We start from the raw sequence: 112803 nt of genomic DNA on the forward strand, positions 1-112803 counted from the left end.
AACATTGCACACCAGTTTTTCATTTCATACAAATGAAATAATTTTTGGGATGTACTTCGCATCTGATATTTTTTTTAAATTGAAATCTTTCAAAAAATAAAACGTGAAAATGCAATTGCTTACGACATGGCAAATAAGCACAGAATGCCGAGTAACTTCCCGACAACTCTATTCCACGATATACTCACACCAATAAAAACTACACTATCTCCCCCCCCCCCGACCCCAAAATACGGCCAAATTTCACAATTGATGTAGTATTTAGGCTAATATCGTTCAAAAACTGCGTTACCTAAAACCTCCCCGAACTCATCGATTTAGTCCAAATAGTTACATATCAATTAATATATTAATTAAATGCAAAATTCTGCATTCCAGCAATAAAGACTACCTTGATTACTATTAATGTTTTTGAAAAATATATTAAGTTAAATAATTTTTATCAACCGTTGCAGACCCCAAAATTAATTACCTCTCCAGGAACTCCACCATTGTAATGAGACCTTCTTACTGCAGAAGTAGTGAAATGCCTAGCAAAAGCACTAAGTCTTGGAAGAACCATTTCTAAAACCTTGCTCGCAGAAATCCCCACAACAAAGTCAAAAGTACAACGAGGCTATTTGCAGAAATTCTATTAATTCTCACGTGACTGTAACGCAATCAATTAAACAGTGGTACAAAAACAACAAATTTTACATTCACAAAAATTTCTGAAAATGTAAAATTTATTGCGTGAGATTTTTAGCGATTCATGTTTCAAGTGTTAACATTTATAATTTACCAAACTAACATTTCAACTGTCATTATTCACGTAATTTTAAGCAATTCAGAAATATCTTCTTAAAATTTTATTTTATTTTCTGTACAAAATTTCTAGATTTAATATATTATAAATTATTATGAAGTTAGCTTTATAATTTTCTGTTGCTACACCTGTAAAGACTTCCCTCCATTTTCAAAACAAATGAAATGCAATGTATGGAAAATGTTAGTAATAAAAACTGAATCGTTTTGTTTTAATATGACAGTTCTTTAATATTTAAAATCTTAGAATAATAATTATAGATTTATATTTTATACATTTTACATTTTTATACATTTACACAATGTGTCACACATTTTTATGTACAACTTTTATTAAAAGTTGTACACACACATTCATAAAAATGTGCATAAGATCCCATTACTGAATATTAAAATTTTTCTGTTTCCACAGCAAGTGTTATAAAATATAAATCTATAATTATTATTCCAAGAATTTAAATATTAAAGAACTGTCATATTAAAACAAAACGATTCACATTTTTATGAAAGTATGTGTACAACTTTATTTATTTTTAATAATTGCCATTTCTTTAGTAATGTATAATAAACACACACAACAAACATAATTGTATGTTTATATGTATATATATATATTAGCTGGTGAGAACATATAAACAAACTTTTGGCTTTATATATAAGATATGTTTTTTTATGATTTTATGTAATGTACAGTAATAATTTATGCCTAATTCTGGTAAGCTCTGTATTTTATTACGTACATAAACTGTATTCTTGTAATTTATGGCGATGCTTTCATTGTTACATATGTAGTATTATTGTATAAAATAAAGTTCCACTTACCAACAATTTTAAACATATATATCCGAATACTTTCGGAACCGTCACTTCATCATCAGGGATTTTCTTAAAGATGTTAATTCAAATGCATAATTGTATTTAAATTAAAATTATGTTCATAATTGTCGATTGTCAATAAATAAAATCGTAATGTCATGTCCATAAGATGTTTGTGACTATTATCTTAGCAAATTAAATCTAAACAATATGTAATATTCCTTCTACTATTTATATTATTCCATCCTCTTTGTAAAAAAAGTATACATACATGCATAACTTAAGTTGAAAATAACTCAAATAATAATACAGAAAGAAGTTTTTGCTTGACTTGGGTTTCTTAATTTTGCTAAAATTCCTGCTTAAAACTCAAAATTAAATGATATAACTCAATATTTATGCTTAAGTTTAGAAATCTGAATAATGAACTCATATAGGGAAAACCTACAAAATACAACAAAGGCAACTATTCCATAGATTTCTACAGGGAAAAATACAAATTTATTAAAATAAATACATCAGAATTAAAAATATGAATAATGCAATTAAATGAAAGCCAGCAGCTTCTGTATTGGAAGACAGAAATAGCATATAATGGAGGATCATGGTAAGCTACCAACAATGTAAAACTGAAATTCATGGATAGAAAACTTTTCATGAATGTATTAGAAGATCTGACTAACACAATAACTAACAAAACCCATGTTGGATATTTTGAACACTCGCCAAACAGGAAAAGTAGTTCCTAAATGGACTTACTGATTTTTGCATTCCTTATAATGATGATTCAGAAGATTTGATTAATAAGCTTCAGTTAGTCTTTAATTGTGCTGAGAGAGGTGTTTTAGATGCTGGGAAAGGTTTCCAAATTATTTTAAATAATAGCTAAAAAAACTGACAGAAATGAGAGAGTATTTAACTTTGTAAAAGCTGCTTGTTGTTAAGATCGGTCCTCCTTACCTAAAGAATTCTTTTAAAAATTTTAATAATGCACTCAAAGAAAAAAGGCAAATAAGCCTACAGACTAACTTGCTTCTTTGGACAACTACTGAGCTTAAAACAAAACAATACTACAAATAATTAGAACTGAGATAATCTACTGATTCATTTTACATTCATTGATTCTCTTAAAATCCTTTGAATTACTTGAACTAAATAGTCTGCACTCATTTAATAGTTGACATTTTAAATACAATTAAAAATTAATTTAAACAATGCTGTAATTTTATAATAAAAGTTACAATTTAAATGAAGACTTTCTTTTTTTAGTTAGAAAGTGATAAAATTAAAATGTCACTGTTAAAAGTAATACTATAAACCAGTGCTGCAGCACAAACTGTGTGCTGTGTCCCACTGTGCAACTGTGTGCTGCAGCGCCCCGGGGAGTCATGACCTCTTCACAGGGGCACTGTAAAATATTGTAAAACTTCATAATTAATTGAACCAAGACATTTATAATTATTAATTTAATATTAATAAAGTAAAAAATAATGAAGATACACAAGTTTTATTTATTACTTCTGAGTTCTCATATTTTTACTTAAGGTAGGGTGCCATGGATAAATTTTAATTGAAAAAGGGCACCATGGCTCGGAAATGTTTGGGAACCACTGCTTTAAAATATAGTTCTGTTTTTTTTTTTTATTCTCTTTAGCATTTTCTTTTTGTTTCTGCCTGTGATTATTCAATTTCTTCATCGGTATGTGCCGATTCCCTCAGTGTCACAATAGTGCATATACTTGAAAAAAAATTAAATGGTGCATTAACAATCTTCTTCCTGATCAAGAAGTTACTTTAGAGAATTAGTAGATAAGTTCAGTACAACTGGAAGTGTTAACAAGAAAAAGAAAACAAATCGACCTATTCAATAAATTAAAACTAATTATTATTTAACATATATTTTACAGCCTCACATCCATAATGACGATTGTAAAACAATCAAAATGACCATTTAGTTTAGAAGTTATGTAAAGTTTTTGAGTATTCTGTTATTTTCAGTTTAATTTTGATTAGTTCTATTTTCTTCTATTTAGGAGATCTAAGCAAGATCTCCTCTCTTGCTTTTATGAATATCTGGCAACAACTTCAAGGACTCAATTCTCATTCTTATTTTTTTTACATATTTTGATATGCAATAAAATTTAACTATCCTGTACTAGTATAATTACAAATAATGGAAGACTGATATAATAAATAATTGGCAATAGTTTACAATAATACAACATACTTTTCTTTTTAGTATTAGTCATCATGGCAAATATTCTCATTTATTATGAGTGGAATTGTAACAAATTCAGTGACATCTATTATTATGTGGGAATCTGATCTAATTAAGTAAATATCACAAACAAAATGACAAATGCCATCTTCTAATCATCATATAAAACTACCGCATTTGATAATATCATGTAGAATTTAAGGAAAAAATGAGAAAGATTATGGATACATCAACATCACCTTTGTAAATTTTTATTAATTCTTTATCACAAATGATGCTGGCTTAACAAATACTGTCAACTCCACTAACACTTCTACTTGCTAATTTCAATAGCAATAACGCTTATGATGTTCAATCTTTGGTTAGTGTATGAAAAAAAAAATATTTAGTTTAAGGAAAACCTTAGCACAGATGGAACTATTTTAATTATGCAGAAAAGCCAGTAACATAAACATGGTCTGTTCTCAATAGTTAGAGATAATTCTTCAACAATTAATACATAAAAAAGTAAATCCTGTGAGGCTAACACTAAGTCCCACATGTTTTTGTACAGTTTACCCTGGAATTAATTATTTTGGAAAATGTTTTTGCTACAAACAATTTATCTTACACTTGTGTTACTAACAGTTTTTATAAACAACATAACTTTATCTCATTTCTTATTCATTAATTTTGTTTTTACTAAATTGGATTAAACTACATTGTAAATGGGAGAAAAAAAATGTTCTTTTGCATAACAGAACCCAGACACAACCAATTTGGCAGACAATTGTTCTACATTTTTTTTAAAAAAGACATTACCCATGCTGTTTTTTTTCTTATTTCAGTTATAAAGTTAACTTAAATAAAAAAATCATCATTAATAATAATTTTAACCACCAAAATGGAATAAAGTTCAGTTTTTACTTACCTACCTCATTTCATACAATAGTGCATAGAGGCTACCCTCATCATCTAGTTTATATACTTACAAAGTATACTGTAAACTAAATATAGAATAAAGTGTACTGATGGAATGTTAAAATTATTATTACTCAGTATATCTATTATTTTCATAAGTTGTGATTGTGTTTATTCAATAAATGTTGTCATTACTGGAAATTATGCGCTAATATTTTTTAAAAGTTTTTGTATTAAAACTAAAAAATAGTATTTTTTGCTGATGACTTTCTCTTCTAAGACGTAGTTTATAATAATTTTCAGAAAAAACCACAGCTTTATGGGCTTTACTTATACATGATGTTACAAATAATAGTTTAAGTGTGCACTAAAAACAAGTACACACTTTCTCTGGAGAAGTAGTTATATGTATCCAATAAGGTACATCATCTTGTAATGGATAATTACAATTACCTATGGATGTCTGTGTACCCAAATTGGGCATGTTAAAACAAGTAAACCTTTTTTTCAATTTCCTCACTTCATGTAAATTGGCTGAATACCATAAGCACATTTTTTTTTATTGAAACAAAGTAGGAACTAAATGAGTTAGATATCTATATAAATACTACTTTATTTTAATTTTACATTAATGTTTATTTACCTTATGCAAAATAACCTTTAGTTATAGTTTTCTGGTTAAATAGATTATGGCATGAAATACTTTATATAAATCTGTGGTGTTAGGTTTAAAAAAAAAATTAAAACAAATAGTGAGGAGGAAAATGTAAATAATAAATTTGTTTTGTACTCTTTTTGTTATTTCAATTGATTTTTAAAAATGGGTATGGTGTTTTATACAAAAAAAGTATTGTCAATCACTTAATGTTCATTTCTGGATTCTACTGTAATTAGTAATATAAGGCTAAACTAGTAAGAACTGGATCGTGCTACCTTGTATTTTCTAGTTTGTTGATAAATGTATTTAGCACATTCATTTTGATGTTGGATTTTTGTCAGTGTGCAAGGTATGATCAAAAAGTACCCGACCTAGGCTTATAAAAACACTTAAGCTTAGGAAAAAGCCAAAAATTACAGGAAGTCATGTTTGATGAGTAAGGAGCCTGCTGAAATTGCTCCATTCTGTTTTGCTAAGAATCTCTGGATAAGTTGTGATGCATAGGCTGGAGCTTTGTGATGAATTTTCCAGTCACAATTTCACCAAAGCTGTGATCTCTTAGCTGACAAAGAACAGTTATGTAGTACTCTTTTATTGACAGTTTATCCTTGAAGGTGTAATGCCTTGATAATCAAAAGAAACTGTCAGCATGACCTTTACCATGCTGTGTGATTGCCAGGGTTTCTTTTGCTGCAGAGAACTTAAGAATTTTCTAATGGGATGATTGTGCCTTTGTATTAAGACTCATAGCCAAAAACTCATCTTTCATCACCAGTTATTCTTTTTTCATAAAATCAGGATCACTATTAGCATAATCCTCCAGCATACTTGTGTAAATTACAGTTGGTTTTCCTTTTACTCACAAGTGAGAAGTTTTGGAACAAATTTGCAACTACACACTGCATCCAGAGATCTTCTGTTAAAATTGACTGCACTGAGCCAAATGAAATTCCTACTTCATCTTAAAGCTTTCTAATTGTTATCTGACAATCATCGCTGTCAATCTTGCTAGATTTTTTGCAAGTTTTGCTGGTGGATGGTCTGCCACAGCATTTATCACTTTTGACAGATGTTCGGCCATCTTGGAAATGGCGATAGCACTCTAATTTGTGTAACATATATAGTTTGATTACCAAAAACTGTTTGAATCTTTACTATTGTCTACTTGCATATCACAAGGTTTCTGACCAAATTTAATAAAGATTCTCTACTCAACCCATTTAGTCATTTTTTTTGAAAAGCAATGAAAACACGACAAGCACTCACACATTTTACTTTCATGGCTGCTAAGCAGTGACTAGTTTCAAAGGCAGCAAAACAGTGAATCACATGAAACCAATACAAGTTAATGTCATATTCCACAATGGTGACCTTCCCACAATACAACTGGTTACCATAACAAAATATAGGTCAGATACTTTTTGATCACATGATGTACTATTAATATTATGGATCAAAGTAAAATTTATTTTTCATTTCAGTTTAACAGTTTTTCTTATTTACTTAATCCATTATACAGAATGTACATGCTCTGCTAGTTTAAGTTAAACATACAATTTAAAAAAAAAAGTGTGTGTGTGTATGTTGTATGTATATAATACATGTGTTCTACAAAGAAATGAAAAACTTTCAGGACATAATTTACTGGTGAAAATAATGAAAAAAGCTTGTATAAACATAGGTCTACCTTAAAAACTACTGGTGTTACAGTTCTGGGGCCTGTTTTATCCTATTTCCTAGCTCAAATTACTTAAGAAACCACCAATTTCACTCTTTAATGTGGATCCCAAAAATTACAGTAGGGCTTTTTTAGCTAAAATCTGGGCAAAATCTTTCGCTAGCTGTAACTTGAAAATAAATCATTTCAAGACCTACATTTATATGAACTTTTTTCATTATTTTCACCAGCAGAACATGTCCTGAAAGTTTCTCCATTTCTTCGTGAGATAGCCTCGTATATACATAAATATAAATTACAAAGTAAATAGTGCTTTAAAACCACTGACTTCAATAATAAGTTGACTTAAAAGAAAAACAGGAGCTCATCCACAGGTGTATTTCAGAATGCAATAAAAATAACTTTTTTGTCACTGTATTAGCTCACTATAGAGCAAGTCAAGTGATAATTTTAATGTACTTGGTATATCTAGAGAAACTTTATTTAGTTGGATCCAATAGGCAGCCATATTCTCCGTTCATGAAGTGCCAATATACATGTGGATTTATTACACCCTAGGATCGCTAGATTAGGATGTCTTGTCAATTAGAAACAGAGAACCAAAAGGATTAAATTTAACTAGAAAGGGTTAATCTTAATTTTAATCTGTTTGGGCCTTGCACACAGAAAAACAGCCACTTATCTCTAATCCACCTTGGTACTCTCTTACTAGAGAAAAATTACTCATCTAGACTTAATAGGCTTATAAATGTCCCATGATCCAGTTTTGTGATTATAAAGAAAATTAATATTTAAAAATTTCTCACTGGGATCAGTAATTTGTAAATGATTACTAATGAATACGTCCATTTAAATACGATTGTATTTGATAGAAGTGATGGAGAATGAGTGACTGTAACCTGCCCCAACAACCTGTCCACCAGAGGAAATATCTGCATCAAAACAAGTTAAAAAAAATACAAACACGATCAATAAGTTCTCTCCATTTATTAATAATATAAACAAAATAGATTAAAGTCTGCAGACTTCTGTTATAAAAATGTAAAAGTAGAAAACAAAATAAAACCTGCCTATGATATTAAGATACAATAAATGATAAAATGATTTTGTTATTTTTAGGCACAAATACCATATATATTTGCAGATAATTAATAACTAAATTAAATTTTTTTAAAACTGCTAGTAACATAAATATAAAAAATAATTGCATTAATTGAACACATAAATAACAAAATAAATACTTTACGATAACAGAAATAGTATACCAGTTGTAAACAAATGTACTTAAGTATAATTATAAAAAAAATAAGTAATGGATGAAATTTACTTCATTTGTGAAACAGATGTAAAAATATTGATTATTTTAAAACTAATTCAGTATCATATAATTGTGCACACTTCTGCTAAATCACAAGTGTAAAAAAAAATATTTAAACAAATATATAACACACATTTTAACTTAACATGAATAATTTTTCATTTTATAGACAGAAATGAAGTAATTCATGATCAACAATAAAAATTTATAAAACCAGTGATTAACTGGTTTATAGATTTAAGTTTATTCATGAAGTGATTAACAAAGCAATGATTGAATTGTTTTACATTATACTGAAAAAAAAAAAAATCATTCAATAAATGAACAATTACAATAATAGTGATCTCTATTACAACTAGTATGAGATGAATATTTAGTCATGTACAGTCTTAACTCTGCCATCAAGTGTTGCATTTTAAATATCAGTATTTCCATAATTTCTGTATCGTAATATCTACAGTGATGATGTTACAAAACACTACAGGACCGATGAACAATTTTCACATGACAAATTAAGTTGAGGATATACTTCGAGTGATTCCAATAAAAACTAGTAAACAGTGAATGGATGTTATTTAAAGCTATTCAACAGCACTTCTAGAAATCCTTTATGAAACGGAAATTCAATGATGTCATCACAAAAAATCTACTACCATTTGTATAACATACTTGTTGAAACAGTTAAGAATATGTACATGGTCTAAATAGAAATACAGTAAGAAAAGTGTATGATTTTTATTAATTATATGCCACTAAAATCATTTGGTAGTGTAACAATGATTAATAATTTATAAAAGTAATGATAAATTAAAATGTAAAAAAAAAATGAGTGAACATTCCAGTAAGCGATAATGTTTAGTACTTATCTGAATGAAAATAAAGTAATGAATTAGATACTGCTAAAACTCCCATTCCACAGAAAAAATTATGTAATAATTATGGCACCACAATTAATGATTGTTTTGATATTTTTTAACATTTAGGTAAAAGAATTTAAAAACATTAAGGCACTGATAGCAGAGGTTTATTTTTACAAGGAATTAGGTAGTATAAACAAAAAACTTCTTTTCAGGAATAAAATTTTAATATAATGATAAAATCAAACCAAGGATAACATCAAATTAATTTTAATTTATCAGTTTAATTTTAAATAAGTAAATCAGTTCAAAATGCTCATAAAAGAAACTACTTAAATATTAAGTACTAGTTAACATAAACCTGTACGTAAAAGAAGTAAAATATTTTCAACTTTTTTCTATATCATGATTTAAGTTTAGTGACCAAAACTATCATAATTATACATAAAAATATCTTGATTGTTTATGAACGTTTATAATATTCAAAAGTAAGATGCATAGAATAAATGAAAAAGTAAATCGATCCACAACTTCAGTAGCTAAATTACATTATATATTAATACTGAATAAACAATACCAAGATTACAGTAAAAAAGAAATAGCAATCATGAACCTCAATAAAAACTGACTTTTCTATGTGTAACTAAGCATTATAAATGACAGATTACTTAAATAGCAATTTAATGGTCAATAATCAAAGATGGAATATTATAATTGAATTTAGTGCTTATTAATTAGTGCAGCAGACCAAAACCTCATCAAATAATAAAAGGTGCTAGCTCAATAATAATAAAATTTAAAACATATGTGCTTAACTATTTTATTTACACACACTTAACACTAATGAAAAATATGGGTAAAAGTTTAGATTAATCAAAGATATACAATTATAGATGAAAATAATAGGCTTCCATGAATTATAAATTTATATTCTATATATTCTAGTATGCAGAGATACTGGGGAATGGGAGTTCTTTATAGCATTAGAATACTATCTTACATATAAGAATATAAGAACATGTGATTATGTTTCACCGATTCAGTTACATTTTTCTAATCAGATCTATGTTCTGAATAAAATACTTTAGAAAGAATTTCTAATTAGCTTAAGAAAATTAGGTAGAAACACATACAAAAAAAAATTGCTATACCGATCAGCATTCCTCTGAATCTGCTCCTGGATGTCACAGCCTTGTCTAAACTTGGACTTTTAATACTCAATATCTGATGATCTCATTCAGGATATCATAGAAAAAAAAATCTCGACTAACTATATATTTTTAATGAAATATCTTTCCTTAGATTAGAGCTTTTTAACTCAACAAACTGACACTATGTAATATTTTAATTTTTTTTAAATGTACGACATAATTTATTACTATATTACATAATGCTATATTACACAAACATCAAGGCAGCATAGACAAACAATATTAGACTGTTAAGATATAAGTGGCAGAGGAAGTGTTATTTCTCCATTAGTAAAATTTAATTCATTTATATGAGGGTAGTGTAGTTAATTAGCAAGTAATAAGCCACATTTAGATTTAATTTTCTACTAAAAAGAAAGGAAGAAAGCAGGATTTTTTTATTTTTTAAGAAACTTATACTGTTAATATATTTAATTTCATTGCTCTGTAATGAAGGTGGTTTTGAAGCAATATCTTAACTGAAACAGATCAGCACATGCTGTTTTTTCAAAGTTTTATGGCATTTGTACAATTCAATGGCACACAAAGGAAAACAGTTCCAATTTTTTTTACTGAACTAAAACAATAGGATTCCTGTACATTGATTTACTATATGTTTCATGATTTCACAACTACAGCACGACTTCAGCATTATTTAATCAGATTAACAAAGAAGAAACAAATAATGGATTCCACTATGCAAACTAAAGCAACATTTTATTTTACAACAATCATACACATAATGCTTTATCCCATTATGAAAATGTGAGCACTCTGAAAGTTTCTGTGCTATTTTACAACCATACACCACTAATTACGTCAATTGAAAATGCAAAAGTTAATCACAAACCATTTTTTGATCACTAAGAAAATAATAAATGATCATAAAGTTGAAAAATTTTATTATGGCACTATAAATGCAAATTTGGCAGTTATTGGATGATTTTTAATAAATAAATATCCTAAGCAGACTAATACTCAATAAAGACTAATAAACAGCCAAATAAATGATAAGCAGACCGAACTTCATACTTCTTATGGGAAGCTGAGAATTGAAGAAAAGTACATCAAATTATTTCATCTTCTGTAATATTTAGAAATTTAGAAAACAGGACTACTAAATAGTAATTAAAATATAGTTTTCTTTCTTACATTATATCACTGTAACATTTTTATTTGTAACTAGATTCTGATGCTGATTTTGTGTGTATGGAATTAAAATGTCTCTTTAATGTTATAAACTAGTCACTTCAGAATCAATTTATATACATGTTTATAATTTACACCAAGATTAAAAAAAAAATTAAACAGATTATATATACCAATAAATTGTGCATTATGCTCATAATATTAGAAAGTACTAAGCAGGACTTAATTGTTTTTAAGTATAAGTCGGAAAAATTCTCCTGATTTAGATCAAAATCAATGAAAGCACTATATTTTGCATCTATAAAACACATATCTTTGATGCTACCAATGAAAAATAAAAATATACAGACACAGAATAGAAAATTTAATGGAGTTATTATTTATTAAAATATATCACGCATTAAATAAAGTAAACAAAAAGGTAACTCATATAATGTTATTATTTTATATTCTATATAATATATAGTAACATAAATTATGCTAAGAAAATAACGGTAAAAATAATCAGATCGCATTAAAAATAACAATAGATAATGTAATTTTAATCAGCAGTCAGATACTGAAATGTTAATGGTCATTTTTAAAAAAAACGTACAAATAACCATTTCCCCATACATATATGGATCAATCTGCTGTTTAATAACAGCTTCTACAAATCCAAAACCTGTACCTATTTTTTGTCTTTTTATTTATATTACTTAAAATAAAATATTAAGTAATTATTTACTTTCAATTAAAAACATTTTACTTCAGATCAAAGTTCTCATTATCTGAACTGAAAAACTGTTAATACATAAATCAATAACAGTTCAAATGTATAATTACAGCATTCAATAAAATAATGAAGAGGGGGACAAAATATATATATATTTATATAAAATTTAAAAACAATAACATACATTCAAAATATAACAAAGTTTCACCAAACATAAAAGACATTAACAATTACAAAAAATAAAAAAAGCAATATTAATATCAAAATCATTGAAAAAATGTTATTTCATTATACAAGAATATTTTGATTATAACAAAATTATAATAGGCCTATACTGACCAAAGCAATAAATACTACATTCAGTAAGCAAAAAGCAACCGTAAAATGAACCATAACATGAATGGCATATAATTAAATCTAAATACAGAGGGACGATAATTATATCTCTGCTAAATAAAGTGTTGAAGAAGTTCAAGCTTCCTCATGTGGCTCCAGATCATACCATGATGTAACTGCCTTAGAGAGGTCAAGCTGTCCCAAATCAACAATTACCTAAAAAAAAATTTGTTTAAATAATCGATAAAATCAGATAATCACCTAATGATATCAGTCACAATTAAGATAAAAAACTCTTGGGTATTATCCATGCTATAATTTACAGATAAACATATAATTAAAAGATAATGATAAAATTAAAACAGAACAAATAATTAAAATAACAATATAATCTAATATTGTATAAACATTCCTCTACTGCAGTTTTTTTCAACCTGGGAGTCACTGTGATAAGAAAGGCAGTCATGAAATTAGCCTACAACTTCACACATTAATGTTATAATGAAATCATTTTATGAAAAAAAATTCATTTATTACAAACGTTTACTTACATTTATAAGTACAAATGTAAATAAAATAAATTAATGGGATGGTTGCATTCGTTTTTCATTTAAAAGTCTCTCTATACATGAATCTATACTACAAACATAGACAAAAGCAAATTGTTTTCAAGTGATAAAAGACGATTGCTATATTATATTTAGTTTTTGCGCAACCATAGACAAAAAACCCTTTTCCCAGAGGTAAGATGTGGCAAAAGGGATTAATATTTTCAATGTTTCTATGACTAAATTTCCATATTTACTTGATAGACAAGCCAAAACATATCTAAATCTTCAGATGTGAATTGTAGATGTAACGTTTTATCAGCAGACACTTCAATCAGCTGGTTGTGAATCTCAACTAGTAAATTAGCAGCTAAAACAACATCTTCACTAAATGAATTCAGTACCCATCTCTTTGAGAAATCATCTTATCTTCCAGGAAATACTGCACCAACTGAATTTTTAGCTCACGCAAATATATCTCCATGCTATCCAACTTGTGGTAAATAATAGTGTCTTCTTTATCCATATTTTTCTCAATATAATCAGAAGTGAGTGGAAAGAAATCAAAATTTTTGGTTTGAAGTGAATAATCCAGATATCAGGCTTCTTAATGAAAGCATGAACTTTGTCATTAATAAAATGTTTTCATTGCATCCTTGTAAATTCACATCAAGTCATTTAAATGTAAAAATACATCACCCAAGTAAGCCAACAGCAACATATACTCATTACTCTATAAGAACATTGAGAATGGCATTTGTTTATCCTGGAAAAATAATATTAATTCATCTTGCAATTCCAAACCGGTTTAACAGTTTCCCCTGTAATAACCATCTGACCTCTGTTTGGAAGAGACTTTTTCTTTTCATCCATTTCATCGCATAGTTTAGCAAATAGCCTATTCTGTAATGGTTGACTTTTAATAAAATTAACCACTTCTACATCTTTACATAGAATTTGTTTGAGATTTTCCAGCATATTTTTTGTGACAAGAGCATGTCTGTGAAGGAAGCAGTAAATCTATTCCACCCTTGGTATAAGACAATCTTTTAATTTTTTTCAGAAATCCACAGTTCTTTCCTATTATCGCCTTTGCACCATCACTACATATTGGAATACATTTTGTCCAATCTATGTTATAGTTTTTAGTAGCTTATATATAAAAAAACATCAATAAGATATTGTCCTGTTACATGACCAGGTATTAATTTGTAAAACAACGTATTTTCTTTGATTGATCTGTCCCTATCGTATTCATACCCCACAACTGAGAAATGTTGGTCACATTTGTTGAATCATCAAATACTAAAAAATTCACTTTAACAAACCTGCTGAATTATCTGAACACTGGCAGCCATCTCATCGATTCACCTTGTTACTGTGTCATTAGAAAGCGGAATTTTTTTGCTTCTTCCACGCCTATTAAAATACTGACCATATTAATTGCACCAAGCAATACGAGGTTTTCTGCAACTGTATGGGGTTTGGACATCTTAGCTACTCTTAATGCTATAAGATAAGATGCTTCAAGTGTACTTTTATTAGTATGGCTTAATTTACAAGTAGAAACTTGCTGATTTCTCAAAGTATTTAATTTTCTTCTGAAAAATTGCAAGGGTTTGCTTTTATGATCTGGAGGTTGTTTCCTCTAAGTGTCAATTAATTTTGATGGCTACATGCTTTTATCAACGAGGACTTGAAATCAAATAACGTACTGCGACTTTCCATCCAATGAGGTAAAACTATAATTTAAATAACTATCATTACACAATCATGTCTTTTTACCAATCGATTCATTGGATATAGATGGCTCACTTCATTTTATTCATAAATATATTCATTTTTCTATGAATTTAACTGAAAAAAAAGAAACAGTTACACCATTTGACCGCTCACTAAAAAACTCAAACCTTAATTATTACTTTCAATGAAACTATGCTTTCAGAAACTTAAATGAAGGCAGCAGATGCATACTTTGCATTCGAAACTAAACTGACATTCCATAATCCTTTACGCCTCTTTTATACTGCTGGGAGCATGACGTGTTCAAAAGTATCATATGCATGTTTGAATATAATGTTCTCACATTGAATATTATGCAAGCAGACCAGATCACAAGGAGCGTATACACATTAAGTTGGAACCTGTAAATTGCTCATGATTGTACACTTCATACATGCACATTCATACTGTTACCATCAATGCAGCTAAATAGTAACTAGGTTTCATTGGGTCGGTAGGGTCGTAAAATATTCATTATATATATATTTATTTTACTTTTCAGGGGGTTGTGGAGCTAAAAAGGATGAGAATCACTGCTGTACTGAGTGGAGACATTGTATGTAATTCAATGTGTACTACAAAAAGTACACTAATTGTTTTGCTTTAAACTATCTACCCTTCTTATGAGAATGATGTACATGGAATGCTTGAGGTAGAAATGGAACTAGTTAGAGTAATTGTTCTGAAGAATAATGATGTTAAGTATACATACAAGTCCCTGCAGTTAACAGAGTGAAGGTGTCATTTGTAGGGCTAAATATCCATTAGATTTCAGTGAGCTTAGGATGCTGATATGCAGTAGTATAATTGATTCAGTGAAGAAAATAATAGGATATTATTTCACTCTTATCTTCTATTGATAAGCCTGGTGTGGGATACTTATTATACCAGAGTATAAGTAACTATGCCATTTACCAGAAGTGAGTGTCCCAAGTTAGATCATTCACAGCTGTTAAAAGTTATGTCAACACATACACATATATATATATATCTTATAGATTTACCTGTCCCATGACAGGGCTCTTCCACGTCTTCTGTGTCAGAACAGTTACTTCCAGCTGACGAGAATTCAACTCAGCCTGACTGATTACGTATTCAAATGTCTCATCAAATACAGGGTTGCAATTATCTTTAATAGTCTAGAAAAAAAAAAACAAAAAAAAAAAACTGATGTAAATTAGATTTGGATGAATAATAGACAATGCATTAAAATCTGATGGAAAAGTGAGTCAACCTCCAGAGGATAGACATAATTTCATTTGCAGACAGCACTTCATATTTCAACATGTGATTAATTCATTTTTACAGAAACAGATACATACATCATAATAAAACTGTATGTTTGTGTAAACAAACCTAAAGTTCAGAAAAATCTGAAATGCTGTATAGTAAATTATAGTATTTCAGAAAATGATCATCCCATTTTTTTTTTAAAGCTATATGGTTCTAAATTATTAAAACAAATAATTTATAAGTATTAAAATTTGCTTCAGTATGAGACAACAAATATGAGATATATTTTTTTAAATGACCCATATCAATAAATTATCTAACATAAACTTCTGTATGCCAATTCAAAGATGGTAATTGTATTCTGTTACTATGTTTTCATTAAAAAAAAATCAACTTTCCTGCTTTGAGGATGCCATTCAATTTTTTTTTTTTAATTAATTATACTGAAATTATAATAGTTATCAGAGACTACTTGATGTAAAATTTTATAAATAAAATTGAAGTAAAACACAATTACTTTACAGAAGTGTAAAGTATACGGCAATTAAAATCTTGCTAAAATCCATGGTAACACTAATTGATAACTGAAAAAGTTCTTCATAAAAATAACAAGAAAGAACCTCATAAAGAATATTCTTTCAAGACTAATCTTAACGAGTTTTCTGTAATTTATGTTGGCAGACGAACTAGTGTTTGTTGGTGCAGGTTCTTGATTGGTCTTTCAGAGCTTAAATGGAGACCATAAAAAATAATACCACAGGAGGGTTAAGCAATCTATTTTGAAAGCTGAACATCAAATGTAACTTTTGAGTTTAAAAGCAGAAGAGTTTATACATTTTGATAATTCCCACCTAGTTTTACTGATTGAAATAAAAGTGTGTATACCAAAAATACAGAAAGATCATACGAGTCAGCAAAATAGAACAAAAATATTATGGTATCAATAGAAAACACTTCATTTAGCGTAATTAATTTTGACAGAACAAACACTATTTGCTTAAAGCAAATGTGGTCAGTATACATAATTTTAATTTCTAGAAAATGTGAAATTTCCATCATTACTAAACAAGATCAATTAATATTTTTATTTAATATTTAACAGAAAAGAAAAGTGGAGGATAGTGCTCCACATTTACTTTAATTATCATGAAAATTTTATATTTATTTGCAAATAAAATAAAATAACTGCCCTTCTCTTTAAGTATTAACAAGAATACTCTATATTCAGAATTCTATGCAGCCCAAGAATATTTAAAATTCTTCACGTGTTCACGTAAAAGAACCTTCCATGATTGATAATAATTAAAAGTGGACTATAAATAATAGAAATGGCTGTAAATTATTCAACTATATAAAGTAACAAACTAAAACAATACAATCAAACAAAGACTCTAAATACAAACCTCAGTTTTGCGTTTTGTATCCTTTGATCTTTCGGGAAGCAAGTACAGTTTAACATACGGATCTGGTATGTTGCTTGGATCCTTCAAAGGCAAATTTCTGTAACATAACACAATAAATAAAAAAAAATCAGTCACTTAACACTGTAAACCTATAATCAGTTAACACTACCAAATATTTATGTCTTAAGTTTTTTTAAGTATGCTTTATATTTTTCAAGGATACAGTAAATGCTGAGGCAAAAATTCAATTTACTTAAATGTTAATTCATTTAATTTTTAGAATTCATTAATAAACTTATATTCAGTAAATACAATGTTACAAAGAAGAAATTACATGCTTGAAAATAAAACACAAACCTCAAGTAACTTCCACAGAAGCATTTTCAATACATACATATACACACACACATATATATATATATATATATATATATATATAAAATCAGGATTTCTTTCTATCAGTAATATATTACAAAAATAAGATACAATATAAGGTACAATATAAGATAAACTGAATAAAGTAATGTTCTATATGTGATCTACTCCATAAAAAAAAATTATGGCATGTAGGATCCCACTAAGAGAGATTAAATAAAAACAAATATACAAGAGAAACTTAATGAATATTATCAAATTCATAAGCTCTATCAATAGAATGATCCAGAAAACTTAGTTCTAACAACTAATAATACAATAATTAAAAATTATTGTATTATTCAGGATATTTATGAGGATGAATCAAATTTAAACGGTAATTTTACTAGTCTACACAGCATGCAGTTCTGAGCTGGATGGTTGAGTGGGGGGTTAATGTTTGGCATGAGAGAGTGGGAACCATCTTGGTTAGTTCCTTTGCTTTGTTCTGTGGTCAGTACAGCCATGAGTGAGCAAGAGGTTCCGTCATCTGTTGCACAACATATAATAATTAAGTTTTTAACTAATGAAGCCATTAAACACGTACAAATTTTAACTCGTTTAAAGGTACAGTATGGAGATGCTAAACTATCCCAAAACAGAGTGTATATGTGGGCCAGACAATTTAAGGACAGGTGATAAAATGTAGAAAATAAAAGTAATGGTCGACACCCAAGATCAAGTCTCACAGCTGACAACATCTGTGCTGTTTGAGAGCTTATCGAAGGTGATAGCTGGTTCACTGTTGAAGAAATCATGTCAGAAGTAGGAATAAGCTACAGGAGATTGAGCACGGGAGTGCTCAATCCATTATCACTAATCATCTTGGTTTTAGAAAAATTAGTGCTCAATGGGTTCTGAGGTTGTTGACTGAAAATCAAAAACAGGAGAGGTTGAAGATCTGTAAGAGACTTCTGAATTGATTTAGGCAAGAAGGGGATGATTTTTTTAGGCGCATCGTCACATGTGATGAGACATAGGTCTATCATTGCACACTGAAGTCAAAAATGGCAAGGAGTGGCAAAGGGAGGATGAGGACTGCCCAGATAAGGACAAAACCCATCTGTCAGCCAGAAAAGTTCTTGCAATGATTTTTTTGACTCAAGGGGAGTTATACTCATTGATTTTCTCTTCAATCAACAAACGGTGAATGTGGCTTACTATTGCCAGCTGCTACAGACAACAAACACCGCCTACCAAAACAAAAGATGGGGTATGCCTATCAAAGATGTCATCTTTCTCCATGACAATGCCAGGCAGCACACTGCAATTTTGACAATGGATAAATTTGAAAAAATGCTTTGGGAAATCCTCAACTACCCTCCACAGTCCAGATTTGTCTCCCTGTGACTATTTTTTGTTTGTGCCCTTGAAAGAATCGCTTGGAGGGAAACGATTCAAAGATAATGAAGACATTGAGGAGCATGTGCACAATTGGTTGACGACTCATCCTCACTTTTTATGAACAAGAAATATTCAAGTTGGTAAAAATGTACAGATCGTGCAGGAAAATATATAGAAAAATGATGAAGGTATGAATTGTATATACTATTAATCAATAAATTAAAAAAAAAAATACTGTTTATATTTGATTCACCCTCGTAGAATGTTTCCTTACACAGTAATGTAAAGTGACAATTCAGACTTTTTTATGTTGGACTTCATGTTATCACACAGTTGAATTCAGACTTGACGAATTTTATAAAAGCTATTAAAAATTTTACTAGCTCAAAACAGTATAATACAAATTATGAAAATTATGATCCAACACATTAACAAGTATAATACAAGTTATTTCAGGAAGAAAGATCAATATTGTGTAGCTAAATGTAGAGCTAAAAATAAAATAAAATCATATTCATATTTCTAGAATGTTTCATTTTCAAGATATTATCTGCCAATGATTTATTCTATACTCCCATATATGTCAAAATTTTTGATTCAAACATCATATAAAAATGACACATTAGTAGCGGGAGTTATGTTTTCGGATACAATGTTAAAACAGAAAACTGAATGAATATTTGCAAAAAAATTCTGAACGATATCAGATTAGATCTTCTGGAAAACTGTACTCTAACTTCAATAAATTCTCTTTTTTGTCTGAATGAAACAAGATCCTGTTTTAATTTGATATTTTGACACTTAGCTATGTTTGTTATAGAGTTCATTTCAAATATCTTTTTCAGTTCTTATCAAATTTTTCAGTAATATTACTTGCTACTGGACAGAATGACTTAGGAGTAATGATTTTTTATAAAAATTCTCCAATTCATAATGGCATTCAGTTCAGCTGTTGGGAAGAGCACCAGCTGTTACCCCCTTACTGATACAGTCAGAAAGTAATAATCAGCATAATAAAAAACAAATAATGCTATAATATGACCATAATCATGAATAAGATTTTAAAGTAGCACTAAAAACTTTTGTTACGTACACAATCTTATGAACAACTATAATAAGTCTTTGCCTTTGCACACTATAGCGCAATGTCACTTGTATTCGGCCAAGCCCACTGTTACCGGCAGATCTGCACAGAAAAAATAAGACATAAATTTAAATTCAAAACACAAATGCATTATAATTATATTGCATTACGTATTACAACATCAACAGTAATATCAAGAAATAACATGAAAAGTTATCTTTCACTTAAGACTAGACATTTAAGGATACCATGGAATTAATGGCAATGAAAAATGAACAGTAAAATATTAAATATTATAAAAATAGCAAACAATGTTAATCTGAGTACATACAAATACCATGAATTCAGCCACTAATCTATTTCTCACTGGTTATATACAATGTGTCACCTGATTCTTAACTGGTTAGTCAAGAACTAGGTTCTTGACTAACCAGTTAACACACAGAACTATCAGTTAATAGTTCATAGAACTATTAGTTGTTTTTCCCCCCTGAGCCGGACATACAATGAAGTATAGCTCAGCTGAGGGGAGTGTCTTAACTCAAAGAGGGCCTCCCCACCTACTGGCAGTAGGCTGGGCATGACAGCGCAGCCCTGGTTTGAATCTTCTTGTGCCTGCCTCTAATCCCCAAATGGGGGTAACCAGGCCTGACTACGTCGTTCCTGGGCCCCCACCCAGAGACTAGGTCTCGGCCTTTTTGGTGCCTGCCTCAAACTGCTCAAGGGATGCCAGGCTTGACTGTGTCATTCCCAGCACCCTCCCAGATGGCCGGGTCTGTCTTTTCTCTCACTGACTCCTTAGTACCCCTGGAGTTCCTGGCACACCTAGGCATGCTGGCCGTTGCAACCAGGGCAGTCCACCACACTCTACACTAATGTCTGCAAAACCTGCACTCAATGTCCTTGCTGTCCAACACCATGTACATGAAAGTATCAAGTCTCCTCCAATTATTCTCAGAAGTCAACATATAATTAACTAATTCATCTGGTCTGAGGCCAAAAACAGTGGCCTGCTTTCTCTCAGCTTCCCATTCTGGGCAATGTAGGAACGTGTGCTCTACTGTATTCTTTGACAGTCAATATATACAAATCAGGGTCTCCCTCCTTCCAATCCAATACAGATATGATTTGAAGTTTCCGTGCTCAGTAAGCATTTATGACTAATAAAAGTTCATCTCCACAAAACCACTTTTGCACCAGGGCTCCAGTTCTGTGATTAACCTCTTGGTCCATATTAACGAAACACCTGTTCTCCATCTAGCTCTCCAGGCTGCAAAAGTAGCCTGTCTTACCTCTCATTTACTTAATCCATCTTGCCTATTTGCCCATTCATGAACTTGTAGGTCAGGTGGTGCGTGCTGATGCCAGTACACATACTGAGTCATATGACACAGTGCGGTATGCTGATAGTAATATTAAAAGCCTTCAGTGTATTCTTTGGAGTCTTGTGACATTCCTCCGCATGGCTACCGCCACGTAAAGTATTGCTGATATCACTGCTGAGATAATCAGTTTCCTCTTGGAGGCCCTCGGTGCACCACATGTCATCATATCACATTCAATAAATTAATTTTTTTCTCAGTTTCTCGCATCGCTCTTTAAAATGTTCACTAAAGCATAACCCTTTATCAAATGTGATGCCCAAATATTTCACCTATTCTCTAGATTGTAGCAGCAAGTTACCCCAATCTTAAGGTTACTGAGACACATCCTTTTCTTACCAGTGAGGGCTATGTCCTTACACTTATTTGGCAATCATTTCAGACCATGGTCTGCCATCCATATATTAATTAATCTTAAAGACTCATTTCCCCGATTCGTTACTTCATCCTCTGACCATTACCGCGAGATCATCTGCAAAAGCTATCGATTCAATCACTTCTGGTAGTCCCAAACTTAGTACTTCATCATATACAATTAGCCACAACAATGGCCCCAGAACAGAGCCCTGGGGAACACCACCATAGATTTGGAAACGAAGGGGACTGCTCTCTGTGTCTGCTGATGCCTACCTTTCGTTAAGATACTCCTGTACTTGTCTTTGTAAATGTGGACTGACACCCTTACTCCTAAGGGACAACATTATTACACTCCACCGCAACGCCCCAAAAGCATTTAGTACATCCAAAAGAATGAGCACAGGCAACCCTCGTGTTCTCCATGTATCACTCCTTACTGGTGTTGTCCAGCTCACCACTCTACTTACTGCCTGTATGGTTGAACAGTCCGGCCAAAGTCCAAATTATTGTGAATACTGATCCCCCCAACATGTCTGAGTCATCCAAAATTCAGGGAGCCAGCATTCATTCAACCACCTGTTTTTTGCGCTTGTGCTTCTGGAAATCACGCCTGAGCTCCGCAATTTTATCGGACCACCAGTATGCTGGCCTAAAGTTCTCATCCCATGGTGGAATTTTCATCATCTCACAAGTGATTAAGGTCTGTAGTAATTCCGGCGATGGATGGTGTTCACTGGCAATCTAACTCGCTATATTTTCCATGACAACTTCAATTTGCTGCTGTGTTAGCCTTGGAGGCGAAATCCGTCCAGTCACAATAAACCCAGGGTCTTTGATTTCAAGAAAACATGCAAAATGTTTGCTCACGGTTTCGTCTCCCAGGACCCTCCATGAGCGTAGATCACAGCGGCCATCTAAAATTGTTAGGTCCAACACAAAGTAGTGCCCTCTGGTCTCAAACGTTTGTTGACACAGTACAAACCAGTGGATTGAATGAAATCCGTGAGTATCTCACCTCTGTGGTATGTGTAGGAGCTGCCCGTGACCACCGACTTGCTGCTGAAGTCACCCATAATTACGCTTTTCTTTCAAGACCTGGCTATAACATCATACAGACATCCAATAAATTCTTCATATGCCATCAAGTCACAGTTCGGCATTATGTACGTCCCCACCACAACTGTATTGGCTAATTCTATTGCAACTATCCCTGATGAACAGCTCATTAACTGCACCCAAATCAATGACTTATATCCTGGACAGCTACATCCCCTTCAGTATCTATACACCAGTCGTTACATGCAACCATATATTTATTAGGTTCTGACACTATCAGAAAGTCTGCACTCTGCCTTCTGGCGAGCTCCCCCACCAAATCATGGGAAAGAGTGCTTTGGTTTGAGTTTACCAGAACTAACTTAAGTATCTCTGTGTAAATTGCATGTTCAGCCTCCGGGGTGCAATGTTGTTGGCTTCCACAATTTAAGCATTTCATGCTCTCCCGGCATTCGCTTGCTTTATGCCCTCTACCACCACAGTTAAAACACAGCTCCATTCGGTTGGGCCCACTGCATTTGGCACTTCGATGACCAGAGCCCCAGCATCTGAAACATCTCTCCAGATCATCCCTGATGTAGGCCCAGCAATGGAGCCATCTGATTCTTATTCTGCTCTCGACCAGCTTACGGGCTACATGAAAAGTTGTGATAACAGTAACAATCTTGTTATCACTGTAAGCTGGCTAGACTGATGTGATCCTGAACTCTTCACCTTTGCCAATTGTTTTTAGGATCACAGGGTTAACTTCTTGATCTGTGTTGTCTGCGTTGATGTCCTTTATGTGAGCCACCACTCTCCTATCACCTCGCAACCTCAGGTCCACCTGCAGGTTGGCTGCCTTGTCTCTTAATGTCATGGTAAACCATTCCACTATGGTGGTGCCCTTGATCCTGACAAATAGCTCGTCATAGGGATAAAACTTCTCCCGCATCTTCCTTGGATACAGTAATCTTCATTACATGAAGCAAGTCCTCATAGGACTTCCCCTCTGTCCAGACCACTACCGTTTTGCTGTCCTTCACCAGAGGTGTAGATCCTTTTGGGCCACTGCCCCATGCTGAACTTGGCCTGAAGAGCCAACCGGTCGTGACATCAGAATATTTACAGGTACACCACTCTCTAAAGAAAGACTAATAATTTCCTTATATGATTCTCAACAGTGCCCGCAGGTAAAATGAAAACTGGAGAACCTGACTTCTGTATGACCCTTCTCAATGCCTTCAGAATAAACATTACTGAAGCACGGTCTCCCACCGAGGAATTAGAATATATCATAAACTTGCACCTGTCAGAAGAAGCAGAGTCCTCACCCACAAATGACATAGTGTTACAAACAATGTCACCTGGCTTAAGGACAGATGTTTGTTCTTCACCAGCTGTCTGCACTCGACCCAAATCACTGAAGCTACAAGTATCAGCTAGTTCCATGGGTAGAATCTTCAACTGGTTAACCCTGCTACTACATTCAGAAGGCCATCGTTGTGGCACCAGGTCTATAAGTTCTTTATCAGTCAGATCAGCCTTAAGTATGTCTGACATGTCCGGTTCTTTATAGGACTCAGTTTGAGCGGCCTGGGTTATCACTTCCAATGGAGGGGACATCTCCATCAACTATAGAAATCCATTAAATACTGCTGCAAGTTCTTTCTCATGAACAAAAATATGTTTTTTCAGATTAGTGCTGAGGTTCTGTTTTAGCACCTGAAGCGCCAACCCCAAATGGTTGGTTAATTCCTTCAGACCGCCTGCAGGGGCCTCTTCTTCCTCAGATGAGACCTGCCGACACCTCTTCTTGCCTTTCTACCGACTTCTGCGGCAGTGCTGCCAGAGGTCCTGCAGCTCCCTAGGAGCTTTGATCCGCTCCTTCTTTCATAGGGATGGACCTATGTCTCATCCTATGTTAGAACTGTACTCTGGGCTCAATTCCTCATGATCTGAGTATCTACTTGATGTTTTTCGTGAAGGGGGTCTGGGGGTTATTGTAAAATGTTTTAGGGAGAGGGGTCAAAAAAAATCTGGGAAGTTGAGGATATGTATCCCCCTTAAAATGGGTTCCAAAATTTGGTGGGGAGGGAGGTTAGAGGATCAGGAAGGACTCGAATTGGATAGATCCAGGAGGATTTGGGGAAAGGGTAAAAGGGAAGGGAGAAAAATGGGAAAAGGTATTCCTCCTAATAAACTGATGCAGGACTTAGAAAAATTCTGCTCACCTGGATAGTAGTAGAAGCAAAAAATTTTCCAAGTCCTTGTTTATCTATTCTAAACGGCTGTCGAATCCTGTGAGACAATAAAACAGCCAACTATTGTCCTTGTTGCGTATGACAACAAGGTTGAACACTTAAAAACCGTCCATAATAAAAAGTAAGTCCGTAAGCCAAACATCAATCACATCAGTAAAACATGTCCATAAAAATATCCACCATAAGTTTCAGTCCTCCAAACAAAAAAGCAATGAGAAACACTAAAATCAAAGAGCGAAGTAACAGCATGTCTGAACACCATGAAGTCAATTACTCAACTAGAACTATTAGTTAGTCAAGAACTAGGTTACCTGAAAGTGACTGCTTATGGGCACATCCAAAGACACTATGTTCAATATGGGAAGTGTACAAAAAGTGACTGAGAAGGGTACTGTTAAAGACAACTTCCTAATCATCCTATTATCTAAAACTAAGTAAATAAAAATATATATACACAGCAAACTGACTGACAGAAATTAACAGCACATGCAGAAAAAATTTATAAAGCTACCAGCTTTATTCAGTCATTTTTTCTACAGTTTTGTGAATGAAAAGTCACAATATTACAAAGAACAAATGCTAAAGTATAACGATTTCTTTTGCACTCTGCAAAAAAATTAATTTCATTTAACACTCTTGGAAAGAGAATATAATTTTTAAGTAGAAGTGATGAATTAAACTCGTGCACAATTTCCTTTTATCTACTAGATTTAATAAAATCTGGACAACACTGGCAAAGAGAAGAGTTAAATTAGAAACATTGTAAGTTCCTTACTTTAAACTATTTTAGTCTTTTCCTAGAAAGGAATTCTGGAAGATTAGGCACAGAAACTATGCAAAGATAGATTTCAAGAGCCAAAAATAATAACATATACCTTATAAATTAATGGTAACAAGATCTTCTTTTTCTTTTCAGCAGAAAGGTATTTTATTACTGGCTATAGAAATATTTCAAAACAAGTACAATGCACTGTAATATTGTCAACAAACACTAGTAATAGATTAACTATTCAAGATGAGAAGCAGTATGAAGCTGAGTCTTCTATTTATCTAGATTACACCACACACTGAATCACACATTTATTTTCTACTTGCATTTGCTAATATTTTCATCAGTTTTCAGAATTACACTTTTACAACTCTATATAATTTTAGAGTTACACACACTTAAAGTTCTGAAATTTTAAGTCAAATGAACAAAACATTATAAAATCCACGAAACACTTGCTTATAAGTGGCAAGTTATCCTCAAACCATTTCCATAAAAGTAATGTGATATTTTTTTAATAGTGCACGATTCTGTATTCATCCAACTATAATACAGCACATTTTTAAAGTTATATATTATCTTTTGTTACAGTATTGTATAGATTACAGCTTTTGCAGCTGTAAATTACAAAAGTTATAGCTTTTATTATATAAGTTTATGAAATACAGTCTCTAGTTGTCAATAAGGGTTTTAACAGTACTAATACAGGAAAACATCACAGAACAACAGACTTTATGCAAATAGATATATTGATGTTTAGTGTTCTGGCATAAATAGTAGAGATAATAGTGACAGATTCAATTACTCAGAAACACTCAGTAACCGAGTAGAACCACAGAAAAAGTATTAAAAAGCATTAATCTTACGATTAAAACTACAGCAAACTTTCAATTGTTTTTATTATTATACAAACAGCATTTTTTTACATAATATACCATTAAGAAACACCATTACATCAGTTCTGTGTTACTTACATACTATTTAAAACAGTTCTATGGTGAAGGCCAGAAGTAGGAGCACTTTCCACTTTAGGAGGTGCAGTTGCAGCTATCATTACATCTTCAACTGCTTCAGGATTAGTATTAGGAGCAGGAGCAGCAGCAGCAGTAGTAGCAGGTTCATGCTTAGGAGTAGGTGGTGCTAAAAATGCAAAAGAAATAAGCAAAAATTATATAGAGCTTCATAAAAAAATCTACAAAAAAAAAAATACAACTAAATACAGCATAAAGGAAATCAGTTTTCATAAAAGAAAGATAAGTATGTGAAATATAGCTTTTTATGGTAATGAAATATAGGTAACAGTAAAAGCAGAATGGAAAAACAAAAACTTAGAAATATGGAGTAACAATGTTGAAAATTAGACAATTTGATAAATTTAAAAATAAAGATTTTAAAAAACCTTTTTCTTTTGGAAATAATCTGTAATATTATCATTAAGTTGAAAAGGCAGGTATAAAACATTTTGAAGACAATCACATACACTATAATATTTTTCAAAGTATGGCATAGATAACACATTATTCTTCAGATTAGGACGATTGGCAAGAAACCAAAATGAAAGATGAAAAGAACCAGATCAAGGCATATAAAGTATAAATATTATTCCTCAAATTAAGAGACCAGGTTGTGAGGAACCAGAAAAAAAGTAAAAAGGAATTGTTTACAGAGAAAAAGTAGTTTTCTTTTAATTATATTTTTTTAATTCAACTTAAACTACATAAGTATATTATTTGAATTATAATCAAATAGCACATCCTATAAAAATCAGGCTGTTCATATCTTAAATTTTATTGTAGTGTAAAAACTTACTGATGCAACACTATTCAAGAGACCCCCATTTTAAAATAAAGTTTAAATTATTCTTCTTGCTGCCTAAACAATATTATTAATAACAAACTTGTAAAATTCATGTTCTGTTTAAAAGTGCTTATAAACTGGTTTATTAAAAATAAAACTACCAGAATCTTGTGAAGGTCCATCAGTAATACTAGTAGCGGAAGCAGCAACAGGTTGAACCGTAGATGAATTTATTGTTTCACTTGCTGTACTTTCTACACTGCTTTGCTTCTCAAGAGGAGGTGGCCGGAACTTCAAAATCTACATGACAATAATAAACTTTAATTTATAGATAAAAAAAATTATTCAAAATTTTAACTGAAAACTCAATAGTACTGAATATTTTTATAATTTTCTCTCACTATCCAGGCTTTTACTATATTTCTCAGATGCAGCTATTTATTATGATATAATTACTTTTTAAATTAAACTATTTTAAATGTAAAAGAAACTAAATGTAAACTATTTAAAATGTTTAATAATTATGATACTTTTTTCCAATGATATTAACATACTTATATAGTTGTGTGATAAAATTCATTTTACATCTTTCACTGACAAGAAAGAGTGAGAAATTTAACTTAACGTCTATATTATAGATGATGAGACTCAACCCAAGATAATTACTTACTTAAAATTGATATGCTCAATTATATTCTAATCCATAACAAATAACTGCAAGGTGCTTGCATCTTTTTTAAAAACAGTGATTGCATAATGATTATTCAGAAAAACCAATCAATCTGATAAGTTTTGTATACTCTTTTACCGCCCATAACATTTTAATGAACAGTCACTCAATTTGCTATTTATTAATATATGTCCATTCAGTACTACAGTATTATATTACTCTGTGTAGTTCTATTGAGAAAAGTGTTGCATTTGCCAGGTGATTAATTTACACATATGAGGTGTGGCTATTAAATAACAAGACCAATACTGTAAAATAATTTATTTCAAATATATAAATATTTAGTTATTATCCCCTTCAATACATATCCCTCCTCTATCCCTACAATGTTTCATGTGAATTTTATGTTGTTCAAAACAGTGCTGGAAGTCTTCTTCTGTGAGCTCTTTCATGACACGAGCCGCTTTTTCTTTCACAGCTTCAATGGTCTGAAATCTTGTTCCTTTTAATGTTGATTTGACCTTGGGGAACAGATAAAAATCACACAGGGCCAGGTCAGGCGGATAAGGCGGGTGGTCTAACACTGGATGTTATACTTGGCTAGAAATGTCTTGACAGACAATGCAATGTGAGCCGGTGTATTGTCCTGATGAAGAATCCATGACTTGTTCTTCCACAATTCAAGTCATTTTTTCTAATCTTTTCACAGAGTTGAGCAAGGATCTCAAGGTAGTAATGTTGATTAATAGTTTGAATTTCAGGAACCCAGTGAAGATACACAATCCCGTGAATATCGAAAAAACAATCATCACTTTGAATTTTGATTTGCTTGTTCGAGCATTTTTAGCTCTTGGTGAAGTTGGAGCCTTCCAATGCATGGATTTATGCTTGGTTTCTGGATCATAAGTGAAAAACCAAGATTCATCAGATGTTATCACTATTTCCAAGATGTTTGGGTCATTTTCAATGGCATTCAGTATCAGAACAAACATTTTTGCAAGCTTCTTTTTGTTTGATTGTTGGAATTTTAGGATGGTGAGAATTTAGGAATTTTAGGCACCATTTTCACATGTTAAAATTTGCCTTACACATTCTTTGTCAATTCCTACAGTTTCAGCAATCGCATGAATAGTTAATCAACAGTCAGATCGGAGGAGATTACCAATTTTTTCTATACCTTTATCTGTCTTTTGAAGTGGAAGGGTGACCCGGGCAAACATCATCTTCGTCTTCTTGGCCATCTTGGAAACGCTTAAACCACTCAAAAACTCAAGCACGTGATTAACATTCATTGCCATATACATTTTTTAATAAAAGATAAGTTTCAGTAGCGGTTTTTCCAAGTTTCATATGAAATTTCACAACAATTCTTTGCTCTAATAAAACATTTATCATTTTTTTTGTAAAAAAAAAAAACAGATGTTATCCAAACGAAGGCCACAGTAGAATAATATACTTACAGAAACTGGAGTGGCAACAATCGAAAAAGAAGGTTTCACGCTACACAGCTGTCGGTCGTATGAATTTGGTGCATGCTTCTGTAACAGCATTAGTCTCATTATTTAATAGCCATACCTCGTAAGCTTAAAGCTTTGGCATATAAATACAGAATGTAAGTTTTGTAATTCAATGTAAAATGCCAAGCCTAATGAGATTCATGCCTGAGAGTACTGGTTGAGAGGTTACCACAGCACAATTCTGCCAGAGGATGGCTAAGGAAAATTTAAAAGGTTTCTAGCGTCCAAAAAAAAAATTATAAATGTAAATAACAATAATTCACATAAAAATCATCTAGATTGCTGTTTTCATAATTAGAAACACTAGGTTTGTCTATTAATCTATTTTCGGGAAAGTCTTGTATCTTGTATATTCAACACAATGAGTATAAATTTTGTTTTAAAATTAACACTAAAAAAAATATTGCTGTAATATATATTTAATAAAAATATAGTTTTGTAAATATAAGCTCTCTAAAATATCAGTACTGAAAAAAATAATCACTATTTTTTTAAATATAGTTTTAAAAAAAAAAAAACTTGCATAAAATTACAAGAACAATTACGATTATAGTTTTGTGGAAATTTCTATATCATCGAATATAGAAAATTAACAGGTGAGTAGTTAAGAAAAAAATTATACAATTAATTAAGACAATCTCATATAAGATTACTCGAGCTTTTTTTTTACTAATTTATTTTAAAACTTCCTACAGGCAAGATTTCCATAAAAAAATTATTCAAGTGCATTGCAGGACCAAAATTATATTATAAATAACTAAATTAAATAAGGGTATTATGAATTTAAAGTAAAAATTACAAATAGGAAATGAAAATTACAAGTAGTTATGTATCAAGCAACCAAATGGATTTCAATATTTAAAGAATTATTTTTATTTAGTTATTGTTTTTTAATTTTAAAATTGTAGAAGATAGCATCAAGACATTAATTTTAAGTGCTAATTAGGAAAAAAAAACAGAACATATTTCTGCTAAAAATGTCACACAAAAATGTAAGTTTACAATTTATTCTGAAGGCAACAACTACTGACTGTCATTTCACCATTCTCTTATTAAATAATCTGTCACACTGATGTGCCAGCTCATATGCTTTTTTCCCAACATGAAAAAGACATCACTGTATTAAACCTATTTTTTAAATGCTTACTCTTTGTGCAGGTCTGGTTTACGGTATTTAAATGTACATTTCTTTTTCAAAGTAATAATTTTTTTTTTATGTATATAACATAAAGCAGAATGTATATATTCATAAACAGTATAATAGATTTATTTATTATTTACATAACAGTGAAAGTTAATAACACATTTTTGTAATTCTGCTTTTACAGAGTTATTGTAATTAAATAAAAATACAATAATAATAATTTAACGTTTAAAGTAACCAGAAATGTGTATTTGAGAGTTTGACAGCTCTGTAGCTACAAATAAATTTTTAATACCATGATTCACTGTAAAGAATTCATCAAAATTTTGTTTCAATTGCAATAAATGAGTCACTGACATATTGTCTTTGTATATAATTTTCTTTTTAAACAGCTCGTAAGGAAAAGATAATGTTAAGATGTTAGGTAAGTGGCAATTACACAATTTTTTGTCAAAAAATTAAGTTCCAAACTTTTGTCAATCTGTTTTGCCTAAAGTCAACAATTATTTACTCAGACTTTATTTACCCACACTATTAAATAAACACTGAACGTTTTGTTTACATATATATTTTTTTTAATGAAAACTATGGGAGGCTTGCTTTTTACCAGTTATCAAAAATTATTGAAATCCATCTGATGAAGAGAAAGTTCCAACAAAAATAATTTTTGCTGAAACTTTCTATTGAAAAAATGACACAAGTACTGCTAGCCTGAGGTGCACCATGAGTATTAATCTCTAGTATATATGTTAAATCTAAGCTTACTTAACAAGAGTACTGACCTTTAGCTTCAACGACAGAATAATCTTTGAATCAGGACCAGATTTATGCAACTGAAGAGGCTGATCTTGCAACTGAAGAGATTCACGATCCAATAATGATGACAAATTATAGGACATCTTACCCAACTCTGACTGAGTCTTCTGATCAACAATCTATACAATTGTATGAAGTAATAAAAATTTCACTCAATAAAAAAAAAAAACTGGTTACTAATTCACTAATTACTTTATTAAACATACTTACAAGGATCATTCAAATACAAACTGGAATTCTGCTGCACATACTGAGGAAGAGCAGTGAATGTGGTGGGGTGCTGCAGATAGTTAGTTAGATACATGCAGAGGGGAACAACTGACCAACTACACTAACAGGTCAGGTTACCAAATCAGTAGCAGAATGTGTGAGCAGGAGGTAACATTGTCTGTTGTGCACTGAATTGTAATCAGATTTCTCAGCTGCAAAGGTGTCAAATCCTATCAAATTTGAACGAATCCAGGCACAGTTTGGAGATGATACCCTATCAAAAATTCAAGTGTTTGACAGGGTCAAAAAATTTTGAAGTGGCTATGATAGAGTGGAGAATGAAAGTCACAAATGTTGTTCGCGAACCAGCATCAATTATGAGGGAATTTACACTATTTATGACCTTGTGGAAGGTGACTACCATATAACTATCGCTGAAATTGCATCACAGGCGAGCATAGGTGTTGGGAATGTGAATATAATATTCCAGACACTCTTGGATACAGCAAAGTGTCGGCGAGGTGAGTTCCATGTCTTCTCACTGAAGCTCAGGGAAATGTCTGGAAAGACATCTGTCAGCGGCTTCTGAATTGCTTTGAGAAAAAAGGAGAGGCATTTTTAGACCATATTGTGGTGTCCTGTGATGAAAAGTGGGTCCAACACTACACCCCAGGAAGCAAGATAGCAAGTATGGAGTGGTGGAAAAATGGAGAGAGGACACCGATCCAGGGTTAAGAAACACTTGCCAGGTGGAAAAGTTTTGAGACTCAAAAGGTGTGCTGCTGATTGATTTCCTGCACAAACAAAGGACAATAAATAAAGCATACTGCTACAGTTGTTGGATGTCAGGCTGTTTATAGCAATAAATGATACATGGAGCCGATTCACAACACCCCCCCCCCCCTTCAACAACGATGTACGAGGTGCTACCTAAAAGTTCAGGGAATTTTACCATAAAAATAAAATAGCTTACCATAACTTATAATTTCCACTGTCTCCTTCAAAGTAATCCCCTTGGGCATTGATACAGTGATCCCAGCGTTTTTACCATGATTCCATGCATTCCTGGAAATCTGCAGGTGTAAGTGTTCGAAGCACGTTCTGTGTTTCTTCCTGAATCTCCTCGGTTGTGTTAAAACGACGGCCTTTCAAATGAAATGTTATTTTTAGAAAGAGAAAAAAGTCGTACGGGGAGGTCAGGTGAATAGGGTGGGTGGGAAATCACTACTGTCTTTTTGGAAGCCATGGAATTCCGAACGGTTAGCAATGTGTGCACGGGTGTGTTGTCATGGTGCAGAACCCAGCTGTTGTTACTCCACAGATCTGAACATTTGCACCTAATGTTTTCACGTAACTGCTTCAAAACTTCACAGTAGAACATCCCATTGACAGTTTGACCAAGAGGAACAAATTCCTTATGGATAATGCGTTTGATGTTGAAAAAAACAATCATCATGGACTTCACATTGCTGCGAACTTGGTGTGCTTTTTATGGCCGCGGTGAATTTGGCAATTTCCACTGCGATGACTACTGCTTAGTTTCAGGGTCATACCCGTATACCCATGTCCCATCACCAGTAAAGATGTTGGAGATGAAGTTAGGGTCATCTCTTGCTGAATTATTCAATTCACTACAGACAGCTATGCGATTTTGTTTCTGGTCGCTGTTCAACAGTCTCGGTACGAATTTTGCAGCAATGCGTCTCATATTCAAACTGTCCGACAAGATGCGTTGCACAGACCCATATGACATTTGTACAATTGAACAAACATCATGGATTGTTTGTCTACGATCTGCAACAATAGCCTCTCGCACTTTCGTGATGTTTTCCGGTGTTGCGCTTGTTGATGGTTTTCTTGAACGATCATCGTCATTGACTGTCGTTCGTCAAACTTTGAATCGTTTGTACCACAAAAAAGTTTTACTTTTACTCATAGCATTGTCAACAAATGCTTTTCCACAAGCATGCGATGGTTTCTGCACCAGTTTTTTTAAGCATGAAGCAAAATTTGATGCAGGTTCTTTGCTCTTTAAAATCTGCCATTTAGAACTTCATCGAAGCAGTAAAACACAACGTTATACAACCGCACGAAAGTCAACAATGCAGCCTCTCACCGTCACAGCTGTTGGAACACTGATTCACAAAGAGTACTGTTAGCCACATCTAGCGGCAGCAGGTCGTACCAGCAATGGTTCGCGTGCGAAATTCCAATTTCCCGAACTTTTGGGTAGCACCTCGTACTTACAGCTGCTGAGACTCAAAAAAACTTGCTCAAATTCATTGGACACCTCTTGAACGACCACCGTACAGTCTAGACTTTTAACTGTGCAATTTCCACATGTTTGGTTTGCTGAAAGAAGATTTAGGAGAGGAAGGATTTGCAGCCAAGCAATATGTACGCAATTGTTTGTTGGGGCAGCCATCTTGTTTTTATAATGAGGGCATCAGGAACCTGCCTATCCAGTGGAGGAAATATCTTCTGTTGAAAGAAACTATGTAAAATAATAAGGTAATTTATTTGTAATTTCATCTATTATCAATAAAATTATGTAAATAAATTCTGGTTTATATTTGAAAAACCCTATATTTCTCTACATCACATTAGTATAATTAAAAATATATTACATTAAGAATACTGTATAAAACTTTTGTTTGTTACAAAAAAACTATATCACTACTACCATTCAGCTGAAGTGGCCATAACATAAAAGCTAGCTAACCTTCTAAATACAACCTATAACGCATATGGCCATGGAAGTTTGAAAATGGGGTATCAGCCCACATACATAAATTTAAGATCAGAATTGTTTATAACAAGTCTATAGGTTTATATTCATTGGCATAATAGCTAAACTATTAATTTGTTTGCCCAAATGAAAAGGTTCTACCAAATGAATTTGGGATTTAAACTTTGAAATATTCTGGTTCTATTTCACAATGAAAAAAAAACCAAATGGCAGTGCAAATGATATATCAAGATATCCAATGAACATTTAAAATTAAAATTACTTCATTTCACAGAAATGATGTTTAATTAAAATGCTTGACAATTCTTTGTTAAGACATTGAATCTATTTACCAATGAATGTAACTGAAGTTTATTTTTTCAAATTTACGTGAACAATTCCGAATTTCTTACAATTTTGTAGCCTTTCGTAAATAATTAATTTTGTGCTTGAATTTTAGTACAAAACTAAAAATACTACAACTTTATAGTACATTGATGACAAGACACAATTTTAATTTCAACTGCTTGATAATCAAATGTTAATTAGGTTTTTGTTAATTACACTTATATCTCAAAGATAATCCCTCCAAAAATTGATTGTACCCTCCCTTTAATAACCCTTTCACTTCTTTTTATGTATGCGCTTATAGACTAGAATTAAAGATCAATAATCGCTAATGAGCATATACCTTAACATGAAGAGTGTCTGTTTCAGGATTGTTAACTAAGAAAGTGAAACCTTGTTCATAAACAGGGCAATCAGTTCTATAGACAATATTTGAGTTTTGCGTAACTTTGCAAACACTCAACTGCATCAATGGATCAGGCTTACTTGTTATGACTCCCTTAGCATTCTGTAAAAAAAAAGAAGAAAAACAACTTACAGTTTCATGATACATATGGATAATTGAATCATTTATTCATATAAGTCTTTTAACACTTTTCTTTAAACTTTAACTTGTTTAAAAAAAAGTTTTAATTCTTTTATTACTAATTAGATATAATGTGAATAATAGAATTACAGAGCATATTATGATACTAGTATCCAGCATTAGTTATGCTAACGCACAGGGAATCTGGCTAAATAGTATTTATTGTTAGTACAATAACTCCAAACCACACTTCTGCAGACGAGTGAGGTTTTTCCTTAAGGAACCCTGAATCTTACCTCAGGTGGTTCTTTAATATCTGAAAAAAGATATTTTGTTACATGTATTTACATTGTTACATGTATTTAAGAGCCTACAAAAAATAACAATCACTAATGTGCTGCTTCCATTCTGGATAATGCAATCAAATCTCCTGAGGGATTGTGGAAGGATGGGTGCTCACTGCTCAAGGGGGGACCTAAAAGGTCCTTTTCTGGATAAGTTTGTTTGTCTCATTTCACTTTTTCTATAGGTAACATAAATATTTTTGCCAGAATTCACCTCTTCCTTACATTTCATCCCATCCAGCTATAGTTTTCTGTGGGTTTAGGCTAAAACCCTACTAGATCTATGTTAAAGATTTAGATTAATTTGGTGCATCCTAGTTATTTGTGTGGTTTGATGGGATTGGCTGGCTATTGACCTGTTCAGTGGTTCTTGTAATGAATCTGTTGGTTGAACAAAAAGCCCAACCAGGAATTGCGATACTTATTATATTACAAAAACCAGATGAGAACTAACAGACATCCACAGGCCATTAATAACTACCTGGTTTTTTAATAACTTTGTAAAGAAAGGCATTCCAGATAATTTTTCCATCCAGCATAATCCCATTACATGTGACATCAAAGTTTCAAAATATTGTGATCCACCATTAACCCCTTACCGGTTTTTTGACGAGATAATTATGATTATAAAAATAATCATAATCAACCTTGATAAAAATTGCCCTTAACGAAATAACTCGTCATCCACTTTTCCTGAAAAGTGTCTCTGATGAACTAATTCATCTTTATGAACTGACCTGTTTTATTCTGGTTTTTTGAGAAGTTACTGTAATGTGTGTGAGTCTAGTTCCATTTTTACTCTAATTTAACGGTGAAGCGCTAGTAGCACATCCACATCGGTTCTCTATTCTATATGTCTTGATTCATATCCTTCTGAACAGCTATTACCATGCATTTATTTTTATTGTTTTGATTGTTCCTTAAGTTGCATATAAATCAGTTTTATTATTTCTTTATGTTATTTATTGTTTTCTTTTATCATTTTCAGAATTTTACTATTATTTTTGTGTAATTTTCAGTCATATTTCTATTTCCAACAGTTTGTGTGGGTGGATGTGACTGAGAGTAAGAAATAACTGAGTTGTTTACTATAACCTAACTTTAGTAATTTTTTATGTGAGTAAACAATCTTTGAGTTATTATTTGAATTACTTACTAGTGTTTTAAATATTACTGATATGACAATTAGGTGTTGTAAGTGATATTTATTAGTACAAAATGGCCTGTACATCACGCATAAATGAGATAGTGATATAATTAAACTTTCAAATATTTTTTACACTGGATAAGAAAAGTACATAAATAGGTCCTTAAATTAGTTATTTGTTATATTTCATTGCATAGATCAAAAATATGTAAAAAAAAATTGGGCAAAATAACAAAGGTTTAGTGAAGACAAAAGAGCATAATAATATGATTTTCTGCTAAAATAAAGAACCATTAAGGAGTTAATCATTATTTTCATTAAATGACTTAAATAAAACTGTTAAATTATTCACAGTATTTAAAATGAATAAGATACACTTTATGTATAACTATTATCCTGGACTTTGAAATCATTCTAATTTCAAAATACACACATTAATAGTTATAAATTAAGTTTTTACAAGAATTACACATAAACCACTTATTTTAACCAAATAAAATATTAATAAGACTAAAAATTTACTTACAGGCAAATTTTTAACTGAATCAACAAATACCATCAGAATGGCAGTACTCATAGAAGTCAATCTCAACTGCTGGGTCTCAGCCAATGCCTAGAAAAATATAAATCAGAATAAATATACTAAAATGGTTTGTGTTCAATAAATAGTATTATTATTAAAACTCAGGCTCAAAATTTTCAGTCACCCGGACCTATTCACACAGACCCATACTAACAACTAAACATTTTCAACAGATTAATAAGTAAAATAAATTATACACTGTTCCTACACCCTATTCAAATGAGACTGACTGAGTAATCTCTCATAATAAAGATGTATTTAATTATCTACAAACTTAATATATGTATAGAACCCATATAAACAAATGTTATTTAGATTTTCACTTCTAAGTAGAATGATTTCACCCTCTTTTTAAGACTTAACTATTAATTTAATATAGAATCTATACAGGTTTTTGCTATGATGATCGCACCCCTTATAAACAATAAAATCTTTCTAAATTAGCCTCTCAATAATTAAACTGAAAATGGAAAAAATTGTAAATCCAGATCATTTCAAGATGTTAAAGATTCTAAATAAAAAAAAAAAAAGGAAAAAGGAATGTTTGGCTTTCTAACATGGAAGTAGAAACATTAATTAAAGAAATACTTTACCATAGAACTACAATGGTTTAAATAAAGGAAATATTCATATCAATGGGAGCCGTGCTGGATACAATCTAACAACGCACATTGTATTTTTTCTAGGAATACAAAATTTTAAAATCAGTCATAACTCAATATAAAATAAGATACTTCCATCAATCAACATGATACAGGAATGTTGTCTTGTAATTCAAAATAAATAGGAACAGAAGAAACAGTTAATTTTTCCAATCCCCGTTTTTATTAACAAATCTTTTCACTAATGCAAAGCAAAACAGAATTACTGAAAAAATAAACTATGTGAAATCATATGTCAAAATTTAACAATTAATTTCCCAAATCTTGGTAAATTTTAAAATCTAATTTTGATGACTAGAAAACAAAAAAATTGAACATTTTTAAAAACTGCTTTTCTATATCTATATCATTTTACTAAAAAGTAAAAAATAATATTTTCAAAAGTAAAGAATTACTAAAAAATTTAATTTAGCATAAGAAATAATTCAATTCATTTTGAGGAAATAACGGATCCAAACAATGGATTTCCCAGTAAACATAAATAGAAGAAAATTTTGTTTGCAACAAAATAATATGTGTAAAGTTGTCTATTTTCGCAAGACCACAATGAAAAGCATGGGGTGCAACCTCAGTACTATTTTGCACCTTAACTTTAGTTCATCCAAAGAGATTTACTAGATATTGTATATTGAAGTTATCATTTCCATTTTGCACCAAAACCTTTGTCATATTAACAAATTTTTTATATTTTAAGAATTTATGTAGATATTGAATGTGAAAGCATTATGCTGGCATATTTTGCAAGATTAAACAAAATTTTGCTTGCAAAAATAGACAACCTTACATATTTTTGGTAAAAATTGCTAAACATAATTTTTCAGTAGTCCTTTACTTTTGAAAATATTATTTTTTACTTTTTAGTGCGATGTTTAGATGCAGAAAAGCAGTTTGAAAAATTTTTTTTTTAGTCACAGTAAATTTCTATTATATACTTAAATACAAACTAATTAATCACATTGTACTAATAACTGTACTCTAAAATTGACATTGGTCTAGTGAATGTATAAATGTAAAATGTATAGGTATTGTATACACATAAATGCATTATGGTGGCATAAAACTGCAACTGTCATTGGTATTAAGTTTTTTAAACAAGGTTTTTAAAATTTTATTTTAATTAATTTAATTAATCACATTTAAATTTTACATGTTATATAATTACAATGGTTTTAGTATAATTTAGTATAACTGTTATAGAATCTATTTATATTGAATATAAATAACTGTTATATAATCTATAAAATATAGTTAATATTAAAATATACTGAAACATATGCAGAACCAAATATACTGAAACCATGAAAGTGTGAACCGTGGAAGGAAGGCGAGTTAAAGAAAAACATGTAAAAGTTTCCAGATATAAGTCTTAATTATGCAATTTAGGGGGAAATTTATATTTCCCTGTAAAACACATCATTCACAAATATAACATGCCCAAGTCTGAAAATTTTTATTTTAACATTAAAACCCTTATGGAATGAATCAGAAATAAAGACAGTGGTTAATAAGCTAAAGAAAACAAAAGTTTCAAAAACAGTCCTTCTTGTTATGGTAGGATATTTAAAACATATGAACAAAACTAAGAGTATGTATGATGTGGATCTTACACTAATCATACAAATAGATAGAACTCTAAATTACAGCACTAAATTATGAATTGGTTAATCAATTACCTCTTTTAAGTCTTCAAGATTATCACTTAATTCTAACCACTGCATTCGAACATGTACCATCCCAGTCTTGGCTTCTTCGAGTGATACCCACTAGAATTAAATAAAAATTATACAAAGCATGGGATATAAATATACTACTAAAAGAAAAAAAGAAAGTTAAGATCATAAAATCTACCAAACTAGTAACAAATCAATGAATAATCAATATATAAAATTTGTTTCAAGCATCAGTAAGATATAATTTCCATATTTTTGTTGAGATTAAATAAATTTCTGACCTGTAATTAATCAGTTCAAAGTAGCTGCTTACTTAAAAAGTAAATAATTATTATTTACTTATTATTTAGCAGTAAATAATTTATCCTGCAACTTATTTTCACCGTTTTTAAACTCCACAATATTTTTAAATTATCTTTTTCCATTTAATTCTAATCAACATATTGTATGACAGTGCCGCTCCTTATAATCAAGTTGTTTCTCAATACCTATCAACTGTTGACTGACACCAGTTTCTTAACATGTTTTCCACATATCAAATTGTTTTTAAAAATAATTTGAAAAAACATAGTTTAAGGAAGTTATGAAAATGTCATGTGAAAAAATGAAATCATTGGTTTGGCAAAAAATTGACATCAGAAGTTTCCACATGTACTTTTCATGTTTTTTTTTCTTCTTTTTTTTATAATTTCTCTTCGGAACGATATTTATAGTAGTAAAAATAATAAACATTTTAATGAATAATTTGAAATAAATTTCTTGATGAATTTTTGATATACAGTATCTTATAATAATTTTTATTGGAATTAAAGTAAACAGAAAAATACTGAAACCTCACAAAAACAATTATTGTTACATCAATGCATTTAATTTTTCATCAAAGTTAATTACCAAAAACTTTTCAAAATTAAGTTTTGATAATTTGTACAAATAAAAAAGTACCATGTAAGAAAAAAAAAAAAAGTACCATGTAAGAACATGTAATAAAATATATTATCAGTTAGATTGTAATAATCAACTGTATTATCATGGGAACACCAAATTAGGATGCAGCAAAAATATGCATTAGGTTAAAAATAAATTAACATAAAGATAACACTTATGATATCTTTGTCAAATCAAAAACTTTTAACAAACATATTTCATACAGTACTGCAAACTACTACAAAAATCTGTACTTTTTAAACACTGTAAATATAATATGTTTTAGTTGTTTAGCAATGGAAACAAGCAGTATGCAGTTTAAAATCAATGAACATGAGGAACCATATATGGCCCTCTCATAAGCAGCCGCAGCATTAGTACCATGAATGCATTTCTGTAATAAGCCTAAAAAGCAATCTTCTGGATGGAATTTTTTTCATGATTTTTCAAATTTAATTTAATTCTGAAAATCCTTCATTTTTTAGTTATGCCTTGTGAAGATTTTTATGCTGATTTCTGCTTCAAGGGTAAAATGAAATCATGCTGTAACTCTTGAAACTTAAATTAAAAGGTAAATTTGAAAAGTGATACTCAAGTACTGCAATTTCCTTCAATTCTAAAAGCATACAAAACTAATACATAAACTTCAATTGTTCATCAGCTGTTAATACTCCCAACATACAAAATAAGAGAAATTTCTCAGTTTATCTTTTCAAAACTATTTCTAAATAATGAATTTTCATTTCTTTATATTTTTAACCTAATGCTAATTACCATCTTATTTCATTTTTCTTTTTATTTATTTTTAATAATTGATTTTGTTTCTAGATATTTTTAAAATATTGAAGTGATTCTTGTTTCAATTTAAAATTAGAATGCTGTATTTTTCTGCAATGTTTTGGATTATTTTGTTTTTAATGAAAATCCAACTTCTTAAACTCTTTTTTATGTTCAATTTGCATTATTTACTTCTATGGATTTTCTCAGAATTAAATTCTTTAGACATTTTTTTGCAAAATTTTATTTACTTACTGGAAATTTAACAAAATTATTGTATATAAAAAGCAGAAAAACTGTTTTGTAACCTTAATTTTTTGAGTTCTAATTTTTTCCAAAAATTACTAGATACAGTTCTGGAATTAATTTTATTTAATTTTTCAAGTAAAAAAAAAAAACAAAAACATACGAAACCAACAAATTTAACTCTTACTTTTAATTTCAGTATGACTTCATTTTACCCTTAAAGCAGATATCAGGGAAAAATATTTTAGAAGCTGTAACTCAAAAACTAAGCGTTTCCAGACCCATGTTTATATAGACTTTCTTCACTTTCTCTTATAGAACATATCCTGAAATTCTGTCTGTTCCTTCATGGAACAATCTGTAAATGTTAACTGAAATCATCAACGGATCTTTTATTAAATTTATTATTTACTGTATTTCAAATGTGTGAAAAACCCATTTATTACAAATCAAATTTCAAACATTAAAAAAAGTATTAACTGCAAACAGTAGAATATATAATGAATAATGAATTTATATTTTAACATGCGAGTTCTTATAAGTAAATTAAATAATTTAACAACAAAAAGAACTAAAAACTGAAGTTACAAAAAATAAAATAAAAACAAATCTCTTACCGTATCTGTTTGTTTTTTTTTAAAAGCAGTATTAACTTCAATTGTAGCCCTGAAAGAAAAATAAAAATATATAGCAAGCTTACAAAATATTAAACAAAATATATGTGATATAAATACTTAACATAATAAGCAAGATTTAAATGTGTTAAATAAATACAAATGCTTTGGAGAAAATTCATATTTAAACTAAATATTTGTGAATTTAACTGTTTATAATACCAATAACTAATCAGTGAAACAGAGTTGTATAACCATTACTTTTTTATTTAAATATGTTAATTATACTAAAAGATTGTAGTGCATTTATAAATTGAAAATAAAAATAAGGATTTAAAGTTTCTTTTTTTTTTCAAAAAATATTCCTCTGCATCAAGCTCAAATAGTGTATAGTACACATATTTACTATTAAAAATGTAAGAATAATCAAAAACATTTTCAAAACTAAGAAAACCAAAAATACTATTACTTTAGCAAAATTTATGATTAATGTAAGGCACATAGACTTATCAGCGGTTTCCTGCTTAATTTATAATAAAATATGAAATATAACACCTTCTGGGCCTAGTAATTTTTTAAGACAATTAACTTAAAACATCTTCACCAGCCCTCCCACCCACATTTGCACAGTACTTTCTGATGATTTTGAAATTTAGTCGCTACAACTGCTTCAGTTGTGGTAACTTTTTTTTTACGTCTGATCATTATTTGATAAATATATAATCAATTTTACCTTCAAATTTTTAAGGGAATATTCAGGTTGATGAATTTTTCTATATATGTAACAAAGTAAATGAATTTATTTGACTGCTTTAAAATATCTTTTGCAGGAATATCATATTTACCCTCCTCTATGAATCATGAGACCTTGCCGTTGGTGAGGGGGCTTGAGTGCTCAGGGATACAGAGTAGCTGGACCGAAGGTGCAACCATATCGGAGAGGTATCTGTTGAGAGCCAGACTAAGGAATGATTCCTGAAAGAGGGCAGCAGCTCTTTCAGTAGTTGTTAGGGGCGTGAGTCACAATGACTTAAACGGCCGTATCAACATCACTCAGTCCTCTGAGTACTGCGCAGCTGAAAGCAATGGAAAACTACAGCTGCTTTTTTTCCAAGAAAATGTGGCTCTCTGCATTTTCACATAGCAACAATGGAGGCGCCTTCCTTGGTAAAATATTCCGGAGGTAAAATAGTCCCCCGTTCGGATCTCCGGGTGGGGACTACTAAGGAAGGGGTCACCAGAAAATTAAAAAATAACATTCTACGAGTCGGAGCGTGGAATGTTAGAAGCTTAAAAAAGGTTGGTAGGCTAGAAAATTTAAAAAGGGAAATGGATAGGGTGAATGTGGATATAGTAGGAATTAGTGAGGTTCGGTGGGAAGAAGAAGGCGACTTTTGGTCAGGTGATTTTAGAGTAATTAACTCAGCGTCAAATAATGGGCAGGCAGGAGTAGGTTTCGTGATGAACAAGAAGATAGGGAGGAGAGTGGAGTATTTCAAAACGCATAGCGATAGAATCATTGTAATAAGGATAAAATCAAAACCTAAACCGACAACGATTGTTAACGTTTATATGCCTACAAGCGCCCATGATGATGATGAGGTAGAGTGTGTATACGAAGAGATTGATGAAGCAATTAAACACGTAAAGGGAGATGAAAATTTAATAATAGTTGGAGATTGGAATGCAAGCATTGGAAAAGGCAAGGAAGGAAATATAGTGGGTGAATATGGGCTGGGCAAAAGGAATGAAAGAGGGGACCGACTTATAGAATTTTGCACGAAGTATAATTTAGTAATTGCCAACACCCAATTTAAAAATCATAATAGAAGAATATACACTTGGAAAAAGCCAGGCGATACTGGAAGGTATCAGATAGATTATATCATGGTTAAGCAAAGATTTAGAAATCAACTCGTTGACTGCAAAACTTACCCTGGAGCAGACATTGATAGCGACCATAATTTGGTGATAATGAAATGTAGATTGGGGTTTAAAAACCTGAAGAAAAGTTGTCAGATGAATCGGTGGAATTTAGAGAAGCTTGAGGAAGAGGAGGTAAAGAAGATTTTTGAGGAGGACATCGCAAGAGGTCTGAGTAAAAAAGATATGGTAGAAAATGTAGAAGAAGAATGGGAGAATGTTAAAAAGGAAATTCTTAAATCAGCTGAAGCAAACTTAGGCGGAATAAAGAGAACTGGTAGAAAACCTTGGGTTTCAGACGATATATTGCAGCTGATGGATGAACGTAGAAAATATAAGAATGCTAATGATGAAGAAAGTAAAAGGAACTATCGGCAATTAAGAAATGCTATAAATAGGAAATGCAAACTGGCGAAAGAAGAGTGGATTAAAGAAAAGTGTTCAGAAGTGGAAAGAGAAATGAACATTGGTAAAATTGACGGAGCATACAGGAAAGTTAAGGAAAATTTTGGGGTACATAAATTAAAATCTAATAATGTGTTAAACAAAGATGGTACACCAATATATAATACGAAAGGTAAAGTCGATAGATGGGTGGAATATATTGAAGAGTTATACGGAGGAAATGAATTAGAAAATGGTGTTATAGAGGAAGAAGAGGAAGTTGAGGAGGATGAAATGGGAGAAACAATACTGAGATCTGAATTTAAGAGAGCATTAAAAGATTTAAATGGCAGAAAGGCTCCTGGAATAGACGGAATACCTGTAGAATTACTGCGCAGTGCAGGTGAGGAAGCGATTGATAGATTATACAAACTGGTGTGTAATATTTATGAAAAAGGGGAATTTCCGTCAGACTTCAAAAAAAGTGTTATAGTTATGATACCAAAGAAAGCAGGGGCAGATAAATGTGAAGAATACAGAACAATTAGTTTAACTAGTCATGCATCAAAAATCTTAACTAGAATTTTATACAGAAGAATTGAGAGGAGAGTGGAAGAAGTGTTAGGAGAAGACCAATTTGGTTTCAGGAAAAGTATAGGGACAAGGGAAGCAATTTTAGGCCTCAGATTAATAGTAGAAGGAAGATTAAAGAAAAACAAACCAACATACTTGGCGTTTATAGACCTAGAAAAGGCTTTCGATAACGTAGATTGGAATAAAATGTTCAGCATTTTAAAAAAATTAGGGTTCAAATACAGAGATAGAAGAACAATTGCTAACATGTACAGGAACCAAACAGCAACAATAACAATTGAAGAACATAAGAAAGAAGCCCTAATAAGAAAGGGAGTCCGACAAGGATGTTCCCTATCTCCGTTACTTTTTAATCTTTACATGGAACTAGCAGTTAATGATATTAAAGAACAATTTAGATTCGGAGTAACAGTACAAGGTGAAAAGATAAAGATGCTACGATTTGCTGATGATATAGTAATTCTAGCCGAGAGTAAAAAGGATTTAGAAGAAACAATGAATGGCATAGATGAAGTCCTACGCAAGAACTATCGCATGAAAATAAACAAGAACAAAACAAAAGTAATGAAATGTAGTAGAAATAACAAAGATGGACCCCTGAATGTGAAAATAGGAGGAGAAAAGATTATGGAGGTAGAAGAATTTTGTTATTTGGGAAGTAAAATTACTAAAGATGGACGAAGCAGGAGCGATATAAAATGCCGAATAGCACAAGCTAAACGAGCCTTCAGTAAGAAATATAATTTGTTTACATCAAAAATGAATTTAAATGTCAGGAAAAGATTTTTGAAAGTGTATGTTTGGAGTGTCGCTTTATATGGAAGTGAAACTTGGACAATCGGAGTATCTGAGAAGAAAAGATTAGAAGCTTTTGAAATGTGGTGCTATAGGAGAATGTTAAAAATCAGATGGGTGGATAAAGTGACAAATGAAGAGGTATTGCGGCAAATAGATGAAGAAAGAAGCATTTGGAAGAATATAGTTAAAAGAAGAGACAGACTTACAGGCCACATACTAAGGCATCCTGGAATAGTCGCTTTAATATTGGAAGGACAGGTAGAAGGGAAAAATTGTGTAGGCAGGCCACGTTTGGAGTATGTAAAACAAATTGTTGGGGATGTAGAATGTAGAGGGTATACTGAAATGAAACGACTAGCACTAGATAGGGAATCTTGGAGAGCTGCATCAAACCAGTCAAATGACTGAAGACAAAAAAAAAAAAAAAAAATCATATTTACTTCAAGTGAATTTATGCAAGTAGGTTATAAAAACAACGGCAGTCATTATTAAAGGTTTTATCTAATTTTACCTTGGTACTTACATTATTTATCTGTAATATCTTTAATTAGAAAAAAAATATGTTTAGGATTATTCTGTTGATTCTGAAAGTATTAACTTTTCTGTTACAAGTTATTAAATGTACTAGAATTAAAAATCTGATACGATTTACAATTTTGAAATTAGCTCTTCTTTAGAATCTTTCAATTACTGTTTAGAAGGTGTACTTAACTTTCATACCAGTAGAAAATAAATACTGCATAAATGGTACGGGAAGTCTTCAACATTTATAATCACATAATGCTTATGGTCGAAGAAGTATTTATAAACAACAAATTACAAGATATGGATTATTAAATCTAACTTTTTATATTACAAAATCTACCCTGATCTGAGGTAGCTGTGTGGATTTATTACCTCATTTCTTCATGAAGCATGAAGAATCCCTTCATGCTTCTCTCCCTTTGGATAGGTAGTATAGGAAATGAAGCTACCACCTGTGATAAATTTTAGGTGCCCCTACCTCTTTATTGCAGCTTGCAGAAAGGCAATGTGTATGTGAGAGTGTCTTGGTATTCTGCTTCCTATCCAGGGAAAGGGGCCTGCATAAATGTAGTTATTCAGCAGCCTATTGTGAAAAGCTGGGCTTCTATTCCTCCTAAAATCTAACTGAAAATCTAACATAAGTAAGAAATCCCTACCCTCCTTGTAATTCTGGTACAAGTGTATGGCGATGGGGGTTATAATATTACAGTCTGACTGTTCAGCTATAATTACTCCAAGGATATGAAACATTTTCAATTATATCAGTATTCTCAAGTGTTGCATTGATATAAAAGCGATGGTGTATAAAACAATCAAACTATAATAATAAAAAATAATATTACAAAGGACCTCATTAATATATTGTTATTTAACAATAGCTTGTAATCTCTAGTCTTGTAATGCGACCTTTAGTGTCCGCTTGAAGAGTACATATTGTTATTATGTTTAAAATAACATTAAATATTAATTTTTAAATTTGGTCTGTCCAAGGAGACTGAATGACTTGAGTTGAAGTTCAAAATGTTCAGCATGCTGCACTATAACTACATTCACAGAACAGAAATAGAAACTATTCTGTCACAAAACCTGAGGAACACCCAACCTTTGTATTGCTTATAAAATAACTTGTTAAAGGTTACTGTAAGTTTCTCCGTTGGTATTACAATGATATCCTAAGAACTCAAATCCACTTAGGATCATTACCATGTGACCGTGAGCACTGTGGAAGTTTTACAGACCGACAAAGAAGACATCACATATTCAATAATACAGACCATCTTCTTCAATCAGAATTTTGTTTACTTGACCTAGAGAAGAAAATTCTACAAGGGATCAAATGAATAAATCTATGAAAAATTAAATTATAAAAACCTAATCTAACACATCAACAAATGAGTATTTATAAAACCTTAAAAAGTGATGGTACTTGAAAGTTTCTAAAATAAATACTGGTTAATAAATTACAGCAGATACACTTTAATTACTGGATATAAGTATTCAGTAATGACCTTCAAATATTTTTACCTTGATACATAGTTACAGATTTAAACTTTGTAAGTCATTACACATTACAGTAACACTGAGTCCATCTAAATTTTTTCTTCATTAACAAAAGATTAAGGTAAAAATTAAATTCAGAAGCCAATGAAAATTATTTGTGTGTTTACACTACAAAATCCTTACCCATGACAACAATTTATCCAAGATCTGTCATCTCAGTAAGACTATGCACGTATAAAAAACCACTTTTATTTCTAAATGATTTTATACTGAATTAGAAATTTTTAAATCGATTAAGTACCACAATCATATAAAATATTAAAATACCAAACTGATAAAACTGAATCAATAATCTATATAAACTATGAACAGATTTGTTAAAAAAAAACAAAACAATTCAAATGATCTATAAATTTTTTTAAGAACAAAAATGTATCAAAACATTTAATTTTTTTAAATAAATTTATCAAACAGTTCAATTTTTAAATTAAACCTACAGTATATATTTTATTACTTTTTCTTTCATTTGGATACTGTATATACAGATTTATTAGAATATATTTGAATAAAAGAATAATTGTGCAAAATATAACTTATTAAGCAATCAATTACCTTTATCTGATTAGCAACTACAAGAGTGTATACAAGATACAAAATAAAGAATATTTTTATTTTATAACATTTTATAAATTATCTTTGTAAATCAACAAACAAATATTTTCTGATAATAAACAAAATAATTTTAATTCACTTACACATACATATTTTCAGTTGTTAAATAAGTTTATGAGAACTATTTCAAAAAAATTTAAGTAACTGAAACATAATTATTTATGTACAGATATAGATATAAAATTTAAAAAAATGCTGCAAATGACAACAAACAGAAAAATTAAAAACACTGCATAAAAAGCAGGAGCAAAACAGCGAGCCAAGTTATTAATTCATGCAGTTACTTAAATATCATGCTTGTAAAATTTTTTTTGTTATTTTCCAAGAAAAAAGTTTTGCATTTTAAAATACCTTTATGAGATAAGATGAAGACCATATATGAACAAGTTTTCTCCCTCTCAGCAATCATGCCATTTATGATATTAGATAGCAGAGGAAAAACTTAAATTTCCATAATTTAATCAAGTCCTTAAAACTTCACAGTTGTGATTCAGAAGATTAAGCCTCTATTACCCCTCTCAAACAAGTATAATCATCTAATAACAGTGGTCTTACAATTATCTATACTCATATTGAAGACTAAGAATACATTAACATAAGACTAGAATAATTAACATTCAATTTCCTATTTTAAATAAAGATAAATTATTTAATTTATACAAAACAAATAATCGATATAAAAATAACAATTTGATTAAATCCAATAATGAATTCAGTCTCAATTAAAGAAAAACTTAAATATCGATTCTTTTTTCTAATAAAATTACATCTCAGATGTGATATTAAACAGTATCATACCAGGATTACCTAACAAGGCTGTATCAAGTAGATTACATCCTTCAGCTTATAAATGAGAAGTGACCGGCAAACTCTGATGTAGATAAACAAAGAGTAATGTATTTTAATGAAGTAAAGCTCACTGCTGATTGGTCTAGACCCTCAAATCTGATGCAGACGAACAGAAGGAAATGTACTCTTATGTGGAAACAGTACTATGTAATGGTTGAGGGACCAAAAATATAAGAAGCCAGAATAAACAACAAGAAAACTGAACTACTTTACAGTACTGCATTCCAATTTAGAGGGATTATAAGACCTTGATTTAACCCTATAGTCAGTTTAAAAACAAGATTTATGAAATAGTTTGGAAGACAGGGAAGATAAATTCCTGGATAGGACCACAGGCAGCTACCCACTATAAAGATACATTATCCCTACTGGTCCTGACATTCTCAGCATAGCCTTATCAGGATCTGACCTACATCCATAGTACGAAAAATTGGGGAAGAGATTAAAAGTAAGATAGAAAGGAAGATGAGGAAAAAGAACAATCTATTCAAATAAGAACTGTAGCATAACATAAGCAATTCATCCAGAGGATAACTTGAAGGACACTTCAACAGCAGGCAACCATTCTACTCGCAGTCACTTGGAAGATCAGGGTAGTTTTATTCATGGTGGGAAAATCACACTACTGATCAATGATTTTGGGTTGACCACATTAAATACATACACTGTATCAAAGTATACTTTTCACCAAGAAATTAAAAAGACATCTGAGAAGAAGGTTTTCCTCATGGTCTCGTAGCACCTAGATATATTCAATTAAATTATAAAGTGTTAAACTAGACTCTTACGGAGGGTATAATTTACTGTAATATTTTGACACGGAGGCATGATGAAAAAAATATATTTTCAATTTTACTAGTTTTATATTACTCATTTCTTTATTTATTTATCACATAATAAGAAGCAACTACAAATATTATAAGGAAATGTAAATTTACCAATAGGTATAAAACTGGGAGCTGAACTTCATCACAGTAAGAAAGCCACATTATGGAAAACCATATTCTGTCTCAATCTGAATTGTTTGCAATCAACAAATCAAAAATAAATCATTGTTCACACACCTGGAGGTGTAAGAAAAATGATTTAATCATGAAGTACATGAAATCCCAAAAGATATAAAACATTAGAAAAAAATAAAGAATTATCATCTGACAGTTCTAAAAATAGAAACATTGTATTTTATAAAATGTGTATACACAGTCTATGAATATGTTCAATCTTAAAACCTGAGCTGAGATATATGGGGCATAATCACTCCACAGCTAAATTAAGTATAATATTCATCAGTTTATTCAATACCTTTTGGTTCTGATAAAAAATCAGAATATGAAAAACAAAAAATGGTAATTATTTTGCTGTCTAAAACCCATAATTACAGCTAGACTTAAAAATGGCATAGAACTGAGAAACATTTTTTACTATGATTATTTTGCAATCAACATTTTAGTAAAATGTTTCTTACTCAGAGCTAAAGATATGAAATTTTTATTTTTTTTTTAAATTAAAAAAAAAAAAACAAGCCAGTACCTGCCTAGATTATCATCAGTTGCAGCATTATCTTTGTCAAAAAGTCGCAAAACAAGAGACTGGCCGATAGACTCCATCACAGTAAACTATACAGAACAATTAATAGTGATTTCTTAAATGGAATAAATATGTTAAAGAATTTTTTTAATTAGCAACATGAACAAAAAGAATTTCAGGATCTTTTCATAAGAAATGGTCTGCATCAATAACATTTAAAGCACCTTAAAAATAAAAAAATCCTACACTGCAGCATACATACAATGTACACAGCATCTGATAAAAATTCCTAACTCATATTAATAGTTTTTCACTCTACATTGATGTACCCTCTTCCTGACATTTTCAAAAACATCGCCTAAAGAGGCGAAACATCGCCTGAATTAAGAAAAGTCTTAATTCTGCTCCATTCTGAATTGAATACCATACACAAGTTTAGGTAAACCTATCACCCCAGTTATATTTCACTAGAATTTTACAGCGCTGTCATGATAAGCTGTTATATAATGCTAAGCTTTAACTTTCTTTTATGCAACCAAACTGTCTAATTCAAACAATTTCAATATAAATTATAACAAAAATAAAAAAGGAAATTAAATTAATTTCACGTCATACATGACAATAATTTTTTTTTTTAATCAGAGGAAATAATAATGTTAATAAAAATGTAAAGTAAAGATGAAAATTTGTACAGCTGAAACCATATTTGATCTTTAATTAGTAAAGGTGATGTCAATCTGATTATTTCAGGATTGTGCTCTTTTACTTTATCTTTATAATTATTTTGATGTACCATAATTTTGTTACTTACAATTAAGTTTAAATTACAAATTACCTTAAGCCTGTATTTATTGGGTTCACAGCATACATTTTTAAAAGTATATCTACTTCAAAACAGAACTAATATTTTGTTAAGATATCAATGCTGATCCCACAGCATATTCTTTAATTTAAAAAAAATAATTTCTGAAAATGATGTGGCCGGATCATTAGGCTTTATTTGAACTACATTTTATAAAATTTTTAAAGTAGGAAGAAAAACTAAAAACCTGTATTGTACTATCAAACACTGAACCAGGAAAATAAAGAAAATTCTTTCCTGACATGAATATGAAATATATGTCGAACAAACATAAGTGCCAGTCTCTAATAAAAATGTACTGGAGCAATGAATTAACATGTTCCAATGTTAATGCAATCAGTAAAGAACGCAGCTCCAAATAATTTGCTAAGTTCACATATCTTAATTCAATTTCTTATGGCTAAAATCATAATGCTGCTGGAATTCACCATAATTTTGTGAAATTTATGGACTTACAGTACAAAATAAAAAAAAGTAGCAATGTGATTTTAACGCAGCATGCAATGCTTATGATAAGAGAAACAGGGGAACCCAAGTACTTAGGAAGAAGATCTCGTTGAAAATGTGAATGTAAAAGTTTGCAAAAAAAAAAAATTTAAATAATATGGTACTTAAAAATTCTTCCAGAATTTTTAAAGATTTAAAAAATGCATTGAACAGAATTGTTACTGATAAACAAAGCAATCATAAACTGTCTACAAGATGAGTTCCAAAAAAGGGTAACTGACGCACTAAAAACAAAGGATGATATATAGATAAGGATTTTGCTAATCAAAAACTAAAAGAAACATATCATTACTGGGAATGAAAATGGTTCCATTCATTTTAAGCTGAAACAACAATGCATGGAGTGATATCATTCAAGAACAGAAAAAAAAAATTAAAGCACAAAAAGTCAATGCGGTTATATGAAATAACAAATATGTTATTTTGTTTAGCTTTATCGAGCTGGGAACAATAATCACAGCAGAGCTGTACTATAAAATGCTTTTAATATTGATACCCACCATTCAAAACTGCCAAAATCAGATGATGTCCAGTGCTGCCCGCATTCACATCCACACTATTCATGATTTAGCGGTTCAGATGGGATCTTTTAATCACCTCCTTATAGCCCAGGGCCATATCTTCAATTAGATCAAGGAGTGGCTTGGTATGCAATAGTTTGAGAATAATGAAAATGGTAATGCTTAATTTACTAGGGAGTATATTTCAACATACAGAATAAAAAAGTAGTGCTTTTAATACAAGAAGTGTTTAGAAAATGATACACCATATATAATTTTCTGCATAGTAAAATGATACTATGTAGAAAAGTAACTTTGATACAAACAATTAACCATATTAAACCAGTAATACAATTTCCTTCCTAGTTTAGATTTTAATAACAGACTGTGTCCCTTACTTTTTATGTATGCTTCATATTAAAAGATATGTTTTTCATAATTAAGTCTGAAAGCAACATAAAAAAGTAAATAATCTATAAATGTTTATAATTCAATAACATATATGTCAACAAATTCTAATTCTGATCATCAATATTAGGTATCATACTTTAAGTTAAAAAAAAAAGAAACAAATCATGAACTTAAATTATCAACTCTGATAGATTTTATACTAACTACTTCAGAGCAACATTAAAAAACCACAACCATGAATATTAAATGCACAGAAATCTATCATATGTCAATATTTACTAAGATGTGTAAGAACTATGGCCAAAAATTGGGTAGTAGTCAGAAAAAAGTACGATATGAGGAATTATTTTAACAAGGCACATCATCAGTTGAAGATTTCTGCAGATCGCCTAAACTGAACAACATTATGTTACAGATTCTGTTTTGATGTGAATCCAAAGAAACTACCATCTGCAACACCAGTTCTTACTTGTCTATTATCTGGTTAGATGGCTACGTTATAGATTTTATCAGTTTATAAAACAGCAGAATTTCAGCAATACATAATTAATTTTCACATGAAAATCCAGATTCATAAAGAAATTAAAGTTAAAGAAGGTATATTAAAAAATGTAAAGAGATAAGATAATAAATCTTATAGAATAAAGGTATATATAATGCTTAAGCAGATACTATGAAGACAGGTTAGTGCAAATAAAATAAACTGCATATGACCACTTCTTATGAAAAGATAAGACTGAAAGTAACTGAAAATTTATACAAAAGCTGGATTATTGATGCAGTACTCAAATGTAATGCCTACAAGCTACTACAATCTTCACATAATGTTTACTGACACTACTGTGCGCAGTAAATATTAAAATGTGAAAAAAAATGTTTTCTTATTCCTAAATGAATTTCTAAAATAAAAAATACACACACATTCATATACAAAACACTGGAACAAGTTATATTATAAACACTACTTGATACAAAATCAAAGTGCCAGTAAAGCTTAGTTAAGCAAAATCATTTTTGACTCCAGTACAATACAAAATACAATTCTCAGAGATAACTTCGTTAATGTAATAATAATGAAATGGAATTTGTCAATCTGTCTAATCAATCCTTTAATTTAATCTAATAAGGGGAGGGGAGAATTTAAATGTGTAAAATAAAAACTGGAAGATAATTAGAAAGTGTATAATAATAATGTATGTACAAATATTGCTTCTGAAACTCTTAAGACAAAATAATAAAATAATGTTACTAAATGTTTTAATAAACATAAAAGTAAATAATATTTTAATAAAAACACAGACCACTACAATTATCATTTTGGTTGACTGCACAAATTACATCAGGCTGCGCATCATTAACAATAAAAAAAAAATCCAACAATATAATGGCCGACTGAACAGTCATTATTCTGTGTAGTTACAAAGTAATATTCATGTGCAAATTCAACTGAATGTATAAAACTTCGGCTGCTGCATACTGTTTTTACAAATAAAATAACTTCAATCCAGAGCTACAAAAAGAGGGGGTACAGGTAAATGAAGAAACACTGTATCACTTTGTTTACCATGACCGAGTGAATAAGACAGATGAATTTTAAACATGGAATTCTAACTATCCAAAATATTAAAATATTTTAAGACAGTAAAATCAATCATATTTCGTTAATAAACTGTAGTCTAAGGTATGTTGGTGAAGTGATACTATATAGTAACATCACTGGATAATGTGCAATGCACACACATAACCAACATTACCAAATTGTAGTTTCCCTACTGATTGCACTTACAATTTTCAAAGTAATATGTAAGTAAAAAATAAGGTTATTTCTATGACCCTAGATACAATTTGCTAAAAGAGAAAATAAATACTAGCATGCAGATCCAAAGTGCAGTGGGCCAAGTTGTAGCATAACTTCATTTTTTAACTGCATGCTTAATTTCTTTAGCACTTTGTAATAAACTGAACCTGCTAACAGTTTCCATTTTTATAAAAAAATAATAATAATAATAATAATTAGATTTATGAATATATTATTTTTGGGTGTCCATATTTATATTACTGTTTATGCCTCAAAAAAGTGAATCAAGAAGTTTCAACAATGCACTGGCATAAAAGTAGTTACAGAGCAATGCAAGGGTGTGCTATGACTACATTACTCCACTGGAAGCCAATTCTGTAGTGTCTGGCATCAGAAGTCCTTCAACAGTGACATCCTAATAATAATAATAATACATAATGTGATCACATAATTTTCTTGTGACCAAATAACAGCATTTTAATAAAGTTAGAAAAAATCCGGTATTTCATTATTCATAAATAATAATATGGACATATACACAACTGCACAAATAGTGTAAATAAATGGTTGTTTTAATTAAGATCATGTATTTCATTTAACTAGGAATTCAATTCAGTTACTTGAATTAGCTAAAGAAAAGAAAAATGTATATATATAGTCTAGCATGTCCACCAGTTCAACTCACTTCATTTTAGACAAGGGAAAGTAAATACAAAGAAAATTACATAGGTGCTGTCAGAATTTTAAATTATTTTCAATCTTCATGATAAAATAACACTTGCCAACTCCAAATAATTGGTATGAGTAGTACACAGCCAGTAGTCAAACTGAAAAAAGGCACTAAAATGGTTCAGCATAATGATAAATAAAATAATAACATCTGAACTAGAGGGAGTTGAATCACTGGTCTAGCAACCATTAAATGCAAAAGAATTACATTTTCTAAATGGTAGTCATATCACCTTATAAAGCGAAGAGACAAACTTATTACAAAGAGATAAAAAAAATTGAATCACAAGTGTAATTACAGGAAAGCAAACTGAAACTGGAAAAGAATTAGACATATCATAAATACTTTTCATAAATAAAATCATATATTAGTGTGATATGGTTTTTACATTAAACTATGCTGAACAAAATATGAACATAATTACTTCATGTTAATATTTCATATAAGTTGTATTTATCATGCATAGCATATTTCTGAATACATATTTGTACTAGTAAACCAAAAAATAACTCCAAATAATAAAAAAAAAGGTTAAATAAAACTAAAACCATACAATAAGGCCAAAAAAAACACCACAAGCACTGCAAAAAAATAACAGTAAAAACTAAACAGAATAAGTACATAAAATTCAACACTCTTAAGAATTACTTGTTTACAATTTTATTTTGAATTACAAGCAGAAAATATCTTGAATTCAGTGTGTATTTATTTTTAATTTTTAAAAACTCTATCAAAAAAAAAAAAAGAAGAATACAAAGTGCCTCAAGTTAAAAAAAAATGTATGAATTGCACAAATGTTTAAAATACCTGGTATTCATTTAACAAATGAAATTATAAAAATTAAATAAATAAAAATAACTTCTTTCTACTTAAAACACAAAATGGCTAAAGGCTAGATCTCAATAGTTAAGACAATTAAGCATTTTCCCTAAAAAGGTAAAATTAAAATGTCAACACCTGAAGTCACCTTTAAAGTTCCATTAAATCACACTTATTGAAGTTTCAATTATCATGTATACTGTTGGTATTTATTGGATGACTTAACTAGACTTTAAAAAAAAAATTATAAGACATACTAACATCATGGCTAAAAACCATTCGCCCAGTACTTTTTAAAAATATTAAAATAATTTTTTTATGAGAATGGTTTTTAAAATCTTGCATCATGAACTTAAAAGTATATTTAACCTACAACCTACTTATAAGGTACTAAAAAAACATAAGTCTCTGCTGGCAATCACAACTACAACCTAATAACTAAATGAACATTAAGTTTGTAAATGTTCCACTAACATAATAACCAGATAAATATACAATATATAAATAATTAGCTAAATATTTAGGCATTAATACACATTTTTTTTCTATTTAATTCATAATCAAACAACTGAACAAATGAATCATCTAATCTAAAATGTACATATAATAAAAAAAAAAAACAATCATTCAAAACCAAAGTGCACATTACCATGATAAAACTATTCCACAGCCAACCTAAGCAAATCATCACAGTTACACAATTGTTAAATGAATAAGCAGAAAGAAATCAATATTAGAAAGCACCCAAAGTACCTGCCCAAGAAATCATGATTAACTACACCGGTCAAGACAGGATCCCAATCCCATAATTCCAACTGGACTTCTTGTACTTTAGGCGCTGTCACCTCAGCCTATAAGTGAAACTACTTATTTAATAAGAACAAAAGGGAACAACTGTATCATAAATAAAAGAAATTCTAGATGTAAACTTAGAAATACATGTACATAAGTCTGAAGTAATCTATCATTCTGTAACAGTAAAATATTATAACAGAAAACTAAAATAAACAGATCACATAATTGATATTCAGTCACAATATATACACAAAGTTATACAGATCTATCCAAAGCCTAACTGTAACATTTATATGTGACAATGTTACTATAGATTTGGAAAATCACCCCACATTAATGTACACTTGATAAAAATCTTAATTTAATCTTATTTATGTATATGAGCATACGCACATTCACTCGTAAGTAGAAATACGGTCTTAAAAAAAGTATTACATTTTACATTAATATCTACTTAGATTAAACTTTCTGAGCATCAATAATCCAAACAATTGTAGTTTAAATAACAAAAACTGTAATTATGTATTTGGTACAATAAAATGGTAAGAAAAAAGACAACAAATAATCAAATACATTTATAGTAAACCCCAACATTTCAGTTGAAATGTATCAAAAGGATTTAAGTATTTGGAGGATTAAAGAGGGCATCTGCTACATACACAAAATTTAATTATCATAAAAACTGAACTGATAAACATACTTAGTGCTCATTTTGGAGATGTGACAATAATGCAACAAACTCAAACAAGTACACATGTTATAAATCACTAGGTATGTATATAGTCTTCATTAGCATACATCCAGCTTTGTAAAGAAAAGGTTCCCTGTTAAATCTCAACTTACTGATTAATCAGTCAAGTGTCCATTATTTTTACCAATAAAGATTATAAACCATATACCATTTTATTATAAAATTAAGTTAAAAGGTGCAAATTTTACCAAAAATTCAAGTAGTTAAGGATGTTATTTAAGAAAATATCTCGTCAAAATCCATAAGTGATCAGGTAGAGCTTAGTGGTCTGAATTAAAGGGCCATAAGTTTATAGTAAATTGAAATTTTATTTTATGTTGATGTTTTTAACTTATGAGTTTATCACCTGCTAATCAGAGAATCACTAATAAGACACATGTAACACAAATGGTAGTAAATATATAGAGAAATGTATACACTAATACAAAGTGATTGGTTACATTGCTATACATCTTACACAATTCGACCATGTGTACTGAAATTAGAAAGAAAATCCTCAATACTGAAAATCTTTAATAGAAATTTTCAAACAAACTATTTTTTAGTAACAATAACGATACAAAAATAAATCCATAAATATCCATTATTTAATATTATATCATAATTTGTAATTTATACACTTAAAAAATCTAAACATATGAATTTAAGCATCGATAAGCATGTTACTTTTTAATTAATTATGCTCTTAATTCTAAAATTTTGACTAATGTACTGGGATTTATGAAAGTTCAAAGAATAAAAACCAATATTTATTTAGAAACACTTAAAATAAACAAAGTGCGATGAAATAGTTAAAAGAAACAATAGAAGAAAATATTTATTCACTTCATTATGATAAGTATAAACAAAAGTCTTGAATGTAAAAAAAAGATATAAAGAGCAAAATTACAATGTAATGTAATTAATCACATAAAAATAATCTAAGGAGAGGAATCGACAGTTAATAGGGGATTTACAAATCTCATAATAGTTGATGTCTACTGTAATTAGTGTCAGTATACTGTATTATTAATAAAAAAAATAAAAAATCAATGATTTGATAGTACATAAAATTATAAAAAAGTTATACTTCCGCCAAAGTAAGCAAACATAGTAAATAAATATTATAACTTAAATATAAAACTGATGATTTTAAGTTTTACTGAAGAATTAACACTGAAAATCATTGAACGACCAGACATCTGATAATGATATCTCATAATAATGAAATTATGCAATACATAGCAAATATATATAACATGATATTGGCATATTAAACAGGTAGTAACAGAAATGAATTAAAATACATTTCCATGTTCTGAAACTGAAGACTTTTACAGTACGGCCAAACCAGTTTAAAATTCAACAACATAACTACAACTTAACTAGAATTCAAGAACTAAACTGCAGAAGACGCTTTCGAAACATTTCTGAAATTCATTAAATAAAAATTACTTTAAACAATTAACTGACTTTCAAGTAATACACTCATGGATTCCAGCAAAATGTTAATTCTCAGAAGCACTAGTAGAAGTTATTTCCTTATCAGCACTTCCTATTATACCTCTTGAATCTTCTCCACCATGTGAAATCTTTTCCCTTAAGGTTTGCTTTTATTTACGGGAACAAAAAAAAAATAAGGAGTTGGTCAGGGTGAATGAAAGTGTGGGGAATAACAACAGCAGTACATCATTGAAGGTCTTTGCCATGCATAAACATAATGTTCTTTCTGTTCAATCATTAGCTGATGGACATATTTTGCTGTGACACAATACATTCTCAATTCTTTTAACAAAATCTTCTACCAACTTGTGTAACATAAAAATCTAAAGCTTCAGACATTGTTGCTTGTTTATGATCTTCATAATTTTTACGTAGTCAATGATGGAATTTACATGGGTGTAAGTCAAAGAGCCTTAGTATGCTCACTATGTCCACAGAACATCTTTCCATTTCTGAAACAATGAAACCAGTTTGACTGACCCATAGTTAGATCAACAAAAAGTTGTATCACATTGAACATGTCTCCATAGTTGTCCTGTTGGATTTGAAAACAATTACACATTAATTCTTGACTTCTTCAATTCAATTGTGTCTGCAGTTGTGAAATATAGCAAACATAAACTCACAAAAAGCATAAAGAAAACAAAATGCAGCTTTCCATTGCAACATTAGTGGTTCCTCACTGACAATGAAAGAGAAAGAGTTCAGTAGTATACTCCTTTTGACTTAATGGGTACCATCTTGTATAACAAAATCTAAATAGCAGAAAAGATGTGGCTCAATAACAAATAGTGCTTATCAATTAAAAATAATCATTTGCTGTGTTATCAAACTGTTAGAATACTATCTTTCCAATAATGAAAAAATAATATTACATAAAATTACTCAAAAAACCCCTTAAGAAGTAATGTTTTCCTCAGATTTTTCCTTCAAATTGATAAAAATTCCATAATATCCTTAACTGAAGGATGACTATCCTTCAGCAAGTAAGCAAGGTTAGTTCAAGATGATCTAAGGGACACAAGAAATTTAAATGGTTCAAACAAAAAAATGTCAATATCAAAGAACTGGATGATTTTTTTTCTCAACAGGTGACCACATCAATTAAGTTGGAAGTCTACTCAATGAAATTGACGATTAATCATCATGAAGTGCTGAGGAAATTGGCATTATCCAGTTCTAATTTACATCTAATGAACTGGTCCAACAGTTAAAAATAATAATAAACTTTCTAATTAAAATATTTTCAATGTATTTTGTTTCAGGTAATGTGTTGAAAATGAACCTTCAAAAAATAACAGAATGAAGTCAATGAAAAGTTTCATGTTTTACAGAGAATAAAACTATACTACAATGCAAATAAAATTATATAAGCTTTTAGCAAAAATTTAGATATTTTATGCTGTAATTGAATGTTGTAAAAATAACCTCTAAAGAAAAAATTGCAATCAATACCAATTTGCAATAAATTAATGAACCAAAATCAACAAAATGCCAACAGATACTTGCCTAAATATAGTTTTCAAACAAAAATCTCCTTAGATTCTTTTAGAATAACAATAATATTTATAACACAATTGTTGTAACATTACACTCTTACTTTGGAAGAACTGTAATATAAATGGGTGCACAATATGGAAATTATGTTTAACAAAAATAATCATACAAAATAAAGATATTTGCACTGTGCAAGATAATATAAACAGTATAATGGATAAAACAGAAATGAAATGAGAATTTACAAACGACTAGTATTAATAAAATTTTTAAAAAAACATTCAGGCAGGTGACAGCCACATGTGCACAGTGTAGTCAATTTAATTAGTATTAAATTTAAAAAAATTAAGAAACATGCAACAGTTAATAATTCACACAGAAACAGTTACTTACAACAACAAAAGCAGAATCTGCTGAACTCATTTAATCGATCAGAAGACAGCAGTTGGCAATTACTAAACTAAATATTATAATTAAATTGTTAATGTACAAATACTTACAAAGAGAGAGATAAATTCAATAAATTATCAAAAATAAATAACATAAGAATTATAAAACTAAGTATACAGGATTTACTATACAAATACCTACACAAATATCTTAATGTAACATTTCATTAAGATCACATTTTGTCTAAAAACATTCCACAATACATTAACAATCAAGTTTTTGTTCAATATTATCAAAACCAAATGCTTCACTTTTTATGTACTTAACCTTTTCCCATCACAATGATCCGCGTTGATTAGCGCTCCGCGAAAATATGTTGGTATCTGATTGCCTCCCTTCATAGTCTTATGTTACCCTCTTGTGAAAAAAATTTCAAAAAATTACAGTATATTAAAGAGATTTAACAGATTTTGACAAAAAAAACTGTTACGATTGGATATTTTTTTATGTCTGTAACAAAAAAAAATTTAAACAGTACGAAAATTACGATAATTTAATTGCAGAATTTTTTTTGCGCATTTCTACCGTGTTTTTTATTAGCGAAATTTTTTTTTGCTTTGTGTTTATGAAACATTGTTTACTGATTTTAAAAATAATACTTTCAAGCAAATCGCTTGAAAATTGGGCAAAATATGATGAAAACCCCGTGTCATATATACTAACATATGTTAGTATAAGTGAAAGTAGATTTAGAAAACTACATTTTATAAAAATTCCCACCACACAAAAGGCTATTCAGATTGACAAAAAACCATTTTTACTGTATACTCTTATTCATTATGAATCGATATGTGTTACATGTTTACCGATATCATTTGTCAGAAAAGATATTTATAGACCTCAAGTAAAAGTGACGTATTTATGACCACAAATTCCTTTTTTTATTTTGTGTGCCGTATATCATAATTTATTATGTGTTTCAATACATCGATATGTTGCTAGTAAGATAAGCTATTTTTGTAAATAATAAATAAATCGGTAACCCTTATAGCAAGTATAATACACAAGTCACACACACACAAGCATATTTCTGAGAAAAAAAATGGTCATGTTCTTTCTAGTCTAAATAAAACATTTTATATCGTATAAACGTTGTTAAAATTGTGTAATAAAACTGATTCCTTTGTGAATATAAAACAAAACAACCGACTTAAATGCCATATAAAATGATTTTGTAATAGCGTTCTAAAACTGACGCCGTACATAGCCAGTTCCAAGGCTACATGATCTGAAAAGGTTAAAAAAAAAATGAATTCAATGTAGAATCAGTATAACTATTTTTCTACCTGGCCACACATACAATAATTCCTGAAGGTCCAACTCAGTCATTAAGTTTATACAATAATATAAACAAAGGAATTTGTTTAAAGGCATTTGTTCAAAGGCATGGTTCAAAACCAGCATATGAACATTTTTTCTATGCTTAATATTACTTAATATTTTATTTGAATATTCACATACCTGTTCAAAAATGGATGACAATTTTTTATTAATATAAAAAGTCAAAATCTGCCTAAACCCCAGATTTTTACATATAATTATATTTTTCACATTTATTATCACAACATTAAACTTTCTTAAAGTTAAAATGAGATGTTTTTATTTTAAAACTTTTATCACTACAGAGAACAAATTAACTATAAGACAAGACAATAAAATAACCCAGTTATTAATGCACTTACAGTAACTATTAGCTGACCCCAATTTTATTTATTTTTACTCTGTTTTGTGATAAGAAAAGATATAAATCTTTTTATATGAAAAAAATATTCCATAAAATTAAAAGATTACAAAACTTATACATTCTTTCTGTATATACACAAAACAAATGCAACAGCATTGGATCATACACAACTGTAACCATAAACAAATTCATTAATGTAGAACCCCATCCTAATGAAATCAAAAAAATAATAGAAATAAGTTCTTCCAAAATAGTAATAATAATAATTATACAAGCTATAATCCAAGTTGAGTAATATAATTTATTATTAATTATATACCACTATTTAAATATTCCAAATTTTAATTGGTTATAAAACAAATATAAATTTATAATGGGTGTAGTTTAAACACACATACACACAAAATAGACATAAAACATCCATTTTCTGAGATAACCTAAATCATGATTACTTATGACTTAATGGGAAGTCGTCATAACTATAATTTTTACTTAATTACAATTTAATATAATGGATCCAATATGAATTCTTTTCTGGTATTTTTTTTTTTTTACATTTTTCAAAAGCTTTTCTTTGATACTTTTGTTGAAATAGTTAATATATCAAAGGTGGAGATAACAGAAAACCACATATCAGTCCATTAGAAAATGTACTAAGCCTATTAAACATAGTTCTCCCTTGCTCTTCCACTACTGACAAAAACATTTTCAAAATCATTATTAATATAACCATTTACTTTGAGTTTAACACAATCTACATCACAAGACAACACTTTAATAGATACCACATATTTACAAATTTACATTTCTCACTAAGATTCTGAACCTGAATTTTTGCAGAACGGTAAAAAAAACCCAACCACATGATTTGTTAATTTTATAATAGATTCTCTCTATGAACTTCAAATTCAGCAAAATTTCCTGTAAACCACTGATGATAAACATGTGATGAGAAACCTTTCAAATGTTATTTACAGTAACCAAATTATTAAAAATAAAAAATAATTACTTTCATTTACTACACAAATTACTTAAATTTATTCTTTATTACTGCAGCCAAATTTTATAACCTTCATTTCACGTATAGGTTTTCTTTCATTTTTCATGTTAAACAAACTAGTACTCAAAACATTTCAGAACTCATAAACCTTTTTCTTATTTTGTTAAAATACTTTAAATGTTATATCTATCAAAATCATAATAATTTATCATTTAGAATTGGCAAAAACCAAACTACAGAGTCTGTTACTTTATTTACATCCTAATACATGTTCTATGAAAATGACAAGAAAGCCCTATTCAAATGTAGTTTTGTAATAATAATAGTGATTTATATCCTATTTATATAATAATATTTTTTCCTAATATCTATTTAAATAATAGTTTGTTGCAGGAGCTAAAATCCTGATAAAAGAAGTTAACAGGAGTTACAGATTTTGGAAAAGACTTAAGTTAAAAAATTATCTATTTTGTGGAAATAGTTTAGAAAATCTGATATCAGTAAACATCTTAATAGTCACTAACAAATGCAATAAATGCACATTACAGAAGGAATAAAAAATTTAATTTAAACCGTTATCTGGCTGAATAACAATAAATTGGGTTTGCATTAGGTATACTAGATTTAAAGTCACACGAAGACAGTTGCAACCACATCAATACTTCAAAAGGTGAGAATTCTAATTTAAGAAATTATAATTAAGTCCAACCAAATTACACTTAGACAAAAAAAATTGTTACCTGGATTTTTATAAATGGAAATACTAAAGGGGTTTATAATAAACATAAAAGAAATAAATATATGAGCGGCGGTGGTGGAGGATTGATTTGGGGGGTTGAAAAGGAGTGAAAAATGGTATTATTGAGATTTCTGGCAAAAGTTGACATAAAAAAAGTATCCAATACAAAAGTTGTAGACCATACAAAAGTCTACAACTTTTGTAGATGTCACTTTTTAACATAACTCAAAATTTCCGAGAAAAATGCAAAAAATTTTTTTTTTCATTTCTGCAAAAATAAATTAAATTTTGATGAAACTTGGTGAAAGTATACCTTTCTGTGTCTTAAATAACCACAATTTCGTTTAGATAAAAAAAGTCAAGAAGTTTCTGAGAAATTCATTTTTTCCGGTCCAAAATACTTTTTTTTTTAAAGTTCTGCTTAGAAAAGTCATCATACAGAGTTTGGCTGGTGCTCATTGTTTTTTGTTTTGAAATATACTTTTTGGTAAAATAAAAAAAAACAAAAATTTATCACAATTCTAAAACATGCTTAAAAAAAGAAGAAGAAGAAGAGACCTGCAACAATGAATTTTTCAGTTATTGTTGACAATTTGTTTAAATTTTTAAAAAAATCAAAAAACTGATTACACCATTCAATTGTATGGAAAAAATACAAAAGAAGATGTATTTCATTGTTTGACCTGAAATTTTATTTTTGTACAGTATTACTATGAACATCTAAGTCGAATAATTTTGTGTACCGAAGAATCTAAACAAGAAAGGCAAGTGGGTGTGCAGCTCTGTTCCCACTATCACTTTTTATAGAAAACGGTTTCAGAAATAAATATTAGATCGCAACTATTTCATTAGTTCACTAGCCCTGAAGCTTTACCAACTATCGAAAATGTAGTATATGTCATTGATGGTGGATTTCTGTTACAAAAAGTTGTTTGGCAAAAAAATGATACCATTGATGAAGTGTTCACCAGAAAATATTTGTTTTTTGTATGCAATCATTAGGCAATAAGCTGAGACAATAAGCTGTATAGTATTTGATGGTTATCTGGACAATGAGGCTGATAATGAAAACTCAATGCATCTTCAACAAAAACAGCTGAACGCTTAAGGTGAAAAAAAATTTCTTTGAGTGTTCCTTATTTTAATATTGAACCCCACACAAAAATAACATTTTTACCAGAGAAATTTTTAACAAACAATAAAAATAAGAATGATTTAATAAAAGAGTTGTCAAAAGCAGTTAGATTTTAAGGACATACAATTAAACAAGCAGAAGAAAATGCAGATTCATTAATTATTAATACAGCAATAGAAATCGCTGAAAAAAATAAGATTATAAATGAAGCAACAAGAGTCGCCAAATATTAAAAAAACTGTCGCTGTTAGCCAAGATATTTAAGATCTTTTGGTTCTATTAAATCAATTAAATTTGAATAATGCAACAATTTACTTTCTCAAGCCAGGTCCAGGTAATGTAAGCGACTCAATGTATTCATTAAATAGTTTTAAGTATAAAGATTATCATTCTATTGTTGGTTTTTTACATTATTTTACTGGCTGTGACAAAACATCTGCTTTTGCAGGCAAAGGAAAAAAACAAAATTGAATTCACTGAATAAAACTCCCAAGTTGACAAAATTGGTAAAGCCTTTTTATTTATCAAACTTATGCAGAGCCAAAAGTCATTGCACGAAATGGTTGTAAATTAATTTCATCTATTTGCAATGCACAAATGATAAATTATCTCTGGATGATTTGAGATTTCAGCAATACAAAGTATTAACAGCAAAGTCTACTTTTATTAGAAAAATTACCACCAACTGTCGGAACAGCTACACAACACTCCTATAGAGCATAGTTTCAGCTTCAAATGTGGCTTAGAAACAAAATAAATGAGATTAAGTGCAGCTAGAAAGAAGTAATTGTGAATAATTCCGAAATACTCATGCCTTGCTTTACAGAAGTCTCAGTGATGACTGAAGATTTTTAAAAACAATCTCTTGCAGTTGCAAAACCAGTTGTGAAGGTAATAGATGCTGGTGTCGAAAACATGGACTGCGATGTACAGATCTATGTACAAAATGTCAAGGTTCGGACATTGACAAAATTTCAAAAGTTTCAGTGATTCCGAAGACATTTCACATGAAATCGAACAGCCAAGTCTTTGCTTGAACCTGGAAAATCAATTACCTGAGGGATTTAGTGATATAGAAGAAACGTTTGAAGATCAGGAAGAAACCCAGTCTGATGAAGGATCAGACAATGAAGCTCAAGTTAAAATTTGCCAAAAAGACCAAGATTGGCCTAGTATTATTTAAGTGTAAATATCCATTGTAAAAATTTTGAAAAATATAATAATTTTGAAAGCAAAAATCAGAATTTTTAATAATTTAATTGAAAAATCGCTTATCCATCTATGAATTTATCAAAATTTAAAAAAGTAAGTACACTAATCAATTCTACAACAAACAAATTAAAAAAATTATTAATTTTTTTACTTATCTGAAGCTTCAGGTTCTATTAAAAAATGACCTCTACAAAAATTATAGAATTTTGTATGATCTACAACTTTTGTATTGGATTTTTTTTTGACATCAGCTTTCACCGAAAATCGCAATAATACCACTTTGCACCTTTTTTAAACCTCCCAAATCAACCATCCACCACCTCTACTCACGCATTTATTTTTTGACGTTTATTATAAGCCCCTTTACCATTTCCACTTATAAAAATCCAGGTAACAACTTTTTTCCCCTCTAAATGAGTTATTTCGATCGATCTAATTGAAGAAAACCTTTCATGGGACTAACAAACATTGCGCCTCCCTTATAAAATGAAAAATATTTTACAATTATGGTCTAAGCATATGATAATCTACATTCTACATTTTCATAAATTATTTTGTTTGCGCGCGCGCACACACACATTAAAATACATTTTATCAAACATATTTCAATTTTTAAAAACCACTGTCTTGTTATCTAATTTACTAATTATATGATTAATATCATGTAAGCAGTAAACGGTAAAGATTTCTAACTTTTCTCCCTTCAATTTCGTTTTTTGGGAAGAACACATTTTAGTGTTTAATCCATCCTTCAGCTCCTTTTTCTCTATCCAGATGCTAGCATTTCATTTAGCATGTCAAATTTTGTATTGAAAAAACTTTATGGATGGAGTAAAAAAATTTGTCATATTGTTTGATGCTATGTTAGTTCATCAACATATTATAGTAAACAGTTACTAACAATTTAATATGCTACATAAACAATAAAAAGAATTTCATCATCTGGATAAACAAAAGGAACACAGAACAGAGCAAACTATGAAAAATACTTTGCTGTACCTGAAAAACACAAAAATAAAGCAAAAAATGTCTACCGTTTATAGTTTACTGCTTACATGAAATTTTATCACACTTAATTAATAAATGTAGTAGTTGATTATATTTTAACATTATTAATCGGTGACATAAAACAAATCTATTAATACAGCTAAGTTATATACAGAAGCTATCATTTTCTAAAGAGTTATAAAGAGTTTATTTTTACATAATACATGCACTAAACTGTAAATTTTTACATGTTACATTCAAAAATCTTCTTCATTGTTTAAATAAAATTTAATTTATTTCTTATACATAAAAAAAATTATAAATAATCTCACCTGCCAAGATTAGAGTCCTTTTTTCCATCATCATGATCAAACAGCTGCAAGTTGACGTTTTGTCCGATACAGCTCTCCACCGGGAACTAGTAAAACAATTATAACAGAGCTTGGCTAACGCAGCACAAAAAGCAAAGCCACATTCTTTATTTTATCATGCATCTTATAATACATTATTATACTCATTCAGCACTACATGCATGCATAGTAAGAATAACACTTTTCTAAGTACTTTAAAATAAAAACTAATAACAAAAAAATTATCTAAGTTAAAAAAAGGCAACATAAAATGTTCAACAGAAACTTATGTCTAATTTACAAAACGAAGACCTAGAAATACCATATTATAACACACTGGTCTTAGATTCTGTCACAGATGGAATATGTTCTTTCTTTCTACACCATCTCTTAACAAACATAAAGAGTAGGTAAAAAATACACTATTTTTATTAAATAAATATTATACTAATATAAAAATATCTATTAATTTTTAATTAAATAATAATTAGTATAAAAAGTAAACTAAACAAAAATTAATAACCAACACATAATACTACAGACCAGGACTTATAACTACCAATGGTTAACACACAAATATATACAGAACTTGGTTAATTCAATATGCAAATATCAGAGTTTTTATAATTTGAAAGTTAATACTAAAATGAATACATAATCTTTAATAAGTGTATTAAAAAGAATAACTTCATGTTTTTAACTTTATTATCACAGCAAAAGATTAAAACAAAACATAGAAAAAACCTAAGAATTTTCACATTTTGTTAACTTTCACTCATTAAGTTAAATGGTAGTAGTTACTAAGCATCATACTACACACAGCTGAGTGTTTTTGAAATGTTTAACAATCAATAAAATTGAAAGACTGATAAAATATAATTTATCAAAAACCCAGATGCAAAGAATAATATTGTCAGCTATTAAATATCTGATCATGCAGATATACCCATTAAAATATTACTTACTACTAGTAAAGTACTACACTTAATTCTAGTAAGTGTCCTTACTTTTTCAAAGTATCTAGGGAAATTTTTGTATAATTTGTTGTTATTTACAGCTAGCCTGATTTCCAGTCAGCCAGAGCTTACTGACAATTCAACATAGCCAAGTGATGTATTTTGAGATAACTTTAATTCTTTTTTTTTAAATATAAGATGATAGTTTTCCTTTTGGAGTCATGGTCATGGCAACCAGCATTCATCGGAGGTTAAATATTAATTCAATTAAGATGAGCAATACGACAGTTATGTCCAGTAATGATATATAAGGAAGTAATAAAATTTCTAATTATTTTTATTCTGTTCCCAGTCGTAATCTATATTCTTCCAAATCTCTTTATCTCAATTTTGTTTAGCAATTTTTTATATTTTTACTAATTTTCCTAAGATGCTAGTAAAACTTTCTCTCGTTAGAAACAAATAAAACAATACAGTGAAACTTTTAAAAGTGATACCCAAAACCAATTCTTCATAATAATAATAATTATAATGCCCTAAAAATTTATTTCATGAGATTTTTCTAAAAATAGACAATTTAAAAAAAAAGATTATATCTTCTACCTGTAAACTATTTTTGGTAAAATATTTATTTAAATCATTTTCTTAAAACTTCATCATAAATAATTAACAAATAACTATACTTATCTATGTAAGCATGTCACTTTGCATGAAAAGTAAATATGAGATGCCTAAGATCAATTTTAGAATCAAACACTTTGACACATTTTTTAAAAAAAGTTAATATGATTAATTTTTTTATAAACTGTTAATAAAAATAACTGAAACCAATTTGAAGTTATTAAAAATAACTGAACTGTGTAAAAAAAGACCCAATTCAGGAAGCATTTTAAAAATGGTGGCTTATTTAAGAGAAGTTCAGTACATGGCCATTCAAGACATTTTCCAAAAAACTGAAATGTCTAAAAAATGAAATGGCATTAAAAATCACACTGAGCATGGAAGCTGTTTTTTTTTTTTTTTGATACCTAATTCTTAAAAGTTTTGTAAAACGTCAATATTACTGTCCTCTAATACACTATCACTGTTGAAAAATTAGCTGCAGTCTTAATCAGACATACTATTAAACCAAACTGTTTTAAGTAAATTCAAGTCAATATAAAAACTACATCTCAAATGTTAATAAACCTCTAGACAGGCTGTTTTTTTGAAATAGAAGAATTATATGGTATAGAAGGGAAAACATATCCAACAGTACAATTCCATAAGCCATATGAACAAAAAATTAAAGAACCTTTAATGTAACACTTATAACAAATGACTAATGAAAAGGAAAAATTTATGCTTTTTTTAGGAGCATAAAATTGGAGTTACACAACCTGAGGAGAGACAAGTTATATACAGACAAGTCAAAGATAATGATGTAAAATTAAAATTTTAACAAATCATTGGTATTTGTCTAGAAATTACTACAAAGGAAAATTTAGTTGAAAATGAATGGATAAAATTAAAAAATAAAAATAAAAAAATAAGGCAAAAGAGGAGACACCCAGTAGAGAAGTAGCAGTAGGTAAAAGACCATGGGAAAAAATATATAATAGAACTGAGGGTAAAAATATAAATACACAAAAAATGAGAATAAAAAATTTTGTTATTGTTTAAGAAATTAAATTAATAGTAAATGGAAAGTAGCAAAGGAAGACTGGTTGAAACAAGAGATATAGATGAGGTAGAGAAAAATATAATTACTGGAAAGGTACATGTAGTATGTAGAAAAATAACAGGAAACTTTAAGGGAATGAAGCCAAAATGTATTAATATCACAGGGATGGAAGGATAAGCTTTATTGAGAGAAAAAGAGATAATAGGTAGTAATAATACTTACAAGGACTATAAAGAGGAGAAAAATTATCTTATGAAGAGCTACAGGAGGAAAAGAGGTTGACAGTTTTAGAGGCATCTATATTAAAATGCTTTGAATTTAACAGAAAATTTAATCAAACTTATAGAAATCTAAAGACCTAAACAAGAATAAAGTAATAGGAATTATGATATTATATCCAAATTTCTACATGTCAGTATGCGAGCAGGACTTAAGCTTTCCTCATTAATAAGCAACATTTAAAAGAATGGAGAAGTGCTCTCAGATTTTAAGAAATATAACTGTTACTAAGCCAAAGAAATCAAGATTCACAATTCAAAAATTCACAACTACTGCATCAGCTTAATGTCTTGTGCATCAAAAATACTCATTGAGATAGTTTATGGGTGAACAGAATGTGTAGTAGAAGAGGTATTAGATGAACAGTTTCATTTCACAAAGAACACTGATACTAAGGAAGCCATTATACCCTCAGACTAATTTTAGAAGGCCAGCAAAAGAAAATAAAGCTACCTGCATGACTTCTGTAGACCTGATGAAAGTGTTTAAAAACATAAAGTGGAATAAAATGTTTGAAATAATAAGAAAATTTTGACTTAAATAAAAGGAAAAAGTGTAACTGCAATATAAAAAAGATTCAGGAGACAGCTGGTAAGGTAGGAGATTAAAAAAGGCAAGTTCTAGTTAAAAAAAGGAATGAGAAAAGAATGTACTTTATCCCTGTTGCTTTCTGAGTTGTTTGCAAAGGAAGCAATACAGAAATTAATGGAAAATCTTATGAGTAGAGTGATCATCCAAGGAAAAAATAAAGAAGTGTTGAGATTTTTCAATGACATTCTTCTGGCAGAAACCGAAACCAAGTCAGAGGAAATACTGAATGGATGTGGATTTATTGAAAATTCAGTTCAAAATGAAATAAAACTAAGAAAGATAATGAAGTATGATAGAAATAAGGGTAATTAGAAATTAGATATTAAGCCAGGGGAACACAATACACAAGTAGAATTTTATTACTCGGGTAATAAAATTACAAAGGATAGAGGCAGTAAGTGCAAATATCTTCCTTCAAGTTTCAATGCGAAAATAATAATAGGTTTGCTAGTATCAGATTAACATCCAAGAATCAGGAAGGAATTTCTGCAGTATGTTTGTAATGAAGCAGTTTACGGTAATGAAACATGGACGAAAAAACAGAAAGGAAAAGAATAAGGTGGGTTGATAAAACTTGAAATGAAGAGGCCTTCAGAAGAATAAGTCAGGAAAGAAATTTATGGCAGAATCTTAAAAAAAAAAAAAAAAAATAGGTCAATAAGCAATATAAAAAGACATCCAGATTTAGTTAATTTGGTAATAAAGGGAGGTGTAGAAAGTAAAAACAGACAAAGACAAACATATAAAGCAATCATCGAAAATGTAGAATATAGTAAATATGTTTATATTAAAACATTAATAAAAAAAAAAATAAATGGAAAATATAACTGAACCTGATAGAGAAAAATCACATCTTAACACTTATAAATACAGCCCTATCTAAACATCAAACTGACATTCCAGAAATAGCTTTATTAAAAAAAAAAGAACTAAAGTTACATAATTTATTCAACAAAAAGGCAAGTAATTTTGAGATGTTAGTTACTAAAAAAATATACAAATACAAAAAAAAGACTACTGCAACAGTAAACTACCAGTATTCTTAGTATAAAGAGAGATTAAATTACCTTAAAAAAAGTCCCCCAATTTGTCTCAATCAATTCATTTTTTTCTTAAAAAGTTTGAATCTATTTATTTTTTAGTCTAGAATAAATTTTAAATAAAAGAACTCTGAATTAACCAGGTTTTTCTATGAGCTTAATCATACACAACACATATATAGATAATAATACATAAATATCACAGATAAAAAACATAAGAAGGTATTAATTAATTAGACAATCTAAAGAAAAAGAAAATAGATACAAGCAAAAAAATAAAACAAAAATTCAAAATATTTAAAAACAAAAAGCATAATCTGACAAACTTATGAATAATAATGAATGATAAATGTGAACTGTGCAAAAAAAGACAAATCAAAATCAATTATTAAATAATTTAAATGTTTTACTTAGAAAATTATAAACTTAGAAAATGAATAAAATAAACTTTGAAAGAAAGAATTTACTTAGATTACCACAACATGCAATAATTCTAATAACAAAAAAAAATCAGTTTTAAGCATCAACTGAATAATCACTTAAAATTTGTTAAATAAAACATTTGTTTTATATTTTCCACGTAAACCATTTCTTTTTGGTGACTTTTTTAATCCATTGATTCTTAACGTTTTTAGCTCCACAACCCCCCAAAAAGTAAAAACAAAATATATAATGAATATTTTACAACCCCAAACCCAACGAAACTAATAGTTACTATTTAGCTACATTGATAGAGACGGGTATGAACATGCATGTATGAAGTGTACAAACATGAGCAATTTACAGGTTCCAACTTCATGTCTACAAGTTCCTTGTAATCTGGTCTGCTTGCATAATATTCGCTGTGGAAGCATCATGATGCCTGAATATGTTGTGCTCTCAGCAGTATAAAAGACATAAGGGATTGCAAAACAGTTTAGTTTCAAATGCGAAGTGTGTGACTGGTGCCTTTATTTAAGTTTTTAAAAGTGCAGTTTCATTGAAAATAATAATTCAGGTTTAGGTTTTTTAGTGTGTGGTCAAACAGTGTAACTGTTCTTTTTTCAATTAGGTTCTTAAGCAAAATGGATAAATTTGTGAAAAAACGAAGCGAGTCATCTATATTCAATGAATCGATTGGTAAAAAGACATGACTGTACAAAAGTATCGGCACCTGCCTTTTCACTGTGAACTTTTTTAAATTTTATTTCACGTCTCCAATTCCAACCTGACAACCAACCGTCTATTGCTTTGAAATTGCAGTGTCCCAATTTTTTGGCGTTCATAATATTTCTGCTTTTTGTTTTACCATAGGACCACTGAAACTTACTCCTTGACTAGTAACGGTACAAAACCATTCACTTAAAGCTTTCTCAACAAGTGGGTTCTTTCCTTCACATTTTCTTTTTTGAGAAGTTCCTTCTCCTTTATGTTTGTTAGACCATTCACTGCGAAGTTTCTTCTTGCAATAAAATCCGAGCTATTGTAGTTTTTGATGCTCCCAGTAGTTCTGTAAGATTACGCTGATCAATGGATAAATTTTCATTTTATTATATATAATTTTAAAAGAGCTTACAAAATTCCAATTTGATTTCCTCAAGCACTTTTGGCTATTCTGCCATCTTCAAGAGAAGTTTAATTATGACTAACATATATAAAATTATAATCTTACAAAATTAAATTATATATATAAAACAATTGATCCGTCATTTTGTTAAAATTTGTCAAAAGTTAAAGTTTTAAGTCTAAGTGACTACGTCTGTATTGTAATAGTTTCTCAATTGTTAAGAGCTCTGTAAATTGTGGAATCAGTTTAGCCAACTTAATTATTATTGTTTATCTGCTTATACAAAATATTATCATCAAACTTAATTTGTTCATTTATTAATCTGTTATTATTGTATATATGGAATTTTTTGAGATTGAAAGTGTTATAATAATTATAAGAGTAATCCCATACTTCCATAAATTTGTTTGGATTATAATTTACAGAGCTCATAACAATTGCAAAACTATTACAATATGGATGTAGTCACTTAGACTTGAAAGTTTAACTTTTGATGAATTTTAACAAAATAATCAATTGTTGTATATATATATATATATATATATATAATTTAATTATATAAGATTATAATTTTATATATGTTAGTCATAATTATACTCCTCTTGAAGATGGCAGAATAGCCGAAAGCAGTCAAATCAAATTGGAATTTGGTAAGCTGTTTTAAAATTATATGTAATAGTTATTACACCAAACAGTGCCATGTTTGAAAAACTAACTTTTTATTTTGTCTAGCAAAGCAATTCTTTCTGCCAATGTCTTTACACGGCATGGTGATGAATTCAATAAATTATGAACACCGACTTTTAACTAAACTAATACTTCAAAGTAAAACGATAAAAGTGATTAAAAGAATTAAATGACTAACAAAAGTAATAAGATAAGCAAAGGTGATTAAAAATAATTACAAAAAAACGATAACAGCAGCACCATACACAATGAACAACAGACTCGCAATGAAGAAAATAAAAACATTTGTTTCATCATAACTGCATGTCATCTGTCACCATGCACTATGTACTGTGCAGACCAGTAATAGAAGGAAGTTACCTCCCTCAATACAACATTCAAGTGATTTAAATCACTAATAAAATTGTGATATTTTAGAAGTAAATGAAAGAAATGAATGAGCTAGTGGGCCTTATAAGCGGGATTTTGGACCTTTAACTGGCGTAATTTTGCAGTTTTACCAATATGTTTCTGTTTTAACAAAAATGCCTCCATTAAACGGCTGCCCCAAAAACCAATGGTCTTATTAACCAGAATTCACTATAAATTGTAACATAATTCAATTTTTCCTAAAATTTCATCTCTATAATATTTTTAAAAAAACAGAAAATGTTATTGTGAGAAACATTGTTTTTTTAATCAATTTAAATCAATGACAATGAAATGTCATTTTTCATAATTTGCTTTCATATGTAAAGTTATACAAGCTTCACTTTACTCCACATGTTACACAGTTACATTATGCTACGCTATACTTTAAAACAGTAGTTAATTTTGAAAAGCAGAGTGAAGTAATTTTGTATGAAAGACTGCAACACTTCAACACAGATATTACACAGGAAAAGTATAAAATACAAATTATAAATTCCTACTCATCCAGAACATTAAATAAATCTGTAAGATATTTTCCCCTAATATAAAAGCTGGCCAATAATTTTAATAGTGGTTGGTTCACGTGAATTGTTTTAAGTTATTAACTTCAAGATATAATGAGTATGTACAATTAAGGACTACAACTAATTAACTCTACATGCAGTTCTGTTATTTTTACATTATCATAAAGTAGCTGTAAGAAAATCATTATTAAAAGAAAAAAGAGAGAAGGAATGAAGTTCTGTCTGTAGGTATCGGCAACTATTTTCAAAGAAATGGAATACGATAGGTCAATTGTAAATGCGAAATTATTTATAATAAATCCTTCTCATAAACTTTTAGGTACAGTTTTAGCACTACACTATTATATATACTTAGACTTGCATAATTTCAATAATGTAAATAATTCAGAAATCTTAATGTGCATTAATTAGCAAAAATGTTTTGATCAATACAATTTGTACCTACATTATTTTTTTCTTATAATTTCTGGTTTAATAGGAAAATGTAATTACTCTTGTAAAATAGCACAAGACACCATGAGTAAATAGGTGTAAAAAGTGTAAAACAAGTACAGCATAACATAGCTTCAAGTGTGATACCACCTTATGACAGTCCAATAAATAAAATAAAAAACATAAAAAGACAGGTTACACAAGACCTACAACATGGAGACAACTACATAAAATATTATTTTCACAAACAAATTAAATAAATTTGACTATAATTTCTTACCAACTGTGTAGAAGGAATAGTGTAGAATAATTAGCAGTAAGAGAGCTTTCTTTTATGAACAAGTTTGTTGTACAAATTATTATTCATATTCCTATATAAACAGAATGCTATACACCTTTAAAATTTTATGTATATAATTTCCATTACTGATATATAAAATTTTTCTAAATTCATAAACAGAAAAAATGGTGCAATAATAATTCAGAGGCCAATGGATCTGAATTGTTCTCCTCAAATAACTGAAATTCACTGGTCATACTTTTATATATATATATAAATAATAATAATGTATATATATATATATATATATATATATATATACACATTAAATCCAATCTTATTAACACAGAAGCAGAAATTTAAGAATACAAATACAACTAAAGTACTAATACTTTGTAATTTTAAGTTTTCTTTATAATTGGTTCATCATTGTACTCTAAACAAAAAACTGTTTGTTGCTGTATATAATTAAGATAAAGTATTAGAAACTTACTGAACTGTAGAAACTAATTTAGAAATTTGTTACAACACACTAGCCTATCTATATAAAAATATCTGAACACATCAACAATTTTTATAAAAAGCAATAAAACAGGACCATGTTCTCAAACCATACACTTAAAATGTGTCTAACTAACAACTTAACAGACTTCTTTTACTTTTTTCTTTAATGAAAAATAAGACTTCTTTCATTTGCCAATGCAGACCTGTAAACAAAATTTTCAATTTTTTTTTGTCTTCAGTCAAGTAACTGGTTTGATGTAGCTTTCCAAGATTCCCTATCTAGTGCCAGTTGTTTCATTTCGTATACTCCTTACATCCTACATCCCAAACAATCTGTTCACATATTCCAAATTCTGCCTGCCTGCACAATTTCTCCCATCTACCTGTCCCTCCAATATCAAAGCGACTATTACAGGATGCCTTAACATATGGCCTATAAGTCTTTCTCCTTTCAGCTATATTTTTCCAAATGCTTTTCTTTCTTCATCAATTTGCCATAATACCTCTTCATTTATCACTTTATCCATCCACCTGATTTTTAACATTCTCCTATAGCACCACATTTCTAAAGCTTGTAATCTTTTCTTCTCAGGTACTTCGATCATCCAAGTTTCACTTCCATATAAAGCTACGCTCTAAACATGTACTTTTAAAAATGTTTTCCTGACGTTTAAATTAATTTTTGATGTAAGCAAATTATATTTCTGACTGAAAGCTCATTTCGCCTGTGCTATTTGGCATTTTATATCACTCCTGCTTCGTTCATCTTTAGTAATTCTACTTCCCAAATAACAATTCTTTCATCGCCATAGTCTTTTCTCAACCTATTTTTATATTCAGTGATCCATCTACTTTATTTCTACTACATTTCATTACTTTCATTTTGTTCTTGTTTATTTTCACGCGGTAGTTCTTGTGTAGGACTTCATCCATGCCATTCATTGTTCCTTCTAAATCCTTTTTACTAGCGGCTGGAATTACTATATGATCAGCAAATCGTTGCATATTTATCTTTTCGATTTGCACTGTTACTCCAGATCTAAACTGTTCTTTAACTGCTAGTTCTATGTAACGATTAAAAAGCAACAAGGATAGGAAACATACATCCTTGCCTGATTCACTTTTTTATTACTGCTTCTTTCTTATGCTCTTCAATTATTACTGTTTCAGTTTGGTTCCTCCAAATGTTAATAATTGTTCTTCTATCTCTATACTTGAAACCTAAATTTTTTAAAATGCTGAAGATTTTATTCCAGTCTGCATTATCTAATGCCTTTTCTAAGTTTATAAATGCTATGTATGTTGGTTTGTTTTTCTTTAATCTTTCGTCTACTATTAATCTGAGTGCTTAAATTGCTTCCCTTGTCCCTATACTTTTCTTGAAACCAAATTGGTCTTTTCCTAACATTTCTTCTACTCTCCTCTCAATTCTTCTATACAGAATTCTAGTTAAATTTTTTATGCATGAGTAGTTACGCTAACTGTTCTGTATTCTTCACATTTATCTGCTCCTGCTTTCTTTGATATAATGACAATAACACTCTTTTTGAAGTCTGACATAACTTCCCCTTTTTTGTATAAATTACACACCAGTTTGTATAATCTATCTATTGCTTCCTCACCTGCACTGTGTAGTAATTTTGCAGGTACCCCATTTATACCAGGAACCTTTTCCCAATCAGATCCAAATTTCTAATTAAGACCAAATTTAAAAGCATGCAGATAAATTTTGTTTTAAAAACAAACAAATGTTTATAGAAATCAGTAAATCAACTTGAGCAGAAAATGTAAAGAAAAATAATAAACTTCAAAAATTGTCAAACATAAAAAAAGTTTTAAAATAATCCAGTTCAGTAGTACAGCATTCGTTAATTTTTATATACATTAGACCATTAAGTAAAACCATTAACAAAATAAATTAGGCTTGAATTCACCATCACATAAAAAGTTACTGGTAGCAGGAAGGCAAATTCTAACAACCTATGAAGAAATCTTATATGAAGTGGTGATGAAATTATCACATTGTCAACAAAAATTTTTACAGAGGTTAATAATAAGTTTATAAAGAAGTAAACAGTAATAAACAAACCAGAGACAATTACGATCAGCCACGACAAATCAACAGCATGGAAAATACAAAGATAAGGAACAGGACACTAAGTTCTTTGTTAAAACACAAAAGATTAGTGAAACAAAAACATTTTCCAAAATACCTCAATATCATTCTGGATTTATCGGCATAAAGAAGACAAAACTTATTAAAATAAAACAGTAAAAAGTAATACAGCTAAGACACAGTAACTGCACAATAATAATTAAAAAATAAGCAGAATATCTATGAAAACACAACAAAAAATTGCTATCTCACAGATATTATGCGCATTTTCTTTTCCTAGATTCAAAGCCATGCTAAACTCAACATGAGAAAATTACATTTTCAGCAACAGTTAAAGGGTCAACAGGAAATGATCATAAATCAAACAAAAAAAAATCCCTTTCAGTAGCCAGAAGGTGGAGATAGATTTCACTGGTGCTAAGTAGGGGATAAAAAAGATTTCCACTTTGAAGTTAAGAAAAACTTCAATTTTACTCAATACAACAATGATTGCATGTGAAAAAAATTTCAAATGTTTAGAATACAATAAGATCAGTCTTCTTACAATTCCAGCAACATTTTGGTCATCCCTTCCCATAAGGGTTGGTAATATTAAAAATTGTTTCAGATAAAAGTTTTAGGAAATCTTTAGAGGACTGACAATCACTTTAAACCGATTTGATACTGTGCCTATTAAGGGAGGTATGATTTTTTTTATCTTCGAAACCCCATTTTCTCTACCCCCTGGGCCAATGGTTGATGATATCAAAAAACTTTACTCAGATAAGTTTTAGGCCCTTATCCAAAGAATAGTAGGAACTTTAAACAAATTTGATTTTTTACTTAATAAAAAAGTTATAGAAATATATTGTTTTTTCAAAAAAGCCCCTCCCCATTCCCCATGATCTGATTTTGCCCATTAATGAGCTGGACCAAGATTTTGGATTGTTATATTTTATGTATCAATTTGTGTCTACAAGAAAGTGAAATATGTGGATTTGAGGTCTTGGAGATGTGATACGCGAAGATATGTCAAAATTTTCTGGAAGTCAAATCATGGTACCCATTACAATAGGTAGCTTTCTTATGAAATCTACCTAAAAAAATCATATATACAGCAAAAGTTAAATGAGCCAACAGTGACTACTAATCACACAATTTAAAATATAATATTACCACACCATACTGTAACAATGAAGGAATCGTGGAACAATCACATTACACTATGTAACACGCAGCATTTCTTAAAGAATATTAGATGAAGTCAAATTTTAAAACTTGTTTATTTCTTGTTTTACAACTATTATACTATTTCCATACAGCTTAAGGGTGTCTGCTATATTATTCTCATAAAAAAAATAATAAAAAAGCAAAAAAACAATTTCTTCTGTGTATAATTTCCATGTTGTTTTTGATTTTCTTTCTATTGGTGTAAAAATTAAAATAAAAGTCTTTCAGTAGTTTTTAGAAAAGCATAAAAAAAGTAAAAGTAAAGATAGTGACAAAAAAAAATTACTAACAGTAATAAAAATTTGCTATTCTAAACCTTATTTATCATTTTATCATGTACCAGCTCAATTAAATGATTTTTAAAACACCCACAATTTTTATTTTTCAGAACTACCATATTGCAGAATCTGATGGGTATTTTGTAATAAATTTAATATAATTACAATTATCAGTGTAATGTAAATTTAACAATAACAATTTAAAATTGAAAAAACAATGAAACTGTGATGGAGGTAGATTTGAAAATATTTTATGAAGGTTTTTACGAGGGTTGAAAATATTTTATGAAGGTTTTTACGAGGGTAAGTCAATTATTATACGCAATTTAGTTATATTTTTGTTTATGTTGGTAGTACTGTTGTGTTGCGTAAATGACGCATGCTTGGTTTAATTCTTGTTATGTCTGTGCAGTTTTGATGTTGCTAGGTTAGTTAGTTCCATTATCGCTGCCCTGCCATTAACTATGGCTGCTCCGCTTTCTGTTTGCACCAAAGAACAGCAACGTTCAGTGATCCATTTTTTGTGGTCGGAAGGTGTATCAGGGGCCGAAATTCACCAAAGACTTTTGTTACAGTACGGGAACAATGTGTTGCCGCAATGGAGTGTCTACGAATGGATTGAAAAATTCAAAAATGGTCGCACAAGTGTCACGCACGACAAAGGAGCAAGACGACCGTTTACTGCCACAAATGAGGAAAACATTGAGCGTGCACGTGACATGGTTTTCTTAGACAGACGAGTAAATATTGATGAAGTGGCACATCGTCTGAAAATTAGTTACGGTTCTGCCTACAAAATCATCCACAACAGACTTGGGTTTCATAGTCTGTGCAAGATGGGTCCCAAAACAACTAACACAGTTGCATAAACAAACGTGCTTGGACATCTGCCAAAAACATTTGGATCGCTACGGTAACGAACAGGACATCTTCTTAGACAGAATCATCACTGGTGATGGAACATGGATCCATCATTATGAGCCGGAGAATAAACGGCAGAGTATGGAATGGAAACATCAAAATTCGTCCTGCAAATAAAAGCTCAAGACCCAACCCAACCATCTGCAGGAAAACTGATGATTATGGTTTTTTGGGACTCGCAAGGCCCAGTACTGGAACATTATGAGGAAAGAGGCACAACAATAAACAGTGTGCGTTACAGTGAGATGCTTACAGCCAAGCTGAAGCCTGCAATTTGAAGAAAACGCCGAGGACTGCTGTCAAAAGGTGTTGTGTTGTTGCACAACAATGCCCGTCCACACTGCTGAAACTCAACTTTGAAGTACTGGCTCATCCTCCGTATAGTCCTGATCTTGCCCCTTCTGACTACCACTTGTTTGGTCCACTCAAAGAGGCATTAAGGGGCCATCGATTTACCTTGGACGTTTCGTCCAAGGTACACTTTCACTGTTTCAGTGAAAGAAGCAGTGCATTCCTGGCTCGCAGCTCCACTGAAAACCTTCTTTTATGAGGGCATCAGGAAGCTTGTGCAACGATGGACCAAGTGCATTGAAATACAAGGGGACTATGTTGAAAAATGATGTACATGTAAGTTTCCTATTTGTATTGCAATAAAATTTATAACTACATTGCGCATAATAATTGACTTACCCTCGTATCATTTTATCAGGTTGCAATGTATTATGTAGCTACAATTTTGTTATTATTGACTTTAGTTATCAGTATAACCTACAGTAAATTGTATTTATGAGTAAGCAGATTATTTACAAGTTTATTTACATTATTTCATTTATTGATGCTTTTTTAATCTAAATTTATAAATGAAATAAAAATATTTTTATGGATTACTGGTTGATAAGCCTACATACTAAGTAAGAAAATTTTGTATTTTACTTCTAACAGCAGAATGAATGTTCAGTTGGAACTGTGTTTGAACAAGAGACTGCCATCCCAAGTGAACCTTTTTATTCATTAAATAGCTTGAAATCTACATTCATCATTTTGTTTTGATTTCAAATTGTTACAGTCAAATTTGTGTTGCACTGACGATTGTAACAATATCAAAATTATCCAGAAGCACTTGTTAGATCCCACAATATGTTTCTTTTGTAAAAAACATCATGGGCGTTTTAAAAATTATTAAATCTAACATTTTCTAAAAAATGGAAGAAAACACAGTTTTCATACCCTCAGTTTTATATAAATAATTTCTATATTCTATTACTTTAACAAAACAGCTGTATCTATTATTAAACAACTGACATGCATCTTTGCCAATAATTCTACTATCTATAATAATTAATCGTCTTATTTTCATAAATACATACTCATACTATAACATACTAACTAGAAAAAAACAAACATATTTACAATTCTTTTTTAAGAGATTTACTTATGTTTTCACAGTTCACCATTTTGAAGATATTTACAAAATAAATAATTACAACTATTAAACAAACAAATACTATCCAAATATTATAAAAATATTAAACAAGAATATATTAAAAGTATAATATTCACTGAGAAAAAAAGGGATAAATGCATATAAATAGTACCTATCATTAACAAAGAATATTAAGCAAAATCTAATACTAAGTGGTATAAAGCAAATCACTCATTTAGAATTTTGCAAACAATTATACCATGCACTCAAATCACATTACTGAAAAAAACAGTAATTAATAAAATACTTCATAATAATTAAGTAAAGTACAATTACACAATAGTTTAGTATTAATGTCAATACTTTACTAGGAAAACCTATTAATAAATAATTCATTATATTAATTATAATGAATATATCAAATAGAAATAACAAATTTTTACTTACTTCACACCAGAAGTCCCATTTAGGATCAACAGTATTGTCAATTGTCTTTGTTTTAAACTGCTGGGCACCAACTGTGATTATCGCATACGGATCAGATTTTCCTTTTCCAAGGACGCTTATGTCTTTTTTCATCAAATGTTTGGCTTCAACAACATGGACTCGCAGTACACCCTACAATAAAATAATCGGTACAACTATTTCATGCAAGTACAACATAGAAAATAATATTAAATTGTATAAACTGTACTTGAACATCTGTAAATCAAATCTTTCAGAAAAACCTATGTCAAAAGAAATGCAACACAATTTTTTTTAATTTAATGCAGTAAAACCTCCTACATCCATCTCAAGTTTATAACTATTGTCCTCTGCTAATCACCAGGACCAAGAAATAAACCTTATTACTACACATGCGCTATTTCCTGCCTAATATCACCTTGATGTGTACTCAAGATACTGTATACTGGAAGAGTATTCTCTTCCTATATTAACTGCTCTATATGTCTGCTGATGAGTTTGAAACATAAAAGCTTACTTCATGATTATGATAAAACATTGAGGGTGGCTTTATTTTATCACTAATCACTTTTCTCTTAAAATATGAAATTTCATTTGAATACTGAAATTTTTCTTCTAAGAATTGAACAAGAGTATCTTTTTTTAAATGTAAGACAACCTGTGTTAGTGTGTAACATGCTAAATATATATATATATATATATATATATATATATATATATATATATATATATACATATATATTTTTAATATGACCTATCAATTGTTAATACCTAATCTTCTATCAGAATCCTCCTTACCTAGTGAATATTAAAGAAATTGGATTTTTACAACTTTTTTCAAAAATAAATGCAAATATCTGCAGCTACAAAACTTGTACAAAGCCTATACCATAAAACTTGTTAGTCTGTTCAATTTTTTCTCTAGATCTATGTGCACTATTGTACTATAATTGTTTTCTTTTCAAATTTATTAATGTTATGCCAAAATACTACTACAATGTATTATGTTGTATACTATGCTATTCTAGAGTAATCCTTTTTTTAAATAAATAAAAGTTTGTATTATCTGCATAATGCAAAGAATAAGTATTTCTGAAGTTTTATTCTGTTAAAACATCTATTCTCATATTCACTGGGACCATGGTCCCAACTCTTGATGGACAATTAACTCTCACTGTATCATTAAAAAATGCAACTTCATTAATAGATTTTTTTAATTTCAGTAACATAATTTTAATTAATGTATACACAAAAAAAAACTTAGGACAACCAAAATCTTAAAACAAGAAAAATTAAAATATATAGATAATTAATAATACCTAGGAATTCAGTTAATATTTTTACTCTTACGACGCCTACTCTAATGTTGAAGTTACAATTTAAGAAACTTAAATTTATCTCCAGATTACACCAGAGGTGAACAGTCTGAAGATCTGCAGAGATGAATGACAAATCACAAAAAACCGTTGCCATGACATAAGTGAATGATGATGCTGAAGAAATAAAAATCAATACTTTTAACATAGCTACAATAGATTCAAAAATTTGTTTAATACCCACTCAGTTATCCAAAACCTTTAACCATCAAAGTATATTGCTTTGATAAAATAAGAAAAAGTTACAGAAACAAGTAAAAAAACCTCCACCACAATTAGCTTTCTTTATCCTACATATATATCAGATACAATTTGGAGTTGCTTCTGAATAGTAAGTATATTCTAATCAGCAAACAAAACGCATTTCTACACTACAATAATCTAACCCTCACATTTACTAAGAAAGAGAAGTTTAACTACATTGTACAATGTATTGAGTAATGAGCAAAATCCCACTCACCACGTAATAACCAATATTTATATAAATTTTCCTTTTTAAGTTTAATCACAGATTCGGTCTATGATTAAATTTAAATCATAATCTCATAATTGTCAATCATTAACCTATGATTAGCAATTTACTTGTTTATTAATTAATTATTGTAAATAAAATTCAACCTGTGGTTCAGGGAACTTGAGAGTCTGTGCAGGTACTGCATCACTTAACAATATTGGCAATTTATTAGGAAGTACCATCATGGCAGCAACTTGTTCCACAATAACACGACGTAATAAATCACTGAAACATAAGTTACATATATATAGCACATAAATGTATATCACTTCCATAAGAAAAGTACAAATAAGCAAATTCATTAGTAATGTTATACATATAAAGGAGACAAAGAAACCAATCATTTACAAAATGAAAACTAAAATGCCATACTTCTTAAATGAAATTCTTATACACAACATAACAAAAGGGTGTATGATTTTTCCCATGTGGTACTTGCACTTATTCCACCAGTTTAATTTAGCTGAAACTGAGAAGCATAAATAAAACATAAAAGAATTAAGGAGAAGTGTTAAATGGAACTACAAAAACACCTCAGTATTGCAAGTTAACACAAAGAGCTACTTTGCATAGTACATGTAGTGAAAGTCAATATGAGCCCCAATTAGACTATTCCATCTTTAAAAAAAAAGTTCCTAAAAGTTCCTGTAATACCAACTTTCAATGATAAATTACTATTTTAAATATTTTTATAAAAACACTTTTATAAGAGAAAGTACCATAATTAGCTTGCATTCATTTAAAATTTTATTACTGAAATACAGTTAATTCATTACAACTTTAAAACTGAAATAAAACTAATAAAAATCAATACCTCAATCCAGGCATATCAAGAATGTCTGCCACACCGACTAAATTGAAGTCTATTGCAGGATTATTGAGAAAAAAAATTTGTAGGCCTCCAACTAAAGGCATTGTAGTAATTAAAGGCTTCATTACAACTCTAACAAGGCCGTGGATCTATTCAAAACAAATCAATTCAAACAAAATTTAATTAATTGCAACAAAGATAAAAACTATGCTTACATAAAAATAGCAATCATGTAAAAAGCACAATCCAATTCTGTCAGCTTATAATGAAACTTTTTGCTTGATAACCAGTTTTTGAGAAAAGAATTCACCAATATGTAGTAATACAAAACATGATAATACATTTTTGACCTTGATTAGAAGTACATCTTTTAAATGCAGATGCAACAGTTTTTTATCCGAGAGGTTACCATTGACATAATGCAAGCACAAATATGTAGCTACATTCCAGATCTTTAGACAATGTACAACTGTTTACATTACCTCTCTGTACCACAAACCATGAAACTAAGCTATTAAATCTTCAGAGTTAACCAGTAAATAATACATACAATCAATTCTTCTGTACTTGCCCCAAACTGAGTCAGGAACTCACACGAACAAGAAAAGATTTCTTTATGAAATTTTTTAATAAAAACTCAGCTCTTGTGAATTTACAATGTCTTTTATGGATTTTACAATCCATCCTGCAAGTTATGAGTTACACCTTTAGAACAAAATTATAATAACTGGTTATGTTTAACTAGCACTTTTGCTTTCTCCTGTTTTAAACAATAAATTTAAGTAAACTGAGCCTATAAACAGCACAGTTGCAATATCCTTCTGCACAATAAACTACATTCAATTTAAATTTAGCAGTTTACTACAAATTCAACGCATTCACCATATAATTCATTTTCCCACTGACAAAGCAAGCAGGTACTCAAACATGTAAGTAATGAGTAATTTAAAATACTAGCAAAATGTTGTTTTGCATTACCTACACCAAGTTTTTAGGAGAAATTTTTTTTTTAATGTATGTGCAGTATAACAGTAAGTGCAATATATAACATTAATTAAATAATTAAGTTTTGACTGACATCAGAATTAACGGTTCTAGCAAATGTCTACAAAAAAAAGGCTGGAACAAAAACAGCTCATACAGAAGGTTACATTAGTTTGTTGTTATAACATATGTTCTAGTTATGTAACATAACATGATTTAATAAACTGCTAGGTAAGAGTGGTGTCTGACTTGTTACAGGCAATCAGTAGACACATATAGAGCAATTAATGGCATTAAGACCATAAGATTGTTGATTTTCATAAGTTGTATTCATGTTCAAGTAAACAAAAACATGTTCACTGTGTTATACAAAATATTGTGTTATTAGAACAACACAGATCCCTAGCTGAACACGGTTTCTTTTTATGCAAACCATATTAAAAAACAGAAAAAGGTCAGTTTTTAACACAGTTTTAAGATAAATAATTCCTTCTTCAACATAAGCATCGAAAGAAAAATTTAGAGCCAGTTAATAATTCTAAGAATAGCGATAGGCTGTCAGTACTTGCTGAAGAAAAGAAACTGAACATATCCGATGCTACGTCATGAATTCTTTCCAAAATCGATGCAAAAATTAACAACCAAAAATATACTGTGACAAGCAATTAGACACAAAGTGAACGAAAAATGCGTCCCTAGATCGACAACTTCCAGATGGAGATTTTTTAGCGACTAATTACTTTTTTTTAGCAAACTCTGCCAACAGTGCTTTTTAGTACTGCCAGTTGCAAGTCTGGAGAATTATCATGCACGTGATGGAGAGGGAGGAATATCAACCTTGTTAAAAAACCAGCGTCAATCTGGCTCTGAATTGTAGCACCCTGCTATAGGGTCCCTGCCTAGGGTAACAGGTGAAAAGTGGCCAACAATCCTGAAGGTTGATGAGGAAAAAATTCTCAATGGCGAAGAGGGTGAAAAAGCCTAGAGAGTAAACCCAAAGAAAGTTCAAAGTGGGATGTGCTCTGTGAGCTGTGGTAGAAGCAAACCTCCTAAGACAAGGGAACTCCAAACTAACATCCCCTGGTCCTCAAGGTTGGTGGTCTTGTGTCAGGCTAACTCCCTGGCCATGTAAAAAATTTACTGTTACGAAACCAGGAAACAAACCTCACCTGACAGGACTTATGGAGAATTAAACGCAGTACGAATATGAATGTAAATGAGGGGAATGTGACAGAAATGAGGTAAGGATATGGATTGGAAAGTAGTGACATGGAAAGTGAGAATGATGTTGAAACTGGAAAGGATGAGGAAGGTGGCATTGGAGCTGATTCATTATAAGATTGATATGGTGGTGCTGCAGGTGACAGGTGATGAGATGGCACAGTAGTGGACAAATTGATAAAAAGGATTTCTCTACGTTACACTGCAGAAGAGTTGATAGGACATGTTATGGAGAGACCAGTTTCTTTATCAGTAAAGAAATGAGAAGAAAGCTGTTTTGAACCAGTGTCAGAAAGGTTGTGTATATTTAGGTGGAGAGATAAATTTAGAAATGTTATTGCAATGTCTGCGTAAGCTCCTAAAGACGAAGCGGATGAACTTTGGGGTGGTGGGGGGGGTGGAAGGAGGATTTCTATGATCTATTGGCAGAGAAGGTGAATAGGGTTCACAGGTATGACATAAGGTAGTGATACTGGGGGAATCTAATGCTAAGATCAGGAAAGAATCGTCGGTAAGATCTGTTGCTCTGCATGAGTTGTCAAATAATAATGGCTTCCTACTGGTGTAATTTTCAGAATATAATAGGACAGTAATTAAGAGCATAAGATTCCCTCATAAAAGATACACCTAGGAATTTGGAAAGTCCTGGGTTCAGATTTGATCAACCATATTGACCATACATTAGTAACAGCTGGACACGCATAGGGGATTTTGGACGTACGTGTGATGAGAGGGCTGAATTGCAACTCTGAACATTTCTTGGTAAGAACCACAATTAGATCCAAGGCTGGCCAATATACATAATGAAAGGGGGATGAAGAGATGCAAATGGGATGTATATAAGTTGAAGGCTGAGGATAGAAACAGGTACCATGAGAGGTTGGATGAGGAGCTTGCTGAAGTGATGCGAGACAAAGTGGAGGATGTAAATGTGGAAAGTCAATGGAGGAGAATAAAGGGGCTAGAGTGGCTCAGGAGACTACAGGAGAGAGGGTGGCACAAAGAGGTGATGAGTAGTATAATGGAGAGTGTGAGGCGGTGATGGAGAGAGAGATAAGGGTACGCAAAGGATGATGCAAAGGGATACAGGACAAATAAATACAATGAATTGAGAAGAAGAGAAAAGTTAATATTGAGGAGCAAGAAGTATGAGGTAATTACGAGGAAAGTAGAAGAACTAAGGTACTGTTCGGTAGAAATCAAAGCTGAAGATTTTATATGGAGGATTGATTTAGAAAGAGAAATCAGCCAAGGATGAAGGGTTGTTAAAGGTATACCGATTATCAATAACGATGGCGTCTTAGAGATATGGACTGAGCACCTTGAGGAGGTTTTGAATAGGAAGGAGGAGGATGATGTGGAGGAACAACTTAATAACAGCCATACCGTGATGAGCAACCATAATAGAAGAGAAGGGATGAGAATGTATGGATTTAAGTTGGGTGGTGATGGCAATGGCAGGTTATACAATGACATGGTTATATCGGATACTACCAGGAATGAATCTGAAGATGCAATATCAGAATTAAAAATAATAAGCTCCTGGGGAGGATGGTGTGATGAGCAAGTTGATTAAATATGGAAGTGATGGATTAAAGCAGAAAGTTTATAAATTGATATTGATACATGGAGAAAAGAAAGGATGCCTGATGAATGGAAGAAAAGTTTGATCAGTCCAATTTTTAAAAAGGTTGATAAGATAATAAGTAATAATTATTATAGTGGTGTCTCCTTCCTTAGTATAGTATATAAGATCTTTACAAATATTTCATTACAAAGGTTTACTCATTTGTGGAAGTAGTTGTTTGTGATTGTCAGTGTGATTTTACAAGGGGTTGGAGTACAGTGGACCAGATCTCATGATAAGGCAAGCAGAGGAAAAATGTAGGGATTATGATATTGATCTGCATATGCTCTTTATTGACAACAAAGTGGCCTTTGATAGTAAATCAAGGAGCAAGGTAATGGAGGCACTTGAAAAATTTGGTATATAAGATTAAAACTTAAGATGGTTATGATTACCTTTGATGAAACATATTCGACGGTGAAAATGGGTAATCTATCAAGAGTTGACAATGTTGGGATGCATTGTCAACTCTCTTGTTTAATGTGGCATCTTCAGGAGACGGTTGGGAATGTTGTAGGAGATGGGACAGTCATAACCAGACTGTGGCAGGAGTGTGCATATGTAAATGATGTGGTCATTATGGCAAGGATAATATTGGCATTGAGGGAGGCATTTGGTATGCTGGAGGAGATTGGTACAGTTGTGGGACTTGAGATCAATGAAGCTAAGACCAACTATATAAAGATATCACAATCAGCAAGTAGAAGACAAGCAAGAAATATAGAAATAGGAAATTATATTTTCAAATGTGTTACGAATGTTGAGTGTTTGGGTGTTGGGGGGAAAGTGTCAATGAGTTTGATGGAAGAATAATGGAAGGTAACAAGAGTTTTTTTATACTAACATGAAGTTATCTAAGAAACCTCTTATCAAGAGTGTGATGAAACTATGTTAAGGCCTGTGGTATGTTACGGTTCTGAAATGTGGGTGTTGACAGTGAATGATGCATCGAAGCTAAGAATTTTTAAAAGAAAGATAATGAAAAGAATCACTGGACCTGTCTGTGAGAATGGAGAGAGGAGAGTGAAAAAAATGTTGAAATTAATGGCTTTCTAGAAAATGAAGATATTGTAAGGTTCGTTAAATTGGGAAGTAGATAGGTGGATCATGTGGCAATGAGAGAGGAAAGGGTGCCAAGGAAGACATGGAGGGAAACGATGTACAATAGAAAAAGAAAAGGAAGACCATGGAATATGGATGGATGATGTGGAGCATGACTTGAAGATAATTGGAGAACAGAGGCAGAGGATCGAGACAGATGGTGGGGCTACGTTTGGCAGGCCAGGGGTCACATAGGGCTGTAGCATCTAGGAGTTAATAAGTAAGTAAATTTTTTTTAGCAGGCCACCTAGTACTCTACGACCAGCACACTTTGACTTTTAAGAGCGACAAAATGTAAATTTAGCAAAGAAAACTCAGACACATTCACGGAAAATATGGTATTTTTAAAATTATAATAACAGTTTCAATGTCAAGAAACTTCTAAGTCCACTTCATCAGTATCACAACACCTGAACAAATGATGAGACTTTTCAAAAATAAAAACTAATTCATAAGAATTTGTTTGGATGTTTGTCTATGGCATTCTGGAATGAACTTTCAACATTTGCAACCATCAAGGGATTGCAGAAAATAACTTAGACTTACAACAGTATTTACAGATTGTCTAAATTCACAGAATTCAGGATTGAATAGTGGCTACAGATCATCCCTTCTTATCATAACCTCAGCCAACTGAAGTAACAACCTGAAAACCTGCAAACAAGGTGAAACTTTAAAAACTAAACCAGTCAGCCTTCAAAGTGAAGAGGAAGCAGCTGCGAACAGAATTATGTTGCAGATTCTGAATGTACACTTTTGAGCAAGACCGAAAACATACAGCAAAATCAACCACTCCAAATGGCAAGTAAACTGCGTCCAACCTTTTTAATCCAGATAACTAAATACTCTAAAAAAACTAAGTTATAAAGCAAGAAACATAGCTAAACTATCAAGATCTCAAGTTGACCCAAAAAGATGGCAAAGAGGCAGCAGTACTACAGAGAAAAATAACAATGATAAAAAATGAAGTACAGAACTCCTTCCTCAGCAAAATGGTTTACAGAACTACAACAATATATCCAGCAAACTACATCTTCACCAGAATCAAATTTAACAGAAAACTAATGCTTGACCTGACAACAGTAAATAAGAAACAAATCACTCAAAAACAGTAGAACATTTCATAAGGTACTGTACTATCAACCCCTTCTCAAAGTTATGAATAACAGGCAGGACCCTTAGAAAGGAAATTAGAAGATATATCTGAGGAACATCAGAACACATTTTCCACAATTGTATACCCGACTGTCAACTAATCAAGTGTATCTGAATCTTAACTGTAGATCTGAATGTTCCAGCATACAGATACTGTATGTACTTTGTAATTATAATCTACTCAATCTAATACAATCTACTCATTTAATTGAATTTAATAACCTGACATTTATAATGCAAACTACAACATATTCACTCAGTTTTCATTACTCTGATGAAAATACTTTAATCAGCCGACATAATTCTCAAGTACCATACTCATAGGTCTCTGGGTGTTCATTACTCAATTGAGCCTGTTTACCCATTAATATATGAGTAAAAGCGTTTAGGATGTGTTTTTAAACATGCTTGGTTATATTCTCATAACCATTTTTAATGTTTGTTTTTTTTTTTTTTTTTTTACCACAAAAGAAGAGTATCATGTGCTTAGCAAAGAAATGAAAAGTAGCTGAAAGTCTACAAACAGTAAGAGTTATTTTACCTTTGTGATATCAGATAATTTTTATACCATTAACACACTAATTATCCATTCTGATGTAATATTTTACAGCGCAAAATGGTAGATTAACAAGTTTTAGGTTTTAATATATTCCAAACATAAAAAATATAAGATAAAAAAAGAGAAGTGAATTAGTTATATAAAAGTAAAAACGTTTTTCTGAAAATAAAGCAATGTGTAGTCTAATACAGATTACATAGCCTCATTTCATTTTAATACAATTTAATTATGCACACATACATTTACATATCCTTTCACATTACATCCACAGAATGATATATACAACTATTGAAATTACATTGGAAGAGTTTGAAATGACAATATGCCATAAAAGAAATTTTCAAACCCTAATTAATTTTCTTAATCTTTGACTGTACATTATATCTTACCTGAAAATCTTTAATACCACCAGACAAACCACTCATTGTAAATGAAATATCGCAATCTCCAGCGTAACTGTAAAAAAAAATAAACAGTAAAAGTAAAAGAAAAAAATCTTTAGAGCTATTAACTTAAACTACATTAGAAAGGAAATTAAATAAAACTGTAATAATTGCACATTAAATAGAAAAAAACATGATTTAATTAAACTCTTCTGTACCCAGTTAAAGTAATTAAAAACAAAAGAAAATTAAAAGTTTACAGATTCATAATCCTCTATTCAAACATTTTCACAATTTTATGTCAAAAAAAAAGAAAAAAAAAGCATATATTACAATTAATTTTTTAAAATTGCAATTCTGTTTTAAAATCAATTATTGAATTTTACAAATTTCTGTGTAACTCTATAACTCAAAATAAGTTCTGAAAATACACATAAATAAAAATTAATTAAAACACGTGTAATTCCATTTTATGGGATAATACAGGCAGGTACAATGAGTACAGGCTCAATCAAGAATCTAAATTCAAAACATTACCTAAATTAAAATTAAGACAAAAAAACTTCACATCTACCTCTAAAAATTCATTAATTGTAAAAAATGAGCCCTTTTCAATCACATATCTTCTTATTTTACCAGAATTAGCGAGTTTATTACTATAAATATTTTTATAATCTTTAAAGGAAATATTTCCTGAAAATGTTTACATGTATTATTTACAATTGAGATAATTGCACTTTCTCCACCATTCTACCAGAAAATGTTTACCCACTTCTTACTGGATGGGCTGAGAATGGTCATGAATTTTCTTTAACTACTGTAATAACATGGCTAGCCTAAGTTATATTATTATTTTCAAAAATAGAAGTTGTTTTACATAGTTCTTTACTTGTAAAATATTCAAAAAAAATTAGTGAACACTCAAATAACAAAATGATTTACTTAAAGCTAGTATATTATTAAACTATATGGCTAAAACACTCACTGAAGCAGCTATGATGTTTTTATATATAATTATAAAAATTCAAACATATTTCTATTAAATACAACATGTGCAAAAAATCAAGTTTTAGAAATTTATGAGTTTCTGCTTGAAGCAAAAAATGTATCATCGTATATAATATTTTGCATGTTTAATTAACCATTGTGCAACAATATCATTGTTGTTTAAATTAACCATATATAAAAATATACTGTCAATTTTTCTTCCCAAAAATAAAAGAAACTACTATTACAAGGTAACATATACATGTCAAGTACTGTTAACATACAATAACTGTTAAAATATAATTTTATTATTTTTTTTATAATTTTAAGCCAATCATGCCAAATGTAGGCATGTATTTTCTTGGTCATAATAAATTTTCTTTAGAGAAAAAAGTATGTATGTATGCATGTGCAGACGTCAGGGTTATCTGAAAATATAACAAAACACTAGGGGATATAGATACTTAAACCTGTAAAGTAGCAAACATATTAAACAGGACAAGAGATTTACTGATATACCAAATTTTACTGTTAAAAAAATTTAATTACTTACAAAATGTCTATGTCCATGATAATTTCTGTTCGGGAGACATTATAATCATACACTTTGATACCGCCAATGCGAGGTGGCTATAAAAAAAAAATAAACAATACAAATAAATTTTCACTGGGAACAACTACACATCAAATTCTTTGATAATATGGTAACAATTAAATTCCTTCTAACATTATATATATATATATATATATATATATATAAATTACATATAAGTTAATATTTTTATACATACGAAGGTTATTTTTTTCCAAGGTCCAATCAGTCATGAAATTAAAACCACAGTATAAATAAAAAATTTTTTATTTGTAACAAGTACTTACATAGTTACGCAATTTCTCTACATAGTCGCCACTGAGATTTAGACGTTTGTCGTAGCGTGGTACCAACTTTCCAATACCCTCGTCATAGAATGGATCCACCTGTGTTTTCAGCCATGTTTCTACGCTGGTCTGCAGCTCGATGTCTGTACCAAAATGTTGTCCTCCTAGCCAGCGTTTCATGTGTGCAAAGAGGTGAAACTTGGATGGAGCCAAGTCCGGGCTGTATGGTGGGTGATCAAACACTTCCCAACAAAAACGCTGCAGGAGCTTCTTTGTTACAGCTGCAGTGTGCAGCCGAGCGTTGTCATGGAGAAAGACAATGCTTGATGACAACATTCCTCTCCACTTATGCTAAATTACCCTTCATAGACGTTGAAGAGTCACGCAGTATGAGGCTGCAGTGATAGTCGTGCCACGTTCCATGAATTCCACCAACAGAACTCCATTCCGGTCCCAGAACACAGTAGCCATACACTTTCTGTTGGAGAAGATTCGCTTGAACTTCTTTGATTTACTGGGAGAATGAGAATGCATCCACTGTTTGGATTGTTCTTTTGTTTCTTCAGTTTCGAAATGGACCCATGTCTCGTCCCCTGTGACAATTTTGTTCAAAAAATCTTCTCCTTCATTGTGGCAACGCTGGAGAAACGTTGGGGAGGCGTCCATTCTCATTGTTTTGTGATGGTCGGACAGCATCTTGGGAACCCATCTCGCACACAGTTTGCGGTACTGAAGTCTCTCACTCACAATGGTGTAGAGAGCTGACATTGAAATTTCAGAAAACGAATCACTCAATACAGAAATTGTGAACCGACGATTTTCTCGAATTGCCATATCCACTCGCTCAACGAGATCATCGGTTGACACACGCTTCCTTCCCTGACCGTCTGCATCATGAACATCTGCACATCCTGCTTTAAAGTTCCTGCACCATTGTCGCCACTCATTGAAGTTTCACTATACACATTACTTATTCGTCAATGAATTTCAGCTTCATTACACCCCTCAGCCTGAAGAAATCGAATTACCACATGCACTTCACACTTGGCAGGAGATGCTATTGTTGTAAACATGTTTACGTGCTAGCTGTGTATTCAGAACTAAACGAAGTGACGCGGCGTGATTGAAGGCCATACTAGAGGCGCTGCGCAACACATATGTGCAAAGGTTCATCCGATTTTTACGCGGGCTTTTATTGTGCGACCAATCGGACCTTGAAAAAAATAACCCTCGTATATTAACTTAAATGTAATTTTTTAAGTTTATTTTCCTCTTGATTGGATAGAATTAAATATACTAAAAGGAAATATTTTACTTAAAAATATTACCTTTATTAATTTCTTGGGTTAATCAATCAAGTATACAAACTTATAAATTAAATTCACAATGTTTCACTTAGAATTCTCTAAGCTTCCTCAGGTGGCAATACATATTCATATATGAAATGAGCAAATACAATCCAATCCTAATTGGAGACTGAGCATTTTCTCATAATTTAGAACATATAGTAAAAAATATTAAAATCATATTCAAATATATAGCACATATTAAATAAAAGAAAGCTCTTACTCACTCATCACCAATTCTCCAATTTTCTGAAGAACTAGAAAACTGAAATTTTGAAGTCATTTATGAACACCTCAACACAAGAATTAAGCTTAAATTATTCTGACTCAGTGTGGTTGACCCAACCACAAAAAAGAAAAAAACTTACACAAGTTTCCAGTATTTCCGGGCATATGTTTCTCACAACATACTAACACACAGTAAGAAAGATCAAATCGGCCCTACGGGCTAAACAAGTTGATTTACATATTGTCCTAACAATCTCTGACCCACACTATCAAACCTAATGTCTGATCATATAAAATCAGCAGTTGGCAATTTCACATTTTTACCTCCTTGGAGATACCACATAAAAACTTTGGCCTTAATATTTAGAGATATCAGATCAGTTCCCAAATGTTTAATTTTTTTTCAAGTTGGCAATTTTTTATGATTAAACTGTGCAGCAAAATAGTATTGCTTCTAAAAAGTCAATTATATTAATCCAACTGTTCATTCTCTTGATAATCACAAGATCATACACATCAAAACACTGAACTAAACTGAGTAAGTTTTGCTTTTTTGAGCAATTGTTCTTGAATTTAAATTATTAAAATTTATGTGTAATTAAAACATCAAACATTTAAAACTCATAACAAACTACACAAATTTTGGTAATGTATTATAAATCATAGCCTAAGAATTAAACATGTTTCTGATTATAGAAATGTTATCCAGTAAACCTTTGGTACAAAAGTGGAATAACAGTACACTGCTCAAGAGGAAAAGGCCACTGATAGTTTTACACAATCTTAAAAAATGTAAACCATTTTTTTCCTTTAGTCCCAAGAACTTGCGAAAAAAAAAACAAGTGACTTTTTACAATATTAAGTAAAAAACTAACATTCTAAAAATTAAACAACTACTTACAATAGTTCCTAATCTCATCTTCTGAAATGAAAAGCTGCTGACTTTATATTCAGCAAGAGCAAGGCAAATGTTTGGCTCAATTGTTCCTTTGATCAACTCTTTGGCATAATGATTAACATTTGGCCAAACCTGTCGTAAAATCTGTAATAATAAACAATATATATCTTCATTCATTGCATATTCAATTAATAAAAATAATAATTACTTTTAATTTGAAAAGAAAAGTCTCATTTTTGTTAACCATTTTGATTTCCTCTCTCCTGCTAGTAGTTTTTCAACGAAGTGTTAAAAAAAGTATAAGTGTAAAGAAACAAATATAATAACACAAAATCTGCTATCTCATAATACAAATATCCAAATGTTTATTACAATAATCTAGCATCAAGGACAATGTCCCAACCTCTACGATACATGATAAGATAGTACACCATCATACATCCTTTCATTCCATTCAGTTCTTCCCAGTATAGTTATGCAAATGGCATAAACAATGGTCTGAAGAATGGTGTACAGGCAGACCAACAAACGTGGCATTAAACTTATATATTCACACTGTGGTAAACCATAAAAAAAAATATTTTTTTACATTCAACAAATTCTTAAAATTCCCTTTAATTATAGACCAAATTAATAAAATATTTACTTTTAAATGCCAAAATACTTGATAAAAACTAAATTATGAAAAAAAGTGAAGTACTATAAGAGAATGAGTGACTGTAAGACCTTTAAAATTCTACACTAATGTACAACATTTGGAAACAGGCACACAAAAAAAAAGACCAAGATAGCATATCACTTAAGAAATATATTCTTAAGAGCTCCAGAACACACATAAAGAGTCTAACTCACACACTTGAAAGTAACAAGGGCCCATACGTAACAAATCATATGTAACAGATGTTCTTAACATTAAATTTTAATAAACATCTATTAGCGCCCTTATTTTAATATCAATTTTTTTTATGAGGGAAGTAAGAAAGTTATTGATGAAATTGTAATTTACAAATAATGCTAAACTTACAAAATACTCTTAAAATCCTAATTCTGGAGTTACAAACACTTTTTGAATAAATACAAAACACACACGTATAAAAACTACCTTGAATAACATAATTGAAACATATTTTATTTACTGTTTAATATTAAAAAAGGCAAAACCTTGAAGTATATTCTATGAATAATAAATAAACTTTACACAATTAACCAAATCAAATAGCATTATAAATTAAAGGTGCTATTCATTTTCTGTACTTCTTTAAATAAACTATTTTCCAATGAAAACAATAATTACCTTTTGAATCCTATCAAACAAATCATAAGCTATTGACACAAACACAACCCCACAAAATAGCTATGGATTCAGCATTAATTTTTTTTTATGACCAGCATGATTAAACTTGAGACCACTTTACATCATTAAAAATTATACATAATTTTCAAATTAAATTATAACATTTTTTTTGGAAGACATTTGATAGCTAATTACAACTAGTTCTTCAATAGAGCATACAGGTGGCACTGTTATTAATGGCACACCACTACCTTTCGGTATACAGCCAAATAATATATATATATATACACTCATTTAAATCTGTTAACAACTTGGGTTATTACTATATGCTAAACATAAAGCTTACACATTACAGGTAACACACTGATTACAGCAATCTTTTGCCTACATGGATTTGAAACAGTGTGGAACAAGTCCCTGTGATTCTGTGTTGGTGATCTGTGTAGCACAGTACAAGATTAGTGGGCCTTGTACAAATGATTCAATTTCAGCACCATCGGTTAACAATGGTACTTTTTTAATTGTAACTCAGTACTATCTAATGTATCAGATATACAGATATCATTACTCTTAAAATATAAAACAGACAGTTGAAATTGATATTTCACATATTTCCTTTCATTGAAATGACCAATAAAAAAATGTAAACGTTTTGCAAATATTTCAATGTTAATAACCCAAAAAAAAAAAAAACAAAATTGTCATTTTCTTTTGATATTATCAATAAAATAGGATGCAAAATGGAAATACAATATAAGAATTCAATATTAGATAATGCATGTAATGTGATGTTACATGAAAACAATTTGTAGAAAATATTAGTTAAATGTATCACTTAAGTTCTAATAAATTACAGAATGTTTTAAACATATATTTTTATATTTAATTATACTATAATTGTAGATATGGATATTTTCATAAAATAGGATAAGCCTGAATACGATTTGTGTATAAATATTATTCAAATAATTTTCATTATATGATTTACAAATCTAATATATGAACCTTTAAGATTTGACTGATTACTGAATGCATTAAATAAAATTATATTTTTTTGTAAATTTCATCAAATAAGTGCAAAGATGGCTTTGTATCCTTGAGGCCTTTGTCACGTTTTTATTTATTGACACTACTAAGAAATCACAGACAACCTAAAATTATGATATAATAATACATCAAAATAATATAATACAATTTTATTATGATATATATCATATACATAAATTATATATGATATATATCATAATTAAGACATTATGATACACACAGTATATCTTGATATTGCTATAGGAGCAGTTGTGTAAAGTTGTTATTTATGTATACAGTGTAACTTAGTATGATTAGGTATTCTTATCTTCAGATTAACAGCTCTAACTTATAATTTTAATCTCTTATATAATAAAGCAGAATGTCCTGACTGATTCACTGACTCATAATCAACGTACAACCAAAACTATTATACGTAGAGGCTTGAAATTTTCAGGGTACCTTCGTATCTTTAAGTAGACATGCACTAAGAAAGGATTTTGCAAAATTTTGATTTCAAGGTGTTCAAATCGATAAAAAACTAAATTTGTGTTAACAGCGCTATCTGTTGGACGTAAAAGCAACATACGCTATACTAAATATTTTACGATTCCATTGCAATGTTTCCGATGTGTCTGCTACAGACTAAAAAACTACTGGACCAATTTACACACTGGGAAGAAGGGAGAAAGGGAAAAATCAGAAAAGGGAAATATCTAAAAAGGGAAGAATGGGGGAAAAGAAAACAGGGAAAAGGAAATGAAAAACAGAAAATGGAAAGAGGAAGGGGAAACAGGAAATGGGGAAAGAGGAAAGGGGTTAAGAGGAAGGGGGAAGGGGAAATGGGGAAGCGGGAGGGGATTAAAAAAATATATATATATATTAAATTAAATTTAAAACAAATAAATAATTAAATTAAAATGGAATTAAAAAAATTTGAATATGTAAAGCAAATAATTGAAAATAAATAATTGTAAAGCAAATATGTAGATGCAAAAAAATTGGTTGAGATTAAAAGCGTAGGTAAAGCATGAAAATTAAGTAATTCATTACATCTGTCAGATAAGTAATATTAATACATTGTGTGTGCGCGCAGAGCAACAGAATGAGTGTGTGAGTACATCAGAAGAATGCCATTAAATTTTACAGCTGTATTTCTCTATCTAAAATAATTTAAAATGTTCACAATAAGCACATGTCCGGAAAAGGCTTTGTTTTAATTCCAATTAGGAATAACAAAGAATTTTACCATGATTTCTGCTTAGCGGCAAATGAGCCTATACTGAAATTCATAGAAAACCAACAGGAATCGAAAACCGGGAAAGAAGGGAGAAAGGGAAAAATCAAAAAAGGTAAAGGGGAAAATGGGAAAAGAAAAAAAGGGAAAGGAAAGGAAAAAGAGAAAAAAGAAAGTGGAAAGGGAAATGGGGGAAGAGGAAGGGGAAATAAGGAAAAGGAAACAGGAAGGGAAAACAAAGCAAGCCACGACCCTCTGATCGTGAAGGGAAGCACAAGTAACCATAAAGCACGGGCAAAGCCGTGATGGGGGATGCTAGATTTGGCATTGTAATTATTTTTTTGTTTATCTTTACTGGACCTTTATATTGAACTACTTTAATTCATTCATAAAATGGATTGGTCTAACAAATATTCATCAATTTTCTTCTTCCTTTTTTTATATTAAATAATTTAATAAAACCACTCTTAGAATCCACAAAAAAGCTACAAATTTCTGAGTAATCAAAAAGGTAAGCATAATTAAAGACATTTTTGAATTAGATAGTTCTAATTCAAATTCAATCAACTTACCTTATTTAGCCATTCTGCCCTTTCCACGTCAGGGAAGAAAACCTGAAAGATTATATAAAGTAAAAATTAAACATGATGGTAAATAATAACACACACAAAAGCAAAACATGTATCACTATGGAAAGTATGCACACAATTTTTGGACAGACAACCAAGGAAGACTATTTGTTTCATAAGATCTTACTTCAGTATTCTCAATCATCAAAGATAAAAATCTGAAACTATTTTTAAAATTTGGGCTTAGGCCACAATATAAATTGTTTCAAATTTTGTTTATTACAGTAAAATTAAACTAATAACAGTATAACTATAAAAAATTGAACATTAAAAACCCATTATTCTGTACGTAGATGTAGAGGAGTTAATGTATTTGTACAAAATTTTGGAGAATGTACAAGATACTAAAAATGTTAATACTAACAATGATAATGTTAGACCGTGGTCATCAAAATGCTAAGAGGTAATAAAACTGAAAAGTAAAAGCCAAAGTCAACATACAAAGCTATGACTTATTTAAACTCCTTTGGTGCAACGTTTAAAAATCTGGCTCAAGTGCAGAGATTATAATATCCTAAAGTGATCTTAAGTGCCATCATTCCAGGCTAATCCACAAATTAAAATTCTTTACAACCATTCTAAATTTCTTCTACCATACAATTTAAAATTACACTTGGAAAGTTCTCAGCTTCTTTAAATACAGTACGCAATTACATTTCTTGATTCTAGAAAACGGCCGCAATTGTTAAGAAATTGAAATTTAAAACATTTTTGGAACCATAAAAAAAAAAAGAAATAAAACAAAATGTAATAAGAAACATACCCACGCCGGTAGTTCATCAATTCTAGCTAGAATCACATCTTTTTCATTCGACATCGCCGCGGCTTTGGCTATATTGCGTTTTAACTCCTTTGTCTTTTTCCATTCTTCTCGCACTACAGACAAAATCACCGGTGCAACAAACCACGCTGCGCTAAAGTTGAAATAGCCCACCAAATAAATAGCAGCTACCGCACAAACTTTCTTAAATGCACCATATACTATATGCAGAATACTAGTTGACGATGAAGATTTTCTAGGCGGGGCTGCTGGAATTATTTCTTTACTCGGTTCAGCCATAGCAAAACAATTTTCACGAACAAATTTGTTTTACGTATTTTAGTTAGTTCTAAATAAAAAAAAACACAACCAGCTCAAAGGCACGCCCTTAAGAGATAAACTTAAAACAGTCTACCCGCTAGACCATCCAATTAATAACTACTACTACCGCAGTACTCGACAACCCAGCTGTCACTTTTAAAAATAGAGATTACGTTATTGTTGCAACATAATATAACCTATAAACCTGATTGCACTACCGTTCCACAAGGTCATCAAAACATCACGCACATAGAGATATAAAAATACCATTCTTATCATCTCATTCTAGAAAATAAATTACTCACTCTCATCATTTTTACAGTATAAAAATCGTATTTCTAAGAAGGATAGGTAATAGTAAAGTCTAAATAATGACACGTTTATTATTATAACTATATTTTCCTCTCGCCGCAATAAATGAATAAAGAAACTAACAAAAAGCTTTTCCATAGTGAAATTATAAATAATTTTACGTATTTTTAATTTTTATTTAAAATATTCTTTTTTGGTATTGCAATAAGTGCAACTGAAAAGGCTATGATATATTTGAACTCCTTTAGCGCAACGCCAATAATCTAAACATTTCATTTTGTGTTCTAAATTTAATCTCTTACTATGGCAACAATCTGTAATTGGACCTCGTAATCGTCAACAATATTAGGAGACATATTAAGAAATCTGTCTCCTAATATTTGACTTGTCAAGCTTGGAAGTCTTTTATTTTCAGTAATTAAGCTACTGCTTACATAGTTCTCAGGATTAATGGAGCATACAAGCAATATCCCAGGTGCCTCCCATGCCACTCCATCCCACAAACTAGGACTAGGATGGAGTACCTATTGCAGGTATTCCCTACTAGGAATTTTCTTTATAGAACTTATTTCTTCAAGAAAAAGCTGAAGAAATCTAATTTCTGAAATTAAAGTAACTAGCAATGCCTATGGTCTTGGGTAATGAAATCCTGATCGAAAACAGTCTTACTGGAGATTGATCAACTTCTTCCTTTATTTACCATTCACCTCTTCATTCTTGGATAGGTACCATCATAATTGAATCATTTGCCATCCTGACTTCATCTGTGTTGCATTGCCAATAAATAAAATCCTATCCTGACAATGCCTAATGAAGTAGATGTACCATTGCTAATCACATACAGGATAGTATTTCAAATGAATAATACTAGTGTTTCTGTTGCCTGGAGTGTACAGTTTTTGAGTGATTTGTCAGATAGTAAGTTTCCATTAATTTCTTGATGTAGTTTGCAACAAGATTTAATCATACTTTACTAAAATTATTATTGTTAAATATTTATGGCCTACAAACATGCCCAAGACTTCATCTTAATTCATACAAACTAAATTACTCTTTTTTTAAATTAAAGATTTATAAGTGTTTGTAATTAAAATATGGAACATTTGTTTATAAAAGGTTAATTTCTAAAATATAACTATAATCATTTGTACTGAACTAACAACAAAATTATTTCAAGTAACCCAGCATACCATACTGTGAACTACAAGAAAGGAATTTATTATCTTCTGTTTCTATTTTTAATAAATTACCTAAAAATCATCTGATTAATTTAAAACTGAATTTCCTTTTTCAGAAACTATATTACTTTATTGATGAGTTTAATTTTCTGCATAATCATTTATTCTGTAATGATTTATTTTTTTATCCTCTTCCCAGAGTTGGACATTGTAAATGAGTTGTAGTGACTCACTTCTCACTCACAAAGACACATTTTTCTGTTCTTGAAGAGGCTTTAAATCATTCATTTGTTTGTTATGTTTACTAATACTTTTATTTCATCTTCATAATCAAAAAAATACATGCATATCTGATGTAAATAAATAAATGAGATATGTTACAGGAAGTGTTGCATAGTATGTTGTACTATGCAACACATTCTTCTTTTCTTCTGGCAGAAATGAGTTGTTACTGAACTTATGTCTTGTGTAGGGAAATGGCAGGGTAGTGTTAAATGGACTATCTATCCAAATCCATTTAAAGTTGTATTTCACTGCTTCTCCAGATACTGGGTACCTATATTTCCTCAAGAAAATAAGGTATCTTTCCCACGATGAAAACTTCACATTAGTAATTTATGGTTTTGTACTGGTCAACTCAAACATTTCCTGTAACAAATTGCAATTCCAACAAGTATTAAAAAACCACCTGGAAACAGTCTATCTTTTCTAATGAAAACTTTCATCTACCTACATAAATTTAGGGCTTGAGGCTACTCAACTGAACCATAAACCACCATTCAGTTACATCACTGCTATAATAGATTTGAAATCATCTTGTGGGTGAAGGTCACATGACTTTCTCATCTTGTCCCCCACCCTAGTCATATTCTGCAGCAGTGCGAGTACATACAGCCAGTACATCATCACATCCATCATTAACTACGCATCAGAAATCTAATAAGCCCACACACAAATACAGTATTTTCAGTAGATACTAAACCACAAAAACTGAAATCAAATCTTTCAATAAGGTATTTTTTCACACTTAAGGTATTTTACATACACAATAGGATTATCTCATTCTAAAGAATTTTAAGTGTTTTCCCTTATATTTCACAATTGAACTAGTTCATTTCTTTTTGTATTGTTACTGAGTAACAATCATGTACAGAGGATCTTTTGTTAAATAAAAAACTGGCATAATTATGATTTATATTATTTAGTTTAATTGTTATTTTAAATAGTTTATGTTTACTATTTCCAGATGTTGTTATATCATGTTTGTCACTGCATACACAACTTTTATTTTGTAATACAATTTTGACCAGTTCAGATTACGGTTTTATATCAATCATGCAGTTTCTTTGGCTGATCTTTAATTGTGAAAGTTATGTTAATTATGTAAGTTAAAATGGCAGCAAACAGTCCTCATCTTTGGAAATAATCTAAAATATTACTTATAGGGAATATATAATTATTATTTAAAAGAACTTGAGCAGAGCAAAGCTAATGCTAGTATAAAGGAGGTTTTTAATGTAACACACAAAGTGACTGCTACTATATGTTTGTATCAGTGCATGCTGCATAAAATGTTTGTCGTGAAGGTAATGAAAATGCATCACCTCAAAGTAAATTATGTGAACATTCTTCTTTAGATTTGCCTCAGAAAAAATTTCTCATACTAACTGGGTAACTGATCTGGACAATTTTAATAAAAATATAGTTCTTTGTTCCATTCAAGAATTTTACAAAGAAGATAGTATCTGACATGCAGTAAAATTAGTGATATTTTCAAGACAAAAATTTTACAGGAAGTGCATATTCCATGAGCAAAATTATAAGAAACTTAGGGTTCTGCTTTCATAAGTGTATAATGACAGCAGAACATTTTTGATGGAGAAGTCTGATATTGTTCTTGCTCAGGTAAAGTTTTTAAGAAAATACACGAAATTAGATAAAATAATTCTCTACCAATAATTTACCTAGATGAAAAGTGGGTAAACCAGAACCATTCCAGGAAATACATCTGGCATAATTCAGCAAGCAGTGGTGGCCTTAAGATTCTGGTTGGGCAAGGATCCTGTTTAATTTTATGCCACGCTGGTTGCTATGAACTTGGTTTTATAAAAGGCTGTGCTCTCATTTTTCAGTTGAAGCATATAAAGGACTTCTACCAAATGAATGGTGATGTATTCTGAGAATGGCTTGTAAATTTGTTGCAATCTTTGGAAGAAGGCTATGTTATCGTGATAGATAATGTCAGCTATCATTCTGCGCTTAAAGAGAAAATGCCAGTGACCAACACAAAAATGCAGAAATTGCTTCATGGTTAGAAGAGAAGAAAATACCACACAATTCCTGAATTACTGTCTATTGTTAATGAACACAGAGAAAAAGAGAGTATGAGCTGGCAAGCTTGATGACATTGCAGCAGAAATGGAGATGAAGTTGTTTGACTATCGCTGTTTTACTGCCAGTACAACCCAAGTGAGTTAATTTGGGTGCAGATAAAAGGGCAGCCAAAAACAGTACATTTCAAATAAATAACATAAAAACATTATTGGAAGATGCCATAAACCGCATAACTATAGATAACTGGAGAAAATGTGTTAGATATGCAGAAAACCTTCAAGTAAAAGATTTTCATTCAGAAGGATTGTGGAACAATCACTTATTTTGTACATTGTAGTGAACTTACAAGATGACAAGTGTTGAAAATACAACAGATTTATCACGTGATGAAAACATATAATTTATTTAAAGTGATATTTACTTTCAGACTATAATTTATTGGATTTTGTATAAAGTTTTACAAATTTTTCAGTTTTAAAGCCCATATTTAAATTTAGCTGTATCATTTCCAAATTTTTGAACATGTGGGAAAATTAGGGAAATATTTTATGTAAAATAAGAAGTTTCAGATAAGAGATAGGCAACTTCTTATATGCGCTAGAGTAGTCAATAAATATTTTGCGGCTACTAAATACATAAGATGAGTAGACAAAACGTTGGCCTGTAAAGAGAAAAGGAATAATTCAGTGTCTATTATTACCGCCGTAAAGGGGGAATGAGAAGAGACCTTAGGCAGTGGAAGGAGAAAGAGCACGTGACCTTCACTGGCAAGATGATTTAAACTCTATAATAGCTGGTGGAGTCCATGTTTGTGAATAAAAAAAATAATACTAACTAAACACACATAATGAACTAGTAGGATAGTTGGATGGCATGAAAAACAAGTATAAAAAAATCTTAATGATGCTTGTTTAAGTATACAACTTAACCATAAAATTCTATGAATAGAATTTTAAGAATAAAATTTTCTAAGAATTTTATGGATATAAGATATGAAAATATTTAAGGAAATTTCTGTATCCTTTAAGAATATTGGTAAGAAATTTGCATTATTTATCTGCATTATACAACAATAAAGTGAAGTACAGTAAGATGTAAAATACTATAAATAAGAAACTGTTCACGTTATCTTAACTCATTACTAGCGACCGGATTATATGCATTTGCATAAGCCCATTCTCACTAGTTACTGCAAATTTTCTTTAAAATCTAGTGATGATGCATATTTTTGCTATATTTACAATATTTTGCAGTAGGGTACCTACCAAAAAAATGAAATCTTACGTTGTAGCCGGCCAAACCTATTAGCCTCACGGTTCTTACAGCTCACTTAGCAGCCACATGTCTATTGTTTTGGTAGGATTATGAGGCCAAGTAAAACACAAACTCACGTGAGACAAGGACGGACAATACCGTTCTGCGTTGCAATGCCTACTGCAGCACTCCTCCCACTAGGCAATTAAATTATGCATTTTATTGTTGACGCGTTCATTGCGTCAGTTTAGTTTTTTATTTGTTTGTGTAAAGTTTAATGTGTAACATGCCTCCTGAAAAAAAAGTATCTCTTCGTGGATAGCTGACTATTCTGGAATATTTACATGCGACGGAAATATTTTATATTGTCGAGTTTGCAAGAAAAATATTTTGTGCACAAAATAGTTTCAAATAGACCAGCAAGTCAAGACAATTCTTCATATCGCAGGATTGCAAAAGAAAGGCTCATGACAACAACTAGTAACAGTGGCAAGTAGCAGTGATTTCACTTCCAAAGTTAAAAAAAAAAAATCACTTTAGCATGGATTTATGTGAAGCATTACTTACAAGCAATATTTCTCTTCACAAACTTACAAATCCTACCTTCAAAAGATTTTCTGCGAAAATATTGCTTGAATCAAAATACACTAGATGAATCAACATTATGTAAAAATTACATACAAACAATTTACCTGCATGTTCTGGAAGAAATACGCAATGAACTCAAGGCTAGCTTATTTGGATTTCAACTGATGAAACTACTGACACTTGTGGCTATTACATTGCAAATTTAATTGTCAGTGCATCAAAACTAGAGCCCTCTTCTTCCTATTTGGTGGCCTGCAAACAACTTGAAAAGACAAATCATTCTACGATCGCCAGATTCGTATGAGATTCAGATTCATGAATGAGGGTATTAAAAAAATATTTCCTGAATCTTCTGCAGATGAAAGACTGTTTATATTTCTCTCAGATGCTGCTTCCTGTATGATCAAGGTAGCCAATTATTTTATCCGAATTTGATTCATTTAACATGGATTGCTTACGGAGTACATCGACTCACTGAAGAAGTACGATCCACGTTTGGGAATATAAATAAACTGGTTTCATCAACAAAGTGTTTCTTAAGGCACCTGCACGCAATAAGGCCTGTAAAGAAAAACTGCCAAATGTGCCTTTACCTCCTGAACCAGTGATAACTCGATGGGGAACGTGGATTGAAGCTGTGCTGTTTTACACTGAACATTTCGAGGCCATCAAAGGTGTAGTAAACGATTTTGGCAGTGCAGAGGCTATGGCAGTTTGTCAGTCCAAGGAAGCATTTAACGATTCTAGTATAAAAAAAAAAGTAGCTGTGATTAGCACCTATTTTTCACACATATCTGTGAGTATTAAAAAGCTTGAAACTCAAGGTTTGATGTTGACTGAATCTATTCAGTTAATGAATAAAATCCGCCAAATGAACTCTGCATTGCCAGAGGTATTCCTGTGTAATCTTAAAGAAAAATTTTGAATAATAACCCAGGATTTGAACCTTTGTGTTAAATTAATAGTTTTATTAATGGAACGGGTGAACTTTTGCCAGAAACAATAAGTGCTAACATGGCTCCCAAATTCAAATACTGCCCAGTCACCTCAGTGGATGTGGAGCGATCTTTTTCCACTTTAAAAATATTTTGACTGATCAAAGACATAATCTTACTACTAAACATTTGGAACAGTACCTGATTGTTTACGTTTACAAAAGTAACAAAAAATTAAATAATTAATTATCAAATTTATCGATATGTTATTCAACTACTTACTAACTGCATGCTGATTTTGAAATAAAAAAAAAAATTACAATTTTTTTATTATTCAAAGTTGCATATTTTGACACTTTTTCATATTTGACAAGCATATTTTAAGCATTTTTCATGCATATTTCCAGCTTTTTATGTTGCATATAATCCAGGCTCTATTCATTACCATTGATTCAAATGATAATAAAACTGAATGAAGATAAAAATAATTAATAATAGTTTTTGCAAAATAATCTTTAATTTTTTTGTAACCTTTTATAACTAAATCAATCATTTACCATTTTAGTAGAAAAAGAAATCAAACTTGCACCCTGCAATAAAAAGGGTTAGTTTCCCAATAAAGGACTGATGGTAGAGCATTACATTAAACATTTTTAACTGCTTTGAAGAAGGATAAGTATTCTCAAAATATGACATGCATTAACACAGTAATTAATTTTCTAAATATTTCTTCTCTGTCCCAATGCAATGATGATGAAATAGTGTATTTCTTTATTAAAAAAGTAATTAAATAACATTAAAAGTTCTTTAATGTCATCAATATGTTAAGTGACTGTAAATTATATTTACTCTATCTATCTCCTTAAATAGTACAAATAGCTTTAAAATTATGAATTTGAAATTTTGCATGGTACCTATATGTGTAATGTTTTTACTTCAATCTTTATTTCTTGCTTACTTTTTATAAAGTATATTTTTAACTTTGCATTATTCATCTACTATTTAACACATTATTACATTTTTAGTATTTGATAATAATTTTATAAAACTAGCAATTTTTTAAAAACAGACCACTAGACAGCTTGTACTTGCTATTCTGTATATTTTATACACAAAAATATCCACTGAAAAATTGTGCTACACTGTAAATAGAAAAGGTAGGTATTGATTTTTAATATTATCTTGAAAAAAGTGCACATTTATTTATTATTTCACAATTGGTTCCTTTTTGTAAATCGCTTTTGTGATTGGTTTTTACTAAAGAAAACACAATTATCATAATTTTTATATGATATTAATTATTATGACTTAATCATGATTGAAAATAATAATTACTGTGATTACTTTAGCAGTTTTCATTTTTTTAAATGTTTTCATTTTTTAATCTAGCTGAATTATATTTTTGTACCTTGAAATACAATCTTTAAAATAGTTTTTCTCTCAGCTGTCTTTGAAGTAGACAAGTGGTGGCCATAACAAAGTGATTTTCTTATAAATAAAATATATTAATAAAAATTTTAACAATTTTATAGTGTAATAAACTGTGTGCCAAATATGTTATTGCCTAGATTTTTTGTTGGAGTTTTGTATTTTCAATGAAATTAAATTTTAGTTACTGTGATTATATAAATGTTATTTCTGTATTAGCTAAAAAAAGACTTTGATTTTTTTTCTTCCATTGGCATTATTAAATAAAATCTAACATCCTTTATTTCTTCCAATGTTTTGGGGGAAGAATTTTTTCTTTGAGAATTTAATGAAATACCAAGCTTGTGAAGTTACTCTAATCAGAGGAATGATGTGAAGAACAATAATACAACATATACAAATACAGTTGCAGTAATTGTTGACATAGTTTTTTATTACTTATCTAATAATATTTTATCAATTTTTTAAGTGAAAAAAATTACTCAATATTCTTGTGATGATTAGAAATTAAAATTGCATCGACTAATTAAATTACAAAAAAAATAAATAATTACTGCACAGGTAACTGGCTAGCTACTCTTTTCTTTATTCAGAATAAACAATGTTTTAAATAATGATATTTAAACAACTTGAACAATGCTTTAAATAAAAATAT

General features: G+C 30.2%; 2 protein-coding genes across 4 annotated transcripts in view; both read right to left on the reverse strand.

Moving 5' to 3' along the window:
* Window positions 1-650, reverse strand: part of LOC142323513 (cytochrome c oxidase subunit 7C, mitochondrial-like) — a 13774-nt gene extending 13124 nt beyond the window's left edge. The window contains exon 1 of the mRNA XM_075363260.1: window positions 473-650. Within this exon, the coding sequence (XP_075219375.1) occupies window positions 473-562 (90 nt within the window). The 5' untranslated portion in view covers window positions 563-650. The remainder of the gene's footprint in view (window positions 1-472) is intronic.
* Window positions 651-8046: 7396 nt separating this feature from the next.
* Window positions 8047-104287, reverse strand: Esyt2 (extended synaptotagmin-like protein 2). 3 transcript variants are annotated; one of them, XM_075363263.1, is made up of 20 exons: window positions 103802-104287; window positions 102982-103023; window positions 98856-98996; window positions 96055-96131; window positions 94521-94587; window positions 87488-87633; window positions 86778-86898; window positions 84766-84936; window positions 51753-51838; window positions 42981-43029; window positions 40420-40509; window positions 38028-38114; window positions 35828-35992; window positions 32165-32317; window positions 28213-28351; window positions 27229-27394; window positions 20457-20549; window positions 17606-17702; window positions 15974-16108; window positions 8047-12855 (listed from the first exon to the last, which is right to left on the reverse strand). In XM_075363263.1, exons 1-20 carry the CDS (start codon window positions 104096-104098, stop codon window positions 12775-12777), a joined length of 2403 nt encoding a protein of 800 aa, XP_075219378.1. In that variant the 5' UTR covers window positions 104099-104287; the 3' UTR covers window positions 8047-12774. The 3 variants fall into 3 exon arrangements, with proteins under 3 accessions (XP_075219378.1, XP_075219376.1, XP_075219377.1); XM_075363261.1 differs by lacking the exon at window positions 51753-51838 and adding an exon at window positions 58130-58227; XM_075363262.1 differs by lacking the exon at window positions 51753-51838 and adding an exon at window positions 69441-69526 and having other exon boundaries at window positions 103802-104286.
* Window positions 104288-112803: the final 8516 nt, after the last annotated feature.

This window comes from Lycorma delicatula, chromosome 4, assembly GCF_047948215.1.
Source record: "Lycorma delicatula isolate Av1 chromosome 4, ASM4794821v1, whole genome shotgun sequence".
Lineage (NCBI taxonomy): Eukaryota > Metazoa > Arthropoda > Insecta > Hemiptera > Fulgoridae > Lycorma > Lycorma delicatula.

What these genes read in the sequence shown, in the direction of transcription:
- Esyt2 (XM_075363261.1), bottom strand. Translation starts at nt 104,098, where the DNA reads ATGGCTGAACCGAGTAAAGAAATAATTCCAGCAGCCCCGCCTAGAAAA. An exon ending in CAGACACTCTTCATGTTAAG is followed by an intron (nt 32,318 to 35,827) that starts GTATATGCTCAT and finishes ACAATTGTATAG; the next exon opens with ATTGTTGATCAGAAGACTCA. An exon ending in ATACAAAACGCAAAACTGAG is followed by an intron (nt 16,109 to 17,605) that starts GTTTGTATTTAG and finishes TTTTTTTTCTAG; the next exon opens with ACTATTAAAGATAATTGCAA.